Genomic DNA, 129193 nt, shown 5'->3' on the forward strand with positions numbered 1-129193 from the left:
AAGATCAAGCCCACGGCCCTTTGAAGAAACTTCCAACAGTTCATCCAATATCAAGCCCCGACGGCCCTTGGATCAACGAAACATCCACAAATCAACACCTTACGGAGATCGAATCAGAGGATCAAAATAGAGAGAGATTGTAACCCAAAATCATCAAATACAAATATTTGTTTGTGCACGTCGTTTCTTGTCTCTTTCGTTTCAGGAATTTTTCGTGTTCACAAGCGTGTCAGTGTTTGGGTTTACTAGGAGATGACAAAGAGTGGATTGAAGCTTTAGGAAATGCAATTAATATTGCAACATCTTGCGAGTTGAGGCAATTATTTGTTACGATAATTTTATTTTGTGAAATAGTAAACAACTTTTTAATAGTCATTGGCAAAATATGTGTAATGACATTTTGTATAACTTTCGAAAATCGTTTGCAATGCCAACTCTAAATTTGTCAGAATTGGAATTAAAAAAAATCTCTTCTGTTTGAATTAGAGCAACTATTTAATGCATCATCTAGCTCTTTAAAAGATCATAATTTGCCTATGCCTGATGAGAGAAAAATGTCAGAAATTAGAAACATATTGTTGAGGGAAGAATTAAATTACAATTGTGATGACTTAAGTCAAGAACATTCTGTTTTGGTAGCACAACTTAATGAAACCCAAAAATTTGTCTATGATTGTGTTATTAGTACTGTGAATGAAAAAAAGTCAGGTCTCTTTTTTGTTTATCGGCATGGAGGAACTGGAAAAACATTTTTATGGCATACAATAATAAGTAAAATCATGTTTGAAGGTAAAATTGTTTTAGCAGTTGCTTCATTTGGAATAGCTTCGTTACTTTTACCAGGTGGTAGAACTGCTCACTCTAGATTTGAAATTCCTTTCATACTTACAGATTGCTCAACAGATCAAATTAAGAAAGGGACTTATCTTGCTAAATTAATTGAAAAAGCAAATCTTATTATTTGAGATGAAGCTCCCATGAATCATAAACATTGTTTTGAAGCATTAGACAAATTATTTTATGATATTTTATCACATTCAAATTATTCCAATAAAAGTGCTCCATTTGGTGGCAAACCTTTTTTATTGGGCAGTGATCTTAGACAAATTTTACCAGTTATTCCTGGTGGAACAAAAGAAGAGATAATAGATGCCTCTTCAAATATCTTATTTATAGCATTTGTTCAAAGTATTTCAGTTGAAGGAAAATATGAGACTTTCACAGAAGGGATTAAACAATTACCAAAGGAAAAACTTGATGATTTTGCAACTTGGATTTTACAGATATGTGATGGCCAAATTGGAGATACACTTGATTCAAATGACAAAGATACATGTTGGATTGAAATTTTAGATGATTTACTCATTCATTCATACTCTGATCCTATTCATTCTATTTTTTCAGCAACTTATCTAGACTTTGAAAATAATTTTGCCAATTTTGAATATTTACGAGAGCGAGCTATTATTACACCAAAAAATAATATTGTAGTAGAGATAAATGATTATGCTATAGATTTGTTACCTAGTGAAAAACACATTTATTTAAGCTCTGATTCTTTATACTCATCTTCTGGAAATTTTGGCAGTCTTAGTATAATGTATCCTACAGAATTTCTCAACACACTTGATTTCAATGGCTTGCCTTCCCACAAGTTAATTTTAAAGATTGGAATGCCCATTATGTTGCTCCGAAACTTAAACTAATTTTTAGGTTTGTGTGCTAGGGTTATTCTAGGAATGTAAACTTTGATAGAATTATTTGATAGAATTATTGAAGCTAGAATACTTGCTCGCAGCAACATTAATTACAAAGTTTACATTCCTAGAATAACCCTAACAACAACTGAAAACAAATGGCCTTTTGTATTTAAAAGACGTCAATTTCTAATAAGGCCATGTTTTGCAATGACAATTAACAAAAGTCAAGGACAATCATTGAAATAAGTGGGACTTTATTTACCACAACCTGTTTTCACTCATGGTCAATTAATGTTGCATTATCTAGAGTCACATAAAGAGAGGGCCTCAAAGTTTTAATTGCTAACAACAATGAAATGCAAAATACATTTACAAAAAATATAGTTTACAAAGATGTTCTGCAAAATTTAACAACAGGTTGTAGCTTCTATACATCTACAATTAAAAACTTATATATTATACATTTTGATATGCAGTCATTTTTTTCCTAACAATATGTATGTTTTGCTTGCAGATTTACAAGACAATGAACATCGTACCAATTCGTGACTTAAAGCCTCTTTTGAACCAGTTCAAAGGCTTACAATGGATAGTTGAACTGGTGAGAAAAACACTTTATTACAATGTATTATAGTTCAAACAGCTTATTAATTAATAAATTTTTTGAGCATGATTATATTTCAATTAACATTTATAGGAACCAAGTTTGCAATCACTCTTGGACTTCCAGCTCTCAACGCAATTGAACAAGGAAATCTAAAACCCAAATTTAGAGGTAATTACAATAATTTTACCAATTTTCAGCATTTGAGGTTTTAATACCATTTTTTCCAATTCAATGAACACAATATGCAATTTGTAAAACTTACAAAAATATCTTTGTCCTGATCCTAGAAACCAGTGTTCTTCATTCCCCTTAAATTATATGTTACATGAACAAATAAATCAAGTCACAAAGAATCAATCATATTGCCCACTCATTTTTCAAATTAGTGGGATGAGCATTGGGGCACCTAAGGCCTGGTTTGGTAATGAGGTGATTCTGAAAAAAGCTGGTATCAAATACTATAATACTGGTTTGGTACTGATGTGATTCTTAAAAAAACAGTATTTTGTGTTTGGTAAACATTCAGCTTTAGTTTTTTTTCACAGTTTTGGGTGAAAAAAGCCAAAAACAAGAAGCTGCAAAACCCAGCTTTGAAAAACCGGCTTTTGTTCACATCTGTTTTACATAAAAGTTAACCAAACACTATAATGCTGTTTTTTTTTTTCAAAAACATTTTTATAAAAAAGTTTACCAAACACTCTACAGCTTTATTTCACAGCCGCTTATTCTCACAGCACAGCAGAAGTAGCTTTTTTTCAAAGCACAGCAATACCAAACCAGCCATAAGTCCAGCGAGTCGACTATTTCCAGGCAAAGCCCCAACCACAGTAGCGGCTTCCAATAGTGCCGTTTTCCAAAATACTCTTCACTTAGGTAAGCAATTAAGACTTTTGGTTCAGTTTTTATTATACTCAATTTTGTATATGAATGTAAAAGAATTTAAATTGAATTGCGAGGCAGGACGTTGCTACCCCTTTTGGAGCTGGAAATTCCTCTCTCACAAAATTTCAAGTTCCAGTTGTATATTGGAATGTAAATTGTTCTTGGCTTATTTGATTTAAGTTACAATGGTCTGCTTGAGTCAAATAGACAGGTGTATGGTTTGGATAGAATCTAAATTTATATGACTCATATGTCATAGGTAGTAGCCCAGTGTCATGTCATTAGGAATGACCTAATATGTACGGCCTAGATTGAAAACAGAGCAATGTGTAAGGGAATGTTTGGTGATGTGAGGGATATATATCTTGCAGCTGCAGCTTTTGTAAGAAGCTCAGAAATATATGAATATCCTCTCTTCTTTAATTATTACTTTCTTAAATCCTTTCCAAATCCAGTAAGGCAAAATTGTAATGAAATCCAGACACTTATTTGAAACATGGTATCTAGAGTGTAGGTTTGATTCTCGAATCTGAGCGTCGTGAAATCAAAGAAAGAGGAGGATTCAATGAAATCGATCTCCAATTTTTGTTTGAGGTCTCAAATGGTAGGATCCAGTGGAAGTGAAGGTCGAGCTCCAATCTTCAATGGAACAAACTATGATTTATGGATGATTAAGCTATGAACAATCCTTAAATCTCACTATTTATGGGATTTGGTTGAATCTGGGTTTAAAACCCTAAAACAAATTGATGAGAAAGGTAATGATAAAGAGAAAGATGAAGATAAATTGCAGCTTGCCCAAAAAGCCAAGAATGAGACTATGTTGAGGGATGCAAAAGTTTGGATGATTCAAAATGTTGTCTCAGATGAAGTCTTCCCTTGCATTGCAAATGAAGAAACATCAAAAGGGGCTTGGGATGTTCTGCAAAATGATTACAGATGTGATAAACATGTACGGTCTGTGAAATTGCAATCCCTGATAAGAGACTTTGAATATACTAGGATGATAGAAGATGAATCTGTGTCAACCTATTTAACTAGGTTGTTTGACATAACAAATCAAAGGAAATCTTATGATGAAGAACTCAGTATAGAGAGAATTATGCAGAAGATTTTAATAAGCCTGACTAGAACTTATGATCGAATTGTATCTGTGATTGAGCATAGTAAACTTACTGAGGAAATGAAGTTACAAAAGGTGGTTGGACCTCTTAAGGCATATGAACAAAGGCTAGAGAGGCATGCTAAAAGTGCACCTGGAAAGGCATTCTCGACCTTAGCATCAATACCAACAATGCACAAAATGGAGGTTTCAAGTTCACAAAGGGCTCGAAAGTAAAAGGCAAGAAATGGAAAAATAAGCCTAGAGGAAACTTCAAACAAACAAATAGTGGTGAGAACTCCAAGGATGCTTGCAAATACTGCGACAAGTTACATTATGGAGTGTGTTGGTTTAAGGGGAAACCCAAGTGCAATAAATGTGACAGGTTTGGGCATTTAGCAAGGGATTGCAACAACGACAAGATGATTTCTACAGCCAACTTTGCCAATCGAATAGGGAAGGAAATATGTTCTATGCTTGTCACTCAGCATCTGTAGTCAAAAATAATACCATCTGGTATGTTGATAGTGCTTGCAGCAATCACATGACCTCATATGAGTCATTGACACATTGTGGATTAATGTAAACAAGAATGTCTCTGCAAAGGTCAAGATGGGAATTGGGGATTTGGTACAAGCTGCTAGAAAGGGAACTCTTGTCATTGAAACAAGTTTGGATGAGAACCTTCCTAGTGTAGGCCAAATGGTTGAACATGGCCATTTTCTCTTGTTTGGAGATTATATGGTGGATATTTTTTAAGACATGAGCCTTAAGGAACTTATTGCAAGAGTACCAATGACAAATAACCGATGTTTTTCCCTTACATTAGAATATGAGAATCACACTGCAATGAAAGCAATTGTGGAAAAAGTCACCTGGAATTGGCACAAGAGGTTTGGACATCTCAATTTTCAAAGTCTAAATTTGCTACATGATAAAGAGCTTGTCTATGGATTACCTAAGATAAAAGAATCACACCATGTCTGTGAAAGTTGTGCAAAGGGAAAGCAGCACAAAGAATCATTCGATAAGAACTAAGCATGGAGAGCAAAGCTTCCATTGGAACTCATACATGTGGACCAATGCAGGTGTCATCAATTGGAGGCAACAAGTATTTTTTAACCTTTATTGATAATTGCACCAGAATGTGCTGGGTTTATTTTCTGAAGTTCAAATCTGAAGTCTTTGGGATTTTCAGGAAATTCAAAGCCATGGTTGAACTCCAAAGCGGATACAAAATCAAGTGGCTGAGAACTGACATTGGATGAGAGTATATGTCCATTGAATTTGGGAGGTTCTGTGATTACATTGGTTTAGAGAGACAGCTTACTGTTGCATACTATCCACAACAAAATGGTGTTGCAGAACGAAAGAACAGAACTATCATTGAAATGGAAAAATCAATGATACATGAGAAACACCTACCCTATTCCTTTTGAGGTGAAGCAGTGAATACTACTGTCTACCTTTTAAAGAGATGTCCAACAAAGTCACTCTCAAATTCAACTCCATTTGAAGCCTTTAGTGGCAGAAAGCCAGGTGTAAAGCACTTGAGTGTATTTAGATCACTATGCTACTGCCATATACCAGATCAACTGAGACACAAACTTAAGGAATCTTCATCTAAAGGTATATTGGTTGGATATGGGAAGTGTGAGAAAGGATACAAAGTATATAACCTGCAAACCAAAAAGATCATGTTATGCATAAGTGTGATATTTGATGAAAGCTCAATCTGGAAGTGGGATAGTGATATTGAGAAACAAATTTCAGTGTCTCTTTGAAATGAAACAAGTGACAGATGCCATTTGGAATAAGATGAAAAAACTGAAAATGGACAAGGAATTCACAGTACAGCTTCTAGTTCAGGCAGTAGAGGCTTGAAGACTAGCACTCCAAGCTCTACTCCAGTAAAGTTAAAAAGCTTGGAAGACATATATGCTAGATGCTATGTGTGTATTGTGGAACCAGAAAGTTACAAAGAAGCTGCAAGTGATGATGCTATGCTATGTGTGTATTGTGTATTGTGCTATATGCTAGATGCTATGTCCCATTCTTGGATTTCACTATTGTAATTTACGTATTTCGTATTCGTGGGATTTTATAGTATTTTCGTGAATTTAAATAAATTTTAAATTTTAATTACTTGATTACAAAGTTTGAATTTTTGAAAATAAGTATTTATAATCCGCAGACCTTCGAGGGTCACTCTTATTGTTTTTGAATTGAGCTCGACCCCACAAGCGCGTAGACGAAGGTTGTTCGTGAATTGGGACAAGGAAGTAGAAGTTATGGACGTTAGAAGTTTCTTAAATAAAATAGGGATTTAAAATGTTTAGGGGTTCCCATTACTTTGGGAATAGACCAATTAGAAAAGAAGAAAATGAGAGAAAAAAAAAAGATAATAAGCTGCCTGATGGCAGCAAGAGAGAGGGGAAACTGAGAGATGCGGGAGAGAAAATGAGGGAGAGTGACCAATCAGGAAGGGAAAAAATGAGGGAAAAGAGGGGAAGGAGAGACCCAGCAAACCCGGACCCCCCTTCGACCCGCTAACTTAACTCGTCAGTATCTCCTTATTCTGGCCACCGTTGACGGCAAGATCGGTGCCATATTGATCCTCACTTCGAACCCAGTTGATTGCTCTTCCATTTTCACCCAAACTCATCCTTTTCGCGAAGAATGGCGTCTGTGGTACCGAGGGGTGCACGGCGACGATCCACCATTTCTGAAGTCAATAATCGTTGATCACTACCACCAATCGACTTCCCTCAACCCCAGGAACAAAACTCATGCCCTAGTTGAGGCATCGGAGTTCATTTTGGCGATGAATCGAGAACACCCATTTTTTGGGTTCATGATAGATCGAGGTGGTTTTTAGGTGTTTTCTGGCCGAATTGGACTTCAGCCTAGGTATACAAATTATTCCCTTAGTTGTACTCTATATTCCTATAAAATTTGGTAATTTTTGGAGTTAGTTGGAAAATTGAGTTTCCGTTCGTTAGAAACCACCACATGCGGCGGTGCATGCAGTGGCGTGTGGCCAATGAGCCGAATTTTTCTTTTAAGGTTAAATTTGATACTCTAATTCCATATTTGACATCTGTTTGATGAAATCCTGTTGTTTAAACATATTTTCATTTGAGGCTGCCACTTGATCATTATAACGATCGACGATCCGACCATTAGATTGTTACTAAACTTTAATATGTTATTATATGTAATATTTGAGGTTCTTAGGAACCTACGAATTGGGAATCCGATGTACAGATCTTCCTGAATTGAATTTCTAAGTTTGTAAAATCAAATGTTGACTGCCACTTAGTTTTAGTGATTGGCGGAGATCCGACCATTGGATCGTTTCAAAATTCTAGGATATTGTTCTAGAAGATTAATGAGACTCTTGAAAAGTTACGGATCAAAAATCCATGACGGATGTTTGAGATCAAATTATATAGGGTTGTGGACCCTACCGTTGACAGAGAGTTGACTTTTGGTCAATATATTACTAATTGATCTTAAATATTAAAATTAGTATTACTAGATACTATGTAGGGCTTAGTGGGCCTATATTGGTTTGTGAGTTATCCCAGATAATATATACCTCGGTTTACGTGTATGGGACGCCTTATTGTGATATATATATATATATATATGTGTGTGTGTGTGTGTGTGTGTGTGTTTATCTTCTTGATAATATGAATGATATGTATGATAAATGTTATAACAATGTGAGCCTAGAATCCTATTAGAAGTATTATGTATAACTTATATGCTTATATGACATGTTACTCAGTGGCCATGAGAAGTTGACAGTGCATGTGCCTACATTGTAACTCATAGGGGTTAAGGTAGGGGTAGGTTGTACATTGAATTTACTGCACCATGTAGCAGTGGTACATGGATGGTCCTGCTTGGTATATCCGCGATAGAGACCATACGTATTACAGGGTGATCATGCTTGGTATATCTGCGATGGTGGACTATACATATGTTATGGGTGATCATGCTTGGTATATCCACGATGGATGATCATTGTCTACGTTATTAGACTATGCCTATGGTTTTGCTTGGTTTATTTGGAATGGGGGACCATATGCATTTTAGGAGTGATCATGCTTGGTATATCTGCGATACGTGATCATTATCTAGAGTTAGGATGTGGTCTCACTTGGTATATCCACGATAAGGGACTATACGTATTTCAGAGGTGACCGTGCTTAGTATATCCGCGATGGGTGATCACTACTTACACGGGTAAATTATGCCTATGGTTCTGCTTGGTATTTCCACAATGGGGGACCATACGCATTCTAGGGGTGATGAGGATTAGTTATACTTGGTACATTTCAGTAGGTGCCATATTTTAGTTGGATTTTGTTAAGTGGTCCAGAATCCTTGCTCTTGCTCATTTCCATATGATTAATCTGGAACCCTAGATTCGAGTGAATCTATTACCCACAATAGACCTTGTGAATATAAATTAGATTTACCATTTTATTTCTTAAAATCCAAGTAAGGAATTATGTAGAGTTTTTAATTAAATTCGTGAAATGATATGTTATCTCATTGATTGATTAACGTATTTAAATGTTAATATCGTGCATCTTTGATTCATGGAATTTATTAATTGATGTGATTGTGGAATGACATTGGATATGATTGTTATTACTATGATTAGATTAGTTGATCAATGTGGCTTAAGAATAATATTGTGCTTCGTTGATTCTTTGATATGTTACATGCTATGGATTGAGATATCATGTTGAAAACATAGTGATTTGTATGATTGATAAATAGAAATCTTAAATGTCATGTGAGTTGTTATGTAGTCTTGAATCTAGTAATTCATGCTTGTCAAGTTCCAATAGTTGATGGAGGAATGCTATGCCTTTTTGTTAGAACGTATTGTGATAAATGTCAGAGTGCAGTGAAAGGTGAACTACGAATGTCTTGGTCCCTTCTTACGATACGTAGGCAGTCTAACGCAAGGTTACATGCATCCATGAAATAAAAGAAAATGACTACATGGTTATATCATTGATTGTGTTTTGGTCTTATCTCGGATGCGAGACATGATAGATAAACAGGAATGTGGTGACATCACGTGTCGATCTTGAACGTATGTCGGGATAGGGCCGTGACAGATGAGGCTTGGTAGAAAGCAATAGAAAATGAAATTTCCATGATTGAAAATAATGATACGTGGGAGTTGGTTGATAGGCCAACTGAGAAACCTATTGTGGGAGTCAAATGGGTATATAAAACAAAATTGAATTTGGACGAATCTGTTCAGAAACACAAGGCAAGACTTGTGGTAAAGGGCTACTCACAGAAGCTTGGGATTAACTTCAATGATACATTTGCTCCAGTCACCATATTAGACACAATAAGGACAATAATTGACTTAACTGCACAAAAAGGATGGAAATTATTCCACTTAGATGTAAAGTCTGTCTTTCTCAATGGAGTAATTCAGGAAAAAGTCTATGTTAACCAACCTGAAGGATTTGTGATTCTATATGCAGAAAGTAAAGTGTACAAGTTAAGAAAGGCCTTATATGGATTGAAGCAGGCTCCTAGGGAATGGTAAAAGGAAATTGATTCCTATCTCATCATATGTGGATTTAACAGAAGTTTAAGTAAGGCAACCCTATACACTAAGCTCAAAGAAGATGGTGGAACACTGATAGTGTCACTCTATGTAGATGATATTGTCTACACAGAAAGCAATGAAGAAATGATGAATGAATTCAAGTCTGAGATGATGGACATGTATGAAATGACAAACCTTGGCTTATTACACCATTTTCTGGGCATGTGAATCATTCAAACAGAAAAATGCCATTTTCATTGGACAAAAAAAGTATGCATTGAGTTTACTAGAGAAGTTTGGTTTGATGAATTGAAAATTTGTGAGCACACCTCTGGTTGTCAGTGAGAAACTAAGTAAAACTGATGGGAGTGAACCTGCAGATGAAGGACTATATAGGCAAATTATGGCAGTTTATTGTACTTAACTGCTACAAGGCCGGAACTAATTTTTGTAGCCAGTCTACTAGCAAGATTCATGAATTATCCTACCAATAAGAACTATGGAATAACAAAGAAAGTGTTGAGGTACATTCAAGGTACCATTAATTATGGTATTGAATACAAAAATGGTGAAGTTGATGTGCTTATTGGCTACTATGACTCAGATTGGAGTGGTGGTGAAGATGACATGAAGACCACCTCGGGGTATGCCTTCTCTTTTAGAAGTGGTGCATTCTCTTGGGCATCTGTTAAGCAACATAGTGTTGCCCTCTTAACTGCAGAAGTTGAGTATGTAAGTGCAGCTAAAGCTACAACTCAAGCTATCTGGTTGAGATTTGTTCTTAAAGATTTTGGAGTAATACAGACAGAAGCAACACCACTTATGGTGGACAATACATCAACCATTGCAACGACTAGAAATCCTGTCTTTCACCAAAAGACCAAACACATCAATAGGAGATACCACTTTATTCAAGAGGCATTGTAGGAATGAGTTGTGGATTTGAAATACTGTAGATCAGAAGAGCAGGTTACTGATATCTTCACAAAGGCATTGCCTAAGGATAGATTCAACTACTTGAGAGGGCTGCTTGGAATAAAACCAGTTAACAATTTAGAAGGGAGTGTTGGAATGTAAATTGTTTCTGGCTTATTTGATTTAAGTTACAATGATCTGCTTGAGTCAAATAGACAGGTGTATGGCTTGGATAGAACCTAAATTTATGACTCATATGTCTTAGATGGTAGCCAAGTGTCATGTCACTAGGAATGACCTAGTATGGATGGCCTAGATTGGAAACAGAGCAATGTGTAAAGGAATGTTTGGTGATGTGAGGGATAAATACCTTCCAACCGCAGCTTTTGTACGAAGCATAGAAAGACATGAATATCCTCTCTTCTTCAATTATTACTTTCTTAAATCCTTTCCAAATCTAGTAAAGCAAAATTATAAACAAATTCAGACACTTATTTCAAACATTGTAATCTCAGTCGAAGAAGCTCAAGTAATCAACAATGGATGTTATTTTCTGAGAAGGAGAAATATTGAAGTTCTGATCCTTCCGAATTCGGTTGATTGCGAGTGAAGGGAGGAGAAAAGATTGTGCTTTAATGGCAGCAGGTTGAAGAGGTGCTTTATAAGAAACGAAGAGGAAGATTGAAGCGAAGACGATGAAGCAAGGCGATGGGCTTAGCAGTCTGATGCTTTACGAGGGGACTCATTAAGAAGGTCTAGTGAAGGACTTAGTTAAGGTGAGTCCTTCGTAATCCCTTTGAAGCTAATCCCAATAAATAACAAACACAGATTACACTACATTTTAATCCAGTCCAGTCCAATGTAGTTTTGTGAAGCCAAACAAACACATCCTTAGATTATAATTAGACAAGTTTCATAATTTTAAATTTGATCATTCTTTTAAAATACACTACTAATGTCATATTTACGGTGAAATTTGACTATATTACAAATAAAGGAAAAGCAATTAATGCCATATTTTTGCTTCAAGTGATTATAAGTTTTCTGTGTTTTTCATTCATATGGCAAAGTTTTGCATTGTGTATTAGCGTAAGTACCATAGTGTATGTGTAGGTACGACAGTCTAGGTATAATATTTGCTTATTATCAAGGTATGAAAGGCCGATATTATCGGCGATATTTCGCCGATAATATCGGTTTTTTGAGTTATCGATATTTTAATACTTATCCACTGAGTTTTAGTTAAAATATCGCGATATTTGATGCGAAAATTAACTTAACACACAAATTAAACCCTCTTGTTGTCAATTGTAGTAAAGAATGTAAGTAGGGATCGTTCTGGACCGGGGATTAGGAAGGATTGCTAAAACACTTGAAACTAACTTAAAAACGTAAAATTAAGTTTAAAACACCAAACTAGACTCAAAAGAAGCAATACAAACTAAAAAGACTCAAAACTAGTTTAAAAGACTCAAAACAGCTTAAAACAATGAATTAGACTCTAAACTGACTCTGGGGATGGTTTTGGACGAAATTAGGTTCTAACTTGACTCAAGACACTTAAAAACTCAAATCAAAACAGATTTTGACTAATAAAACACTTTAAAGTAAAGGGGGATTTGATTTTGACGAATTTGAAAACAAAACAAACATATTGTAAACTAAAACAGATTTTGGACGAATTTGGGTAAACTATGGATGATAGGCTAGCTAGAGGGTTCTTCTCCACACATTACACACTTGCATATAAATCAATTTTCAGTTGTTCTTTCGATAAATCATGAAACTCAACACCCCAGGTTAATTAAGTCCGTTTAAATTAACCTTCAAGTTCTCCTTAAGTTATTGAATTGGATGGGAAAGCGCATACAACAATTCAAGCATTCTTCAAAAGTCCTTTACGTGAACAGCACAATAAAGATACAATCAAAGATCATTAAGCATTATGAAAACTTTAAGTATTGACAAGGCATTCGTTACTATGATGAGCATGAAACTCCTACCAAGAATTCATTTAACGCGATTGTTTATAAGCGACCTCCACTACTTCTGAATATAAGTTTGTAACTATTAGGTGAAACTCCCTTATACTCTAGCATCATATTCATGCATGCAAACTAAGTGTGCACTCTTAATAAACGTACACGAATAAGTTATCAATCAAGCAGTTAAACAAATTGAATTCACAACTTATGAAATCACAACTGAAGGTAATCAATTCATATTGCAAGTATGTTCATGGCTTCGAATCCCCCCTAGCTAAGGGGGGTTTAGTTACTCATAATTGCAACAAAATCAGAAAATAACAAAGTAGACATTGAAAGCAAGAACGAAGTACACCTAAAACGCTCCAAAGTTTCAAGCTTGAAACCCCAAGGACCTTCGTTTTCACCACCTTGTTGCAGCACAAGTATCTAAGGATGTGTATGGATATATGGAAAGGTTATGAATGTATTTAGGTTGGAGGGATGCCACGGCAAGGGGAAGGGAATGTATGGAATTGTGTTTGATTTTTGGTTTGATGAGTGCCACGGCAAGGAATGGAATTGTATGTGTTTGTGGGATATGGGAAGATATGGATGAATGCAAGGTGCTCACCAATGGGATCCCATTTATGGTGAAGGGTGGATGTATTTATAGGCTAGGGAAATGAGTGTATGGAGTTGTAATGAGTGGATGTAATGGGTGTAGTGGGTGGATGAATGTGTAGGTCACGGCAAGGGGAAGGAAATAATGGCTGATTTGTGTAAGTGAATGTGGGAATGAATGTGTGGATGTGGTTGTCCATGTTTCCCTTTACAAATGCACACACATGTTCTTCATCATTTCAGCCACAAATCCACCCATTTTTTGCCCTCCAAGCTGTCCATGCACTTTGCATGTGTGTAAATGCCCTCTTTTCTTCAATGTGCCGTGCTTTATGTTGTATCTCCACATGTACTAGCTATTACACTCACACACACACATGCTCTTCATCATTTCAGCCACAAAACAACCCATTTTCTGCCCATGCCAAGCTGTATGTGCATTCCTCCTCTTTGCATGTGTGTTTGCTATCATCTAATCATCATTTCCATATGTACAAGCTGTTACACTTGCACACACACATGCACTTCATCATTTCAGCCACAAATCAACCCATTTTCTGCCCATGCCGTGCCTTTCTTTCCCTTGTGTGTGCTGCCATGCTTTCTTCCATGTGCCGTGCCTTTCTTGCTGTTTTCTCTCTTTATTTCCACATGTACCAGCTGTTATACTTGCACACACATGCTGATTTCTAGTCTTCTAATCTTCAAAAACGTCTATCCTCATGTCTCCATGCTTGCACTATCCAATCTTGGCCCAAAAATGCTCCAAAATGCTCCAAAATGCTCCAAAATGCACATATTTGCCACATTAACCCTTTGGACCTACAAACATACGAAAATAGCTTAAAATACTAAAATAACTACGAACTAACAACATAAATGCCAAGAAACAAGCTAACTAAGTCGTATAAATATGCTCCTATCAATATTATCGATAATATCGACAATATCGCGATATTTTGGAGATGTGCGAATCGGAGAAGAACGCCGGAGCTTCTACAGCTCCGGCCGACTGTAAAAGAGCACCCTAGACTCCGATCTAGGTATCAAAATGAAATACAAGACGAGAGGAATGTTTTTATAACTTCCGTTTGCTGTGAAACGGTCGGAGGTGTTTAGAAAGTTCGTCGACACCCACGGCCTCACCGGAGATGGGTGTGCCTATTCCCGAGCCGATTTTGTCCTAAAAACCTTGCAAAAACACGAGATAGAACTTAAATTTCATATCTAAGCTTCAATCTAGAACAGAATGAGGTAAACCCGAAGCTTACCTAACCGGAGAAATTCAAGAAACTCGCCGGAGGGTTCCTGCGTCGCCGAGTTGCAGAGACGAGAAGGAGAGGGAGAAAGACAAGGTTGCTGATGATGATGGGTGTCTTCCTCAAGCAGGTACAATGGTGTGCGTGTGTGTATGTGGGTCTCGGTGCAGAGAGAAATGAGAGAGATGAGAGTTTCGAGAGAGAGACGGCGTCGACAAGAGCTATTTGTTTTTTTTATCTTAAAGAGAGAGAGGTCTGAGAGAAATGGGAAGAGAGGGCCGAGTGAAATGAAAGGAGGTCCTTGAATTATTGAGAGATATCTCTGAGAGAGGCCTAGGATTTCTAAAAGGTAATCAGAAATGGGAAAAATGGGGCACATCTTAGCCTTTATTTTGGAATCCTAAGAAGTTCACCACATGGATGCATGACATGTGTGCATGCCATGTCTGTTGAATGGGAAAAGTTTGACATGGAAAGACAAAGAGCCATTTGGGGCTCTAGGCTCGAGGCAAGACAGAAAGTGCTAGGGTTTTTTTTTCTGAAATGAACATAAGCTGCTAAATTCGCATATATTATAGTTGTTGCTAAAGATTGACACCAGTGTGGACTTGGACGTGTTGGTCAACATGTCCTCACAATCCCCAAGTTCTCCAGTTCGAACCCTTGCGCCCATCAAAATTTTCTTTCTTGTTGATGCACTTTTCCCATGGCTCTAGGTCTTGATTTCGAATCCAGGTGAGCCCTTTCCTTATTCTTTTTTTTTCTTTTTGTTTTATTATTTGTTTATTTTAATTTATTTGTTTATTTTATGTTTTTCCTTTCTTTTAGTTTCTTTGTCTTAGGCGTTCGTTTTTATTAAAGTAGGATGTAAAATCAATTATCTCAAAATTATGTGTTTTTAAATTTTGGACTTGTTTGTTGGATACTTTTTTTGCATTTTATCATTCTTTTATTATGAAAATATGCTAAAATATGCTAAAATATCACTTATGTTTTTGTGAAAATATGCTAAAATATTTATATATATGGTTTTGTTTTGAATTCTTTTTGTACTAATTCATTACATATAAATGATTATGGTGTGTTTAAACTTCTTTCATTAATTACTACATATTTTCTATACTCACAATGTTTGCCAACTCGTTATATAATCAACTTAAATCAATTAAATCCATCATGCAATGCATTTCCTTCCAATTTTTTGTGATAAACTAATAGATAATTGACTAAATAAACATCCTGCAAAGTTTCAATAAAAATTTCCAAGTTTTTCTTACAATTTCCGTGGTTTCCATATTTTTTTTATCGATATCGATAATATCCCGATATTTCCATCGATATTTCCGTGTTGTTGGACTACCGATATTTCCGATATCATCGATATTTTATACCTTGCTTATTATGTACATTAATTTAGGTATATTACATGTTTAGTTGCAAAGCGATTAATTTAGGTGCTATAATGTAGGTACATTCATTAATGTAGGGGCCATAATGTAGATTGTTTGTACCATACTGAGGGCCTCTGTATTTAGACCTCGTATAAATACTCGGGGGACTCAAATGTAATTATGTAATAAATAAAGGGGCAAATATGTAATAAATGAGGAACCCTTATTCTATAAAAGGACTCCTCACTGTCCTCATTAGAGAGGTTAAGATTTAGGCCATGGGAAGAGAGAAAATAGGCTAGAGAGCACACTGCCTCTAGCCTTCTTGTATATTCACCATTTAGAGTGAAACAATATCAACATCAGTGTGGACGTAGCCCAAACATTGGGGTGAACCACGATACATCTTGTGTTCTTTACTTTCTTGCAGATTTACATTGTTCCAAGACCCCTTCGGTTTTGTGCATCAACATTTGGCGCCGTCTGTGGGAATCGACACGAAAAGCTATGTCGGTTCTCTTTCATTTTTTTCATCTCACCACCGTGAATCTACACAACCCAAGAACCCAAAACCTCTTTCTTTGGGCTTTTTCAGAAAACCTTTCATTTCATTTCCTTCCAAGAGATGGCTATGTCCAACCTTCTCTCTAAACCACCACCACTTCATCCTCACTAAACATACCGACAAAATCAAACCCATAAGTTGCTTTCTCCAAAGCTTCCATCTTTCTTCTCACTCACTCACTTTTCCTTGCAAAACCCACAAACTAAAACTCTCATCTTTCTACATCTTCTGCAGAGTTTTGGGTGAGGGGCAGGCTTTGAAGGAGGAGGTGACGAAGGGTTTGTCGCCGTGGAGGTCGAGGGCGAAGAGTCCGGCACGGAGCCGGTCCCTAATGTCGGGTTTATTGAGGCGAAGGAGGAACCACCACTTGACGCAGCCAGAGCCGCTGATGGTTCCGAGATCCAGAGCTTGAGGCTACCCGAGGCGCTGTCGCCGCTAAAGGAGGACCCGGATGGGACGGACGTTGAAGATTCGAGGATGAAGGGGAAGCAAGGCCACTGGATGAAGGGGCAGCTATGCAGGGTTCCTCCCGTTTCGTGCTCCGCCTACAAAAGGTCGGATCTGCGGCTGCTGTTTGGGGTTCTGGCTGCGCTGCTCGCCCCGGTGCACGTTAGCACCTACCAGACTCTGCCTCACCTTAGCATCAAAGACACACCCATCATCCGCCACTACATATTCGATGCTCTTCATAAATCGAGCTCTATCGTACAAGTCAGATGTGAAACCTCCTGATCTTGGTGCCGACATTTCTTCGATCGAGTACTCTTTCCCCAAACACATTATGATATTCACACCCAAATATTTTCTCAATCCACCCACTTTGGGGGAAAAATGGTTGATACACAAGGCCACCAGCAATACCAGCAATCCCTTCATTTCCAAGGCGGCCAACAAGGCATGCAGCTACAGCAGCAGCAGCAACACCAGAGGCTGCATCCCTTCGTTTTGTCCATACTATGGTTCCCACTATGATATTTCGGGAAGGATCCGCAAGGGACCAGCACCATACAATTTAGAGGTACCCATTTATTCCTTCTTGGAGGAGAACAAGTTACTGATTAGTTGAAAACTGTCGTTTCTGGATGAGGAGATGCAGCACCATACAAGAACAGCTTAATTTCCTAGTCTCCTCTATGACTCGGATGAGGAGATGCAGCATCTGCCGCCTCCCGTCTAGCTCGGTAAGATCACCAAAGAAGAATTAAAGCAGTAAGAAGCCTCTGCTCATGGCTATCAAGGGTGAGATCTATAACGTGTCCCAGAGCAGTGGAGTTGGTATACCAGCATACAGAAGTGGCAAGCACAGAACAAGATAAGATTCCACTTCTAAAAAAGGATGTCTGAAGATGAGAAAAACCGAGAAGGAAGTGGATTTACAGTAGAGAAGAGAATAAAATCTGAAAGATTGGGATTTGACTGAGTAAGATCGCAAGTGGTAGGGGACAAACAGTAAAGAAGAGATTAATGATTAATTGGGTGCACATGCATGACAACAGCGCAAAGACAGAGACAGAGACAGAGGTGTGGTGGAAAGAGAAAAGGAAAGGTAGAAAAAACTCTCCAGTACACAGTAGGCACAGTACGCACCAACAACATGCAACTGTCAACCACTCTCACAAAGGAAATCTCGCTGTTGCCAACTCCCATCAGTTTTTTTTTTTTTTTTTGAATGATGTGATTCACTTCTCTTATCTTTTGAAGACACCTGTATAACCCCACCAGAGGGTAATAAAAAAATAAAAATAAAAATAAAAAAAATGTCGGCAAGCCCATAATAGTAGGCTGGAGTGTTATGTGGAGGTCGAAGGCCCATATGCCGAAAAAAGCCAGGCCCTATGGCTTCAAACTCCAACATCCATCCCTCAACTTAAGGTTCACCCTCTATTATCACCAACCAGGTGATCAAAAGTACGTCCAATACTCCAAAATTATTCGGCAGCCTGCCGCTATTATCACCAACCAGGTGATCAAAAGTACGTCTAGTACTCCAAAATTATTCGGTAGCCTACCATTATTATCACCAACCAGGTGATCAAAAGTACGTCCAGTACTCCAAAATTATTCGGCAGCCTGCCGCTATTATCACCAACTAGGTGATCAAAAGTACGTCCAGTACTCCAAAATTATACATGAGCATCACTCAATCATACATAAAACATTCATGAGTATCATTCATGTCAATCATACATAAACATTCATAAGCATCACTCATGTCAACATCCATGAGCATCACTCATGTCAATCAACATAAACATTCATAAGCATCACTCATGACAATCAGCTTCGAAAGCTTCATTTACAAAGCTCCGACTTCAAAAGCTTCATTTACAAAAGTTCCAGCTTCAAAGCTTCACTTTCAAAGCTTCACCTACAAAGCTTTAGTGCATGGTATACAAAGACCGCCTTCGAACAACCGCCACTTCGGCCCATACATGAATTGAATTTGAAGTCTCCAGCCAACAGACTCTATTGACTAAAGACTTGGGGGACTACATTATGTACCATATATCGGGCTTCTGTAACTGGGCCTCATGAAAAATACTTGGGGGACTTAGCCCATTATTTATGTACTGGGAAGCGAACCCTTATTCTATAAAAGGGACTCCCTCACTTTCATTAGAGAGCACCCATTATTCATGTATTGAGCAGCGAATGCTTATGTTATAAAAGGAACTCCATCACCTTCATTAGAGAGAAACTCTTAGCCCATGAAGCGAGCCCTTATTCTATAAAAAGAACTCCCTCACCATCATTAGAGAGCATCGCCGCCTGCTGAGCAACCGCCTCGCCGCGAGCATCACTCATAACCCATCACTTATGTATTGAGGAGCGAGCCCTTATTCTATAAAAGGGACTCCCTCACCATCATTAGAGAGCATCGCCGCCTGCTGAGCAACCGTCTCGCCGTGAGCATCACTCCTAACCCATCACTTATGTATTGAGGAGAGAGCCCTTATTCTATAAAAGAGACTTCCTCACCATCATTAAAGAGCATCACCGCCAACTGAGCAACCGCCTTGCCACGAGCATCACTCCTAACCCATCACTTATGTATTGAGGAGTGAGCCTTTATTTTATAAAAGGGACTCCCTCACCTTCAACGCCACAAGCCGAGCCAACCAAGGCAACATAAGCCATAAGCCGAGCAGCCTTGCAACATGTGTTATTTCTAGTTGAGCATCATTGAGCACCGCCTCATATCGAGTATCAGTTCTAGACGACATCTAGTTACTTCGGCCCACACATGGACTGAATTTCAAGTCTCCAGCCAAAAGACTATCTTGACTGAAGACTTGGGGGACTACTGTTTGTACCATATTTAGGGCCTCCGTATTTATACATCGTATAAATACTCGGAGGACTCAAATGTAATTATGTAATAAATGAAGGGGCAAATATGTAATAAGTGAGGAACCATTATTTTATAAAAGGACTCCTCACTCTCCTCACTAGAGAGGTCAAGATTTAGGCCATGGGAAGAGAGAAAATAGGCTAGAGAGCACACTGCCTCTAGCCTTCTTGTATATTCACCATTCAGAGTGAAACAATATCAACATTAGTGTGGACGTAGCCCAAACATTGGGGTGAACCACGATACATCTTGTGTTCTTTACTTTCTTGCAGATTCACGGTCGGATTTACGTTGTTCCAAGACCCCTCCAGTTTTGTGCATCAACATAGATATATAATATTCATTAGTCTTGGGGCCGTAGTGTGGGTACATTTATTAGTCTAAGTGCCATAGTGTAGGTACATTCATTAATCTTGGTGCCATAGTGTTGGTACAATATTTGCTTATTAGGTACATTAGTTTAGGTATATTATATGTTTGAAATATAGAGCAGTTACAATAATACTTAGGTAGAATCATAAAGTATGTTTCATAGTGTAGGTATAACCATACTTGTGTAGAATTTCGATTGAAATATAATAGGTTTTTACATGGATTAACATAGTGATCCGAATAAAGAATGGTTAAGTTTGGAAGGAGTATCAAAATTAGTTTAATTGATCCTCAAATATGTTGTGGGAGCATGATTTCTATGTCCCTGGCACGTGGCATCTCAGGTGGCAAGAAGAACTGGAATACTCGTTTCTCATGACTGTCAAACGATCAGGCTTAGCCTTAGTCTGAAGATCCAATTTAGCTTTAGGTCTGGTACCTGTATTACTTGTCTCCTAAGTGAGAAACATCTAGTTCAAGTCAATTAGGATATCTTTGGGATTAGGCAAGTAATCATAATCTTAGGAGGATTGAATATCTTATCCTAGATTCCCACCAAGATACAAGGTAGTATAATCTACTTTTTGCTGTTCGTTTAAGTTCAAGGCCAAGTTTATGTGGGTTTTTAATGAATTGAGGTATTTAAAGAGTGTTATTGTGTTCTCTTTCTTTGCTGCTTTAGAGACTTGCCTGTTGTTATTTTATTCTCCCTGGTTCGGTTCTGCTACCCTGTGCGTTTTCCATGTCTTTGACCGAATCGAGGAAAGAGAATTTGCTTGGCCTATTCATTCAATTTAAGGTTCTGTCACGGTTATTTTTTAATTTTCATTTCCAACAAATAAGTTGTTTTTGTTTTTCGTTTTCGTCTTTGTATATTTTGAGTGGCATGCAGTGGTTTACTTCTAGTGATCTTTGATTTGAGCTAAAAGGCTTTTTATTCGTGGGGTTTTGGTTTCTGGGTCGGCTTCTTTGGTGGAAAATGAACGAGCTTTTTTCTGTTTGGTGGTTTTACAGAACTGGGTTTTTGTTTTGGCTGGGTTGGTAGTCTGTGAACTCAAAATTGGCATCTTTGTTGAGATGAAATGCTGATTATTCAGTGGTTTATCTGTTCGTGCTTTTGAGAATTGGTTTATTGATTGCATCCTTTACATTTTTTGTGTGTGCATTATGCTTCGCATCAGTGTTAGGTTATAGACTCGTATGGTCCTTGTTTGATTAGATTGAAGGGCATGTTTTTACCTGTGGGCATGTTTTTGTTCGTCAAATGTGTTCTTTTCTCTTCAATCCTATGCATGTGGTCTAAAGATTGAACTTCCAAAGTATTTTTTTTGTTGGATATGGGTGGCATTGTGACTTGGTTACAGTGCAAGTTCGATTTGGGATTTGAATTTATTTACGGAATTGCGATCTTTTCTAAAATTTAAAAATGGTTAGGGCTTGGGTTTGTGCGTTTGGGTCGGCCATGCCTTTGTTTTGGGCTTTTCTGGGTGGTTGATGAGGGTGGCCCGCTTCAGTGTGCAGATGACTGATGCCCGTCAACGTTTTAGATCACGTGGTTGTGGGCAAAAGTTTGATGGCTAGTGCTGCTAATTTGGGTTTGAGAGAAGTTGGGTGGTGCATTGAGGCGCATTTTTGTTTTTCTTTTTTGTCAACATTGTGTCGTTCCTTTCAATCATATATCTCTACTTAGACCGTCAACAATTTTAAAGATGATGGAAGCTTTTCAACAAGATCACAAAGAACACACCAGAATTTGTTTATCTTTTTTATTATAGTTTTGCAGTTGTTGGACACAATTGAACATGTTCCTTATGATATCTTCCTTTTCATTTTAAATTGTATTTCCTTATGCCAATTGTGGCACTGCACAATTTACATCAGTCTTAGGTTGATTTAGTGGAATTAGAATAGTTGTTACTCAAATTTTCAGTTCGAATATTGATCACACCTATTTTGCAAAACTCATCTTAACTTACATGCATTTTGACTTATGTCTTACATATAGACATGCTTGCTTAGATTTTGGTGATGCTTTTTACACTGACTACATTCAAGATGGGAAGCTACTTAAAGATCGCCATTTGGCCAGAAATTGGTCTAATAGGCCTCAAGATACACCATCATCTGTGGAAAGCTTTACCAAAGTTCCTACTCCAGACCTCATACCATTGCGCATTACTCCGGAGATGGATTTGCAAATTCTCAATGACACTCCGGTGTATGCAGTAACCACACCATAAGAAGATCGCTCGCACAGAAGGCACTGACAGGCAGGTACTATTGGCCCACCATGCGACAATACACCATAGAGTATGCCCAGACTTGCGACAAATGTCAAAGGTACACTCCCATGAACCATTGACACGTAGAAGAACGTAGCACTTTAATTGGGGCATGAACTTTTATGCAATAGGGCATCAATCTTGCAGGACAACTATAGAAAAAATAGGGGAATAGGATTGTGGGTTATAACATTCAAACCTAGATTCTATGTAATTCGAGGGAATGATTGAAAGGGCAATCCAGAAATAATCTGAAGGGTGACTATAAGTTCCGACTTTGAGTACGATCACTTCCATCTCGAACTAGCGTACTAAGTCGAGTACGTTCTACAAAATCATGTGTTTAAGCAAGTCCGAATAAGGCATCTAGACTAGGAAATCCTCAAGAGGAATTTTATTCCAAAGAAGCTCTTATATACGGAAATGCCCTACCCAAGTCAGCTGAGTGTACTATGATAAAAAATACTCAAGTATGACGCATGGGTCTGACAAAAAAGATTCCAAAGGTGTTTTCGATCACATGGAAGCGACCAAGTCCCTAACGAACTTTCGACTAAGATTCCCTAAGGACAAACTTGCAATTTGAACTGGGAAGAAAGCCCCTTCTCGGTGCAATCTTTAAAATCCTCAAACCCGGAATGCGCAAGGTGAACAAATGAACTACACACCACTTGAAGAAAGAAAGACATCAAAGTCAATGTGCCAGAGGACATTTCGGATGAAGTTATTTCGCTTTCTCATCTTTAATCTGACCATTGCAATGTTGGAAGTACAGAGTAAAAAGTTTTTCATGGACATAAACTCGATTAAAAGTAAGGTGGTACTCCGATTACTATAGTGAAAATCTTTACAAGGTCCAAGTTTGGGAGGTAATATTTTTCGAATCAATGTTACCTAGGGGGACTTCGAGCTCTATCCCGGGTCTACAAGTTTGTTCGTGTTTTACTCTATTACTCAATTACTCTAAAGCTAGAATACTTTGGAAAGGTTTGTTAGATTAAAATATTATTCTATGATTAGGATGCAAAGGATGAAAAGCTCTAGCACTTTATTCTAACATGATCAACAACTTGAATAAAGTTACAATTCTCATAAATTCGTAAGCCTATGTTTATCACCAAACTCCCTTGAATAGTGCAAAAAAGTACAATTCTCTGGGTGAGACATGCATTTACCCCTAGCACAGAATTATTCCTAAAGATGATAAGAAGGTCGACTTGGCCAGGATCATCCACTCTGATGAGGTTCAATCTGAGGGCTCCAATGAAGAAAAACCCATTAAAGAATCTCAACAGTCTCCTCTTGTTGAACCTGTATATAAAGACTGAAGAAAATGTTGCCAACAGTTATGGAGCAAAGCAAACCCATTAAAGGAGGCAAGGTTAGTTGTTGAAAGATTATGGCTATCCAAATTTTGAATTTTCTTGATAAGAGTGAATATGGATGCGACAAATTTCTTGGTTACAAATCCTAATCATGGAAGGTTTCAAGCGGAAATTGGGTTTAGAAGTTAAAGCATGAAAGAAATAAAGAGTATCTATGGCGAAGTTGAGAACTTAGGAGAAAGGGTTTGGAAAAATAGAGCCAAGGCTATTTAAAGAGGTGCTGCCAAGAAATCTCACCATCAAAATTGAAGAGTCTTGCTCAGAGATTCGTGTGTCTGAAAGCGGAATTCACTCGGTGATGCAAAGGGCCACCCATTTGCATCACTGAATGACTTTAGAATACGCATACCTCAGAAATCTAATCCTAGACTCAATAGCCTCTTTTGCGGAGCTAAAATAGGAGCAGCAATGCCACCATCATCTTGTTCCTAAATCAAATGGCGGAGATTGACCATGCTTTTTCTGGAAGATACAAAAACCTAATTCGGTAAGGAATCAACAGATTTCTTATAATCTTAGAGTCCTCACAATCTAAGGATTGGTGTGCGCTGCAAGTAACACTATTAAGAGATGCAATATCTACTTCCTAGATATCATTTGGGATTTCCTAGTTTAATAAGGATTCTACCATCCGAAAATGTCTCATACTTGACTGGTATAAATATATCATCTCTAGTAACGCAATTATCACATGCTTATTCTCTTACCTACTACTTGAGTCTTATGTTGCTTATAACTTGACATTCAGAGAGTCTTAGACCGACACAACCCCCCTCCCGGTCTTTGGCTAGCTCGCGGGTATTTGTTCTTATACAAGTTACTTAGATTTGTGCACCTCCACCTCCTACGTTGGTGCGCGAATTTAGTTCCAACAATTTTTTTCAATTAGGAGAGTATTAAAGATAAGATCTAATAATTAATCCTATCTTTACTGTCTTTGACATTTTTTATTTTTTTATTTTTTTGCGATGGGCTAGAGAGTTTGATTAGGTTGTAGCCAGATGCTCAGGTCTTCAAGAATGCTAAACTGCGTATGGATTAAATGTGAGACATGTCAATTTAATGAAGGCATTCTTGTGTTCTTTGGAAAAAAGTTTACGTGTCAGCTCCAGAATTTTGCTACATGTTTTTTACTCCCCGTATATTATGACTTATGAGATGGAGTTTAAGCTACTAATAACATGTTGTTGGCCTTGACGATCCACCGATAACGACTGCAGCAGTCAATTTGTGATTGAGGATCGAAGACGAGCAAAACCATGTTCATGAGGAAGGCACAAGCGAAAGTTGCTACTCTGAGGAGAATTCCCTTTTAGGGTTCGAAGGGAATCGAAAATTTGTTATTCATTTTACTCGGAGACTGATCAATAGTCCACATAATTATTCAAATATTCTGAATAATTATAAATGTTGTCTTCATGATAAAAATGCATCATTTTAATTTTTTTTTTTTTTTTTTTTTTTTTTTTTTTGTATTTAGATAACTTGCTCCAATGTCATAAGGTTTTATTCTATGTAACTAATTATTGATAATGCAAGAGTAACTCAACTCATCACACTGATAATAAGTCTTTCAACTGTCCTACGTGGGACATGTGTTCAGTCTATCAATAAATTAGGAAATTATCAAAAATGATCAATTTTCTTAATCTTATGACTGAAATAGGACAAATCAAATATGCACAAACCATGCACACCATGCACAAAATTGAAATGATGAAAATACTCACATATAAATTGTACAAACTCACAGGTGATGACGTCATTTTTTTTATTTGGAAGAGAGAGCTTTGAGCTCTGGGCTTTTGGTTTTGAGCTCAAATCTTTGAGCATATCATGTGCATGTTGTGTACAGAGCACATCCTAAAAATTCATTAAACAAAACACCAATTTTTGCAAATATTTAGTAAACACACTGAGAAGTATAGTATTTTACAAATCTATAAATATGAAATCTATAATTATGTATTATTAAACTTCCAAGTTATGGAATCTGTTGGCATCTTATGCCCAAAAGTATAAAAGCCTGGCTCTTTGCGGTGGATGTGTCTGTCAAGACTTGGAATCCAGAGATTTAATAGGTTTATTGATGCAAATAGAAAAGCTTCAGAACAATGTATATGAAAAGATTGTCCAAAATGATGGAAGAGAAGAAAGAGGTAGCGCAAGAAAGAGATATTGCTCAAGAGTCTTTACGCGCAGAGCACTATGGCGTCTCCCATGGCGGCTGTTGCTGCGTAGAGCACTATGGCGTCTCCCATGGCAGCTGTTGCTGCTGATTTGTTTGCGTTTTGGGCTGCGAATCCATGGTCGGGGTCAGAGACCATAAATACGAAAATGCAACACGAGTTTGATGAATCATGCAACGGGTACAAAAATAGCTGTGAGCCACCAACCGAAGGCAGCAGGCCACGAAAATTACTAATCAATGTGAGGGCCCTTTGCTCATGGGAACGTGAGAAAAAAGGTATAAAACGGCCATGCTAGAAATATTACTGAGCTTCTTGTCTTTGTAGGTGAACTCGAATAGATATGGACCCTTCACTCTTCCTTTTCTGACCTCAATTATATGAAATCCTGCGGACAATTGCATGCAATGGCAATGCAGCATCCTTTCGACCGTCGATTGAGACCAACAAAATGAGTGAACGGCATGATACGAAATGTGATTATACTGACCATGCATGCATGTGGTCCAAATTCCAATATCTTAGTAGAAAGAATGTTGAATTTCTAGTTTTGATTTAAAACTATTTCATTTATTAAATAATTGTAATAGTTTTAAACTCTCTCCATTCTTAAAGAAAAATAGCAAAAAATATACATACCGACCATGCGTGGCGCCCATTTTCCATGTGAAAAGTAAGCAAAATTATTTTTGCAACCTTTTACTGCAGAGGAAATGATCTAATAAGCTTTTAAGACTTGATTTGGTATATATACCTACTTTTCCCAGCTAATAAATCCAACCCCTCAAAATCAAGGAGATGGATTGTTCGCCCTTCCCATCTCATACCCTTCTCATCCCCTCATATTTTTGTGGTATCAATATAAAATGTTGACGTGGCTTAACCGTGACCACAGAAATAGTAGGGGATGGGAAGGGCAGACAATCCATCTCCCAAAATCAAACCCCTCCACCACACATAATTAGCTATATATTTATGTCTTTGCGTGTACACAGACATATCTAGCACTCTTTAAACCTATGTCTTTTAACTAAAAAAAGAAAGCAGATAAGAGAGAAAATGGGGGAATCTCCAGAACAACACCCCAAGAAAGCATTTGGATGGGCTGCCAGAGATTCATCTGGTGTTCTCTCTCCCTTCAAATTCTCCAGAAGGTTATTATCTCCATTTTATCATCTACATTCTCCATTAATTGGTGTTTCATTTATCATTTTTCTTTCATCCATCCATCTACAATTTACATGCTTTAGTTCCTAGGAAATACAACGAAAATACAAGAAAAAAATGTATTTAACAATTTTTACTAACCAAACATTAAGGTTGCGGTGCTCTACTAACCCGAGTGGCATAAGGCGTGCTCAATCAACTTCACACTGCATATGAAACAGATTGCATCACCTTTACCCACCTGATTTACATTCCATCAAAACATCAACCGCTTTAATGCCCCGTTCGGTTACAAGCCCATACTACTTGGACTTTAGCGTATTTGACAATTTGAAACATTCCAAAATTGTATGTGCTTCTAAACATGAATTAATGCACCTAAAATCTTGTACTTATGCATATTTTGAAAATTATTATACCTATTTGAAAGGCTAAAATGAAACTAAATCTTACCAAACTATATATTTTTGTAACAGAAAGTCAATTAATTAATGAATTTAAATCAATATCCATCTGAGTTAAGTTGTTCATGTCCTAGTAGAGGAGCCAACTGAATTTAACTCAAAGTACCATGATTTTGGTCGCAGGGATACAGGAAAGAACGACCTCACGTTCAAAGTATTATACTGTGGGATATGCCATACAGATCTTCACATGATTAAGAATGAATGGGGAAATTCCATCTACACTAAATTTTGTTATGAGTAATTAATGACTTTATTTAAATTTACTCTCCATTAATTAATTAGTAACATAGACATATCTAGTACCGTACAGTCGATCTATTACATTTGTCAAAAGTGAACTTAATTAATTTAATCGGGAAATGCATGCAGGCACGAGATTGTTGGTGTAGTGACTGAGATAGGCACCAAAGTAGAGAAATTCAAAGTTGGAGACCATGTCGGTCTTGGATATATGGCAGGATCTTGCCAATCTTGTGATAATTGTTCCAATGATGCTGAGAATTACTGCCCCAAAATGATAGTCACTTGTGGTGACAAGTACCATGACGGAACCCCGACATATGTGTTGACAGTAGTAACAGCTGGCAATGCCACATCAGCTTAGCTAATAGACTATTGGTGGTTATGTTGGTTAGAGGTGTTATAACTAACTGATATAGTTACTGATGTAAATCGTGCAAACTATATAAGATGATATGGCATTACTGTAATCTTTAATTCAGATCAATACAAAAGTTTCTTTCTCTAAACATTCATTCTCTCTCTAGAACTCTTCTTTCTTCTCCTTTTCTTGTTTGAGTATTCATTGCAGATCAAGATTTCTGTATACATTAACATGGTATCATCGCCGTGTACGTTCCTTCGTGGCTATCGTCTTCCGCTCATGGTGGTGTTGCCGGAGATCTTTCTTGGTGACTTCGTGTAGTTTAATCAGTGTTGTGCGTTCAGTCGGAGGCTTGGTATTTCTTGCAAGTACAGTATGTTTTCTGCACTCTATCTGTTTGTGAAAATGTCTCAAGGTTTTTTCTTCTGGGTTTGTTGATTTTTTGTGCGAAAGTAAAAAAAGGCCGATGCCATCTTTCTGCAATCTTGATTTGAGATATAAGGCCGAAGCCATTATCTCGGTGTAAACTCCATAAGGCCGATTGCCGGAGTGTAGTTCTTGTGCAATTTTGTTCTCTTTCTTCATTAAAGGCCGATTGCCGAAGAGAGGTGTATTTCTTGATATATGTGGTTCTATATCTTGTTGTTTGAAATCTTGGGTTGTATTTGTGATAATCTTTAGTGTGTGAAGATGGCTGAATCTAATGTTAGAATTGAGAATCTGTTAGGGATGTTGACAGTAAAGTTGCAAGATGATAATTTTGTGAAATGGAGTTATCAATTTTCATCTGTGTTGAGGGGTATGATTTGTTTGACTTCTTTACTGGAAAAGCACCATGTCCACCTAAGTATGTGATTGCTACAGCATCTGGGGTCACAAATGAAATTAATGCTGCTTACAAAGATTGGGTGAAAAAGGATCTAGCTTTGTTAAGTTTGCTAATTGCAACTCTTTCGGATGATGCTATGGAACATGTGATTGGGTGTAAAACATCTTATGAAGCTTGAAAATGTTTGCAAGAAAGATTTGCCTCTGTCTCAATGGTTCGTGTGAATCAACTTAAAACTGAATTGCATACTGCTCAGAAAGGTGGTGATTCGGTTGATAAATTCTTAATGAGACTAAAGAGGATAAGGGATCAATTAGTATCTGCAGGAGAAAAGGTTACTGATAATGATTTCATCATTGTTGTTCTTTCTGGTTTGCCTGCTGACTTTGAGATGATTAAGACAGTCATATTGGCAAGAGATTCTCCTATGTCTATCAAAGATTTTCGAGCACAATTGCTTGTAGCCGAAGGCAGTATTGAATCTAGAATGCATTCTTTATCTAGTTCTATGTCTGCTATGGTTGTTCAAGGTGAAGGATTACAAGGCTTTCAAGGGTATGAACATGGTGAGAGTTCCAATTCTCAGAGGTCTCAGGGTAGTTTCAGCAATGCTACATTCGGTAACAACTTTCAGAGAGGAAATGGTTTTAATGATCAGTTTGGTAGTAATTTTCAGGGAGGAAATGGTTTTTCAGGAATTGGAAATGGTAATGGTGGTAGAGGTTTTCAGTCTTCACAGAGAGGAAATTTTAATAATAGAAAGTTTGGAGGTGGGAATCACAATTCCAGGTTTGCATCAGGGTTTCATAACAGAAATGGGAATAATGGTTACTCTGGGAATAATGGTTACTCTGGAAGTGGTAAGAGTGTTGCAGGATATGAATCTGTAAGTAATGGTTTCACCTCAACTAATTCATCTGCTGGCCATGGCAATTCTAAGTCCAATTGGAATGGGAATACCAACTCTAAGTACTCGGTATCACCTGAATGTCAGATATGTTCGAGAAGGGGACACACTGCACCAAACTGCTACTATAGAACTGAGAGTGGAGGTTCACAGCCTTCTGGTTCTGTAATATGTCAGATATGTGGCAAGGGGGGGCACATAGCTCTTGAATGCTTTCACAGGAACAACTTTGCATATCAGGGAAATCCTCCACCACCATCATCGATTGCAGCTATGACAGCTCAAGCAAATGTCACTCAAACTGAAGGATCTGGTGTTGGTTTTACTGCTGAAGAAAACTGGATATTGGATTCAGGTGCAACTCATCACATGACTGCAAATTTACATCATCTTAATCATGTTATTCCTTATACTGGTGATGGAACTATTACAATTGGGAATGGTACAGGATTGAAAGTAACACATATTGGTTCCACAAGCATTCCTCTTTCTAAACAATCTTTGATGTTAAGAAATGTGCTCTGTGTACCTAAAATCACTGTGAATTTACTTTCTGTTAAGAAGTTATGCAGAGATAATGGATGTTGGTTTATATGTGATGATGTTGTCTTCTTCATACAGGACAAGGCAACAAGGAAGATACTGTACACAGGGACAAGTGATGATGGGGAGCTGTTTTCAATTCCAGTTAATGTCTTTGCACAGTCTTTTTCTGCAAAGTTGGAGCACTGTGCTAGCTTTATTGGAAAGAAGATTCAAGTGTCGAGGTGGCATAAGCTGTTAGGACATCCGTCAGAGGAGGTGCTTGCTGTAATGCAAAAGAAGTTTAATAATAGTGTCAAAGTAGATAGTTGTGAGTCCATATGTTCTTCTTGTATGAGTGGTAAAATGAGAAGACAGTCGTTTCCAGTAAGACAAAATACTGCTACATGTTTGTTTGAGAAAGTTCACACTGATGTATGGGGGTCATCTCCAAAGGTGTCTGTACAAGGTTATAGATACTATGTGAGCTTTGTAGATGAATATTCACGATTTTTGTGGATTTTTCCAATGAATAACAAGTCTGAAGTGTTTTCCATATTTGTTAAGTTCTGTGCTTTTATACAAACTCAATTTAGTGATTCACTTAAGTGTTTACAATCTGATGGAGGGGGAGAGTATACAAGTAGAATGTTTGTTGATTTTTTGGATACAAAGGGTATAAAACACATGATTTCATGTCCTTATACCCCTCAGCAAAATGGACTTGCTGAGAGGAAACACAGACATGTGGTTGAGACTGCAGTAACACTCATGACAGAAGCAAAGTTACCAGCTCAATTTTGGTTTCATGCCTGTTCACATGCTGCATTTCTAATAAACAGAATGCCATGTAGAATATTGCATATGAAATCACCATATCAGGTGTTAATTGGACAAGAACCTGATGTTCAAACTTTGAAGATTTTTGGGTCTGCAGTGTATCCATTCATGAGGCCTTATAATGCAAATAAACTTGAACCAAGAACAACTCAATGTGTATTTCTAGGATATATGATGGGATATAAGGGAGTAGTATGTTATAACATTGGTTCAGGGAAATTAATTCTTTCTAGACATGTTGTACATGATGAAGAGATATTTCCTTATCGGAATATACAAGTGTCAAAGATATCACAGTCTAGTTCTTCATCTTTCCAGAATTCAAGGCCTATTGCGATTCAATTACCAAGGGATACGATTACTCCATCTCCAGTGCATCAAGATAGAGGATCTGCACAAGCTATAGAAGTCATTTCACATTTTCAAGGCTCAGATCCAGTAGCTTCAGGAAATTCTGATATGGTAGTGTCTCAATCTTCAGAGTCTGCAGTCAGTCCGCATTCTGATAATCCGGTTTCATCTTCTCACCATCACGTCTCAAGTCCACCAGATTCAAGGTTACCAATTTCTCAAGCAATTGTATCACATGATATTCAAGCACAGAATAGAAATGAACATTCAATGGTGACAAGGTTGAAGTCTGGTGCCATCCTAAGGAAAAATTATGCAGCCTTAACTGCAACGTTTCCAGAGTTAAACACTTTGCAGATAACAAATGATGATCCTTTTGTGGGAGGTTTCTCCTTTATTTCAGAGATTGCAGATTCATTAGAACCTACATGCTTTAGACAAGCAGCATCTATTTCACATTGGCAACATGCAATGCAAGAGGAGTATGATTCACTTCGAATTCAAGGTACTTGGAATTTAGTACCTGCACCAGATCACAGATCAATAATAGGAAGCGAATGGGTGTATAAGGTGAAAAGAAATCCTGATGGTACTGTGTCAAGGTATAAAGCAAGACTAGTTGCTCAAGGGTTGTCTCAAGAGCATGGTGTAGATTATTCAGATACTTTTAGTCCAGTTGTGAGACATACAACTGTAAAACTCATTCTTGCTTTGGCTGCAATGAATAAATGGGAATTGAAACAACTTGATGTCAAGAATGCATTTCTGCATGGTGAGTTACAAGAAGAAGTTTATATGAAACAGCCACAAGGGTTTGTTGATTCAAGTCATCCCGATTATGTATGCAAACTCCTCAAGTCACTATATGGACTCAAACAAGCCCCAAGGGCTTGGAATTCAAAATTTACAAGCTACTTGGTGACAATGGGGTTTACTGCATCAGTATCTGATACCAGTTTGTTCATCAAAACTGATAACAATGATATCATCATACTATTGCTATATGTTGATGATATAATATTGACTGGATCATGTGTGACTAAAGTACAACTCGTAGTTCAAGAACTCTCCTCTGTGTTTGACTTGAAGGATTTGGGGAAGCTGACATATTTCCTTGGTTTACAGATTCAATATAAACCAAATGGAGATATTTTTGTAAATCAGTCGAAATACATAAAGGATTTACTTCATAAGACAGGTATGGATTCTTGCAAGCCTGCTAATACACCATGTAAACCACATAATCAAATGATGATGACAGAAGAAGGGTTACTTTCAGATCCTAGTTCATACAAAAGCATTGTTGGTTCCTTGCAGTATCTTACGTTTACTAGACCGGATATTACGTTTGCTGTGAATACAGTTTGTCAACACATGCATTCACCAACTGAAGTTCATTTTGGTGCTGTAAAACGGATTCTTCGATACCTTCATGGTACGATGCAACATGGCATAATCTATTCTTCACAATCACAGATGCATATCACGGCTTTCTCTGATTCTGATTGGGCTGCGGATCTTAATACCAGAAGATCAGTAACTGGATATATTGTTTTTCTTGGAGACAATCCTATTTCGTGGCAATCAAAGAAACAAACTTCAGTATCCAGAAGTTCTACAGAAGCTGAATACAAAGCCCTTGCTCATACCGCTGCTGATCTAGCTTGGGTTAGGCACATTTTGAGGGATTTGAAGTGTGTTTTACTTCAACCACCTGTTATTAATTGTGATAACATGTCAGCTATTGCATTAAGTTTGAATCCAGTGTTTCACTCCAGAATCAAACACTTGGATACCGATTATCATTTTGTAAGGGAGAGGGTACAAAAAGGCGATCTTGCCGTGGCCTATGTTCCTACTGATGAGCAAACTGTCGATGTTCTAACAAAGGGTCTTCACAGTCCTGCATTTATCAGACATTGCTACAATCTGAAGCTTGGCACCCCAAGCTTAGATTGAGGGGGGATGTTGACAGTAGTAACAGCTGGCAATGCCACATCAGCTTAGCTAATAGACTATTGGTGGTTATGTTGGTTAGAGGTGTTATAACTAACTGATATAGTTACTGATGTAAATCGTGCAAACTATATAAGATGATATGGCATTACTGTAATCTTTAATTCAGATCAATACAAAAGTTTCTTTCTCTAAACATTCATTCTCTCTCTAGAACTCTTCTTTCTTCTCCTTTTCTTGTTTGAGTATTCATTGCAGATCAGGATTTCTGTATACATTAACAATATGGAGGTTACTCTGACATCATGGTGGCCAAGCATTTCGTAGTCCGTATTCCAGACAACCTACCTCTTGATGGCGCTGCTCCTCTCCTATGTGCTGGGGTTACAACTTACAGCCCCTTGAGGTATTTCGGACTTGATAAACCCGGTATGCATGTGGGTGTGGTTGGTGTAGGTGGTATCGGTCACGTTGCCGTGAAGTTTGCAAAGGCTATGGGGGTTAAGGTCACAGTGATCAATACCTCCCCGACTAAGAAAGATGATGCTATTGAAAACCTTGGTGCAGATTCCTTTTTGGTCAGCCGCGAGGAAGGCCAAATGCAGGTGATTATTTGAAAAATAAGGTTTATTAAGTTTACATCTTAATCGTACTTGTGAGCACTGTGACATACAGATGTGTTTATTTTGATTGTGTAGGGTGCCATGGGCACAATGGATGGCATCCTTGACACTGTTTCTGCAGTCCACCCTCTTTTGCCTTTGGTTGGATTATTGAAGTCTCATGGAAAGCTTGTTTTGCTTGGAGCACCAGATAAGCCTCTTCAGCTACCAGTTTTTCCTTTGCTGATGGGTAAGCAGATGAATTCACTAACTTGTAACCTTAATTGGGTTTAGATAAAAGAAGTTAAGATTGTTTAAAACTAAATGTCTTGTCTAACTAAGTGCGTGTGGAGAAAGTGGGTGTGTTGAAGTAAGTTCCCTTTACATTTAATCAGCTGTACATTTGCATCAATGGAATATTAGTATTAACATTTTTTTTTTGTACTTTTAGGGAGAAAGATGATAGCTGGTAGTGTTGAGTAAACCAAAGTCTGTCATCAGTCCCTTGATTTAAGGAGTCCATTTCCTGGATTACTATACAGTCATCTCAGATTGCTTTTCATCTACTTATGAGTCTAACTCACGTAATAGCTTGTATAGGCCTTAATTTCAGGATCTTGATTGATCCATGTATTTGTATAAGTCTCTCTTTGTACCAATTACTTTCAACTTGATTAATGAAAACAAGTTACATAGTAGTGTCGTTGGAGGAATGAAGGAGACCCAAAGATGATTGATTTTGCAACTAAGCACAATATAACAGCAAACGTCGAAGTTATACCAGTTGATTATGCAAACACCGCTATGGAGGGTCTTATCAAAGCTAACGTTAGGTGCAAGTTTTGTCATTGACATCGGGAACACATTGCACGTCTAGGTGTAAGTTTTGCATCCGAATTTGTTCAACCACTCGAAAAATCTATAAGATTAGAAACTGATCAATCATTTCGCACAATTTTTATTGTCTACTATATCTAGATTTTATGAAAATTGTGCCTTACGATCAGCAAGTTGAATAGAATTTTACGCGGTAATTTTCATTGTATTACTTCTTTAAAATATATACATATACAATCCTTATTCCATAAGGAAACAAATAATTAAGGACAAAAACAATATCCTACCTAAGAAAGGACTCCTAGTATTTACATTATTTACATTCCTTTTTTTCCCTAACATTGACTCATGTTTTACACTCCTCCTCAAGTTGGTGCATAGATTTCACACATGCCCAAATTGACAAGTGAGTCATCAAACTTTCGACTACACACTGCATGAGTGAGAATATCTGCAAGTTGCTCCTCCGAATTCACAAAAGGTATTGACACAATCTTCTTCTCAAGCTTCTCTTTAATAAAATATCGATCAACCTCCACATGTTTTGTCCTATCATGCTGCACCGGATTATCAGCTATATCTCTCACTGACTTATTATCACAATATAGTCTCATGGTCTCCTTTGGTTTGAACTCAAGACCCCAAAGACGTTTTCGAAGCCAAAGAATTTCACAAATGTCGTGGGCCATGCCTCTATACTCGGCCTCAACTGAGGATCTCGATACCACCTTATGTTGCTTACTTCGCCATGTAACCAAATTTCCTCCTAAAAAAATAAAATACCCAAAAGTAGATCATCTATCACTTACATTTCTTGCCCAATCAACATATGTGAACCCCTTAACCCTCAAATGTCCGTGCTTCCCATATAGAACTCATTTTCCTGGCGCAGACTTCAAATATGCTAGGATACGCATAACAGCAGCCATACGATCTACACTCGATGAATGCATAAACTGACTCACTACACTCACAACATAGGCGATATCCGGACGTGTGTGAGCCAAATAAATTAGTCTTCCTACAAGTCTCTGATATCTCCCTTTATCAACTGATTTCTTATTCGAATCCAAACATAGATGATGTTTTCAACAATATGAGTGTCTACCAACTTACACCCTAACATACCAATTTCTTTTAACAAATCCAGAACATACTTACGTTGGGACAAAAAGATACCTTTCGGAGAGCTAGCAACTTCAACCCTAAGAAAAAACTTCAAATCTCCTAGGTTCTTTATTTCAAACTCGGCTGCAAGATTACCCTGTAACTTTGAAATCTCATCGAAATCATCTCCAGTGATAATCATGTCATCTACATAGATGATTAAGGCTGTCACTTTTCCCTGTCTTCGTTTAACAAACAATGTGCGATCAGAATGACTCTGATGATACCCAATCTTTTTCATAACTTGAGTAAACCTATCGAACCATGCACAAGGCGATTGCTTAAGTCCACATAGAGACTTACGCAACCGACATACTATGATATTTCTACCAGCACTATACCCAGGAGGAAAATTCATATATACTTCTTCCTCCAAGTTCCCATGAAGAAAAACATTTTTCACATCAAACTGTTTTAATGGCCAGTCCATATTTGCAGCTAAAGAAATCATAACATGTACCGTATTCATCTTGGCAATCGAAGAGAAAGTTTCCTGGTAATCTACACCATATGTTTGGGTGTATCCTTTAGCTACCAACCTTGCTTTGTACCTGTCTATTGATTCATCGACTTTGTATTTGATCGTAAACACTCATCGGCATCCAACTATTTTTTTTCCTTTTGGTAAAGGCATGACCTCACAGGTATTATTCTTCTGTAACGCCAACATTTCCTCATCCATTGTTTTTGCCCACTTTGGATCCTTTAGAGCTTCCTCCACACGGGTTGGTACTTGAACATACTCCATATTGTCCACCAAAGTTCAGCGCTCTGGTGCAAGACCATTGCATAAGACATAATTGGTTATTGGATACTTCACTTTCCCTTCCGGAGAGAACCTGTTAGGTGGCACACCTCGATTTTGTCTCGATTGCAACTTATATGTACTTACATCATTACATGCATTAGTTACATAATCATCCACAATACTAACCTCAAGCATATCCAGAGAATACGTATTGGGCTGCACTGTGGAGCTAGAGAGAGGGGGGCACATCAGCAGATTCAGCAAGTGGCTGCAATGGCTGCTTTGATGATACTTCGACAGGTGTAGGCTCCTGAGCCCTATTATGCACAATAGAAACCAACTGAGCCACCTCATAAGGCTCGGTAGAAACTTTCTGAATAGCATCTCCTGCTTCGGCAGAAGCTACCTATAATTCTACATCCTTCTCGGCACTTACTTCTCCACTGGCAGGTGCGGTCTCTACAATAATGTCTCCCCCTAGGTCCAACCATTCCAGATCACCACTAGAGCTCTGCTTTTGGTGATCTAAAGATGAAGATACCGGAGCATAAAAATACTCTGATTCAGAAAAGGTTACATCCATGGTAACATACATATGCCGAGTTTCAGGGTGATAACATTTATATCCTTTTTGGTGAGATGAGAAACCTACAAATACACAACGTAGGGCACACAAATCCACCTTAGTGCGATGAATTTTCTGAATATGCACATAAGCCACACACCCAAATACCCGAGGAGTGAGAGTATTAGTAGACACTACTTGAGCATGTTAAGTGAAGACTTGGAGAAGTGTTTCAAAATTCAACAACCCAAGATGGCATACAATTAATCACATAGATTGCATAAGTGACAACTTCAGGCCAAAACACCTTAGGAACAGATGCTCCAAGAAGTAGAGCATGTGCCGTTTCTAAGATATGGCAATTTTTCCTCTCTGCAACCCCATTTTGCTGCAAGGTATGAGGACAGGTCGTTTCATGGAGAATGCCTCGATCATGAAGAAACTCCGACAACTCAAAATTAATATACTCACCCCCCATTATCGGAACGTAGAACTTTAATCACAAATGAGTATTGTGTCTGAATCATCCGAGAAAAAAGATCTAAATACCATACCAACATCACTTTTATTTTTCAACACATATAGCCAAGTCATACGAGTGCAATCATCAACAAACGTAACAAACCACTTAATCCCAGAAGAAGTAATAACGGGAGAATGCCCCTAAACATCAGAGCGCACAAGTTCAAACGGTAAAGCTCTTTTATTCATACTAGGAGGAAACGAAGCACAATGGCTTTTAGCAAGAATACATACTTCACAATGTAAGTTTGATTCATTTATTTCACTAAATAGACTAGGTAACAAATGCCGTAAATACCCAAAAGATGCATGCCCTAACCGACGATGCAATAACCACACTTCTTGTAAATTACTAGAACGAGACGCTCGAATTGCATTAGGTCTGCCAGGAACGACGTCATCCACATAGTACAACCCCTCTCTCTTAGTGCCACACCCAATTATCTCCTTGGTCTAAATATCCTGAAGTAGACAAAAGGACAGATACATTAGAACAACCAATTGTTTAGTAATCTGTGGTATGGATAATAAATGATGGGATAAAGAAGGAACAAGTAAGCAACAATGTAAAGGGAAAGATGTGGTGAGATGCACGGTGCCCGCGCCACACACAGGTGCCAGGGTACCATTGGCAGTTGCTATGTTTTTCTTGTGAGATGTAGTCATGTATTGAAACATATTTTTATCATAGGTCATATGATCTGTTACACTAGAGTCCAGAATCCACCTGTATGTTGCTTAGTTTCATATGCTAAAAGACCACGCCCCATAATACCTGTGTTGGAATACTAGTCACCCTGAGTGCGAGTCAACAAAGTTTGACTAAAATCACTAGAGCTAGGCTCGGCCTCCTGGGCTGTTAGTGTGGCCGCTGAAGGGAGGCACGACCTCCACCAGATCCTACTGCTCCACGTTCATTGGCACGCAATTTTTTCTTAAATTCTGGGAACCAATCAGGCACCCCATGCTTGGCGAAACGTGTATCTTCAGTATGACGGGTTTGACCACATAAAGTACACTTCAAATCATCTTTATTTTCTCGGGTAAATGGACGAGAATTGAAAGATTGATTAGAAGAATTGTTAGGACGAAAAGTTGCAGGTGGCCGAGAGATTATGGCCATGGATGGCAGCCCCCCTTAGTTGTTACTCTCACCCATCATAGTGGTATGTCGTTGTGCTTCACGCCTAACAACAGAAAACACCTCCTCAACAGATGGTAAGGGTTAAGTACGTAGAATATCACTACGTACTTTATCAAAGATGGCATCCAAAACCGCCAAAAAAGCATACGCACGATTATTTTGAATTTCTTCTCGAATTGTCTTGAGATCGATATCACATTCCATTTTGATTGGTCTTCATTGATCTAGCTCCTGCCAAATGGACTTGAGGTCAGCGTAATACACACCAACCAGTCGGCCCTCTTGACGAAGCCTGAACGACTTAACCTTCAATTCATAAATTTGAGAAATATCTGAACCATCATAATATGTTTGAGCCACCTCTTCCCAAACTTCTTTAGCAGTACACAGGTGAATAAAAAAATCTCATGATAGCAGGTTCCATGGAATTGATCAACCACCCTTTTACTATTGTATTCCCTGTCTCCCACATCTCATACTCAGCACTATCCTCAGCAGATTCTTTGGTACTCCTTGTCACAAAGCCCTTTCTACCACGTCCAGCAATGTGCATCTCCAATACCTTGGACCAAATAGAATAATTTGATCCATTCAACTTCATGGTGTTCAGTACGACAGACGCATTGTTCTGAATAACAACGGGACTCAGTACCGGATTGTTGGTTGGTGTGCAGGAACCACCTTCCAACTTCAAGGTTGAGTCATCCCTTATATTTTCCATCTCAACCTACAGTGAAGAAGGGGAAAAACACAGCATGCACAGTTATGCAATAAAGACTCACGGCAGCATCAAAATACTGCGCTGCAATCAAGAACCACAAGGCAGCAGCAAGACAGCGTGCTGAAATCACAGGGTACATGGCCTGACCAATTTCTACAACAAACAACGCAAGAACCAGTCAACCGAAAGAAGCAGCGGAATATACAGTTTTCTAGGGTTACGACATCCTTGTTCTGATGCCCAATAGAATTTTACGGGGTAATTCTCATGGTATTACTTTTTTGAAATATATACACATACAATCCGTATTCCATAAGGAAAATAATAAAGGACATAAACAATATCCTACCTAATAAAGGACTCCTAGTATTTACAATATTTGCATTCCTTTTTTTCCCCTAACATTGACTCACGTTTTACAGGTTGTAATACGCTTAATTTTGAGTAAATAAAATTGATATAATTAAGGGTGCTTTTATTGACGTCGAGCAATTAATAATAATCGGGTTAATACAAATAACATGTTTTACAGGTTCCAAATCCAAATCCAAGATCGAAGAGAGATTTGATGTGTCATACAAAGTTAAATTTCTCAAAACTAATGAATGGGATGAGAAGATCATACATGTGACGCGAGATCACTCCTATCTAAGTCCTCAACCCATTGCATGTGGTCTAATATTTTAATGAATAAAGTGTTGAATGTGTATTCGGTTCAAAACTCTCCATCTTCTATGTTATTGTAATAGTTTTGACACTTTCTCATCCCGTTAATAATGATAAATAAAAAAATAAAAAAAGGGGTTGTTCAACCCGGTTGCACTGCATTTGCAATCACGTGAAAAGGGATATGGTAGTCCATACCATATCATTATGGTGGATATTATAGATATATAAGTATATGTTATATTACATGAAATTAATCTGAAATTATTTTTGTAATTATTGCATGATTATATCAATGTAATTTAAACTTTCTGTATTGATGTGAGTAAAATATTACAATATACGTAGAGTGATATAAATCCTTATTTAGGTAGAAATTTGAAACTAATTACAATTAAAAAATTATATTTTTATTGTGACGACCCATCTCTAATTTCTTATGTAATTTCTCCCCGAATATGTAAATTACCTTTTATGCCCTTGTTGGCAAGTGACGTGGATGTATTTATTCGCTCTTAAATTATTATTCTCGCTATCGTAATTAATTTGTACTTGTTGTTACGAGCGTACGTTAATTTTATCAGTATTAAAAACACTATTTTGGATAGATTTCTGATTTGCTTTTACTATGGGAAATCTGTAAAAGCCTATCATTTTACTTCTTTAAAACCCAGATTCGTGCCTTACACCTTGTCACCAATCAACTTTATCCCACACATCTCTCACCCAATCAGCTTTCCTCCCTCTCTCTCTACCAATCGGAAAAGTCACTCTTTTTCTCCCCCTTCTCTCTCTTCCTCACCAAGCTGTCTTCTCTCTACAAGAACAAGGACCTTTACCAATCTTCACAGATTGACCTTGAAAATACCACCATCGTGATCCTCTCGACCTCACGATCACAACCATGCCAACCGTTTTTCAATTTGATAAGTTTTTTGACCCATTGACTCGGAAGCTCCGACTCGGTGGTTTTTGTGTCAACGTGATTGCGGTCGAGTTACCAAGTTTTGAAGGTCGTGGAAGCATCCACGCAACTCCCTAAACTGACATAATGTTCCGTTAGTTAAAGTTAACGGAATATTCCTGACGGACATCAGGGTTCTGGCCACGCATGGTGGCGCGTCTGGCCGTGCCTTAGCAAACATGTGAGGGCACGTTCGATGTCCAAAAATATTTCTGAAAATTTGTGTAGGTCCATGGCGTCGAGTAGATTATTTTCGTATATTTAAACCCTAGGTTTGAACAAACTATGGGGGTTTTATTTAAGTTTCTGTATATGTGTTATTAACCTAATTTATTTAGTAATTCCACATATAGGGGAGACTTACCCCAAGGACATACGTGGGCACGCAAGGTTAGGAGGTTACAATCCTACGACTTACCAGTGAGTAGGCATTTTGTTTTCGTACATTTACATATATACACTATAGTTTCCATAATCATTTTAAATGAATTATGCATGTTATGCCATGATACTTATATTTTTACAAATGATTTACTAAAGTAGAAATTTAATTATCATCCTGGCATACTTATATGCATTTTACCTGCATATTATTGTGATATATGTATTGAAATGCTAAGGTGATCATGAGACGCGCAGGTAAGTTCAGGTAAGGCTGTGTGATTGATTGACTAATTGAGACTTATTGGCATGCATATCTATAGTCTGCTCATCATTGCTACACCCCAAGTGAGTGCTCAACCCAAGGCCAGGCTAGCTTTCACGTGTATGTTCACCCCCCAGCACCGCACTCTCACTTTGGATTCAAGTAGGTGTTAGCTTGTTGTACATACCACAATAGGTGGTTCCGGCTAGATGGTGACTGCGCTTAGTGCAAGCTTCACGTGATCGTAACATTAGAGCGTTATTATTACACCTAGCTTGTTGTACAGACTGCATTAGGCAGTTTTGACTCGATGTGTTAGCATAGACGGATGAGCGATTGGTGCAATCGTACAGGTCATATTAGGTAACTCCGACTGACATGTTAGTATAGATTACAACACATTATCATATCTATATTGTTGTTGAGAATATCTGTTGTGGCATACTTCTAGAATTTCATTTGGCATGCATTTGATTTTCATACTTTTACGTAGTATGATTTTCTAGAAACTATGCTTGTTTTACAGCGAGGGGTTAGTATGATTGAAAAGTAAATGGATTTTATAAACCTTTATTTTTGTGCTCATTCACCCTTCTGTTTTTCGCCCCTTCAGGTCATAATTAGCTGATTTATCTATGTGGCGTACGAGGAATAGCTGGTGATTTTGACATATCCTCATCTTAACGTAGGAACTTATCTCTAGTTGTGTAATGAGTACTTCTCTCGTTCGACTTCTTTATCTATGCTCTGAATATTTGTAGTTATGGGTTGTAACCATTACTGCGCACTCACTGAATTAGTTTAATTAAGTTCTAATTTCGGTTTTAATTTATTCACAATTTCCTTGTATCACGTGCACTTACGGTTACGTCACCTTCACATGATGGTCAGCACACCTTGATTCTGGTCGAGGTGTGTCATTTATGATACATGTAATAACTACGGAGAAAGTTCTGCATTAATTTCATATAATGTAACAGTATGCCTTGGTAGTATCCACCAATGACTGCTCACTATGATTACCTTATTGCACTTGCACCAGAGAAATTTAAACTTGTTTAATAGATTTTGGCCCTTAAAATATAATGTTGTATGAGAAATGCTAAGGAGACTATCTCAAAATTAGGGATGGCAACGGTTCGTTTTGGGGACGAAAATTAACCATATCCATAACTGCCAATTAACCATCGGGTATTATATATAACCATACTCACCGGTGACGGATTCTCCATCAGTTAACAGTTATACCTATCTTTGTCAATTCAAAAAATATATTCGTTCAATTGACGCTTGATAATTTAGTAAATATTAATTTCATCATTAAATATTTGACGTATAAAATAATTTAATGAATGGATCTTGTGGAGCATAAAAATTAAGGCTAAACTTTGATAATGTGGGCTGATCTTTGATATCTCCCATAAGTATTATTGGTCTGGATTCTCATAGATTTTGATTCATATCAAAACTTTCTAAATTGTCCACAAAATGCAACTCACACAATGCAACTTTTTTATTCTTAGGGTAATAGATTTAGTGAATAATATATATATATATATATATATATATATATATATATATATCTATAACACAATTATATTATATATAATTCGGTTCGGATTCAAGGACGGATACGGATTGGGGATCTCTATAACCATATCCAAAATCATAACCGAATATGATTCACAGTTTTTCCTCATATCCAAAATATACCTGAATTTTCATACCCAATACCAATCCATTCGGACGCTTATCCATAGTTATCGGGTTTAACAGTTAGAATTGTCATCCCTACTCAAAATTAGGACTCTTCATAAACTCTTTGTCAAATTATGTTTTCGGCATAATATTTTATAATGTTAGCATGTAAATTAATCCATAAAGAGTCTCACTTTAAAAGAATGTCTATATACACTAGGACTAATGTCCATATACACTAGGACGTGCACAGTGATGTGACTCATTATATGATTAGACAATTTTACACTGTAATAATTTTAATCACAATGATAAATTAAATTTTAACTTGAATTAAAATATAAATTTGATTGATAACACATCATTGTTAAAAAACTTAGGATTTTGATTCATCCCAATTTTTTAACTCAAAAATAATTTTTGGATCTTAAGTCAATATTCTTGTTTAGTAAGACTATTTTAAAAAGTGAAATCAAAACCAACTTAAAAAATTAACTTATTTTTTAAAAACACAAAAGTCAGTTTTAAACTAATCTCCCTCCTCGTCTATTTCTATCTAATCTCTTCCTATTTTTAACTCGTCCCTCTCGCGTCCTATCTCTTCTTATTTTTCTCTCTCCCTCTTCTCTTCTTTTTTGTCCTCTTTGTTCCGATCCTTTCCTAGGCTCTCCTCTCTAGTTCTATATGTTCTGAATTTTCTCCCTCCTCACTCTTTTCTGATCCTTTCCTCAGGCCTCAGCTTTCTCTCTCATATCTCTCTGTTCTCTTCTCTCTCCCTTTCTTTCGGTCCTTTCTCTCCGTCTCTTATTTCTTTAGTTGTTAAGATTTTTTTTGAACAAATGATAAATCTACACCAAAAGAGTAGGAAAGTTAGCTAAGATTTAAATAATTTTAAATTTCATACAAAACAAGTTTTTGGGTCTTATAAGAAACTGTTCTTAAAGAAGTTGGTTTAGAAAATATTTTTAAAAATGAAAAGAAAATACTAGTGGGATGCCAAACGGCTCTTAAATATCTGTCATATAATATAGTATGGAATAAGATATATATATATAAGAAATGACTACTTTATTATATTTTTTATATTACATTTGTATTGTCTCATGAATAAAGATAGAATTCACATGTGCTTGTAGTTCTGATCCTATCAAAAATATGATAAATGTACTCTATATATAATTAAGTCTATATATAATTAAAGACGTACGTTATTCACGTTTCATACGGAAATAATACAGTGTTTTAGATAGGCCTTGGATAAAATCTTATTAAAATTTTCAAATCCGTCAAAAGAAAAAAAAAAGTGTGCATACTAAAGTCAATATTCAATTCTATTCTCTTTCTAAGATATGAAAATATTCGAAATCAAAATCTACTAAATTACATGGATGCCCTTTTCAGCGGAAAGAAGAGGAGGATAAAAAACAGAAACTCGGCCTCGTTTGGTACGTCGTATATAGCATCGGATAGGATTATTAATACGGAGTCGGGTGTTTGACGCGCTCTCGTATTAAATTGGACCGGACTAATTTAATCCGATGCTCTTATTTTATACGGTGTATGCCCTCTTAATAAACCCGTCCAAAAGGAGTGTATAATTTAGTCGGGTCCTTTCTCTCTCGCGCGAACTGGGCTTTCTCTCTCGCTTCCATCGCCGTCTCATTCTCTCACCGACTACATTCTCCCCGTCTCCTTTGGCTGGCTATGTTCTTGCCGTCTCCCCTGGCCAGCTTTGTTCTCCCGGTCTCCTCTCATTGGCTCCGTCCTCCTCAGCCGACGCTGATCTCCCCAACTCTGTTCTCCCCGTTGCCATTTTTTTTGTTTAATTCAGACGCCCACAGAGAGACCAATCGCACCACCACCTCACAAATTCAGAAAGATTTCATTTGGGTTTTAGAACCTTGACTTGGAATCGATGATAGGATTCGAAAATTCGAAAAGATTTCATCTGGGTTTTACGATTTTGCATGTTTCCCCTTTTTTTGTTTTCTGATTGTGATTTAATTTCCTTAGTTTCGGGGTATTTTTTGGATTAGTTTCAAATGTACAGAGGGGGAAGATCTGCTTGACGATGCATTTCAATGCCTCTTTAGGCCAACAATTGTAAGGAGATAGAGACTGAGGCTGCTAGGGGACAGTGCGGCGGAGAGATCTGGGGAAGACTGAAGAGTAATAATACTTTGAATTCTTCTTATTCGGTATAGTACCAAACACAGTATAAATAATACGATCGTTAGTCCGATACTGCACCAAACGCCCGACTAATTTAGTCAGTACTATCCGGTGGCTATTTATCCTATCCGACTGAAATAGTCAGTACAGTCCGAGCTGCCAAACGAGGTTCTAGTCTCTAGCGAAAGAGAAGTCCTCATTTGGCGAGCTATTTTCCATAACTGGGCCCCGCAGGCACCACATTTCCTCGTTGTTCCGTGCGTAATAATTCGTACGTGCATAAATCAAAAGTCTGTGACTTCGTTTTCTTTGACATTCACTCCTTTGACCCAGTAAACAAGAAGAACGGAACCAACACACAAAGAAAAAGATAAAAACAAACAAAAGCATTCACCGTCTACGCGTATTCAGAATTTAGAATCTGGTCAATCCGAGTTGGGTATTAATTCCGGCTCAGAATCTGTAGCAAGATTCAGTCAATATTACAGACCCGAAAAACCCTTTGTATTTTGGTACTCTGCTTTTGCTTTTGCCACAGAAACGAAGAGAAAAGTCAGTTTTTGGACTTTTTTTCTAAAAAAATATTATTTTCTCTGATCCCACAATCCCACCCTCATATATAATAGGCTTAAAAGGATTCTGGGTTTTGTTCTTTTATTGATTTGATTCCCCTCTTTTGGGCCAAGGGAGACTCTGTTCATTATTTCAAGTATTTTATGTATTTACGTTTTGACTTTTTAGTGATTGTTTACACATTGATATAAAAAGGATCTGCAGTTTGGCATATCAAATTAACCTGCATCTTTCTTGAACTCTTCTTCCTTAGGTGACTTCTTCTGTTTCTCAATCTCTTAATGCTTTTTTGTTTATCTTTCATTTGGGTTCTGTATATTTCATATGTTTTTTGTTCTTTTAATCATTTTGGGTTGTGTTATCTTCCAAGTGCTGAAGTTAATAGGGCATTTCAGTTAGATATTTCTATCAAAGATTTGAGCTTTTTTTCTCCTTGAATTTTACTGTTCGTTTCATGTGGGTATGTTTCTTTGTTTCTTGCTGAGCAGTTTTTTAATTCCATCAGCTGTGATGACTAATCTTCTGAAATCGTCGAGATCTCGATATGATTAGATTATAGCAATTAAGCTGTTGTTTGAACCCAATTAAGCACCTTGATTAGATTTCAGGAACAAAATAGGATTAGGGTGCCAGAATTCGATTAGAGAGAAGCTAATGGAACACTTTGATATGCAGGTGAACCTCTGTTTGAATTGATAATTGATAAAAAATGGCCATCAAGACACTCGGTCTAGTTAAAGGTTGTCTTCCAGAGGAATTAAAGAAGGTACTTTTATCTGTAGCTTCTGAATGGGGGGATGTAGTGGATGATTTGAATGCCTTGCAGGTCACCCCATTGAAAGGGGCAATGACTAATGAGGTCTATCAAATAAGTTGGCCTACGAGGAACAATGGTGACCTTTTCCGGAAAGTTCTGGTTCGGGTTTACGGTGAGGGAGTTGAAGTGTTTTTTAATCGGGAGAATGAAATTCAGACGTTCGAGTGCATGTCCAAGCACGGCCAGGGGCCGCGTCTTCTTGGGCGATTTGCAGAGGGACGGGTTGAGGAGTTCATTCATGCTAGAGTATGTTTGCTATGTTTACCAGTTCATATTATCTTCTCTTTTTTTTTAAGTACGAGTTACTTTAACCAAGTCTTTAACTAATGATGTCTTTGGAATACTTTCACTAAATCCTCTATAATTGTCACTACTTTTCCTTAGTTTAATGTTTCAAAGTTAGTGGCATGATGACTTTATATTGTGGTTGTAAACAATAAAAAGAAGAATAAGGTCCAATCTGCACTTTAGGACTGAATTGACTAGTGCAAAGAGCATACAGGGTCTGGCCGTATGTCACTGTAATCTTGATCAATCTTTTAAAGTGGTACTTTAGCTTACTTTAGCTTTTTGTGTATGATAAGGGTATCTGATGTCTTATATTGTTGTGAAGGGAAGAAGCCGTTAATCACTTCATGTCATTTTCGATTAGTCAGTTTTTGATAAGATTGTGATACGACTGGAAAAGCCTAAACTCGTTACACCAGAAATCATAGACTATTGAAACCCTGACACGTAGGCATAAGTTTTGAGTGTTATATTTACCGAACTATTTGGATAAAATTGAACAGCCTATTTGCAGAATCTTATAGTTAAGCGAAAAAAATTAAAAGAACATGTGAGGCAATCAATCTTTAGGATCAAGATAGGTGATAAAGATGTAATAGATTTTCTCCGGTTCTACCTTGCAATTACGATTGTTTCAGCTGGACAACTTATGTATCATCTAATTTAAATTGGACTTAAATGATCTAACATCAAAAAGGACGGACTGATTTGCTTCGGGATTTGATCCTCTATCATACCAAAATTGTACAAAGGCATGTTTGAGGTTCAGTGTAATCTCTTCATATAACCTGTTGCAGAAGATTTTTTATCATATCCATAAGCTATTGTGTTTTTCAATTCTCAGACGCTATCAGCTGCTGACCTCCGTGATCCCGAAATATCTGCTATTATAGCAGCTAAGCTGAGAGAGTTCCACAATTTGGATATGACTGGTCCGAGAAATGTAGTCCTTTGGGATAGAATGAGGTAATTTTATATTTTGAAAAGCTAAAGCTTCCCTTTTGAGTATTCGTGAATTTTTATGCAGTTTACGTATTTTCCCCAGGAACTGGCTCAATGAGGCAAAAAACTTGTGTTCGATCAAAGACATACAGGAATTCGGCTTGGATACTTTGGAAGAGGAAATTAGTATGTTAGAGAAAGAACTGTCACAGGACTATCAAGAAATTGGGTTCTGTCACAATGACCTGCAGTACGGTAACATAATGATGGATGAAGAGACCAGATTAATCACTTTAATTGTGAGTTCTTTACTTGGTTTCAACGAAACCGTTTCATTGTCATTAACTGTCTCGCTGGTTTTAAAAATATTGCACTTTCTTTACTACTTTTCTTTCCTTCCACGCGATTCCACTTGTGACCTAGGATTGTTACTGAAGTCGAACACTTCAGTTTCTACAACCTGAATTTAATCGTTTTGACATGGACAGTAGATTAGTTTTTCTTACTAACTTAACGGTGTCAACTTCTTGAGTAGTAGAAAACATTTTCTTAGTTAATGGTGTCAACTTGTTGAGTAGTAGAAAACATAGTCCGAGTCTATTTTAACAATAAATCCATCATTTTTCGATTTGAATCATGTTGTCGATGTAATCAAGAAAATGCGTTCTTACTAGCTTTAGCCTGTTTGAGGAATCAGGGGTACATGGATTTGGGATGCTGACTAAGTAAATGACAGAGAGTTCTAAGTAGTAGTTATTCTGAATGTAACTCATGAAGCAATCTCTGAGAATAAACTTTCTTGGCATTCCTTGCTTGCATGTAAAACTTAATGCGAATTGTCTAGCATCACATTCATATTATATTCACCGAGCATGATCAAGTTATCAGTAGTTGGATTCCCTGTTATGTTCTTGCTAAAAAATGTATGTAAAGCAATGTTATAAACCTGTGTTGCGATGATATATTATGATTAATGATATGATTTTGTTATGTTTCCAGGATTATGAATATGCCAGTTACAATCCTGTCGCTTATGACCTTGCAAATCATTTCTGTGAAATGGTAGCAAACTACCACTCTGAGACACCTCACGTTTTGGACTACAGGAATTATCCAGGTAACTGTTAATCTGTTTGTGATTTGTCCTTCATTGCATTTTCTCCTGCTTTAACCTTGAGAATTCAATCAAGTTGAAAACATGGAAATAATTATTTGGTATTTTTAATTCATTACAAAATTAAATATTTTGGTTTTCTCGATTCTGTTGAATCAGGTCTGGAGGAGCGCCAGAGATTTGTCCGTGCATATCTGAGCTCTGCAGGTTAGCATATTCATTTTCTGATCCCTCTGTTGATTTTGTGATATGCATGTATCTGGGTAAACGGATATTGGTTGTTCCTACATTTAACTGTTTAAACGAACAATGCTCGTTGGTTTTCAAGGTTTGTGTAAGGAAGATTTCTGCAAGATCTGGGCATGGTTATTGGTTTGTATGCATGTTAGTGCTCAGATTATTCATGTTTGACGTTTAGCATTATTGACCGAAAAATAATTGAGCAAAGTTTGCTCATGTTTAATTTGAAAGCGTTGGTGATCCTCAACACGCTTCGTCTCCAATATTCCTTACAGGTTGCGAACCCAGTGATGCTGAGGTGGAGCAGCTAGTTGAAATAGCAGAGAAGTACACTTTGGCCAACCATCTCTTTTGGGGCTTATGGGGAATAATTTCGGTAAATCATTTGTACTTTTCCTTACACTGTTATTCGCAATAGCTTGTGCGTGTTTGTGTGAGTTGACTGCCTCTTTGTGTTTATAACATATTTACATGTTCTGCTGGTTTCCAGGGTCATGTGAACAAAATTGATTTTGACTACACGGAGTATGCGAGGCAGAGGTTTCAGCAGTACTGGTTGAGAAAGCCGGCATTGTTGGGTTCTTCAGGTGACTCCCTGTAATTACACAACCAACAAGGATTTTATAGTATGCTGAAGACCATCTCCTTTGTGCTTGTGATGTTACTTCATAAATATTGTCGTAAATGTGAAATAGTTATACAAATAAAGACGTGTGAGAGTTTTGTACCAAAAACAGAAAAGAAAAGGTGTGTGAGAAATAAATACGAAATGTAGTTGTAAATGGCATTGACGACTGACAGTTTCTTCTTCGTTTGTTAAGTTCTTGTACAAGTACTTGTTGACTAAGAGTTGTTTGAGTGCCCTTATGAGCTGTATTGTGTATGGTAACGGGGTGTTCTATGCCAACTCATTCTGTCGTCGATTCTCAACCCTTTTCGAACTGAGTGGAAACTAACTAAACATATGTTCTTATGAAGATGGCATTCACTAAAACTTAGCCATCTTCGGAAAGTAGTGGTTTCGTACTTGCTTGTTTTTCTGCAGTGTTGTTGTCATGCACTGTTCAGTCTGATTGTTTTCCTTTCTTTGATGTACATGTTAATAATTGAAACATTGCAAAACGTCGGGTTCGAAATTTGGTGCGTGGCTACACTACTCCGGCCCTCAAAGCTCAACATAATACGCTACGAGTTCAAATTCTCTCTTTTTAGTGTAGTTTAAAGTAGAACTAGTCTTTCATAGTAGGCCAAAAAAAAGAAAGAATGTGATACTAATATATTGAACTCATATAGGAATCACTCATGAGCTATAAATTTGACTGTGATACTAATATATAGAACTCATATGTACTCATGAACGTGGTATCAACATATTGAACTAACATTAGTGTAGCAGTAGTGTTATGCATATTAAACTCAAGTTACCGATTCCTATATACAGTTATTATGCTCACTCAAACTACTCTGAAAGGCCTTTTAGATCTAATCTATTATTGCTTTGAAGATTACATAATTACATTTGGTTGCTTTAACTTTTTTGGATGTCTTTTCAAGCGTTGATACTTATTACTTGTCGCCTTTTGATGGGAACTCAACTCAGGGTGGGGAAGGTTTGGTGTGATAGCACTAAAAAGTCTTTATTAGCATGGGGTGACTAATGCTCTGTACAATTATTGAGATACAAAACCCCACAAGAAATTAAACAAATTACGTATCCATAATTAAAATAAGAAAAATTTAATTCAGGAGAAGTTGAAATAAGGAGTCAGAATTATATTCTTATTAAAATTGTTTACTTAAGAATAAAATTGAGTCCATATAAGTTGTTTAATAATTCACCTGAATCAGAATAGAAATAAATATGATTACTAAAATACTCTTATTCTAAATAACATATTTATATGCCAAATAATTGGATAACTTCAAATTAATGTCGTTAGTAATATTATTTGGAACATAATAAAACCTTAATAGTAATTACCCTATAAGCATTAATTATTTGTTGTTTTCTTAATCCCTATGATTATTATTATTATTATTATTTTGAAGCAAAGTTACGATATTCATTAAACAACTTAGAATACGTACAAACTAAGAATAGTGTGCATAATGAGCCTCAATAAAAATCTTGCCGGGAATTTCAACCCGATTGAAGGAAAAGAGCATCCCGCACATCAATAGACCTATCCTCAAATGAACAATAGAAATGGAAATTACAATCCCTCCCCAATGGGAATATCTTGGATCAAATCTGGAAGCTCCTCGAATCACAATACTTCATGAGCACTACTAATCCCTATACAAGCAAGTCGATGCGCTGCCAAGTTACCTTCCCGCTGGATATATGACTGATCGACAAAGTCGCCCAACCCACAAGGAAACACCTCAAATAATTTATTAGACCATCTCCAATCCTGGGCTAAAAGCCAAATTACCCCCCAAACACTCTTCAACCCATGCTAAAATTTTAGGCTAAATGCCAAATGCTATTTCTGGGCCAAATACCTCCAGCTTTCCCCCTGGGCTAAATGCGAAATGTTTATCGGAATTTAAATTTTTTTAGATTAAAATGTTCATAAAATTAATTTACAATAATCTACATATATTTTTTTTTTAAATTGATTTAAGAAAAAAATTTAGGCTAATTTCATTCTTTAATAATTCCGAGCTAAAATTTTAGGGTAGAAGGGTTGGAGCAGAAAAGATGTTTCTGGGCTAAAAGCTAAATTTTTCGGGCTAAAAAATTTGGCTTTTAGCCCAAGGGTTGGAGATGGTCTTATGGGACCAAAAGCTAAGCAGTCATCCCCTTGCCCCTTCATGGCGGCCAACACAAAACTAGCATCTCCTTCAAAGTTAACCTTCACCTCCGCCGGACATTGACTCTTAGCCAACAACAGCGGTAATAAACTCCCCCAAGTGGTTACGAATCACAACCCCAAAACCTCCCCGGAGCCCGCTTTGACTCCAGGCCCCGTCAAAGTTACACTTGATCCAACCCTCCTCAGGTTTCCGCCACTTCTGAACCTTTCGAATAGACCGCTTTGCTGCTGGCTTGTGCCATTTGTGATATTCCTGCATCCAACCCTCGGTTCTAAGCACAATCTCGTGCGGTGGTAACAAAGAGCCGTTCCATAGTACATCATTTCTATGCTTCCGTAGAGCCCAGATCAACATCAAACAAAGTTCAAACCCCGGAGTACGAACCTGTAGATTTATATTGGCTAACCCTATGATTATTAAAGAAACATGAAATTCAAGAAACACAACACAGGTCCTTTTGCTAGCAGTGGATGGTGGTGGCCGGCAAAAGTGAAATTATAGTAAATATCTAAGGGCATAACGGATAAGAACAATTAATTCTGATTCTTCTATATCTTCGAAATTGAATTACCACCTCCAATTAAGGAGTCAAATTCATTCAAAATGAAAATTTGAAATCCATATTTTGTGTGGGTCCCACCTTTCTTTTTATTCACTCAAGTTTAGTAAACGAAGGTCAGAATCCAATTCAGTATTTTAATTCCGATTACAAGTTCATAAACACGCCACCAATATATTTAGTCAGAAAAAAAAAAATTATGTTGAATTTTATTGAGAGAAAATTGAATTTCAAGGACTACAATCATATATTCAGTATATTTAATCAGAATTCAGAAAATAAATTCTGCAGTTCTACATAAACAAAAATCAGAAATATACATAAATACAACCTTTTACAAATCTTCAATAAAAATACAGTTTTTCACTAAACAAACAATAACGGGGCACTAAAGGGACACTAAAACGTATTTTATTGCCTGTATAAAGCCCCATATGAAAGGCAAAGTCTGATCCTTTCCATCCCCTGGTTAATAAATTTACCCAATGAAAGTTTGCAGCAAGACTTCACAGTATGTGTTTTTCGAATTAACCTTATGCGGAGGTCCTAGATAAGCTACTTAGAGTGTCATAAATGGAGTCGATTTCAGTATGAGACCGGCTTGTTGCTGCAAACAAAAGGTGTTTAGGTGCTTCTGCTCTATCGAAATAAAATGCTCCCGATACAAGTTTTTCTTTAGGCTGTAAAGCCAACCAAATTACGGTGTCTGCACCTTGCTCGTTCGTTCTAAGCTTTCCCGATAGCCTAAAACAAATTTAGAAGAAAAATGGAAGATTAGATATAAAGCAGAAGAAAATAGATCGCAGATACAAATAAGAGATGGAAAATGTTAAAGATTTCGTACGCTTTAGAGAAACTTGGCAAACTCTTGGCAACCCCCGGTGTCTCAGCCCAACCTGGGTGCATTGAGTAGAATCCAATCCCCTTGTTTTTGTTTATATCAGCCCATTTCTCTGTTAACGCCACCTGAATAAGAACAATGTTAGCTCCAGAAATAGCTGAAAAAGTTCTTACTCGAACTGACCAACAGCTCACATCCACACATAAACTTCTGTTAATTAAGCACTTATACTTATCTGGGAACCTAGTAGTGTACCCCTAAGCCCAAATATCATATCCCGGGGATAAAAAAAAGAAAGGCAGTTGTTTCCTTTCCCTTACTTTTATCATTTTCTGAGTAAAAGTACTTCGTAATTGTAGATTATATACAAACATAATCAATACTATCATCTGGTATTTCTTAGTGTTAACAACATTCCATGATAGTGTCAACTGTGAATCTACCAAATTACTAGCACTGAAACTTCTTAGGAGAAACCAGAAGGAATGTCAGTAAATTTCCTCAATTTAAGACGTAACTACCAAATTCAAACGAAATCATTGCTACCAAAACCAAGAACTACCATTTGTTATAATAACTCCGTCTAATATGTTGGAAGAGAACTCAAGGCTAAGGTTCAGAGTACACTGCATTCTGATTCATGTTATGTGGCATATGTATCAGAAATTTTTGTGCAAATAGAAGTTTTAAGAACTTGCTCAGTTGAATGCATTAGTTTTCCTCCGCTTAAATTCAGTAGAAATAATCGAATCACAGTATTCAGATCATCCTTTTTGGCATCTTCTGAAACATATCATAAAGAGGATAAAAAATCACTAAAATAATGCAAATATATTATCTCTTAAAGGGATCAAACCTGAACTCTCTTGTTTCGACCATATTGTTCCACGCCATTAAAGTTCCCATCACTAAACTGCATTAGACATATATTTTGGAACTTGATGAGCATTGGACAAATCGAGTGTAACGTTACGAACAGAATTTCATAGAAGCAATTACCTGTAAATCCTTGGTCAATGGTGTAGTGTACATTCCACCAGAGGAAACAGTAATAACCCGGGCATCAGGTGTAGCTTTCTCCAGCAATGGCAACATCAATTCCGTCATGGCATAGGTGCCTAATACATTCACAGCAAAGTTCAACTCAAACCTGGCATTTGAAAGAAAAAGACTTAAAATTTTATATAGAGAAAAAGGATAGAATATCTAAACAAAACTGTGTATAGAGGTAATCGAGAACACACCCCTCTGATGTGGTAACTCTATTATGCTCAAGCAAACCAGCATTGTTCACCTAAGGGCAGCAGGAGATTTCTCAAAATCAAACAGACAGCGACATGACAAGAAAGCCACCAAATTGCATACAAATTTGATTCGTTTTAAATTAATTCACAATGCCAGAAATCAGACAAGAACTTCAACAGAGGATAACAAAATAATATATTTATATATATATATATATATATATGTTGATGCACAAAACCGGAGGGTCTTGGAACAACTTAAATCCGACCGTGAATCTGCAAGAAAGTAAAGAACACAAGATGAATCGTGGTTCACCCCAATGTTTGGGCTACGTCCACACTGATGTTGATTGTATTTCTCTGTAACTGTATGTATGGATTACAAGTGTGAGGGGGAGTCCCCCAGAGAAAGAGAGAGTTTGAGAGACCTTTGCTCTGAATGTGAAAGCCTCTGTTTGGGGATGTGAAGCCCCCGGATTGTGAGGGTGAGGAGTCCCTTTTATAGACTAAGGGCTCTTCCCCTTTTACATAGATCATGGGCTCAATGTCTGGAAGCCCAAGTAACGAGGCCCAATATAATATGGTACTAACAATAGTCCCCCAAGTCTTCAGTCAAGAGAGTCTTTTGGCTGGAGACTTGAAATTCAGTCCATGTGTGGGCCGAAGTAACTAGATGTCGTCTAGAACTGATACTCGATATGAGGCGGTGTTCACTGTGAAATGATGCTCAACTAGAAGTAGCATATGTTGCGAGGCTGCTCGGTTTGTGGCTTATGTTGCCTTGGTTGGCTCGGCTTGTGGCGTTGAAGGTGAGGGAGTCCCTTTTATAGAGTAAGGGCTCGCTCGTCAATACATAAACGATGGGCTAGAGTTGATGCTCGCAGCGAGGCGGTTGCTCAGCAGGCGGCGATGCTCTTTAATGATGGTGAGGGAGCCCCTTTTATAGAATAAGGGTTCGCTCCTCAATACATAAGTGATGGGTTAGGAGTGATGCTCGCGGCGAAGCGGTTGCTCAGCAGGCGGCAATGCTCTCTAATGATGGTGAGGGAGTCCCTTTTATAGAATAAGGGCTCGCTCCTCAATACATAAGTGATGGGCTAAGAGTGATGCTCGCGGCGAGGCGGTTGCTCAGCTGACGACGATGCTCTCTAATGATGGTGAGGGAGTCCCTTTTATAGAATAAGGGCTCGCTCCTCAATACATAAGTGATGGGCTAAGAGTGATGCTCGTGGCGAGGCGGTTGCTCAGCAGGCGGCGATGCTCTCTAATGATGGTGAGGGAGTCCCTTTTATAAAATAAGGGCTCGTTCTTCAATGCATAAGTGATGGGTGCTCTCTAATGAAAGTGAGGGAGTCCCTTTTATAGAATAAGGGCTCGCTCCTCAATACATAAGTGATGGGCTAAGAGTGATGCTCGTGGCGAGACGGTTGCTCAGCAGGTGATGATGCTCTCTAATGATGGTGAGGGAGTCCCTTTTATAAAATAAGGGCTCGCTCTTCAATACATAAGTGATGGATGCTCTCTAATGAAAGTGAGGAACCCTTTTTATAGAATAAGAGTTCGCTCCTCAATACATAAATAATGGGCTAAGTCCCCCAAATATTTTTCATGAGGCCCAGTTGCGGAAGCCCTAATATATGGTACATAATGTAGTCCCCCAAGTCTTCAGTCAATAGAGGCTGTTGGCTGAAGACTTCAAATTCAATCCATGTATGGGCCGAAGTGGCGGTTGTTCGGAGGCGGTCTTTGTATACCATGCACTGAAGCTTTGTAGGTGAAGCTTTGAAAGTGAAGTTTTGAAGCTGGAGCTTTTGTAAATGAAGCTTTGAAGCTGGAGCTCTGTTAATGAAGCTTTCGAAGCTGATTGACATGAGTGATGCTCATGAATGTTTATGTTGATTGACATGAGTGATGCTCATGAATGTTGACATGAGTGATGTTCATGAATGTATATGTATGATTGACATGAGTGATGCTCATAAATGTTTATACATGATTGACATGAGTGATGCTCATGTATAATTTTGGAGTACTGAACGTACTTTTGATCACCTGATTGATGATAATAGCGGCAGGCTGCCGAATAATTTGGAGTACTGGACGTACTTTTGATCACCTGGTTGGTGATAATAGCGGCAGCCTGCCGAATAATTTTTGAGTACTAGATGTACTTTTGATCACCTGGTTGGTGATAATAGAGGGTGAACTTTAAGTGGAGGGATGGAGGTTAGAGTTTGAATTGCTTTCGGTGCACCTGGCACCATCATTACTTCCTCTTTTCTTTTTGATTCCACTCTTCCTCTTTTCCTTTTTTTTTTTTTTTTTTATTTATTTATTTTCTTTCTTGCTCTTTTTTTTTTTTTTTTTTTTTTTTTTGTAATTGCTTTCGTCGCACCTGGCACCATCATTACTTCCTCTTTTCTTTTTGATTCCACTCTATTTCCTGCAACTTTCAAAGCGTCAAGGTTGGCAGAGCCCATCTGCACAATTGAAGGGAATTTGAGCTTTTGCTTTTGCTTTTACTTTCTCTTTTCCACCGCACCTCTCTCTGTCTCTCCACCTCCAGACATATCACCTGCAGACTTGCTTTTGCTTTTTCTTTTTTCTTAACAGCGACAACTTAGTGAGAATATCTCTTTCAGCTTTCATGTAATCAACACCGAAGCAAGAGGCGGAGAGGCGAAAGGTTAATGCACAGAAGCAATAGAGAAGACAGCCACGATGATAGTTCGGAGGAGAGTGTGAACGACAAAGATGAGGACAAAGACGAAGACGGAGGTGAAAGTGGAGTCGGCGGCGGTGGGTCTTCGATTCGGATGCTTCCGCCGAACCACCAGTCGTCAACGGCATCTCTGTCATCTTCTATGATAAATCACCGGAAGAGTTTCTTGCCGATTCATAATCTTAATAGCAACAAGCATTTCAGACCGCTCACGGCGTTGAAGGTCATCGACGAGATGATTGGCGTTTCGGTGCCCCGAAAAGCACGGTCAGGTAGAGCACAAATGAAGTGATTTAAGGCAGAAAAAACTGCCATACGTTTGATTTTAATGGATTCCGGGATACTGATGTTCTTCCTGTCGTTTTTCAGCGTCGACGAAGAGGTCTGACGAATGGCCTTCTAGTTGCGGTGTTGTCGGAGACCAAATTCACCGCCAGGCTTCAACGTCCCCTGTTCGGCCGAGCGAGTGGAGCGTTTTCTTCTAAGATGACGTCACCATCGTTCTTCAACGAGCGCTTTCTCTCTGTTTTTCTCTGCTCACTCAAAACCGTTGGATCTTCTGTTGATGTAAACTCCCTGCGTTGTTGTCGTGATCGATAGAGAGAGCTCGATCAAAAGTGAAACCCAAAGAACTAATAAAGGCCTTGTTGCAAATGACAATGGAAACCGACGAGACCACAGAGAAGGTCAACGCTCCCATTGTCCCTAGCTGAAACCTCGCTCCTTCCCTCATCTTTTTTGCCTCCGACCCAACTTTAAGCTATCCAGTGTCCATAAACAACCCAAAAATGAGAGTAACAGAAACCGATAAATGGGCAATCTGGAGAACTAGATGTTGAGTTGTTTGGAAGGGATCAGAGTCTCAGATCTGATGGATGGCTGAGATCAGTTGGAGGTCAATGCCCAATTGGTTGTGTTGTCTCTCTGTGATTTGCTTGTGGAATTGGAGACTATTGGTCAGCTGATTCAACAGAGATGCACCTGAGTTTCTCTTTCTCTCTATAGATTGAATGGGTGTCTCTGTGTGTGGGTGTTGGGTTTCTGCAGATTCACGGTGGAGGTATGAAAAATTGAGAGAGAACCAACATAGTTTTTCGTGTCGATTCACAGACAGCGCCAAATGTTGATGCACAAAACCGAAGGGTCTTGGAACAACGTAAATCCGACCGTGAATCTGCAAGAAAGTAAAGAACACAAGATGTATCGTGGTCCACGGTGGAGGTATGAAAAATTGAGAGAGAACCGACATAGCTTTTCGTGTCGATTCTCACAGATAGCGCCAAATGTTGACATGAGTGATGCTTATGCATGTTCAGAAAAAAGAAAAAGCAAAAGCAAGTCTGCAGGTGATATGTCTGGAGGTGGAGAGACAGAGAGAGGTGCGGTGGAAAAGAGAAAGTAAAAGCAAAAGCAAAAGCTCAAATTCCCTTCAATTGTACAGATGGGCTCTGCCAACCTTGACGCTCTGAAAGTTGCAGGAAATATAGTGGAATAAAAAAGAAAAGAGGAAGTAATGATGGTGCCAGGTGCACCGAAAGCAATTACAAAAAATAAATAAAAATAAAAAAAAAGCAAGAAAGAAAATAAATAAATAAAAAAAAAAGGAAAAGAGGAAGAGTGGAATAAAAAAGAAAAGAGGAAGTAATGATGGTGCCAGGTGCACCGAAAGCAATTCAAACTCCAACCTCTATCCCTCCACTTAAAGTTCACCCTCTATTATCACCAACCAGGTGATCAAAAGTACGTCCAGTACTCAAAAATTATTCGGCAGTCTGCCGCTATTATCACCAACTAGGTGATCAAAAGTACGTCCAGTACTCCAAAATTATTCGGCAATCTGCCGCTATTATGACCAACCAGGTGATCAAAAGTACGTCCAGTACTCCAAAATTATACATGAGCATCACTCATGTCAATCATGCATAAACATTCATGAGCATCACTCATGCCAATCATACATAAACATTCATGAACATCACTCATGTCAACATTTATGAGCATCACTCATGTCAACATTCATAAGCATCACTCATGTCAATCATGCATAAACATTCATGAGCATCACTCATGTCAACATTCATAATCATCACTCATGTCAACATCCATGAGCATCACTCATGTCAATCAACATAAACATTCATGAGCATAACTCATGTCAATCAGCTTCGAAAGCTTCATTTACAAAGCTTCAGCTTCAAAGCTTCATTTACAAAAGCTCCAGCTTCAAAGCTTCATTTACAAAAGCTCCAGTTTCAAAACTTCACTTTCAAAGCTTCACCTACAAAGCTTCAGTGCATGGTATACAAAGACCGCCTCCGAACAACCGCCACTTCGGCCCATACATGGATTGAATTTGAAGTCTCCAGCCAACAACCTCTATTGACTGAAGACTTGGGGGACTACACTATGTACCATATATTTGGCTTCCGCAACTGGGCTTCATGAAAAATACTTGGGGGACTTAGCCCATCACTTATGTATTGAGGAGCGATCCCTTATTCTATAAAAGGGACTCCCTCACTTTCATTAGAGAGCACCCATCACTTAGGTATTGAGGAGCGAGCCCTTATTCTATAAAAGGGACCCCCTCACCATCATTAGAGAGCATCGCCGCCTACTGAGCAACCGACTCGCCGCGAGTATCACTCTTAACCCATCATTCATGTATTGAGGAGCGAGCCCTTATTCTATAAAAGGGACTCCCTCACCTTCATTAGAGAGCATCGCCGGCAGCTGAGCAACCGTCTCGCCGCAAGCATCAACTCTAGGCCATCATTTATGTATTGAGGAGCGAGCCCTTATTCTATAAAAGGGACTCCCTCACCTTCAACATCACAAGCCGAGCCAACCAAGGCAACATAAGCCACAAGCCGAGCAGCCTCGCAACATGTGATAGTTCTAGTTGAGCATCATTTCACATTGATCACCACCTCATATCAAGTATTCAGTTCTAGTCGACATCTAGTTACTTCGGCCCACACATGGACTGAATTTCAAGTCTCCAGCCAAAAGACTTTCTTAACTGAAGACTTGGTGGACTACTGTTTATACCATACTTAGGGCCTCCGTATTTAGATCTCGTATAAATACTCGGGGGACTCAAATGTAATTATGTAATAAATGAATTGGCAAATATGTAATAAGTGAGGAGCCCTTATTCTATAAAAGGACTCCTCACTCTCCTCATTAGAGAGGTCAAGGTTTAGGCTATCGGAAGAGAGAAAACATCTCAGAGGGCAAACACAGAAAATAGGTTAGAGAGCACACTGCCTCTAGCCTTCTTGTATATTCACCATTCAGAGTGAAACAATATCAACATCTGTGGACGTAGCCCAAACCTTGGGGTGAACCACGATACATCTTGTGTTCTTTACTTTCTTGCAGATTCACGGTCGGATTTACGTTGTTCCAAGACCCCTCCGGTTTTGTGCATCAACAATATATATTATATATACTATATATACTGGTTTAAAATTAACAAGATCCCAGCACATTTAACTGCAATATTAGGTTCCTAGAATTTCAGAATGGATATTTACCAATACGTGAACTGGCACGTTCTTTGTGGAAAACTTGGACGCAAATGACTTGATATCACTAACAGATGATAGATCACAGACCTGCAAATTAAAACCATATTAAAACATTTACAATCAAAACAAGACATTCATAAAGATCACAAAGATCATTACTTAGTGAACTAGTATATAATTTGATAACGTATAACAATAACCGCCTGGGATATAACATTGGGTCATTGACCACTAAAATACGTGAAAAGAACCCATGTAAATAAGTAAAACAATAAAATTAAATTAAAAAAAGGATGCCATATACCTCCAAATGAACATTTTGGTTTCCTGTGTCAGTTTGGATTTTAGACTGTGCAGTTTCACCCCTCTCCTTATTCCGACAAACCATATAGACAGTTGCGCCACTGGAAAATCATAAGACAATAAACAAAAATACATTAAAAAAATAAATAAACAATAGCAACTATGTTTCTAGCAACCGAAGTTAAGTCTCAAATAACAACTAGCCCACAAATAAAGCAAGAAAAGCACCGTGATGCAAGTCCCTCGGCAGTTGCATAACCAATGCCTGAATTAGCTCCTGTTACAATGCAATTTTTCCCTTCTATCCGAGCTTGCGTATCCTCGGACTTGAATGTCTTTGAATGTTCTCTGCAATGATTTTACATCAATTAAAACAAGTAAAAAAGCGCAACAAGACTTCTTCCATAAACTTTATTCTTGTGAACTCAACGGCAACATTTTGGAAGGAAGAATAAGACAGATAACGGATTTAACAAACGCATCGTTCTAGCATACAGATACACAGAGTATTTGAACCTCACATTGTCGATCCGGTTCCTTAAGATTTCTAGAAAATAAAAGAAATACAAATTTATGGACTTAAAAAAGCCATTGTTGGGATGATTAAGTTCATCAACAAATTTCCAAAACCCCAATTTATATCATGAAAAGAAGAGATGAAAGAAATTAAGCATCCACCATGGGAAAAGTCATATGCTTTGCTTCCTATCAGTTCAAGAGTATATCTTTCTGAATACATAAACACAGCATTTACTTGCAACATTATGATTTATGATCCCAGTTGAAAATTACAGGGATTGGAAGATTACATGAAACCAGACTTGGTGAAATTCAGGTACCCATAAACTCCAAAAGCTGTTTGTCTCCATGCCTGTAAAATACAGATAAATACAATTATAGGCTTATGAAGTCCAGAGAAAGAACAAGAGATCAAGGGAGGGACGGAGGGACGGAGGGAGTACCTTGAGAAGAAACATTGCAAGAGCTCCAATGGATAACTGAAGTTCAAGTCTAAGACTTACAGTCGTTGGAGTCTCCCTCTCCAACCCATCCATGCCTTTTTATCCTTTTTTTTTTTCATTCGGTCAAGAGATGCTGCCAATGCGGGTATAGCCGCCTACTAATTAAAGTCACAGTTAATGGTTTGTCCTTGTGCCACGTAGCGGCAAAAAAGATTATCATTTAATTGACGAACACGGTTCCAATAAGACATTCATTTGCATTGAAAATATTCATTTGCAGTGAAGAAAATTAATAAACACGTTCCACAATGGAACACTAAAATGACTTTCACTTAATTCAACGGTCATATGGTTTCGAATTTAGGTATTGTTTGGTAGATATGATATTTGAGCGAATACTTAAAAGATAAATGAAATACATTACAAAGTAGACTTAACAAAATGTGAATTAGTAATAACATGTGTCAATGCGACGATGTACTAGAAAAACTAATTAGGTGGTGTTAAGGTATCAAACGGGTCAATTTTGAAGGAAGTTAAAGTTTAACCCCAAAGCTACAATGAGTGAATGACCTAACATAAAAGTCCTTGCAAAGGTTTCTTAACACTTGGAGGTGAAATGATTTTTCACATCTTTACATGCTCCGTCATGTATGATAAATTTTTTTATGGACAATCTAATTGAATCTCATGAAGTACGTATAATAATCATACAGTTGGGTTTCATATGTAGGTCAACCAGCGAATATGAAAGTTGAGGTTCTTGCCCAAAATCAATTCACAATGAGAGGAGTGGCTCACACATCCCACTGCGTCACACATGCATATCATATCCACACACCCAATATAAATTCAGCCAACACATTCAATTGAATAAGGGAGGCAGATTGTCTGCCCTCTTGTTTGGGTGTCTTTCCCATCTCCTCCTATTTGTACAGCCATGGTTAAGTCACGTCAACATTTTATATTCTTATTGTTTTTTTGTCTTATCATCTCTATAAAAAAAATATATATATATATATATATATATAATATTGACGTGGCTTAACCGTGACCGCACAAAATAGAAGAGGATAAGAAGGGCACCCAAACAGGAGGGTAGACAATCTGCCTCCCTGAATAAGTGCTCTTTGTTGCTCAAGTGACCCTTTAGATGAGTCAGTAGTACCATTAAACGTTTAATCCGAATACGAATCGGTTATTAAATTAGTAAGGAATTTCAAATTTGAATACAAACTCGTTTATTAAACGAATAATAACTCAACACATGTAACACGTCTAGAAATGAAATAGGATGAATTTTTATTTAGTGTAAACTATTAACCCACTTAACCCATTTAAGATTTATTTTTATTTTAGTAATCCACTAACTAAGAAATGCATGATCACTCATTTTTGAACTAAATATCATTAGTGGAAAATAAATACATGCGCCTTTAAATATTTTAATCTCAACACTTGTTATTAAACCCAGAAAAGCGATAACCATGAATTCTTTGTCACCGAGTGACAAAGCCCCCAAAATAGTCCCTACATAATTGTTAGTTTAGTTCATATCTTGAATATATTTTGAGGATTTCTATATTTCCATGAGTGGTATGAGTGGCGATTCACCATTTTCATTTTGTGAGCCACTTGAAGAATGGAAAGAATATAAAAGGAGTAAACGATGCATTCAAACTTTTTATATTTTACTTTCGGACATTGAAACTTTGTACTAAGATATATATATATAATCTCTATACACACACATTGATGATACACATGTAAAAAAAAATCCAACTTTACTGTACAAACTATCTTCTCTATGACTCGTCTCGACTCCGACTCCAACTCCGTTCCATCTCAACTCGACTTGACTCGACTAATATGCTCTCAAGACTAATGCGCAAAATCCCCTAACTAAGAAATGCATAATCACTCATTTTTGAACTAAATATCATGAGTGGAAAATAAATACATGCGCTTTTAAATATTTTAATCTCAACACTTGTTATTAAACCTGGAAAAGCGATAACCGTGAATTCTTAGTTACCGAGCCCTCAAATGGTCCCTACATGATTGTTAGTTCAGTTCACATCTTGAATATATTTTAAGGATTTCTATATTTCCATGAGTGGTATGAGTGTTGATTCACCATTTTCATTTTGTGAGCCACTTGAGGGATGGAAAGAATATAAAAGGAGTAAACGATGCATTCAAACTTTTTATTTTTTTATTATCGGACATTGAAACTTCGTACTAAGATATATATAATCTCTATACACACACATTGACGATACACATGTATAAATATCGAACTTCACTGTACAAACTATATTCGCTATGACTCGTCTCGACTCCAACTCCAACTCCGTTCCGTCTCTACTCATACTCGAATCAACTCGACTCAACTAATATGCTCTCAGACCAATGCGCAAAATCCCCTATAACATATACACTCCAACTGCAAGAGACTGTTCGTTGTAAATGTAAATGTAAAACATTTCACGAGTGTTACTAACTCCCAACTATCGCATTTCTGCATCCGTTAGCGCTCCCAATCGGAAATATCCTGCATCAGGAAGCATGTTTAGCAAGTAGGAATGGAACCACAAATGATTTAAGGTAAACATTAAACAAAACCGTATTACAAGACTTGTGGGGAAGCCGCAAGGACAATTGACCATTTGGGTAATCAATTGAATTTTGGGGCCGAAAAAAGGAGGTATTTTTAGAATGTAATATGTACACATTACGTATTTTAACTTGGGAGTCAGCGACATAAACAAAATGATCGTTGTCCCTCGATCTCATACACAAAGTGACAATGAGGATTTTCTTACAAGTAGAGATACCAAAGTAGACACTAGCATGAAACCGAAAACTTTCAAGAATGTAACTTGGATCAATTCCAATTGAGAAAACACATCTATCAACAGAAAACAAGGAAAAAGGCTGTTTTCGGAACTAGGTAGGGTGACAGATTAAACCTATTCCATTAACTTTCCCTAGTAACATTAGATTTCAAAAATCAAGCAAGACATTAATCAAATCAAATACCTAGGATAGTACTCACCTGTCCCAATTTTAAGCAGTTCTCTCCAAAATCAATACCCACATCCATTACAGCGTCCTCATTTTCAATCTCGGCATCAGTGAACGTGAGGGCCCGTTGTAGCTTCCTAGGAGAAAACACCTCAACCTCAACTGCATATGTGGCAGTCACTGGCCGATGATCAGAAAGTTTAATTTCAGCCCTTCTATAACTCAGTAACCTCATTCCTCGTCCATACGAAAGAATACGGTCACACCTGAGAAATACAGTCACAGTAAGGTCAATTCTGTTCAAGTAACCGATAAAAAAAAAGATAAAAATAGAAGAAACACCATATATTGCAACGAACATGAAAAAATAATTCAAACACTTGTTAAGATTTGAAACAAAAAGGAATTCATGAAGAGGATATGAAACTTCACCCCAACGTTCATGGGTAATGAAATAAGTAATAATTTCACATATTTAAATAAGCTCTACAGAACTATCAGAATCCACTTGAGACCTCGCATTTACTCATTATATATGTTTAGATTTTAAGAAACAAGTTATTCAACACGAAACCTACGACCCATAGGTCAAAATCTTAGAACAAACCAAAACTTTGAAGATCTTTACCTATTACCCTAGCAATAAAACAAATTAGTATAATACCAAAGCACCATTTACAGGGCAAATCCACATAAGGTGTTACATGCTGGTTATGGGGTAAGTACAAATATAAAATATACATAATCCATTTCTCAATCTCCATACATAATTAAGGGTGTTCAACGTTGAAATTTTTCTTCTGTATTTGTAATAGATTACCCTTTTTTGGCACTGTCATCAAAGCTTATGAATGTCGAACGTCATTAAACTTCTTTATAGATATTACTAAAGATACTATGAAACTTCTTTAATATAAATAGCCATAGGACACAAATGTCGAATGTCATTTCACTCTCTTTGGTTGACAAAGAAGGTTCCTTAAATATAGTATAAATTATAACACCTATACTACGATTAGTGGAGAATCATACCAAAATCAAAAATCAAAATCAGCCTTAACAAAAGTGGTTGACACGTATTGTGCAAAGCAGTCGTCGAAACAAAACAAGTAAAAAAGTAAGCCACCAAATAAAAATGCAGAAACAGAGAAGAACAGAGGCCTACCATGCTGGAGTGCGCCTCCCAGTCTTTACATCCTCCCCGCAGTACTTCTCTGAATTGGTCTCATACTTATACGTTGGTGGAAAATTTAGAACACCCTCTGACCATCCATCAAATGCACGGCCTTTTTTAAGTTGTTTTGCAAGCTGTCAAGATAAACATAATGTGCTTAATAGCTAAGTTCAGAATCCTGCTTAACTTCACTGAAAGTCTAAAGTTCAATCAACTACTCAAAAATTTCAGTGGATCAATCTCAAAAATGTCCCATCCACAATTTGCAGTCAAGTGATCAGAATTTATTTAAAGCAGATCTTCTGTACATTAAAGCACACAATTCTGTTAATGGAACAAATGAACCATCATTCATACACATTAGGGTTATATGATTTGAGACACTCAACTTATTGGCTTCAGATTTTCAATTTGCATTTATGAATGAATTTGTTCCGTGTTTCCATAATTCTAAAAATTTACAGGTGCCTGGTGCAGACTAACTTAAGATAGTCTCTCTTGTTACATCTTGCATCTTACAAAATATATAATCTAAATACATTATATAAAAGAACCAACATTTATATATTTATGTGTCATCTAAGAGGCCCAACTTCCTCTGTTGGCTCAACCTATCATTGTCATAAAGATTGACCTAGAATCAGTAAGCATGAATTAGCAAGCTACAAAAGCGGGATACATAACATCGGTTCAAATCCTTAGTAAATCAAATGGAAGTTCAAGATAGTCATGGACAATAACACAGATGCATAGAGTGGAACTAGACAGACATAAATAAAAAATAATAATTTCAGTGAAGCAAACTGCCTTAAGAAAATTAAAAAGACATACCTGGTCTTTCTCAGCCAACTTCGACCACTCCTTTTTGGAGATAAGGTCTCGTGTTTTCCCATATGACAAGTTAAGACGATAATTTAGATCACCCAACCAGATTATTCTTCTGTAGGAAAAGGAAATACTTTCACTGTTATTAAAACACTAGTAAATTGAAGTCATAATATAGTTGAAGGTGAAACTAATTTTTCACATCCGTTAAAAGCAGAATGTGGATAAGCCAAGATTTGCAACTTCCTATATCAGATTAATACATAACTTACATAGTTAATAATTTTCCTGACATGAGATGGTAGGATATAGGAAAACCTCTAGTTGAAGACTATTACATTAAATAATGTCACTGTTACAACTGAATAAAAAGTGACCAGAGAATAGTCAATATCATGCAACCATCTTTCTTTACGATTTCCAAAATTTCCTACACCATAATTATTCAAAGTCAATGTCGTGCAAAGTGCAAACATTTCTCTCTTTACAAGTTTAATAATTTTTGCAACATAATTTAATGATTCATGAGATAATTTCATCCAGAAAAGATTTCAATTAAGAAGATGAAAAAAGAAAAACAAATACGAAAAGATATTTTCTCCGAAGATTCGAAGAAAGCATATTGTAATTTAGCTGCAGAGTACTTACTCATGGTCATAGATAGTTTTGGGAAACCCCACACCAGGAAACGAATGAAACTGAGTTCTCCGATGTATTTCATTCACATCAGCATTTCTTTTTATTTCATCTGCCTCTTTCTCCCCTGCTGTCAGGTGTGTGCACACAAAACAAAAAAGCGTCTGATACACAGACATGCTGACAGATATAGATCCCTGAAAAAATGAAAAACTGCCTAAGAATCAAATAAACGATAAGAAAACAAATCCAACAATTATTAAATTTACTTCATAAGGTCACTTTCTAATGTAGAATATGAAGGCATTGGATTATTTTCAAAAATTTCTACTACTTTCTTCTTATTTGAGCAAATCAACGAGCAGGCATATGATGAAAAGGAGTTTATGATATAGCCATAGAACAAGGGTGGTGGAGATACTGGAGCATTCGAAGAGCAGGAATATGAGGAGAGATACAATAAATAATGAAGGTATACTATAAATTCTAAGACAAAGGTTGCAACAGTACAAATTAATGGGAGAGAGTTGTTCGAATTAGTCTTGATCACATGTAATATGAAGTCATCTATTAGAAAAGTGTATTGCTTCAACAAGCGAAGAAAATTTTAAAAGAAGGAAAATATAATAGAGATGGATCATATGGAGTAAAGAGATCTTGAAGGACCTACAAAAATGGACCCTTCAATAGAGCCTCAAAATTAGATGAGTTGGAAATGTCAACGTGTATGAACACTGAAAGGATCGTCCAGTGAAGTAGCAAAAAGGTGATGCAGCAACACCATAATACGGGCAAGCCTTATCATGGAAGCAACAAACATCTTAAACGTTAAACCTTAGTAGACCTAGTCATGATTAATCAACAGAAAATGCGCATTTGATTTCCAAGTTAGATAAACGGATCCACTCTATTGCTCATCCATAACTGAACAATATAGACAGACATCAATAGTATATTACAGGCGGAAGCAAAGTGAGGAAACTATAAAATTGCTCTAATGTTTACCAATGGCTTCTACAAGTTATCGGCTATGTGTAAAAATGCGTCATAAGATCCGTTCACAGAATTATGTTAGCAGAAAGAAAGAAATTGTTAGACTATCGTATAGTTACTGACAAAGACAAGAAGCATATATGTTAGCATACCACCAGCAACAACACTAAATGTGATGACAGAGAATTTACAAAAACGGAGATGGGAATTTATAGAAAAGAAACAAACCTTGTTACCAATGTATCCCATAACACCAACACCAACAGTAGACACTTTAACATTCTGAATATGTTTACGCAAGCTCCTACGAACCCATACAGTTAGGAAAATCCCAACCATCTGCTTGCTTACAATCCTTACATACGATGATCTTCTTTTTCGTTTCATGAGAGATTCAAGATCAACCTCTGCAAGCAATGCTATTTCTGATGGCATGTCATTCACAGCTGACTTGAAAGAATTGTATGTTCTGAAAGATTTTGAGGATTTGAAAGACTTCATTGTTCGAAAGGAATTCCGTCTTTCTAGTGACTTCTGAGATAGCAAGTTTAATGGAGGCTCCGGCCAGCTCAAACCAATCCTTTCAGATCCACTAAGCATTCTGGTTAACTTGCCATTAAATTGGACTCCAGAAGTTGCTTCATCATCTAATGAACAATCATCTGTCCGAAGGCAATATAACCTATCCAATCTCTTTGCAGAATAACTTTGCCTCTGTAAATCCTGTCCGGTTGCCATGCCTGGTTTGCTATTATCAGTGAATTCTGGAACTTGAGCACCAATATTCACTACTTCATTTGTGACTGATATACCCTTGCTATCACCAGAATTTATGGTTTCATCATCCAACGGATGGACTTCTTCCCCAATATCATCATCAGTTTCAAGTAGGCTCTCCTCTTCTATATCAGGGATATCATCAGCTGGCTTAAACTTTGATGGAGATGGAGGATCACTAAAGGATTTAACCTTGCTCGTCGCAGGCCGAACTCTATCCAGTGTTTCACGAATAATGTTTTCCCATTTAGTAATTGGGCGGCTATCTTCGGCGCCAAAGATATTCCCGGCATTTAATGGAACAATCTCCTGAAGACTGAAAACAGAAACAAAAATGTTCACACTTTTAAGATTAACTCTTGACCACAAACAATAGATTCAGATAAAACAGATAAAAGTGGTGGGGAGTATTAAAGAGGACAGAAAGTTTCGATCGTAGACAAAAAATAATAGCGGACATGAAGGACAAATATGACACATACAAAATCAGTATTTTCGGTAGCATTTGTTTATCTATTTAATTATTGTATTTGCAGTAGCAGTATCATTCACTTGATTAACAGATCATGACAGAAACAGCATAAGATCCCTAAATGAAAAATCAGTGAATCAAGAAAATGGGAGGAGAAACGCTTACCCAATCACATAGAAATCAGCTGGCTCATTGACATCTAACCAACCATCAACGTCCAGGTCATCAGGTGGAATTTGTCCTCCAACATTCCATGTCGTAGCACATACTCTGGAAACACCAAAAGTAAGAAAGATCGGAAGTTAAATGCCTGGTCTAACAAACCACCACCTATTCAGTAATTGAAGTGAATTATATGGTTTACTTTAAAGTCACAAAAAAAAATGATGGGCATCAACCTGAATTCCTTTGCGTTTATATACTGTGCCCTAAAAGTCTCTGACTTTCGTCTTCGTGCCCTTGGAAGATCGTCTACAGAACCAAAAAGACAAGAAGCAAAGTACAGTCATGAAAATAATTAGCGAAAAACAGTAGACTGGAACCGGGATATCCCATGGCACAAAATAAAAAATACAAGGCACAGGAAACTCAAATCAGAAGTTCGAACACTGGAAATGCATATGAGCTTTGAGACTAAACAATGTTGCAAAATGTCCAAAAGTCATTGATCAAACATCAGAATCATATTATTCACTTCCATCTTCGGTACAAACCTTTAGGCTCAGAACAAAATAGTGAAATCTTTGTTTATCTCAGACAGATGCTAAGAACCGTGTTTTCGGTCTTCAATAATCACAAAAGGCCAAAAAAAATAAGCGAAAACCCGAGGACTGTGGAAAATTGATATCAAGTAGAACGGAGAATAAAAGCATATATTACCAGCAGCATCATCACTCTCAGATTCATCTTCTTTGATACCTTTAAACCTCAAATCTCTTTCCTGTTGATAAAACTCTGCAAAACCCATTTTACAGTCAGCCTAAAACCCCAAAAGGTGAAAACTAAAAACACAAAATTGAGCTCAAATTCCACAAGAAATACAGTAAAATTCCCATAATATTCAAAAGGAAAATAATAATCATACAAAAAAATCCATTTTCCAGATTCCAATTGAAACACAAACCCATCATCAGAAAATATAAAAATGGTCTGTACCGGGTTGAAGGAGAAGAAGAAGAAGAAAGGATACGAACCTTGGGTGTCGGAGTCGGCGTCACAGTCGTCTTCGTCGGTGTCGGCGCTGTAATCGGACTCTTGGGCGGAGATGTTGAGCCACTTGCGCATGACGACTCTGGGCCAAAAGACCTGAACGCACGACCAATAATCCAAACAACACATAAGTTCAGCCCAACTCCTCTGCACATTCCTCTCATTTTTTCCCATAATTAACATCCAACTTTTTTTTTTCTGAAGTCAAATTAGCACCCACAACTTAAAACAAAACAAAACACAATGTTCCCTCTTATTCTATCTAAATAAATATATATATATATATATATATGTATATGTATATTTGGTGAGCGAGAGTACCTGTTGTGGGTTCTTGGAGTGGGGCTTCATCTCTGGATGTGAATGCATGGTCAGAGACCATAAAAATTAACAAGAAGAAGAAGAAAAACAATGAAGTTTTTAGACTTGAAGGAATTTAAACTTAAAACTCTGTTTTTTTTTTTTAGTAAGCAGAATTGTGAAAACAGAACAGATAATCGAAAATGAAGAACAAGACTAATCTAGTAATATATAAATTTGTGTTTGGTAATAATGGTGGGATGGTGGCTAACAGGTTATGATGAGAGCAGTCTTGGTAGCAATGGTGGTTGGAGTAGTGGCAGTAGTGGCAATAGTGGTGACAATAGAGGTGTTAGCAGTGGTGGGATATAGGATGTGGCAATAGAAGGGAAGCGAGTAATGATGGAGAGAGTGGTTGCGGTGGTGGCGGCAGTGGTTACGATTGTTGCAGAGGATGGTTGTGTGGGATGGTTGTGAAAATGGTGGTTGAGAGATAGGGATCATGGTGGCGGAGATGGTGGATGCGGTGGTGGCCATGATGAGAATAATGGGGTGGAGAATTTGGTGATGGTAGTGGTGATCATGGTGGCGGAGGTGCAGGTGGTGGTCATGATAAGACGGTGGAGGTGGTGGTGGCCATAGTGGCGCGGTTAGTCAATGGCTGTGGAGAATATGGTAGTGGTGAAGATGGAGGCGGGAGGTGGTGATGTCAAAAATGGTGGCGGTGGTGGAAAAAATGGTGATTATGGAGGTGGTTGTGCTGGGGTAATGATGATGGTAGTGGTGGCATGGATGATTTTATTCTTTTCTTAAAACTATAACTTGTGTTTTATAATGTATCTTTTATTTTTTATTATTTTAAAAATTGTTCTTGAAATAGAGAGAAAACATCATGCATTTTTCGTTTTATGAGTTTGTGTTCTTAAAATAGTGTGCCGAACCCATTTTTCATTTATTTTTAATCTGCAAAACGAAAAAGTGTTTTGCAATCGTTAACGAACTGACCTAAATTTCCAGGATTGGACTTCCAGGTTTTTGTATTTGAAAGAATTACCAAGCACTGCGGCCTGCATTTGTCAACCATCTTTACTTTAGAGTATGCATTCTATTCCTGAATGCCTGATTACTGAGGAATACAAATAATGATTACCATGCACTGCGGCCTGTATGTGTTAACATGTTTTATCTTGAAAGTGTAGCCAAACCTATATAATTACATGCATAACTACTAACTAGATTCTAACTTATATTGCGGTTTAGCAGTATTTTTCTTCAATTGTAAAAGAGATGTATCATATTCGACTTTCTAATTAACGTGTCTAACGTGTCTTAGTTACTAATTGTGTTTTTCACCACCTCATAATTGCGTCACTAATGTCAATAACTAGTAATGTTATTTTGTGCAGTGAAACCAAAACAGCACTAGACTCTAACAAGAACAAGAACAAAGTGGGATTGTGAGAGCAGAGAGATAGCAAATGGTAGAAATGACCCATCACATTTCATTCCACCCCAATTGGATGGCCATCCAAATCCAATATCCATTGGTTTCGTTGTGGCCTCTCCATTTGTTTGTGTCCACTAACTTATTGGTGGACACAAACAAATGTTCAAGTACTTGGTTAGTTCTGGTTAGAAGCCTCAAAGCCTACACCTAAGGCCCCACAAAAGCACATGTCAGAATTAACTTGGTCTCTCGAGCATATAAAATCAAACAACTGAACATATGTTTTACATCTGTCATGCTAAAGATGGTAGTGGCACGCCTGAACACTTAAAGTTAATTTTGATTGCGAGCCTCAAGGCCTACACCTAAGGCCCTACAAAGGCACCTTTCAGAATTAACTATGTCATTCTCTTACAGCCCGCCAATAAGTAGAAGCCCGACAGACGATATCAATCGGCGCCAACCTCTCGGGGAGTTGTGTGCTCGTTGGCCAGGAAACGTCCCCACTGGATATTACTCCAGACGAACATAGTTTTGGCATGCCCGGTGGGATCCCTTGATCAAATCCTAATTGCTAAAGAAATATGTCTAAAACTACCTGAAGATTTGCAAACTACCTTGTTGCAGATGTTGCAAAGATTGGAAAACGCCTCCGCAGGCTTCAAAAGGAAAACAGACCTGGTTATGGAACCAACTATTCCCATATCTTTACCTCTAATCAGAGAAAAAGATGATGGGGAAGAAGAAAGAGAAAACTGGAGGCCAGCCAGCCAGATGAAGAGATGACCTTGGCAAATAATCCACCTAGCCCATATCAAGGGCAAGTCGAAACAATGCTAGACAAGCATGCAGATCCCTTTTCAGAGGCCCCAGTTAATATGATTAATTTAGCATGGGCCGAGAAAGGGAAAGGAAAGGTTGCAAAGGAGACAGAAGAAGGAAAGTCAGCTGATAAATCCACAAAAAGGGTGATCAAATTGCCCGAACATCCAAAAGCAGCCATAATCAAATGGATGGTTCTGTGCAGTAGATGCCAATGCGAGTGTGAACTCGAAATACCGCCAGCAGTAGTCCTCATTGATCATAAGCTAATCAGGAGAAAAGAGGAAGAAGAAATAAAAGAGGCCCGCGAAAAAGCTAGGCAGACAGCAGAAAGAGAGACTTCCCGAAGTGTTTTTCAGCGGTTAGAAGGGATTCCCAACCTAGAGCTTTATTAAAAGTGTTTCGAAATCACGAAGCTTCTGAGGCGGCAGAAGACAAGGAGGCTAAAGGTCTAAAAGTGAAGGAGATAAGGCATCCTCAATATGGCCATGCAGGGAGAAAAGACAAAAGAAATGATAGGATAACAAATCTTGTCAAAAAGGATAACCCTGCCCGGCTCAGTCGAAAATGGTACGTGGTCGGAAAAAATGGACAACCCACCAAACAAATGGGAGCCTCTATGATCAGAAGGGTCCAGAGGTAGCACAAAGCCTACATGAATTCTTTAAAGACTCCCGCGACATCTGAAGCCTCCAAGAATCAGAAGTTTGAAAAATCATCATCTGGGGGAAGTAGTCAGTTTAACTGGAGGAGTAAAAAAGAGATGGAGAGGGCTAATAGCAAAACAGAGGGTGAAGGAAACCATGTACTACAAAGCCTACACCCTGGGAAGTACCAGATATTGAGGAGAGCTCAATAAGATATGATAATGATGCCAACTCCTGGATGGAGGACAAAGCCTATTTGTTTTGGAACTATTTTACCCGAGAGGAAACTCCCTTCCATATCATTGGTCGATCCTTTTGGCGAAGTTCCAAAGCAGATACCAAATTCGGGCATGAATCAACAGCAGGGGGCACCAGAACCACTACTTCCAGAAGATGTGATGGCTTGGTTAGATGAGTTTATAGGCCAAATCGGGAGCAAGAAAGAAGACTTTCTAGAGCCTAGTAATTTTCATATCAACATGACGTATGTGTTATCCGCCCTGTTTGGTGCTGAACCTGATCAGCCCGCCACTATGGAAGGTGACTATTTGACAGCAGAGCTAATGATGGCCCATGTCAGCGTTGAAGTAGCTGGAGAAGAAGAGTTGGGAAAAGCTGAATCATCCAAGACATTCAAGGATGGTCCATTAAGAATCTATACCGATAAAATGGTGTTCAGCTGCCCAAACATGTTGCTAGCCAACCATCTTAAGCCAATATATGTTGCAGCTCATTTAGAAGGGGTGCCTTTCAAAAGAGTTTTGATTGATGGTGGAGCAGCTGTTAACGTATTGCCAGCCAAGCAAATGAAGAAAATAGGGAGAGGTTTATAAGATCTAATTCTCACGGACCTCACGGTTTCGAGTTTCTCAGGCGCTATCACCAGAACTCATGGGATATTGCCCTTAGAAGTAGATTTAAGGTCTAAACAAATCATGCTGGCGTTCTTTGTAGTGGATTGCACTTCCACTTATGGAGCATTACTCGGAAGGGACTGGATCCACCAAAGTCTCGCCATACCCTCCACTCTACATCAACAAGTTGTTGTTTACCATGAGGCAGGAATGTGGGGACCAGGCTTTTGGGAGATGGTGGAAGCTGAATCACGGCCATTTCTCCCTATAGTCAATATAGCGGAGGCAAGTTTCTACGATCCCAATGTAAGAATTCTGCAATGTTCAGGAGCAGATAAGAACGACCGCCCTACCAAGGTGACGGCCCAAAAGCTCTTAGAACAAGGAATGTTCCTCACTAGAGAAGAATGGGATAAACCCTGTATCATCCCAACACCTCAATACCATCAATGACAGAACAAAAGAGAAAGGATCAGGTAATGGCAATCAGGTCCCTGATCAAAAGAATGTTGGTGTATGGGAGAGAGAGAGAGCAAGAAAGGGAGCTCTTAGGAAAAGAAGAGCGGGAATGGCAGCTAGGAACTTCGACCAGCCAGGATAAAAGCAGAGAAAAACTTTGCGGAGAAGAATTGGAAGTGGCCATATGAATGGCCAAGTGCTATATGACTTAAATGGGCCAGACGACTTGCCCGAAAGCCCGGAGTTAGTCGAATTTTTGTGTGCAGAACCTGACAAGCCATCACCAGAAGTTTAGGATCTTTTGGAAGTTATTGATCTGGGAACAGAAGGAGATCCAAAACCTATACAAATCAGTGGCTTATTAGAGACTAATGATCGGGCAAAGATTGTCTGTCTTTTGCAAGAATTTAAAGATTGTTTTGCTTGGCATTATACTGAGATGCCAAGTTTAGATTCAACCTTGGTGGAACACAGAATGCCCATCAAAGAGGGATATAAACCTGTTAAGCAAGCATCATGAATGATGTCAAAAGAAATAGAAGAAAATGTCAAAGAAGAAATCGAAAGACTATTAAAAGCTGGATTTATTAGACCTGCCAAATATGTAGAGTGGTTGGCCAACATTGTACCCGTTTTAAAAGCCATAACAAAAGCAGTACGATGTTGCGTTGATTACAGAAATATTAATAGCGCCATACCAAAAGATGAATATACCATGCCCATGGCTGATCTGTCCATAGATGCAGTAGCAAAATACAAAGTCTTATCTTTTATGGATGGAAATGCCAGGTATAATCAGATAAAGATGGCCCAGGAAGATATACATAAAACAATAGGTGTCCCGGTCATATGGGGGCATATGAATATTTAGTCATGTCGTTCGAGCTCAAGAATGCTGGTGCAACCTACCAAAGGGCGATGAATGCCATCTTTCATGATTTAATTGGCCATAACATAGAGGTGTACATCGATAACATCATGGTGAAATCCAAAACAGAATAGCAGTATCTGATAGACCTCAGGCAAGTATTGACGAGGATGAGGATCCATAAACTGAAGATGAATCCAAAGAAGTGCGCGTTTGGAGTAAGAGTGGGCAACTTCTTAGGATTCCTGATTCATCAAAGAGGTGTAGAAGTGGACAAGAACAAGTCTCGGGTAATAATGGAGTCGTTTTAGCCCACCAACAAGGTGCAACTTCAGAGACTGCTAGGAAAAATTAATTTCTTAAGGAGATTCATTGTCAATTTAGCGGGCAAGATTCAGCCGTTAACTCCTCTACTGAGATTGAAGGATAAAGAAAATTTCGAATGGGGACCACCATACCAAAAGGCTTTCGACAGCATCAAAGCTTAGTTGACTTCTCCACCAGTATTGGTACCACCTCAAAGGGGAAAGCCATTAAAGCTATATATCTCTGCTTCAGAGAAATCAATCGGGAGTTTACTAGCCCAAAACAATGAAGGCGGAAAGGAGCAGGCGGTATACTACCTTAGTAGAATTCTGACTGAGGTAGAAACAAGATACTCCCCAATAGAAAAGTTGTGCCTAGCCCTGTATTTCACTGCTAGTAAGTTGAGGCATTACATGTTACCTTGTCACGTGCATATCATCGCCAAAACAGATGTGATAAAGTATATGTTGTCAAAACCAATGCTAACAGGAAAGATTGGGAAGTGGATTCTAGCATTATCAGAGTTCAGCTTTCAATATGTATCCCAAAGGGCGGTCAAGGGCCAAGCAATTGCCGACTTCTTGACAGAGCATCAAGAGTTTGAAGATGAAACTATCAATATACCGGGGACCTTGGAAGTGACTAGTGTTTGGATCCCACCAGGTAAGGGCATCTCGGGCAAAGAAGAATGGGTCCAACAAGAAATAAAAAGAGTAACTGGCCTCTAGATTACTCCTTGAAAGCTGTATTTTGATGGTTCTTACACTTAGAAAGCTTCTGGAGCTGGGATTATCATCATAAATCCCCAAGGGTTTCACCATTATTACTCGTTCCTCCTAGATTACCAAGAGAGCACCAACAATCAAGCAGAATATGAAGCCTTAATAATTGGCTTGGAAATCCTGATAGAGCTATGGGCAATGGAGGTAGAGGTGTTTGGTGATTCAAAGCTAGTAATAAACCAGCTAAATGGAGAATACAAGTGTAGACATATCATCATGGCTGGGTATTACTTGGCGACCACTCAATTGTTGAGCTATTGGGATTCTGAAGTATCAGTTAATCATATTCCCAGGGGATCCAATTTGGTGGCCAACGAGATGGCGCAAATAGCCTCAAGAGTACCAATCCAGGAAAGGAAGTATGGAGTAGATGTTGAGATTCAAAGAAGAAATCTTCCTTTTATCCTAGAAAGGGGATTCAGTCTAGATGTAATGGTTCTAGAAACTGAGATGGAAGACTGGAGATCGCTTATCATTCATCATTTAAAAGATCATTCTTCACCCACAAGCAAGAAGAATAGACAGCAAACAACTAAGTATGTCTTATGGGAGGAGAACCTGTTAAGGAAAACTCCGGATGGGCTACTATTGAAATGCCTAGGCCAAAAGGAATCTATGAGAGTAATGGCCGAGGTACATGAAGGAATATACGGGGCACATCAAGCTGGAACGAAGATGAGGTGGTTGATTAGGAGGTATGGATATTTCTGGCCCAACGTAGAAAAAGATTGCAAGTCTTATACCCGAGGCTGTGAGAAATGTCAAAGGCATGGACCCCTTCAACAGTGCCTTCAGTACCTTTAAATCCAGTGGTTAAACCTTGGCCCTTCAGAGGATGGACAATGGACTTCATCGGGCAGATTTATCCATCCTCTAGCAAAGGGCATACTTTCATAATTGTGGCGATGGATTACTTCACCAAATGGGTAGAAGCTTCGGCCGTAAAGACCATAACCTCAGCTGCAGTCAAGAAATTTATTGAGACCAAGATTCTGCACAGGTTTGGGGTGCCCGAAACCATAGTCACGGATCGTGGGCCATCTTTTATATCAAAAGAAGTTGAAGAATTTGCAAACAAATACAAAATAAAGATGATCCAGTTCAGTCATTACTACCCTCAGTCAAATGGACAGGTAGAGGCCAATAACAAGATTTTGATAAACATTATCAAAAGAATGGTGATAGATAGTCCAAAAAAGTGGCATGAAAAGCTAAGGAATACTTTGTGGGCATACCGAACCTCTAAGAGGGCAGGAACAGGGACAACTTCTTATGCTTTGACTTTCGGGTAAGATTCAGTTCTTACCATGGAAATCAATGTAAATTCTGTCAGAATTCAAAATCAATTTGGATTACACAGTGAAGAGTACATAGAAGCCATGTGTCAAGGGATTGAAGACTTAAATGTAGCCCGAATTGAGGCCTTGAACCAGATTCAGGAAAGGAAAAGGGCTGTTGCTCGAGCCTATAACAAGAAAGTAAAGCTGAAGTCTTTCAAGGAATGAGATTTAGTATGGAAGGCAGTCCTCCTTCTAGGAGCTTAGCTTAGGGGCTTTGGGAAATGGAGCCCGACATGGGAAGGTCCTTTCATTGTTAGTCAAGTATTAGACAAGGGAGGATACTACTTGGCGGACATCGAAGGAAATGGGCAGAAACATCCCATCAATGTTAAATTCTTAAAAAAGTATTGTCCTACATTATGGGATGTTAGGGATTGTTATATTGAAGAAGATGTAAGATAAAGCAGGCTTCAGGGTGCCAAAATGTAGTGTTTATTCATCAACCATTCAAGAAGACAGAAAGATAAAAGTTCCTAAAATGATGTTTTATTCATTTCGACAAATTGGTGAAATTTACATCAGATTCAGCTCTAATGTGCTATGCTCGATTCCTTCTAGTTGCAGTGGTGTCTCGACCAGTTTTCTGGTATCTTCATGAACAAAACCCGATCAGGTGACCAGGTTGTGCGGCCAAGATGAGCCTGGTAGGGGACCCTCAATGCGAACTACCAGGTATGATGATGAAGTCTGACTTATCGGGGCAACTACCAGGATGGTGTTCCCTCGACCAAACTTGTAAAAATTCAAACAAGCTTAGAACAAAAAAACCGCCTGACCAAAGGTGTTGGGAATAGTGGGGTGTATGTCCAAAGGTGTTGGGAATAGTGGTTATTTGATGGAAATCCTTTTTCTCACGTTTTAGGAAACTCCATATGAGTCCTGAGGAATCCATTTCCCTAGTTTTAGAAGAAAACTTAGAAGGCAGAAACGCCCGAGGGAGATAAAGGGAGAGGCTGGGGATGATCTGTTGGCTGGGTATGAGAAGTTATTTGTTCGAAGAATGAAGATTTGAGCTGAAATTTATAGGAACATCAGAGGATAGCTCAAAGGTCATGAGAAGAGCAAGAGACGCAAGATTGCGTTCATCCAGTCTAGAAAACACAAGTTCCGAGAACAGGTATACAAGCATGCGGATATTCAATCAATATTGGCACCTGGAATTCCAGCCTGAATATTAATTGAATGGGGTACTGCTTGGGTTAAAACTTGAACTTTAGGCTTAAAAGGAAGTTAGCCCAAAATGAGGTCTAGAAGAAAGGAAGCCCAAGGCTCAACCAAAGCCCAGAAGGCGGAATAGACCTTTTTCCCGACTAAGTGCAGATTAATCAAGCTACCTGCTCACCTACCTAAAGGTCAAGTGGTGTAGACTAGCCAGCTAATCAGCCCAAAAGTACTTTACAATGGCAGGACAAGTAAAAACCTGATGAGTCATTACCCTTCAGAGGCATTCAGGCAAGATCAATACTGCAGGTAGCCAAGCCAAATCATCTATTAAAGGAGAAAGAAAAATCAGAGATAAGGACACTCAATCAAACAAACAAATACACAAACTCTGCTCAAGCCAGATTTGTATACAAAGTTGTAGTCAGCACCAAGCCTTCATCCTTTTTGGGATCAACCTTCACCAGAAAAGCATTTGTAAAAGATCTGCTACCCTGTTTAAATCTTGTTGTAATATCGATTCTCTTCTATAAACTCATCTCCCAATCTCCCCTTCTAGCCCTCAAACCCTTTGTAAATCACAAAAAGAGGAAGTTGCAAGACAATCAGCCTTGCCCAACCTCCTTTGTTTTAATCTTTTCATTCATAAATCTAGTAATATGATGTATATTTCCATCTGCATCCAAGTTATTTCTAGCCAGTTTATGATTAAAAGACTTCTAAGTTCTAACCATTCGGGCAAACAAGATTAATCAATTAAAAGTCCTTGGTCTCAAGGCATAAAAAGAACTTTATGTGGACTTAACCCATCCACGACAGTCCTTGATAACAAGAAGTCCGAAGTTACTTGGGGCGCAAGTAATTAGCCTATTTCTTAGTTTTACTTATGTTATATCATAATTACCACAGAACGCTTGAGTATAGAATTAATTCTTATGGGAAACCTCAAGACCTATACCTAAGGCCCGACAAAGGCACCTATCTGAGTTCGTTCTGCTTTGCGGGCTCGGGCGATTAAAGTATAACAGTTGTGATACTTCCGCAACAATGAAACAACCAATATATGTTCGAGTACTTGGTTAGTTCTGGTTAGAAGCCTCAAAGCCTACACCTAAGGCCCCACAAAGGCACCTGTCAAAATTAACTTGGTCTTTCGGGCATATATAATCAAACAATTGAACATCTGTTTTACATCTGTCATGTTAAAGATGGCAGTGGCATGCCTGAACACTTAAAGTTAATTTTGATTGCGAGCCTCAAGGCCTACACCTAAGGCCCTACAAAGGCACCATTCAGAATTAACTCTGTCATTCTCTTACAGCCCGCCAATAAGTAGAAGCCCAATAGACGATATCAACCGACGCCAACCTCTGGGGAGCTGTGTGCTCGTTGGCCAGGAAACGTCCCCACTGGATATTCCTCCAGACGAATAGAAGTCCTCTTGAAAATTCAATTATAAATGAATGCGTGTTCGAACAATTAAAAAAATAGATATTTTGGATGCAGTCTCTAATTCCTAATAATCTTTGACTAAAAACTTAATGGTATTCAAAGTTTGATCTTGACTTTGTACACCTCATTATATTACTATTAATATTTATATTTTTATAGTTTAGACATTAATTGTTTAATATTTTATGAGATTTATAATCCTATAAATTTAAAATCTCTCATTATAATACTATTAGAAATAGCTACAATAAAAAAAAATTCAAACATTTTGATTGAATAAATGGATAAAAACTATATAACAATAAAAATAATAAATGGCAAAAGAATGTATCCATAGTGTTAAAAAAAATTGGTACATTTTACAAAAAAATTGGTACATTTGTCATATAACAAAGTAGTACATTAATAAGAAGAATGGGTACATTATAAATAAATTAGGGTACAAATAAAAGATTAAAAAATTATGAGAACAAATGAAATTTTAAAAAATATGGGCGCAAAAAATTAATACATGGGTATAAATTAAAACTAAAAAGAAAATACTACAAATTTTTTTTTTAAAAAAAAAGGTTGCAAATTAAAAGTGGGTACAAACTAAAAATATAAATACATGATACAAAGTTTAGCCATAAAACATAAATACACTATATGTAATTTTTCTATCATTGATTAATTATACAATATCACGTGACGGTAAACACATAAGCACAAATACAAAAAAAAATAATTTAAAAATATGAGGACAAAAAGAAATTAATATATGGATACAAATTAAAACTGAAAAAGAAAATTGGTACAAATTAAAAAAGGTTTGCAAATTAAAAATGAGTACAAACTAAAAATAAAAATATATGATAAAAAATTTAGCTATAAATATAAATATACTAATTGTAATATTTTTAACACTAAGGAAATATATTTAAAATATTGTATTATTGAAATAATTAATGATGTTATTAATACCCAATGACCTTAAACATAAATTGAAAATAAATAAAATTTTAATCAATTGAAGTAACAAAAAAAGGGATGAGAACCTAATTTTTTAAAAAAAAATATTAGAAATATGAGCAACGAAACGGCTATCCGCATCGACCAGTCCAAGAACCAAGGCTCTACAATTTCGGCGTTGGCACCTCTGTCGAGAGAGGTGGGAGGTTGACAAAGAGCAGTGATGTGGGGGAGGTCGGAGAAGGGTGTTTGCGTGGGAGGTCGAATGTTTGTGGGTGGGCGTTCTTTTGCCGATCGACAGTTTTTGGTTCAAGTTTTCTAGTTTTCAATTGTTTAGACATGTATCCATTTGCTATAGGTTCACTCATTCATTTCAGCCAGACTTTTTCCCCAAAGAGTCAACCATTATTCTAATTTTTTTTACTGCTAATGAGGCCACATATTTATGTTACAATTATGTATCATCTTATGTGACAAGTGACGCATACAAACTACATACAATCAAATAAATTATTAATAGACGGTGACAACATGTGCACATCACTGACACATGAAATTGTATACCAATGTGGTACAAAAATGTGATTTCTCTAATTTTTTTATTTTTTATTTTTGATACCAATGATATATACACAAAATTATTTTAAAAAAGCATAGGAAATAATACTCCACAAGAGTTCTAAATAGGGGTGTGATATCCACACACCTTTTTTTACTTCTCCCACACTTTTTTGGTTTTCGACCGTCAGATCGGATGAATTGAAGAAGATCAGAGGACATAAATTAACAAGGGTGTGTGAGAAGTAAAAAAGGGTGTGTGGATAGCACACCCCTTCTAAATAAGGTAGTTTAACTAGAGTTATAGGCAGACAAACAGATGTACAAGCAAGGCAGCACAACCAAGTTATAAAATATCAATGATATCAGAAATATCGGTAGTTCAAAAACACGGAAATTTTGATGGAAATATCAGGATATTATCGATATCGATAAAAATTGAATAAAAACCACGGAAATTGTAAGAAAAATTTGGAAATTTTTATTGAAACTTTGTAAGATGTTTATTTAACCAATTATCTATTAGCTTATAACAAAAAAATTGGAAGGAAATGCATTGCATGATAGATATAACTTATTTAAGTTGATTATATAGCGAGCTAGAAAACATGGTGAGTGTAGAAAATATGTAGTAATTAATGAAAGAAGTTTAAACATACCATAATCATTTATATATAATGAATTAGTACAATATTTTATACTTTATACATTGCATGGTAAGATACATGGGTGACTTAGCAATGTCTAAAATATCGATGATATCGGAAACATCGGTAGTCCAAAAAAATATCGGTAGTCTAAAAACACAAAAATTTCGATAGAGATATCGGGATATTAGGAATATTTTAAGGGGTGGTTTGGGAGTGAGGTGCTTAAAAAAAAACACCCATGAAAAAAAGCTGTGAGGGTTTTAAGTGTTTGGTAAACTAAAAAAAAATGGCTTATTTTGGAAGCTGCTATGAGAATAAGCTGAAATCAAAGGAAAAAGCTGAAGCAGCTATTTGCAGCTTTGGAAAACTGGGTTTTTTTTCAAAGCATACGGAGCTACAGTGCTCCTTTAATGAAAATACCCACTATCAGACTGCTTTTTTTCTTCCAAAAGTACTTTTACAAAAAGTTTACCAAACACTGTGCTGATTTATTTCACAACCGCTTATTCTTACAGTACAACCGCTTATTCTCACAGCAGTTTTTTTTCAAAATACAGCAATACCAAACCAACCCTAAATCATGAGCGCAACTACATTTTTGGACCTACATGCAGTTTCTTCATCAGTTATTCATGTGGACAGGGACACCTACGGTCATGCACAATGTACAAGAAGGGAAAAATCATCTGGCACTTTGCCAAAAGTAAAAGGGACCACATCATCTTATCATCACAGAAAAAGTAATAGGTGTGATTTTTCATGAGGTCCATAATCATGTGGTTAGAACTTAGACACCTCATACCAACTCACCAAAATTATGTCACGTAACACATGCATGCTCAGTTATTCTAGACGAGCCACTTATAATAATTTTAGTATTGTATTCGTCATTAATATAGTTGAAATTTTGTATCTAATCGATTGCACAATCATATAGTAATACTATTTAAAAGTATTTATTTATTTTATTTTAACTTATAAGTGCGAGGTTCTAAGACTTTCTTGTGTATGGTTAGTTTAATACTAAATTATTAGGACTAATCTAAGATCTATTTCAGGTCTAAACTCTTCATCTCTTAGTGTAGATATATATATATTTTTCTTGTTCAAATATAAATATTAGAATTAATATTTTTATAAAGAAAATCATTAATAATACCTAGTATAAGAATAGGCTCAAATGACAAAATAATTTGTGTTTTATTTTATCAGTCAATTTGGTCGACATGTTTTTAATTTGGCCAAATTGATCACAGTGTTTAACTTCATTTGTCTAAGATTCGTTAAAGCCCAGTTAAAATTGACATGTGTCATGCTTCATGCACGTGAGAAGATAGAAATATAACCTTTTTTTTTGACAAAAACAAAAATATAACTTCACTATAAACCCATTAGAATCGACGCAAGATCAAATGATCGACGATGCCCATCTCATGTGCAAGGTACGTGTCAAATTTTTTTTTTTGTCAAAAACAGAAATATAACTTCACTATAAACCCATTAGAATCGACGCAAGATCAAATGATCGACGATGCCCATCTCATGTGCAAGGTACGTGTCAATTTTGACAATCATTTAGCAGATTATCTAGAATTGACTAACAGAGGTAAAGACGGAGATCAATTTGGTCAAATTGAAAACACAAACACCAAATTAACTGTTAGAGTAAAATACATAAATTATTTAGTCATTTAATAAGGACTAAGTTGTGGTCCCAAATCAACGATCCGAAGATTCAATGAATCCTCCCTTGGAAAGGGCAACACAGCGTCATGCTAAGGGTTGGTTTGGTATTGTTGTATTTTGAAAAAAAACTATTTTTACTGTGCTGTGAGAATAAGCAGATGTGAAATAAAGCAGCAGAGTGTTTAGTAAACTTTTTTGTAAAAACGCTTTTGAAAAAAAAAACAGTATTATAGTGTTTAGTAAACTTTTATGTAAAACATATGTGAAAAAAAACTGGTTTTTCAAAGCCCGGTTTTGTAATTTCTTGTTTTTGTCTTTTTTTTCACCCAAAACTGTGAAAAAGAAACTGAAGCTGAATGTTTACCAAACACAAAAAAGCTCCCAGCTTTTTTTTTTATATCAGTTTTTTTTCAAAATCACCTCAGTACCAAATCAGGACTAAACTAGAATATAAGGCAACCAACTTGGAGTTGGAACTGCTCTGGTATTTTGGGGTTTTTATTTTTTTTCTTCTCAGATTCGGACAGCTCGAATTATGAAATGCAAAATCGTTAACCAAGTTTTTAAAATAAAAATAATAAAAAAAAATAAAAAATAAAAATACTTCTAAGTGTATAATTGTCCATTCTTATTCAAGCTCATTGAAAATACTAATATAATTTTTTTCACCCTATGGACATGACCCTTTTTGTCTCCCACCAACGGGGTGGATACTAATTATAAGCTTTTTTAACAAAAATTGTTGTCTACTGATACTGTTAATTACCAGTTGACCATAAGCTTTTAGGTATGTTAGTCAATCACCCTGCAAATTTTGGTGATTAACACTGACTAAATATACTGTATTATGAGAGTGGCCATGATCATGATGAGTCACGAGCGAGCAGAGCACACGCAGTGAGTGAAAAAAGAACAGGAAAAACATGAAAAAAAATAGGAAAAAGGTTAGAAAAAAGAGGAGAGAAAGTCCTAGTTCTCAATTAATCACACTTCCTGTCACACAGAAGGTACTGAGGCTATTGATGCTACTGCAGCCGGTTTTTCTGCTGATCAAGGTGGGTTTTTTTTTGTTGGGTGGGGTGGGGGTGTGTGTGGGCCTTCCTTTAATCATTTTTAATATGTTGGGTTTACAGTTCTTGCACGTTAATTTAGATAAAATCATGAGGGGTCGGAGTTTACTTTAATTGGAATAATAATATACTGGGTAAGAGATTTCAGGTTACCGTGAAACGAACAGTTTATCATAAACTTAGAAATACACTAAAATTTTGATCAAAAGGGAGATATCTATATATAATTTAGGGTTTAGTCTTTTGTTAAAAAAAAATAAAAATCACTATAATAAGTCGTCACACATTTACCAGTTATCACAAAATTGAGGTGACCAGGCCTAGTAAAACATATTAAAAACAGAAAAAGTAAACTTGATTATTTGAATTAAACAAATTAAAAAGAAACTAAACTTTAAGGTAAATATATTGTTGTATTAAAAAAAAAATGGAAGCTAGAATTTTCCTTGCCCCCATTGATAATAAAGCAGACTTTTATGTGATTCACTTCAATTATTTCTTTTTTTTTTCCCTTCACTAAATAGAAGATTTTCAAAGTGCAGGAATTTTACTCAGTTATCAAAAGATAAAAAGTAAAATTAAGAGGAATGAAGTGTAAATGTATAAAAAGGAATATAAAAATCGCCTTCTTCTTCTATAAGGCCTGGAATTATATATAAGTCATTGGTTGATCTGGATTCGTGATCAACCAATTGCGGTGAGCGAGCTAGAAAAACCTAAACCCTTCGTTAAGAAAAAAGTATATGCATAATATAGTTCACTAGCTATATATCTATATATGTATGGAAGTGGAAGTAAGTAACATGCATCTGAAACAGAAAGAAATGGGAGAGACAGAGACACAGAGAAGGAGATAAAAATACAGACGACATACCTTTGGTTTTATAATATAGGTACTCTTTTTCTACTACTTCAGCTCTTCAGATGATGAGAGACTCTTCTCCCCGGCATCCACAAAAATGAAGACAACTCAGCTGTTGTTCGTTTGGTGGTATATAGGTGTGTAGGTGTTTAGGAAAGCTAGCTAAAGCTTCTCCTGTGTATTTAAACTCAAAAGGAGTTCTTTCTCTGCAGGTGCATAGATTGGCTTTTTCTCAGCTTGGTTGTGCTTCTTTAACAGAGAGAGAGAGATCGAGAGAGAGAGAGAGAGAGCTTTTTTTAACTATTGGCTAGTATAAAGTTGGAAAAAACAGCACACGTCTCTTTCAAGTTTTCAACACACTAAAAAAAACTGAAGTTACGGATCCTAAAACCATACCGATCAATAATTAGGCAATGTAAATTTGAAAAATTATTAAACCAAACACCGAAGTAATTGTTTCCAAAAAAAATAAGAAAAAAACACCGAAGTAATCGTAATTATGAACTATAGAAGCAAAACAATCTGTTGTCATATTAGCTTTCGATAAATATGAGTGGTTCTCTTCTCTATAATGCCTATATGTATTCTTTAACTAATGGTTTTCTTTAGATAAGTAATATTGGTATTCCAAAAATCTCATTCTACACTCCTTACAAGTGTATTTTTATATCCAAATATAAAAAGTTTGAATTATATAATGAATTTTTGAAATGTCAATAACAATTCTCTTTTTTTATCTTCTCTTTATTATATTAAGTATTAACAGCGGACAGGACACTTCTCCAATCCCTATAGTTTCGGTGCTTTTTTTTTTATTATTAATGCAAGAAGTTCTTTTCTTATAAAATAAGCATTGGTGGAGAAACGTAAATGACAACCAATGTCAAACATTTTTTTTGTTCGAATTGTATAAACCAGCCCAAAATTATGAGTATTCTAATCAAATTATAGAACATGTAGTTGGTTTTATTAATATAGTCGAAAAATGAGTCATACTAATTATGTTATAGATTTGATGCAACACGATATAACAAAAAATCAAACGAGAATCATTCGCTAGAAAACAACTAGTAAACCCTAGCCATCCGTTTAGATGAGGGAAATATACTTGGAGTTTAGACAAAATTTAGAATTTATAAATTAATTTGCACAAATTCCTTGTTTGGATTCATAAACATAAAAATTTAGAATTTCCGAGTGAAAAAAAATAAAATAAAATTTGAGACCTTCAATTCTCAAATTTAAATTTTATATAAATAGTTGTCATTTTTGAATTTCCATGAGTGAGTATAAAAAAAAAAAATCAACAATGAGTGGCCATTATTGTCACTCCCACCACCACCCGTCATAGCCGCTACCAACAACATCAACACCTACCATTGTCATCGCCGCCACCACCACTCACCATCCACTTGTATTATGACATGTGAGTATCCCTTAAATTAAGGACGGAGCCAGTTATTGACTGCTCTGGGCTCTAACACATTCCAAATTTTGAAAGAAGAATTTCTTTTTATGTTAAAATAAGCATGTTATGGTCAAATTTTCACAAAACAATATTTTTAGCGTACCTCAATGCTTAAATTTCACTACATATTACAAGAAAAATAAATTAGCCTACCCCTATTAAAATTGCCTAGCTTTGCATTGCCTTGAATACTCTATATTTGAGAAAGTCTCTCCCATTTGTGATGTGTTTGGGTTAATTATATTAAATATAAATTATATGCATTATTTGTCGCATAATGTACTATAAAATTTTAATTTTTTTAACATTACTCTTCAGAAAAGGAAAAAAAAAAACGAATTGAAAATGGTCTAATTATATATATGTGTGTTTATGATATACAATTATAAATACGTGTACAGAAACAGTTTGGCCATTAATCCCAACGAGTAATTACTTTTGTCCCATCATATGATGTATCACGTGCTTCAGCCCATCAATGGACAAATCTTACCTCACATGATATTGTGTCACCCTAGAGGTTAAAATAAAGATATTACTATTCACGCATTTCTTCTTATCTGTTAAAACATTGTACTTAATTTTCGACAATTGATTTTAATAAAATAAAAATTATCAAATGATAAAAAGTAACAAATAATGTGTATGTAGTTAAAACAAATGCGTGGATAGTGCTATTTTAAAATAATTTAACTTTATCTAGTAAGAATTACGCTGGTAACTATTAACTAATGCTAATTGCTTTATAAGTGCTTTTTGTTGGTCAACAATTAGTTTATTATAAGTCTAAGATTGTCAAATTTTAAACCTAAAATTTAAATTTGAAGGTTTATGTGTCAATTTGACATCTTTTAAAATTTTAGTCTCCACCTGATATATCAAATTGAATTATTATTTTATTACATTATTTTTTATATAATTTTTATTTTATATTTATATTTTACAAATCCCACCCCGCCTATTCGAAGGTAAGAATTTTCCCAAAAAAACCCAGATAAGAATTTTCCCAGAAAAACAAAGGTAACATCCCAGATAAGAATTTTCGGTTTTCCTCTTCAAAGGTTCAAATTTTCATTTACTGTAGAAGCACTAACCAATATGGTATTCAGAAACCTAGTATTTAAAAATAAAAACCCAAAAAGCTAAGCAAAGGATTAATATAAAATTAAAATACAAAATCAAATCCCCAATCTGATGAATAGATATTATGTCACAGCCTGTCCCGGAGAAGTATATTACTTAATTACCGACGGCGTGAAATTACCTAAATATCTTTGGACGTTGAGAATTATATTGGAATGTTGTGGTTTTGACTTAAGGTTGTGGACCTATTAGTTCTATTCCTCTATTATTGGACCCAATTAGAACTAAGTGTTCTCCTAGTTTTGATTGGTGGCTTTTGGACCACACACACACCCACCTACCATCTCTCTCTCCTTCCCATGCTCTCTCTCTCTCAGACTCACACTCTTTCTCTCTCAGATTCACTCTCTCTCTTCTCTCTTATACGGACACAACTAGAAACCCTTGCAAACGTGACAGATCGAAGAAGAAAATGGTACCATTGCGTTCCTAAGGTCCTCACGAGTTCAAAGGTACCAAATATAGGTAAGATTACCTTCGATTTCACGTCGAACCACAAAACCTGATTTGAGGTACTATTCATGCTCATGTAAAACCTTGTGTTTTAGGGAAATTTAAACTCATAGGGAGCTTAAGGAGGTCCTTACGAAGCTCGGAGTACTTCGTTTGAAGAAATTGAACGTCAGAATCATGAGAATGAAGAGTTTTAAATTTGGCCGGAATTATCGACGCTTTTTCCGGTGAATTTCCGACGAGTTGGAGGTCGGGGCAGGTATGGTTTTGTTTGTCTTGTTGAGATCTTTAAAATGGTACAAATTTCATAGAAAATGGTGCAAAAATGAAGAAGTTATGAAGGTTTTTCGATTTCCCAGTTTTCCTGCGGCGGCGAGGAGTCCGGCGAGCAATCGAAGAAGACGAGCGAATATTCCGTCAGAGTTGACGGAATATTCTGACGTCGTCAAGTAAACTTAACTGAATCCGTTAGATTTTAACGGAATATTCCTAACGGGGTTAGAGAATCCGTCAGGATTCCCTACGCGTGGCCGCACGTATTGCCGTGCACTCGCCGACGCGTGGCGGTGCGTGTGGGGTCAGAAAATTATTGTAAAAATTTATGGGTGATCGTGACGTTGTGTAGGTCACTGTGGTACATTCATATACCCAAATTGAGGTATGTATGAGAAGTTATTACATCGTTTGGTATATGTGCATTAAAGTGACGTTTATATAGTTGTTTCTCCTATAGGCGAGACCTATCTGGAGGACGAGCGTAGCCAGGCTAGGCATGGGGGTTACGACCCGGCTTCATATCTGTGAGTGGGCAGTTATTTTCAGTACATATATATATACTTGATGTTTTTCCCAGAAAACGTATTTAAGGAAATGTGAATTAAATGTTATGCTATGCCTATATTTTATTTTAGTATATGCATTATCATAATTATGCATATTGTTGCATGGTGCTGTGGAAGCTCAAATAAGCTCAGGTAAGTTATGTTTGGTTATGTGAATTGTTGATGATGTGATATATGATTGAATATTGTTGAGCTCATAAAACTGCACTTAGGGTGATTTTGATTTAGCCAGAGATATGACACATGCCTGTTTATTACGTCACATCCCGCACCATATGCTCACATTGGATCCAATTTAGGTGCACTGTCCTGTCGTACAGACCTTATTTATGGTTCCGACTCGTAGGTAACTAGCGATTTATTGCCCGGCTATTATGAGAGAATAGAATTAAGCATAATTATATTACACCTAATCTTGTCGTATAGACCCCTTTTTAGTGGTTCCGACTTATGTGCAGTATATTGCCGTATAGGTCATTGTAGTGACTCTGGCTAGAGTGATTTTTGAGCTATGAATTTAGCCGTACAGACTACCACAGGGGTTCTGGCTAACATATCATATTTCGATGAAATTATTCTTACCTTATTAGCTTACTCTATTATACCGTGGCATGGCATACATATGTTTATGATTATGTGAAGCATGATTGAAATGATATAGTTACACATATATATTTATGTATATTCTTATATATTAATTATGGGAAAAGTTATACTTGTTTTACGGCAAGGGGTTAGCATATTCAAAGGAAAATAAGGTTTTCATGCAAATGTGTTTTACTGACCCACTCAACTTTGTTTTTCGACCCTCCAGGTTTTAGTTAGCAGAGTTTGGTGGCCACGAGGAATTCAATGGTGTTCTGACAGATCCAGAAAAAGTAGGATTCACCCTCTGGTGTTGTATCTTAGTAATTGTCCTACTTGACTGCTGTTTGTACCATACTTAACCAATCCTAAAACTACTGAGCACCGGTCAACGTTATACCGTCAAGGACTAGAAGAGTTTCCTTCCAACCAGGAGGCCAAGCACAGCACGACACATGTCGACATCAGAAGCCAATCATAGCGTGACACGTGTCAACATCAGAAGCCAATCACAACACGACACGTGTCAATGTCAGAATGAAACTAGAAACTCTCTTCTATAAATAGAGATCATTCTCTCACAATATTTCCGGATGTCATTTGTACTAAATCATTCACTAGTACTCACTAAAGGAGAGCTTGAACCTATGTACTTGTGTAAACCCTTCACAATTAATGAGAACTCCTCTACTCTGTGGACGTAGCCAATCTGGGTGAACCACGTACATCTTGTGTTTGTTTCCCTGTCCCTATCCATTTACATACTTAGCGAAGGTCACAAACTTAACATTTTATGTTGTACCAAAGTCCCTACTGATTTTTTGCATCAACAACTGCAACTAGACTTTCTTATTGCTCTGAAAGTGTATTTATACACTTAAACTCTTACTAGTATCCTTTCTTAATTGGGATTGTTAATCGCTTGGTTTTAAATTGTTAGTATTTCTCTTACTCTTTATCACTTCCGTTTTGCGCTCATGGCTACGTCACTCTCACGTGACGACCAACACGTCTCAACTCCGGTCGGGGTGTGTCATATTAAACCCTAGAAAAACCAGCGGAGGATTGGGGGATTGGTAAAATAAAAGATGGGATTTTGGTAAGCCTAGAGGAACTGAGGAAACCAACTATTGGGTAGTAGAATATTTGACATTGCTGTCAAATTTGACAGCAAGGGTGTGGGCTGTTATTCCATGTCATGCCACATCAGATTTGACTTCTCAGTTAGAAAATTTTGTTGCTGCCTTTTATGAATGTTGAAACTGATTTGGGCATTTTGATAGCTTATTTGGAAATGCTCTAAGCTACCCAAATGGCTGGACACTTCGCAAGAGTTTCATTATTATGCGCCTTTGCTAATTTTTGTTAGAGGTACGTATGTTAAAATAAGAGTTTGACTCATAGTACTACAGTTTAGTGGTATTCTTTTTCACTTGTACTTGTAAGTGAGAGGTCTTAAGTTCGATTACGAATTTGAACCATAGCTAACCCGTTATGAGGCTTAGCATTCCTATCCGTTAGTAGAGTTAATATCCTTTGATCACAAAAAAGATATATAAGAGTTTCATCATTACATGTTGATCATCATTTGAGTAAAAATATCCACATACTTCTTTTTAATTGTTACACATTCTTCGTTAATTTCTGTCATTTGATCATATTCAATTTATTCGATTCGATGGCGAAAACTTGAAAGAGGTGTGTGGATAACATCATCCAATAATAATCCACTTGATAATATTTGAGTCATCTGCCAATTAGGAAAATTAGCAAAGTTTTTTTTAATTTTTTTAATTTTTTATGAAAGCAATATTACGTTAAATTAATCAAACTTACAAAGAGAAATATACAAATACAAATTGCATAAAGATTAATAAAAAAACAAAATTGTTCTAGTTAATGTGATTACCCCAATGTCTACAAGCTAAAAGAATTAAAAGAAACGCAATAAAAAAATTAAATAAAAAGGTGACTTTTTTGTTTGCTAATTGCTTAGAATAATAAAAAGTTAGGATAGTGGTTACAGTATGTGTTTTTTCTTACCATTTGGCAGGATCTTTAATGGTATTTAGTATACATAATTGATTCTACTTAGTGCGATTTCTTTTCCATTTTTGTATAAAACATTATGGTAATCGTGTAATATACCAATAAGAAAGGTTCAACACTTTCACAAAAGGTAATCACTTGCAAATATTTTATGGTACAACGTGGAACGCGAAACATGTGGATTAGAATAGGGCAAACACATGCTAAATGTAATCAAGATGTTGCACACATAAAAATCTATTTATCAGATTCTTGAATGTCCGGTAGATATCTATATTTCATCGCGAGCATTAGAAAATACAACAGTTATGACACTACAAAAAAAACCTCGCTAGATAGAAAAGTTTTATCGAGTCAAAACTTGATTTCATCACCTAGCGTTTAGCTGATGAAGCTTCGTCGGGAAGATTAGTCGGACAAAACTTGTCGCTCGAAGTCTTAACTGATGAAATTTCGTTTAACCCGATGGATAAGTCGTAGAACAAACGTGCGTTGACCATATTAACCCAACAAAATGACCTTGCTTGACAAGCATATTTCGTCACTGGCACATAATTAAAAAAATGTCATAAACTTAAACCGTCACCGATCAACTCTAAGAAACCAAAATTTAAAAAGTAATATAATTTTTGCTCGATGAAACAGTTCATCGGGGACCAGGCTAACAGTTTTTACCTTAAAAAAATTAAATAAATAATTTATTTAATTCTAATTATATTAATATAGAAAACTATAAATAATGGCAACTTTAAAAAAAAAATTATTTAATTACATTGAAAATAAAATTGTTTGTACGATTATAAGAACAGTTGTTAGTACCACTTCCTTTCTCTTGGCCAAAAGCATTCGGATTATATGGATCTGCGCATGTGCAGTTGGATCAACATTCATATGCTTTCTAAACTCTAAACCAACAGCTAAAGTGAAAGAACTAATTGTTAAAGTTGGCACCAGAAGTTAGGGGATTTGGTATGTCTTAAAATTTTAGGTGACAATTAGCCAAAGTTGTTTAGGCTTTTTCTGTGGCTTAGCTAAATAATTAGGACTTTAGGAGGTTATTAAATGGAGTACATATTAACAGAAATGCAGAAAGAGCATGTATCGAAGAAATGCAGAGAGAGAGAGAGAGAGAGAGAGAGAGAGAGAGAGAGAGAGAGAGAGAGAGAGAGAGAGAGAGAGAGAGAGAGAGAGAGAGAGAGAGAGAGAGAGAGAGAGAGAGAGAGAGAGAGAGAGAGAGAGAGAGAGAGAGAGAGATTGATTACATTGATACTGAATTCATTTTTACAACTATGAGAATACAATTTATATAACCATCATGACTAGCTTGCAGCCTAAGCTATTTAACTAACTAATTCGATAACAACTATAACAACACAGCCACATTCTCAATTGTCTAACTAACTATTGTTGAGCTGGAATGATATATTCAACAATACGTACTAAATTTAGAAATTGATGTAGCTACTAGGATGTGAAAGATCAACACACAATAGAGAAATTTCTCAGTGTGCCGGAAATACGGCCCGATACATCAAGTGTCATAATATAAGTGGTTGAATTTTCTTTTTTCATCCAAAATATCCAATCATTTGTATTATATCACTTGGTGTACCGAACTATGTTCTTGAGACACTAAAAAATCTCTTCACATAATAAATGCCAAGCTTACCAACTGTATTAATTATATCTAGCCGGATCCACTTCCATTCTATATACTCTTTCTTTTTTTTTCTTTTTTCTTTTTCTTTTTTTTTGAAGAAAAGACGATATATATTATTGACTTGAAACCAAATGTTACATCGTATTTTGGACGAGGAGATCCTAGAAGATTAGGGGATCTTTAAACTAAACTATCACATTACCAATAGAAGTAGCAAACTAAACCAATGTTGGGCTATATCATTACAAGTTCTAGGAACGTGCAGAAACTTAGTAGGTTGTAGAGTTTCTGCAAATTGGAAAACATCCTCTGCTAAAAATCCCAACGCAGGCAAATCACGTGAGTGGTCTCTGATAGCGGCAAGAGCTTGGGTTGAATCTAATGTAACTTTCCATTAATATGGTAACTTATTGCATGCGAAGAATGAACTAAAAAAAATTAATAATTGAGCTGCAACAAATTACTGTGACTAGGGTTTGGGTAATGTGGCATGACCACATAGTGCTAAGTATTTATCTATATATAAATTGTCTGTACATAACGATGTGGAAGTAGAATATAAACATTTGTGTTAGCTAGGCATTTCCTCTTGAGTAGTTTTAAAGTAATGCCCAATCCTGGAAATTTTACGCCAATTTTTGAAAAAAAAAAAATATTTGTATTTGTTTTAATAAAGTTATCGGTGGACGTTTTGCAGTTACCCATAACTAGTATTTTTTGGTTTTCTTACTTTCAAGTTTTCTGGTGTTACAAAATGACATTAAAATTCAACATTTGAATTACTAGAAAGGTTAAGTTACCCTATGGGCTTTATCATCAAACTTTAACCCTAGTTGCTTAATAGTTGATAGTACATATAACATTGTTAGTTGTCACCGTAATATGGGTATTAAAATGGGGGTAGGTGTAGAGTCTCAATACAAAAGAGGGTGGGGTGTGTGTATTTTGGCGTAGGGCAGAGCCGAGAACACATGATTCTATTATCGGATTTGACTTTATGATAGTTTTCAATGTACATATGAAAAATATAAATATAAATAATAATAGATTTTCTGAAAATGAAACTCTTTATATATTTTCTTCCATCTTATAATTTAAGGAAAACTAATGAAAATGGTTTGAAAACTTTGAGTTTTAACGATAAGGACAAAATAAAGAGTAAAGTGAATAGTATTAGGATTGACTTTTTAGTATAAAAATGTGATTTTCGTTAAAGTAAATAGTACCGGAAACTTTTCATTAAAATTCTTTATAATTTAACGTTAATTTTTATTTTAATATTATTAAATTTATGTCAAAAAAATAAAGTAGCAAATAATCTAGAAAGTGACATTTCTCTAATATAAAACCTGACCCTGAGGCGACAGCGTTTTAATTCTGGAAAATGCAATGGTCGGCTGGACTGTCTCCGTTATCACTACCTATCAAAACCCTGAGCACAAACAACAAAGCTGTATGTGTCAAACTGGAACGAGAAGAAAGAAAATTATCATTGGGGTACCACTTCAGAAAATTTGATAATAGGACACTTTTCATGTGCCAGAATATGCCGACTTCTGCACTAGATAATGAGTCTCCTTCCAATTTTGGGTTAATTGAGCCCGGCCGGCACTTGGGGTCCAAGTTCATGATAATCATTTGTTACATGTTTGTATTTTCATGCAATTGAAGATATTATAAGTACAATTCCATATATACTAATTAATCAGTGGTTTAAATTAATTCAGAGATTAATTAGAAAGAACATATAACTAGAATTGGTTGGTGGAAGTGTACTGATGTTTCTTGTTAATTGATTGGTGCTACTGCATTTAGATAGTACGTCCTTGTACGTAGTAATGTTTCTCTCGTGAGAAATAGAAATTCCATTACAGTGGTGAAGCCATAGTTTTAGGTTAGGAGGGTCCTCTCACAATGTAAAAGAAAAAAATACGATGCAACACTGCCAATGACGCTATCTCTGCAACAACGCAACAACATGCTCGCTCATCCATCTCTCAGCCATCGTCTGGTCATTGTGTCATCCATCATCTAAAATCCAGTATTGATCATTCTCTTCTCTCTGTTTGTCTTTCTCAGAGTCGTGCACTCTCTCTCTCTAGATTTTTCGCCCGATTTTGATGTTAGTTTGCTTGGTGACGAAGGCATTGATTTTTCAATTCCCCATTTCATCAATATGTTTTGACCCTTGCATCTCGAGTTTGAAACTCCCTCTCCCATAAATTATCGTAATAATTTCAAACCCTCCCCCTCCCCTTAATAATAATAATATTTTTATTAAAAAATCAATAAGTTCCGATTAGTTGGGAGCCGTGTTAATTGGCGAAGAAAAGAACCTAATAGAAAGGGCTAACGAGAACATGAAAATCGCACATTGATAGAACTTAGAAGCAGAATTCAAGTTTGTCAGCAACCACCAACACCATGTGAAAAGATTAAACTCTAGGAGGACCAGCTCTATCACCTACTTCTTCTCTCTCCATTTGGTTGGGGTCCTAATCCCCTTAAAAATCTTTAGAAATTAGAGGGATAACTCTAGTTTTTTCTATGTGAAAAAAAAAATATCAAGGTAGGCCCAGACCATTTTGGTCCCTTCATGGCTCCGTCCATATTCAATTTATATCTAAATAAACAATACTACAACATATATAGGGATAACTCATGATTATTTGGTTTAGTGACACCTAGTGATCTTCTATTTTTATATCAATTATTCTTTTTTGTGTTTGGGTAAGGAGCTTTCACATTACAAATGAAATTTAAGTTTGATTGTTAAATAGGAGCAACAAGAACGTGGTAATGAACTACTAACATACCCCAAATGCACTACAATGACACAAAACTACGGATTTCCAAAATAATATTTTTCAAGATCTCATTTAAAAGTTCTCTCAAATATATATATATATATATATATATATATATATATATATATATGACACAAAACTACGGATTTTCAAAATAATATTTTTCAAGATCTCATTTAAAAGTTCTCTCAAATATATATATATATATATATATATATATATATGTGGCATCTAGTTTCAAGTTCTTTTATCTAATTTTTAGTGTATTCCTAAAAAATTTAGCTTAATTTCCAAGAAACTTTAAAATCCCTAGTTCAAATTTAGGGTTATAGAAGTTAAGTGTTTACCTCCACACATCTCCGTAGGCCTAGAATGTGGTGAATGAGTGATTTTTCAGTGTAACCGGTACACAGGATGGTACATCACGTGTCACTATACAAATGGTGGGATATGTGTGCTAAAAAGTTAATAACTTAAAAAATAAAATTTCCCACCACCACTTCTATTAAAACACGTGATGTACCACTTGTATTCCCGTCATAATTCAAAATTTCTCGTGGTAAATGTAGAAACATACATGGGGAATAATATGAAGGACAACTTTGAGGTACGACTTGAGTCATTGCTTAAAGCGTTATTTGCCTTCAATAAAATGATTTTGCTAAAGGGTTCTTGCCAAACCACTTCCATGATACAACAATTAAAGTTTAGAATCCGCAAGCAGCAAAATTCGAGTATTCCCTTAGAAATAACTTGAATAAAATGGACATGTTTATTCAACTGAAGTATGCAACCATTTATATTACCGGATCATGGTGAACACATGATTCAATTACCGGATCCTAAAATTTCTCCAATATTAGGATTTTATCATAAAATATAAATAGAAAAGATAATATGACTCTCTTAATATGAGACTTTCGATAAACTCTCTGCTACTTCACAATTTAACGTTAATTTCTGTGCCAATATTATAAAATATTGTACCAAGAACATGAGATGATAAAGAATTCATAAAATGTTTTACACTTTTAACATTTGTCAAATATAAAACCTCAGGAAGCGAAAGCGTTTTAATTCTGGAAAATGCAATGGTCGGATGGACTGTCTCCGTTATCACTACACGCTGGTCAAAACCCTGAGCGCACACAAACAACAAACTGGAACGAAAATAAAGCTGTACGTGTCAAACTGGAATACATGAAGAAATTTGACCCAATATAATTATGTAGGACAAAACACCTTTCATGTGCCAGAATATGTCGACTTCTGTACTCGATGATGAGTCTCTTTCGAATTTAGGGTTCTTTGAGCCCGGCCGGCACTTGGGGTCCAAGTTCATGAATTCATTTGTTTCATGATTGCATTTTCATGCAATTGAAGATCTTATGCGTACAATTCCATATATACTAATTAATCAGTGGTTTAAACTAATTCAGAGATTAATTAGAAAGAACATATAACTATAATTGGTTGGTGGAAGTGTACTAATGTTTCTTGTTAATTGATTGGTGCTACTGCATTTAGATAGTACATCCTTGTACGTAGTAATGTTTTTCGTGTGACAAAAGACAATTATCCAAATTAACAATACTACAAAATATATAAGGATAACTCATGATTATTTGGCTTAGTGACACCTAGTAATCTTTTTTTTTTTTAATTTGGCTTAGTGACGCCTAGTGAATAACTTAAAATCAAATTAATAAAAAAGTTACCAAGCAAATCCTCAATTAATTGAGTTGATAATCTACAATTTTCAATTAATAGGTTATTTACGAATTCACTAAAAACCATTATATATCAATTATTTTTTTTATGTTTGGGTAAGGAACTTTCAAATTACAAATGAACTTTAAGCTTGATTGTTAAATATGGACAACAAGAACATCATAATGAACTACTAAAAACTCCAAATGCACTACAATGACACAAAACTACGGACTTTCAAAATAATACCTTTCAAGATGTCATTTAAAAGTTCTCTCAAGTATATGTACTTATGGCATCTGGTTTCAAGTTCTTCTATCTAATTCTTATAGTGTATTCCTAACAAATTTAGCTTAATTTCCAAGAAACTTTAAAATCCCTAGTTCAAATTTAGGGTTATAGAAGTTTAAGCGTTTACCTCCACACATCTCCGTAGGCCTAGAATGCCCCCATAGCAAATGTTGTGGTAAATGTAGAAACATACATGGAGAATAATATGTAAGACGACTTTGAGGTACGACTTGAGTCGTTTGTTTATAGTGTTATTTGCTTCTACTAAAATGAGTTTACTAAAGGGTTCTTGATAAATCACTTTCAAAATACAAGAAGGTTTAGAATCCGCAAGCAGAAAAATTCAAAGTATTCCCTTAGAAATAACTTGAATAAAAAGGACATGTTTATTCAATTGAAGTATGGAACCATTTATATTATTTCCATCCCTTCAATATAATTGAGGAGCTGCAACGTTTTATGCCTATTAGACATAAAACTATTATGCATTATACAATTCCAAGAGCCATGTCCTTTAGATAATGTCCAACCGTTTGTTACCATGCCTTTTCATAATGAAAGGCTATAATATACAGTGTCTCAATATGCCTCTTCAGTCCTACTATTTTAGTGGATTAAAATGTAAATTTCATTAGTGAGTAAATTATTTTCTGCCTTCATGTTTGACATTATTTTTTTTTTTTCAACATGTCAAACATAGTGAATTATTAATTCTATTTAATTATAGAAACCAAATGATGTCCTTAATTAATTATAGAACATTATGAGCTGTTTTATCTTATGATTTTATGTATAATTATTTTAACTGAATTATGTTGTCCTAATTAACAAATATTATTCTGAATTTACGACGAGCGAAGATAAACCACAATCTCAAGACACGTTTGGCAATGAGTTAGATCACGAGATGCTCTGCAATTTTATATGCATTGAGAGTCAAACTCCAACTTAGGTAACCGTTGGTGGAACTTTTGAGGAATTGACACGTATCTTCTTATAATATGGTCACAAAAATTGGTAGTTCCAAAATGATTATTGATGGTAATGCTTCAACTTCTTTAATCAAATCCTGCCAAAAAAATTCAAGTGAAGGGAGATTTTTAAGTGTAATTGTATAAAATCATATTTTGGACAAAGAAAGCTATTAATCATTGATATTTTTCTCACACATAACAATCTACTCAATATACATAAGTTACATTTAGTTCTGTCATATTTTATTATGAAGCTTTTTACATTCGTCAACACATGTGAATGTAAAAGGTTTCAAAAAAAAAAACATAGCCACTAGAGAGAAAAAAGAAAAGAAAAAACCTACCACCTCCGATCACATGCTTTTGCTTTGGTGTTGTCGGCAATCCTTCTTGATCCGTTTTTCTCTTTCTCTTACTGTTTCTATTAGTGCTCACTCTCTCGCTTTGTTGAGGAGAGCCTTCGTGGTTGTGGTTGCTCTCTCATTTTGTTGAGATGAGCCTTTTATAATGGTTATGACTTGCTGCTCAACATCAAATCTTAAGAGACGATCATTGTTCAAATTTGAAGTGGTGATTTTGTGGTTTATGTGCCTGAAAAATGATTATGAGGATGATGCTCCAGGTTTGTTGAAGGCGACTCGTCATAGGTTTTTTGTCAACGATTGTATGATCATCAAATGGTGGTGCGGTCTTTCTATTCACTAGAAGAAAAAAGCTCATCTATCACGGTGGATGCCTGTGATAAATTGCAATCTACCACGGGCATTGTGCCCATTAGTATTCTGGATGTGATAGAAAGTCTTTGTTTCTACCACGGACTATGCACGTTGTTAAATGTAATGTAACCACGAATTGTGCCCGTAGTAGATTGGGATCTAACATCACGTGCTATGGACATTGTAGATTACAAATTGATCACGGCTAATGCTCATTATAAAAAAATTTCCAAAAGTAAAAAAAAATTAAAAATGATTTAATAAATTAAAAAAAATTATATACAAAATTGCAAATTTAACTTTATTAAAATTCATATATTCAAATATTACACTAAAATTACCAACAAAATGAGTACCTATATTAAGAAATATACCAAATCACCAAAATATGTAGAGACTTTGCTTCACACTCTAAAACAAAACTCAAGTCCTAGTTCCAACATTAGTCCTCCAATGATATTTGTCTTCTCTGCAATCATTTCTTCAAGAAGACACACATCTTCTGCAAGCCAATCACACTTTAAATTTGTAGGTGGCTGGAAATGTAGTTGATATTTGAGTTATAAACCCTCATGAATTAGACCCACCAACCACCTATGAGACAAACAAGGAAAAATATAAAACTTAGAAATCAAGACCACCTACACCAAATGAGGACATTTTAATTCCTTCAAATTGCTCATGTAAAAAAAACACAAAATTAAATGAGGGGATCCATACCATAAGACAACGGAAAAACAAAGGGAAAGACTCTTTGTCAATTACTGCGGATCTCCCCATTCTCCCTCGTCCTCGTTCTTCTTTATCTGTGCACGACTACATAGAAACCGTAAATTATTGGATCAATTTGCAATTTAAATTAGTGGATAAAATAAAAATAGAATGAGCACCTATTTATCCAAACTTGAAAGTAAATGAACCAAAAACCTAACGCAACTTTTAGGAAGGCTGGATGGAGGGATAGTCTATAGTTTGCATGCTTTTGTACCTGCAGGGATAAGTAGCATATGAGAAAAGATCGAACTTGTAGTGCCGCAACTTATCATGATCAATAACTGAACTAAAAAGAATAAATATGAAATTATTCTTATAAGATTACAGACTGAATAAGCAACATATGAAATTATTATGAGCGAGAGTGACAGAAAAGTAACACGCAGGGAGAGAGAAGGGGAGAAAGAATATACCTTTTTGAGAGATATTTGTCATGTTCACGCAACACAATTTTGATTCTAAAAAACCTGTCATGATTCATAAACAAAAAATAAAATCCGAGAATAATTTCAAAAGCACATAAAAGTTGTGTAAACAAATTTACTCTCTTGACTCTGCTTGCTTTACATTTCTACAACGAAAAAAAAATTATAAATAACTTGAGAGAAAAACCCAAATGAAAATTAAACAATACCAGCAATACACCATGCGTGCGTTTTCAATCCCTCTACCCTGTTCTTGGATTGTTGTGTGGACCATAATTGGGAGAGGTAGTAATGGGTACCATTCACTCCTGATAAATTGAGTAAGAACAGAACCTGAATTGATGGAAAACTTTGTAGAACGTGGCGGTAGTTTTGGATTTGAATCCCACGATCGGCGGTTATCTCTTTTCTGCAAAACTTCTTCCCTTTACACGCTTAACCCACATGGCTTTAATCCATTTTATTTAGTCCTTTTAAAAAAAATTGTTTTATTTTTATTTTTATGACAAAATTACCCATGAGAATTTGGTTCTATTATTTTCAAAATACTAGTTGATTAAAAAATAAAAAATTTAAATTACAAAAATAACAATTACAATCCCTTGTAAAATTAAAAAGGCACTGTTGTTAAAACTTTTTGCAACCACGGGCTTTCCTTGTGGTAATATTTAGCTAAATTACAACGGGCTTTAAACGCACGTTGTTATTTTAACCATTTCAACCACGGGTTTGTTTATGCCTGTTGTTATAATAATTATTTACCACGAACTTCAAATGTCCGTGGTTAAATTTGACTTTTTATAACGGACTTTATACGTCCGTGGTCAATTAGCCGTGGTACATGTAGTGTTGTGGCGTAGTGATTGTGATGTCGTTGCAGTGGTTTAAGGTGATTTGTAGCCATGTGTTTTGTTTTCTATTTTGTTTTCTATTTTGGTATTTGTTTGCCTGGCAAGGGACTATAAGGAACTCTTCTTATTGTCAAGATTTCTTTGCCCTAGAAGCGTTTTTGTTTGCCAGTTCGACAATGTGATGCGAGGCCTATCCTCATGGGCGTTATCTTTTCTTTTGATAGGATGTGATTATGTGTCTGGAAATTTTATATTATTTAAGTAAGTGTACTAAACATGACACAACAGTTCAATAACTTTTGGTGATCACAATCTAGACATCAGGATTGCCTTATGTAAGCTCGTAATTTCTTGGAGAGATCAATCAATCAATTGTAAGTTCATATTCATTATTCGTATATAAAGAGAAGAGTTTAAGAGTTTAGATTCGATCCGCGTAATGCCCTAGTTTATATTAGCCGTTGGCTTTAAAAAAAAAACATCTCATTCTTGTCTTATATACCATTAGATTTCCTAATGTGTCCCTGAACTGAAAGCAACATCGGGATTAAGCCAACAAGAAGGAAAAATGATAACATTGTTTACAATCAGAGTCATTAATATATTGCGGTTATTCTTTGATTTGGGGGAATTTGATTAGTTGTTGCATTGGATGCAGGTAGTTCTGAGAAAGTTGGAACTTGTCTTTGTTTGCATAATACTTGAATAATAAGTTTAATGTAATTTGTTTTGTTTTATATCCTTCATAGTTTCCTTGCGGTTTATATCCAACCAGATGGCTCGATCGCTTGAGGCACCGTCCGTTTACTTGTTTATTTAATCAGTTAGTAGCTACCATCAGACAAAGGAAAGCAAAAGCTTATATATCCAATCATGATTAATAATGAGAAAATTAGTATTTTTTTAATTATTATAGGTATTTCAAAATTTTTGTTATTATATAATACTCACTGTATACTACATTATATTTTTGTTGTTAAGCAGAATTACGTGAAGACTATTTCGAGTACCAATAAGAAATATTTTGTAATAACATGGTTTGTTGTGATGATTCTGGAAGGTTAATTACATACCAAGAAAGAGACTTGTGATGTTGTTTAGTTAAGCATGGCATGTGATGAAGACTTTAGAGTCAACATCTGCATGATTATTTCTGGAATACTAGTGCTTGTTGTCTGTGTTCGACTCAATCATTCTTCATACTGTTTTGTTAGATGATTTATTTTTTAAGTAAAGATCAAATGATGGTTATTTTTTCTTGTTCGTAAAAGCTAATTTATGTTGTCGTTCATGAGGGCAACAGCCCCAAATCAACTTACAGTAGACCCTTTGGGGCTTTGCAAAGCCAACCAGGTACAAAAATATTAGCTCAAAGTCGAACTGAAGCAAGTCTATCTGCTCGTTGCCTAGATTTACAAGTTGCATGGGCCGGAGTGAGTCCATTTTTTTGTGAAATCTTAACATGTAAATTCACCCGAAAATCTGAACTCAATGTAGTTAAGTTGGACTTGAGTTTGAATTCTCATCTGTTAATTTATATTAGAATAATTAGAATATTTCTTAGGCAATAAAAAATCTAACAAATCCAAACCAATTACTTTTGTTGTAGTTAATATTGTTTAGGAATGTGATTCTGTAAGAATCTAATAGGATTTTGGAGATCAAATCCCTTTATGACTTGTAGTACTTGTAGGACAAGTAAAACTCATGTGATTAGTATAAAAGTATGTCAACAAAGAACAGTTAAGCCCTTTTCTTCTCTCTTTCTCTTGACATCCCTATCCTATCCTCACTCTCTAATAAAATTTCCTTCAACGCATTTTTTAATATTTTTTTTTACAAACGATAAATCTAGTGGTTTAAATTGTTAAATGTTAGGGGGGAGAGGTGGGGATCGAACCCGTACCAGGGTGTGTAAGCATATTATTTTTCACCATTGCGGTAAAGCGCCATCTGCTTCCCTTCAACACGTTATCAGCACAAAATGTGTCTCTAAAAAGAGGATTGTTCAAGAACGGTGTTTAAGCAGTTATTATCCAAGTATCTTTTATACTTAATCTTTCTCAAATTTCTGCGAGCCTTTATGACACACCCCGACCGAGATCGAGCCATGCTGGGCGTCACGTGAGGATGACGTAGCCATGTGCACAGTGCGGAAGCAATAAAGATAAGAAATATACAAATAAATAAAAACCGAAAGCTACTAATGTGCACTAATAAACAGGAAGTGCTAGGAGTGAGATACAAGTGTAAATACTCCTAATCAGAGTATAGAAAGTCTAGGTGCAGTCCAATAGGACAAGTACTAGTTATACAGTACCGGAAAATATCCTACAAATATTATATTCTGTCAGAACTGCTGAGATCCCCGTACGCCACCAACATCAAGTCTACCTAAAACCTGGAAGGGCGCAAAACAGAAAATGTGGGGGGGCAAAAACCAAGCTTTTCAAAATCATTTCATTTATCAAACGCTCTAACCCCTCGTCGTAAAACATGTATAATTTTCCCAAAAATAGAATATAAACATATGCATAAATATATATATGTATATATCAATTCAAATCATGCTTCACATATTTATAATCGTAAGTATGTCATGCCAAAATATAAACAGGATAAGTAACCCAGGTGAAAATAAAATTCATGGAAAATAACACATTAGCCGGAACCTCTGCAGAAATTTGTATGGCTGAATTCACAGCTCATTAGTCTATCTAGCCAGAGTCACTGCAAATGACCTATACGGCACTACACTGCATACAAGTCGGAACCACTGAAAGGTCTGTACGACAAGACTGGGTGTAATATAGTCATGCTCATCACTACACTCTCATAATAGATGTGCGATAAATCGCCAGTCACTTATAAGTAGGAACCACCTATAATGGTTTGTACGACAAGACTGTGCACCTAAATTGGATCCAATGTGAACATATGGTGCGGGAGGTAACATTATATACGGGCTTGTGCCATATCTCTGGCTAATCACTAACACTGAGGTGCAGGTTTATGAGCTCTATGCTTCTTAATTAATCACAACCATTCAATACACATTCACAATTCATAAACTCACCTGGAACTTACCTGAGCGCCCACAGCACCAAATCACATTTATGCATACAATTTTAACTCATGGTTTAACATAAATCAATAGGCGTGGCATTTTCAAAGCATAAATCATTTAAATGCATTTTTTGGGAAAATATCAAGTATATACGTATATACTTAAAACCAAAAACCCACTTACTGGTATGTCGAAGGGTCGTAGCCCCCGAGCCGCCCCTGACTACGCTCGTCCTCAAGATAAGTCTCTCCTATATGCAAAACAACTATAAAAACGTTAATTTAAAGCACATAACCAATACTAGTTAATAACTTCTCATACATTGCTCATATGGGATATTTGAATATAACAACGTGATCTACACAACCTCATGAACATCCCCATATTTTTAGAAAAAAATTCAGACGTCCTACGCGCCGGCAAGGGCACAGCAACACGCGCAGGGACCCTAATGGAATCCCTTAACCCCGTTAGGAATATTCCGTTAAAAAGTAACATAAACTATTAATTCTACCTGATGGCGTCAGAATATTCTGTCAACTCTGACGGAATATTCTATCTTCTTCTCCGCTTAGCCTCGCTAGTCGTCGTTGCCGTCGCTGTTCACCAAAAACTGGAAAATCACGAAAACCTTCATATCTCGTCCAATTCTTAACCAAATTCCACGAAACTTGAACCAAATTGAAGTTTAGGACAAGTAGAACAAAACCTTACCTTTCAAAAGTCCTAAAACCAACGGAACTTACCAGAAAATCCTTCGATATTCCTGCTAAACCTGCAACTCCCTATTCCCGAGCTTCCCAACGTCCAAATCACTTCATTTTTCTTCTCCGAGCTTCTCGGATAGGTCCTTAAGCTCCATATAACTTCAAAACTCTCAGAAAACTACACATTTACGTGTGCATGAATAGTACCTCAAATCGGAAGTTATGGTTTCTCGGGTTTTACAAGCTTTCAAGTCCTAAAAATTGTACGAATTGACTCATGAGCTTGTAGGGAACAAGAACATCACATTTTTAATGTCGATCCGCGACTGGTTGAAGGAGTTTGAGGTTGACTGTATGGTTTGTACGGAAATGGAAGGAAATTCGGGAGGGAAGGGAGAGAGAGAGAATCAACGGGAGAGAGAGAGAAAAGTATGGGTGCTTGTGTGTGGTCCTAGTTAATCATAACCAACAAAACTAAGTCCTAAGTGTTCCAAAAACTTAGGAAAATCTTTGAATTGGTCCAAATATAACTTCACCCACCTAACCACACAAAACGTCCAAGGGTAAATAAGTAATCTCACGCCATCGAGAATAAATATTTCGAGACGGGCTGTGACACTTTATGCATGTTAACCATCTCATGAAGCATAAACTCTATTTTCGTTTTCAAATTATATATCTTGCTATGTTTGCAATTTGATTATTATTATTATTTGAAATTGAATTTGATTAATTAAACTATGTGTGGAAAGAAAAAAATAGAGGGAATCAAACCATAACACGTAAGAGTCGTAGCCACGCCTGTGCCGTACTAAGTTGCGAGTGGAGCTGTGTGAGCCTCAAGTCCAAGCCCTGCACAAACGATGATGATTTTGATCTTCACCTTCATCTAGGTTGAGGCCATGCAGCCTCCTTGGTTCCTCGATGTCCCTGACGACTTTATGTAGTTGGCGATGGCATATAACCCATCTCTATGTCTATGAACATCGTTTATGAGATAGTGGGTCCCTGAGATCGTGAGATTTTGTTGAATCGATCTCAGATTTGGATCCCGCGACTTTGTAACTTGCATGATGCTGACTACATGTTCATGATTTACATGTAAGGCTCTGGATATCCTTCATGGTTGATGGTGACCTAATGTCGAGGATGACTTTGATATGATTTAGATGTCCCACTATGCCTTATTAGGTGACTAATAGCCAACAAATTTGCCTGAAGAGATCCTGAATGTGCATTTAGTTGGATTCAACTTCACTTTGTAGATTAGCAGGGGTAAGAAGATCTTTGCAAGGTTTTTGATGTTATGCGTATGTTTTGGGCCTTTCACTATGATGTTGGTTACATGATCTCATGGTTTTTCTGATCAAGTCTTTGAAGATTCTGGTCACAAGTCGTTGGTACGTTGCGCCTATGCTCTTCAAGCCAAAACGCATGACTTTATAGCAATAAGCTCCCCTTTCAATGATGAACGATGTTTTGTCTTTGTCACGTTTGTACATTTTGATATGGTTGTAGCCTGAATATGCATTGAGAAAACTGAGCAGTTGGTTGCCTGAAGTGCATTCGAGGAACATAGAAGTTGTACTTTGGGTAGACGCGGTTGAGGTCGTTATAATCGACACAAACTTGTCATTTTACCCCACTTTGTCTACATGACTTATCTCAAATTGGAAATGAACCCTGTTGTTAGTGTCGAGGAATGAACAATGACATAAGTGGGATATTGTGGGCCAGAAAAATGCCTTGATATGTATATAAGCTCGATGGCCTAGGACTCGTAAGTAACCATGTGCTTAGCCTTTTAGGCCATCTCCAACCGAAGGGTTTCGAGGGCTAAAAATACTTTGAAAACGATCTCCAACTGAGAGCTAGGCCAGAGGGCTCGTGGGCCCCACTAGACAAAAAGGGCCAACTGGCTAGCCTAAAGATACTTTGAACGGCTGCCAGAAACATCCAAATGTGTCACGTTGTAGGGATTAAAGGGGATTCATGCAAATTCTATGGCAGTTGACCTTGAAGAATCATCCGCAATGGATGTAGACAATGAGAATGGAATACCTAAGAAAAGGTATTTCTTTCCCTCACTAAAAATACAAAATCCTATATTCATGTAAATGAAAAACATGTTGACTACAAGGTTAGAGCGAAGGATGTTAATGGAGGGGAGAGATTGGGATACGGATTACTTTATTGTTGTCCTTCGTAATTGACTAGCTTTATTTTCGTGTAGTCTCCTTTGTTTTCCTAAATATCTTGTTTTTGTTATCATAAATTAATAAATTGTTTCGACATTGTGTGACATGCCATTCAAGTGTATTTAACTTGTCTTCTTAACTTTTGCAGTGAACTGAGTGGTGGGAGGACAAGTAATGTTTATAATGTAGGTGAAAAAGAGCAATGGTGTCTTTCCACTTTAGGCTATCTCAAGGCGTTCTCGAGGCAATATGCTTCCGAGGTAAAATACAGTGTCGCTTCTCTTGTTCTTTTTGCAACTTCCCTCTTTTGTTTGTTTTCCTTTTGACCCTCCCCCTCCCATTTCTGGTATGATTTTTGTTTTCTTTGGATTTTTGGGTGAAGTTTTACAAACATGCTTAATATTCTTTACTACTGAATCTCTGACCTTGTATATTATGTACCTGGCAAATTTGGCCTCACATGGAGAAGTTGGATGCTGAGGTTCTAACCGAAAACGTGCATCCTCTTATTCGGAAATCAGTTTATTGTGGTATTCGTCAAGAAACTGATGAGTTGTGAAACTTCAAACTTATCATCCCCCGTTCCCCCTTTTCTTTTTTCCAAGCAAACAGCAACACATGTACGGTGATGAGGTAACCTTTAGCTTCTAAAAATCAAATGGGTGTAAAAATAAATCCACATATTGAATTGGGTTTATGAGGGTATATTAGGTATCAAATTTGGGTTTAAAGAGATTGTTTGGGCCCAAAATATCAGTTTGGGCCGAGTATAGAATCATTCTCGGCCTGGAAGGCCTTACGACAAGGTTACCATGGATCGTTTAGTTCGTGGGCTTCCGAACCTAGGTTGGTAAAGTCATGCTGCAAGACGGGTCGAATCCTGGCGCAATAAGGAGTCTCGGCGAGATTAATAATCCGGAAGTGAATCCGGCTTGATGAAAGATTAGGTTCAAAATCTTGATGGGAGTAGGAGTACTCGAGATGGTGTTTGATTAGAAGAAGAAGTCCTAATCCGAGTAGGGTTTTAACTCGACCTAGAAGGTATCCAGTGCTATAAATAGAGGAGGTTGTGCATCATTCAGACCCCATCCAATTCAACACACAACTGCCCTGCGCAAACTCTCTCAACAACTTGAGATTTTTTTATTTTCTCTTTTCGCTGACACATCTTCCGTTGGCATCAATAACACTGTGAAAGCAACCGGTGATATCTTCAGTCGGCATAGATAGTTTTGTCGCTGTAGAATCAGCCGATCTCGCAGCATCTTCCGTTGGCATCAACAGCACTGCGGCGAGGACGGTTGGTTACCTATCCAAGTCTCGGCCGAGAAAGGTTTCCAAATCCTTATTGATTAAGGTCATCTCATTAGCCTTCTCGGCGAAGTGAGGTGTTATAGCTTATTGAGCTCGGCGCATTGCACGCCGAGTTATTTTATGATTGGATACTCTCAAGTGGGATTTAGAGTTCGACATTCAGACGGCCGAACCACGTTCACTATTAAGACTCATATCCGCTTTGAGTATTTGTGCCCTTATACTTTGGTGTCGATTCGGCGTGAGTTTACTATGACGAATACCATCACTGTGACCGAATCCGATGACGACGATTTGTGAACTTCGTAAGAATAGTAGCCTTGTCTTCAGGTTTGAGAACCCAAGAGGCCGAGACGTGTTCCTTCCTCGGCCGCAATCGCAAGACGTAGAAGTCAGCCCGCACCCAACGCAACATCAACAAATTTACTCCTCCGCTGAGCTCGGTCGACGAGTTAGCACGCCCCGCATTCACCGAAGGACGTGGTTAGCTTATAGATTACTCGGCCTGTGCGCCACGTAGGCTTGGTAGTTTTTAGGGTCAACAGAGATATTAATAGTTTAGTTAAAAATCAAATGGGTATAAAGAGTAAGTTGGGTGTAGAAATAGGTTAGATGGGTTTAAATAAAATTTCCCTTGTTTTTACTTAAGAATATCCTTCCTCTTAAAAAAACATTGTTCCAATCAAGAATTCACAGTCGTCATTAGATTGTTATATTTGATGTGCGAGTCTATAATCCTATCTAAGTTATTCTAGAGATTTCTTACTTGATCAATGTTTGATCAGGTTGATAGGAGTCTATTAGGTTTCCCTATTTTCTATGAACATTATGGGACCACAAATTCTTGCTAACCGGAGCAATATGCAATGGAGTAAGTACGCCTCCTTAATTTAGTCATGGGCTGGCTGTATAAACGGATCAACGATGCTACAACATTCTGTTGGATCCTAAAAGGATCAAATTGGTTTTCTATATATTTGGTGATTTCTAGTTTTCTACAACCTAGGAATTGGTTTAAGCTACAAATAATCATAATTCTAAAAGGAAATAAAACCTATTGCTATATATAATTTAGGATTCTCCCGGTTTATACAGATTTACTATCCTAAAAAGTTTATCTCTTGATTAGTATAAATATACCATCCTAGAATTCATCAAAGGTAATTCAATAGTCAACCAAAAGAGGTAATGTATTTTCATAAAATTCTCTATGTGTCACTGAAGATTTTATGCAGTATCTTAAGATAATGCTATAAATTTTCTTCATGTGTCGCTGAAGATTTTATGCAGTATCTAAACTACCTATTTACAAAATTCTTTTAGTCAATCAACAGAGGTAATGTATTTTCATAAAATCAAATTTTTGTTGTGGTCTATTTTATCTGACAGATGGACTAGGGTCGGCGGCAGAGAGAGAGAGGAGAGAGATGTGTGTTTGTAGAATTGTAGGGGAATGTGTGTGTTGTTATCCCTCCTACATTGTGCCTTTATTTATAGTAGTAAAAGGAGAGAAGATATTCATTCTCCTCCAAGTAATACAAGTTGTAATAGGAAAGGATAACTAGAATCAAATCTTATCTACGATTTACACAATCATACTTAAACTAGGAATGTTTACAACACTCCCCCTTGAGTGTGTAAATACTCAAGGTAGATTCAGCATCATGTAGAAGTTGAGGAAGTCGACTCGTTGGCACTGATTCCAAGGAACAACGCTTATTCTCAATAAGGTAGGAACTTGCATAAGTAGTAAGTCTCACTAAAAACCCTAAGGCTATGGCAAAAACCCAAGTAGGGACAAAATCCATAGTCTAAGGAAAAATGCGTGAGAAATGCAAAGTCAAAAGAAACGTCTACAGGACGTCATCAGGGATATGATCAGCCCAAGGTGGGTGCCTCGTTAAAACCTAGTTAGGTAGCAAAAACCCAGTGGGAAAAATGCTCCTAATCGTAGGGAAAAAGAGTACATTAAGATCAAGCAAGTATCTAGAAGATACTCCCCCTGAGTTTGACATAATTCCAAAGAGAAATAGCAAAGTTACAACTCGGAAAGTTTACGCATACCAATTCCATGAACAAGCTTCTGAAACGTCGCCTTCGGTAGTGATTTGGTGAAGAGGTCGGCCAGATTGTCTTGTGATCGGATTTGCGTGACTTCAATCTTCTGATGCTCTTGTTGTTGATGTGTAAAGAAGAACTTCGGCGCAATATGCTTGGTGTTGTCTCCTTTGATGTAACCCTTTCTTGAGCTGTTCGATGCAAGCTGCGTTGTCTTCAAAAATCGTCGTCGGGGCATTAACGGCGGGATGAAGATCACAGGAGCTTCGAATATGGCCCACTACTGCTCTCAACCAAAAGCATTCCCGAGTTGCTTCATGTAAGGCGAGAATTTCAGCATGGTTAGACGAAGTGGCAACTAAGGTCTGTTTAGTTGACCTCCAAGATATTGCGGTGCCTCCAACGGTAAAGACATAACCCGTTTGAGAATGCGCCTTGTGCGGATCAGATAAGTATCCAGCGTCGGCATAACCAACAAGGCGAGAATCAACCCGATGAGCATAGGGTGCGGCATCACTCGAGGATTCGTAGGGATAGAATAAGCCCAAATCCGTAGTACCCTTAAGGTAACGGAAGATGTCTTTCACGCCAGTCCAATGTCTGCGTGTTGGTGCATTGCTGTATCTTGCCAAAAGATTAACAGCGAAGGAGATGTCGGGTCTAGTGCATTGAGCTAAGTACAATAAAACGCCTATCGCACTTAGATAAGGAACTTCAGGCTCCAAAATCTCTTCATCATCCTCCTTCGGACGGAAGGGATCTCGCTTTGCATCTAGCGTACGAACGACCATAGGAGTACTCGAAGGCTTCGCTTTATCCTCATTAAAACGGCGCAACACCTTCTGGGTGTAGTTCGATTGATGTACTAGGATTCCATCCGAACAATGCTCTATCTCGAGACCGAGACATTATCGAGTCTTACCTAGATCTTTCATCTCAAATTCCGACTTCAGGTGCGAAGCAGTTCTCGCGAGCTCTTCAGGAGTTCCGATGAGATTCATGTCATCGACATATACTGCAACAATCGCAAATCCGGAATGTGACTTCTTAATGAACACACAAGGGCATAGTTCGTTATTCACATATCCCTGACTAGTCAAATACTCACTTAAACGGTTATACCACATTCTTCCGGATTGTTTCAAACCGTATAGTGAACGCCTCAGCCGAATTGAGAGCGTGTTCCGGGGTTTGGAAATATTTGAACCAGTCAATGTAAGTCCTTCGGGAACTTTCATATAAATTTCCGTATCTAGATCCCCATAGAGATACGCGGTTACTACGTCCATCAGCTGCATATCCAGTTTTTCGGAAACTACCAAACTGATAAGGTATCGAAAAGTAATCACATCCATAACGGGTGAGTAAGTTTCGTCATAGTCAATCCCGGGGCGTTGTGAGAAACCTTGTGCTACAAGACGAGCTTTGTAACGCACAATTTCGTTCTTCTCATTACGCTTCCGAAGGAAAACCCACTTGTAGCCAACGGGCTTCACATGTGGAGGAGTAGGAACTACAGGTCCAAACACCTTACGTTTCGCAAGTGAATCAAGTTCGACTTGGATTGCTTGTTTCCAGTTTGACCAATCAGCTCTACGTCGACATTCATCAACGGAACGCGGTTCAATGTCATCGCTCAACATGATCTCAGTAGCTACTGCAAATGCTAATGCATCGTCCACAATCATCTCATTTCTACGCCACACATCATCTAAGCTAGCATAATAGACCGAAATCTCACGATTCTCGGGAGGAGGATTCGTCTCTTCAAGGACGCTTCCATAATCTAGAATTTCCTCATGAGTTGGGTAAAATGAGTAAGCGATAGTCGGATTCACGGTAGGCTCTTCAGGACCTTGTGCCGTGGTTTTCCTCTTCCGGGGGTGTGAATCCTTTGAACCAAGGGGTCTGCCACGCTTTTGTGTAGGGGCAGATGATTGGCTAGCCGCTAATGTACGTGGATCACCAGAATTGGCGTCCCGGGCTTCCAGGAGGGTAGTCCGTCGTACATTTGGTACATCCATCTTTGCAGGCGTATTCGCAGCTGGAATATGTGATCTTGTCACGCGCGCTAGATCGGTGAAAGCATCTGGCATGCTCTGAGCTATGCTCTGGAGATCTAATATGCGCTGCACTTCAGCTTCAGACTGAGCGGTGCGGGGATCTAAATGAGACAAAGTGGGAGTCATCCACGATAATTCGCGTCGTTCATTAGGAACGTTGACGTTCTTATCTCCCCCTAACGACGGGAAGACTGTCTCATAGAAGTGATAATCCGCGAAACGAGCGGTAAACAGATCGCCTGTCAAGGGTTCTAAGTAACGAATAATCGAAGGAGAATCATATCCGACATAGATTCCCATCCTTCGCTGAGGCCCTATTTTTGTACGTAAGGGCGGCGAGATCGGCACATAGACCGCACAACAAAAAACACGCAGATGCGATATGTCGGGTTCGCATCCGGTGACCAACTGAAGGGCACTAAATGGTTGTGTCGCAACAGGCCTCAGGCGGACCAACTTTGCTGCGTGCAATATTGCATGGCCCCAAGCAGCGATCGGGAGCTTGGTACGTATGACCAACGATCGAGCAATCATTTGTAAACGCTTAATGAAAGCCTCTGCCAGGCTGTTCTGGGTGTGAACATGGGGTACAGGATGTTCAACTTCAACCCCAACCGACATGCAATAGTCATCAAAAGTTTTAGATGTGAATTCTCCAACATTATCCAATCGAATAGATTTGATCGGATAATCAGGGTGGTGAGCCCTGAGCTTGATAACCTGAGCCAACAGTTTGGAGAATGCAGCGTTCCTTGTGGACAACAAGCACACGTGTGACCAACGTGTAGAAGCGTCAACCAAAACCATAAAATATCTAAATGGTCCGCAGGGAGGTTGAATCGGTCCACAAATGTCCCCCTGAATCCGTTGTAGAAAAATGGGAGGATTCGAACGAATCTTGTCATAAGAAGGCTTAGTAATAAGCTTTCCCATAGAACATGTTTGACATGCAATTTCATGGATCGAACCTAAGCTTCGGGTTAGTGGATGCCCGTGTGAAGTTTTGAGGATACGGCGCATCGCTATTCGTCCAGGATGTCCCAAACGATCATGCCAAAGTGTAATTTCGTGCGCGGTCCCTGTGGTAGGGCCGGCCACATAGTGGCATTCTATGGGGCGTATGGTCGTAATATACAAACCACTCGGGTTATGCTCCATCTTCTCTAGAATACGCTTCTGGCCATATTCGTAGGAAGTTACGCACAGAAATTCAACTCCGTTTTCTACGTGGGTTTCAGCGTGGTAATTGTTATCTCTAATGTCCTTGAAACTTAGTAACGTTCTTCCGGAACGTGGAGAATAGAGTGCCTCAGCAATGGTCAAGATTGTACCATTGGACAACATTATACGTGCCTTACCGTATCCTTCGATCAGGTTGGATGGGCCTGAGAGGGTTGTCAGAGGTGCATTCTTAGGTACGAAGTTAGTGAAATAGATGCGTTCACGCAAAACAGTATGCGTGGTTGCACTATCTGCCAGACAACTAACTTTCCCACTAGTCATACCTAGAATGAAAAATTAATTTGAATTGGTCACATGCATAAAAGTTTATAAAAACAAGTATCAATTCAAACTAATTTCATTTTTTCAAGGATTAAAAACTTAATATCCAAAATAAATCGCCAACTAATAATCCAAAACATAAAGGAAAATTGTTCAAAATCAACCAAAAAACAAGGTGGGGTTCGGCCACAAGGTGGAATTCGGCCCCAATTGTCTTATTTTAACTGAAAAATAAGTCTATGCCTAAGATTCTAATCTTCCATAGGAGTGGTATCCTCCTGAAAATCAGAAACCTCCATCTTTGTAGTCTCCGGTTCGTCCACTTGCAGGAAGTTTGATTCAAACTTCGTACGACGAGAATGATATGCATCCACAACCTTTTTGGGAGCATGGCAAATACGGGACCAATGGTCATTGGAACCACAACGATAGCACATATCGTCATTCATTGTGGCAGGTGCTTTGCCCTTATTCTTGAAGTTCGGGGCCTTGGGAGCGAGGTTTGGGAGCTTCTGGGCTTTGTTTCCTCCCTTGGATGGGCCTTGGCTCTGTTGACCTTGGTGGGATGGCTTCTGGCCGCCCTTACCACGCCTCTTTTGGCGTTTTGGGTGCTGATTAGTGCTATAATGTACTTCAGGCACATCAGTAGCCCCAGTAGGTCGAGCTTGATGATTCTTCATCAACAGCTGGTTCTGCTTTTCAGCAAGAAGTAAAACAGAGATCAAATCCGAGAACTTAGTGAACTTCTGAGCTCTATATTGTTGCTGCAGGACAATATTAGAAGCAGAGAAGGTCGAGTAGGTCTTCTCCAGGAAATCCTCTTCAGTCAAAGTTTCATTGCAAAACTTGAGAAGTGATCGGATTCGACAAACTTCATAATTATATTCATTCACAGACTTAAAGTCTTGGAAGCGCAAGTGCTGCCAGTCGTGTCTTGCTTCAGGCAAGAATATGTCCTTTTGGTGATCGAAACGATCAGCCAAAGCGACCCATAATGCACGTGGATCCTCCTCAGCAAGGTACTCAGTTTGCAGAGCGTCATGAATATGTCTTCGGATGAAGATCATAGCAGTGGCTTTTTCAGCCTCGCCAACAGGTTTATCTGTTGCTTCTTCAATAGCAGGACGTAAGTTCTTTGCAGTGAGGTGGAGCTTCACATCTTGAACCCACTTGAGGTAGTTCCTTCCAGAAACCTCCAAAGCGGTGAAGTCGAGTTTGTTCAAATTCGACATGTTCCTATCACAAAATGGATGAACAAGATGTGGTTAGTGTAATGGAGAAAAATCAATCCATTCACATAGGAGTAGAACATACAGGTTCTAATAGACATGTATTGGTTTAATTTTGCATGAAAAACTTCGGGTTTTCATGGGTGATATATTTAAGTGAAAACTTCGGGTTTTCAAACAAGGCATGTGTATAAGAAACTTCGGGTTTCAAAGTAATTATGAACTTCAGGTTCATATATTCCTGCAGGCAAACACAAATATATATGCAAACAAATATGCAAAGAATATATGCAGAAATATTGTATAATGATAAGTGAATTAATTTATTTTTGGTCTTCGGGGCCAAATTAAAGTGTGGGTGAAAATATAAAAACCCATATTTAAAAAAAATTAAATAATAAAATCTCGGGGCCTAAAAGTATAAGCCAAGAACCCTCGGGTGGAATTACAGGCCCACGGGGTGAGAAGAGGGGAATGGGCTGCTGTGTGCAGCCCTAAATTTTTTTTTTTTTTTTTTTTTTTTTTTTTTTTTTGTATTCAATTATATTATATGCATGTATAATTTTAATGAATCACATATTTACGTTGATGCATATGCAAATAATAGTTTCAATGCATGTACATATGTAAGATTCAATTCATGACAAATATCAAATTCACATAATTGTAGCAATTTTGATTATGAAGCATACACAATTTACGTAGAATCTAAAATACGTAAAACGTAAAGTTGGGTCATGCATCATGGTGAATGTTCATGCTATCAGGGCTTGCAAAATATCGAGTTAAAAGCCGTTGTTTGGAAAGAACCTGATTGCGTGATGATATGGATGAACTGGTTTGATGCAGAAAAAAAAAATCTCCAACGTCAGATTCCTAAGCGCAGCGGTAGGAGCGTGCTGATAACGTGTTGTGGTCTATTTTATCTGACAGATGGACTAGGGCCGGCGGCAGAGAGAGAGAGGAGAGAGATGTGTGTTTGTAGAATTGTAGGGGAATGTGTGTGTTGTTATCCCTCCTACATTGTGCCTTTATTTATAGTAGTAAAGGGAGAGAAGATATTCCTTCTCCTCCAAGTAATACAAGTTGTAATAGGAAAGGATAACTAGAATCAAATCTTATCTAGGATTTACACAATCATACTTAAACTAGGAATGTTTACAACAATTTTGCTATTTTTTATTTAAACCTCACCCATATGTGATTTTAACATATATCTAATATTAAAAATTAAAAAGATTAAAAACAAAAATCTCTCTCCCTGCCCCCACTCCCATGTTCTCTTTCTCCATTACTTCTTCCCATTTTAAAAACAAAAAAAAAAAATGTTTACACCCAAATTGTCTAGGCATATGTTAGTATTTATTATTACTTTAGTCTAAAGAAAGCATTGCAATTGGCACTGTTCTTTACTGTTCATTGTACCTGAATTTCACTTTATTTGCAAAATTGCCACCGCCCCTTGACTGCTGTTCAGATTGGAATTTCTATTTATTTACGAAATTGCCACTGCACAGTGGAAGAGCGCCCACGCGTCAATCATCGTGCAGTACTTTTCCGTCCGTTCCATCCCCTCTTTCATTCCCTCTTTTTCTCTCCCGTCTCTCTCCGTAAACATCCATCAAATCCCCCCATCCTTCCCTTCTCTCACTCTGTAATTTCTCTCAGATCCTTCACCGATTCTCTCTCGCCATTCTCAGTCTCGCCAGCCGCGAACTCCTTGACAGCTCGCCATTCTCACTCTGTATGTTCGGCTGAGAGAACTCATTCAATCGCAGAAACGAGGTGTGAAGGTGCGGACTATGCCAATTCTGCGCTTTCTTTTCCAATTAATATCTGAAAATTAACAATTTTTAAAATTTTGTTTTATCAGAAACGATCGGAGGAAGTGGGAAATGGCAAGCGCAGTGGACCCAATTTCATGGCAGGTTGGTTTAAAGCAGTTCCAAAATTTGGGATCCTTTCGGATATTTTTAGGTTTTTCTGATTCTTGAATAGCTATTTTTCGTATACTGTATTTGCTTTGTTAAATTAGTTCTTTTTTTGTTGAAAAATGTTATTTGGTTTTGCAGATCAAAGTTTTTCAGCAAGAAAATTATCTGTCAAATTAAATTTATTGTTATAATTCTACATGTTCTTGGTTTGCATTTATTTTACTTGATTGTATTAGTGGTTGCTTTTGTTTTCACGCAGCTACCAAAACTTTGCCTACACTGTCCATCTCTGTTCTCCGCTGTCCGTCACTGTAAGTCCTTTTTCTTTTTCGAGAATTTTCAATCCTTTTATGTTTCATTTTCTGAAATCTTCATTTTCAATGCATATGCAAATCTGTGCTGAAATTCCTCTCTAGGGATTTTCATTTGTAGTAGGATTGAATCGTTTAAATTCATCTTCATCATTGTATGAGAGTGGCCATGTTTTATTTTGTTGTCATCTTTCTTGATATCCTAATTGATTTGACTGGATTAATATACACTTAGTAATGCATTTTGGCAGCAGTATGCATGTTAATTCAACCGAAGAGTTAAGGTTCTATCACACAACAGGAAACTGGATTGATACCTACTACCTGGCTATCAGTAAATGCTTAATAACAAATTTATACAGATTATAAAGGTTCATGCATTCACAATCTCATTTTTAACTTGAAGGTAGTTGAGCTGAATATACTGAAAGATAGAGATGCGCGCACCACTTTCATCATTTCAGTTATGAGAAAAATGTTTGAAAATAAAATATATTAATTTTTGGTTCGAATTATTTAATCCACATGAGAGCTACTGCCTTAAGGTCATGAGTTTTTTGTTGTAATTGGCGTTTCTTACGGGTCAACAGAACACAAGCTTTACTAGAGCACTAGCTAATACTTTACTAGACTAAAGTAGAATGATTGTGTTTTCCAATTTGTCTGATTGTAATCAATCAATAATTTATTAAGCCAGTAGACTAAAGTAGAATGATTGTGTCTTCCAATTTACTAGAGCACTAGCAAACAATCAACTTTCTGAATCCCGATTTGTTTGCAGCATGTCAGCAATGAATTAAAACATTTTATGGTGGATAATCAATTGGAAACAGCTTCGAATGGGAAGTTGGGCTGAGTTGGCACTTGATTGGGCTTTAGACTGAGAGAGTAATCTGGTACAATAGAGCCGATACTAACATCTGGTTCTGTCTAGACTCTAAATCACATCTTTAGTCATCACGTTTGAAACTTTGAATTCTTGAGTTTATACAAATTTTAATTCTCATTAGTTAATGCTTAACATTTGGCCTTTTGTTTAGAATAAAATCATTCCAATTTTTTGGTGTGTTTCTAGGTGGGATTTGGGATATGGTATACGTTTGGCCTATGTGAGTGATCCCTGCTACAGGAATGGACCTCTGTTAAATTTGATTTTCCTAAGCATTTTCTTTTGTTTAATGTCAAAACTATTTATAAGTCATATTTATAAGCAAGTGTTTATATTAGGAGGTGGTATGTTGACTAAGCTTTTAAGTTAGAAGGTGGAGGTGTCTTTAAGGTTTAATACAATAGATAAGTGGGTTAGATTTCTCAACTTTTAAATTGAATGTACCACTGATGTGGGTTTTCGACCTTCTATTGGATTTACCACTGGGTTAAAAATTCTAAAGAAATGCATGAACTTGGTGGTTATAACTATGTGTTCTGCTGTTAGGGTTGGGTATTGGCAATGTGGGTCAGATCCCATTTTCTGTGACACTGTAGGTTTCCGCCTTTGGGATTTGTGAAACAGGAAAAACGAATTTTTGGTGTTCGAGTCCAAGGCCATAAAAACCGAATCTTTCAACAGATTTATGGACCTTTGCAGAGTTATGATTAACAGAGACTTCGTGGAGCGCAGTATTTGAGTCTGGTTTTGGCTAAATGTGAACATTGTAATACATTGTTAAGGAGATACCTTGAATTTTCCCTTTTCTGGACAGTACTGAAATCAGTAATGTGAAACCTCCTTAGTTTACGTTCCATTGTTGCAGGAAACTCTATACAACTTTTGATTTGCCAAATAATCTGCACGCTGTGTATATGCTTTATAGTGCATGTAAGCATATCAATATTTCTTGGGGATGGATGGAGGGTTGTGTGGGTATGCTAGGCTGATAGCATACTTTATAAGAGTGTTAGCTTCAAAACCGAGTTGCTATGGTGTTTCTTGGATTTCAGAACATTGGCTATGTTCTATGGTACACCAGCCTATACAATGTTATACAGAATAGGACCAAAATAATTGCTTTTTGAAATCGCTAATGAGCAAAAAAACGGAAATCTGTTATTGAAATGCAAGCATGTTCAATTTAATGTTTGTTAAAGGACCTTTTTTATATTATGGTTTCTTCGGAGTTTCTTTTTCATTCAATGATGTAAATAATTTTCATCTTAATTTGTTTGTTTAATATAGGTAAGAGTGCTCTGCCAGAAGGCCAAGGAAATATTAATGGAAGAAAGCAATGTCCAGGTGGGCCTTTTTAGTTGCAAGTTTCTGTTTCATGTCTTTCTTTGTATTGTTTCATACAAGTTTTGGACCTATAAAGATTTGGGCATGTCATGAGGTAAATGAATAACCATTTTGGGTTTTATGTGTTGCAGCCTGTAAAAAGCCCGGTAACTCTCTGTGGTGATATTCATGGACAATTCCATGATCTGGCGAAGCTTTTCCGCATTGGAGGAAAGGCATTATTCTGATTTGGGCTATTTAATTTATCGTATGTGTTCTTCAAGGTTGTTAATTGGTTGCTACTTATTGGTGATGTTTTCTCTTTCTTATTTTGTAGTTTTCTGGTTTGTTCTGTTGGATGTTTCACTTTCCAAAAATAACAATAATTTCCTGTTGCAATTTTTTTTGCAGTGCCCTGATACAAACTATTTGTTTAAGGGAGATTATGTGGACCATGGCTATTATTCAGTTGAAACAATGACCAAGTATTGACTATTTTTATTTCTACTTCTTTCAATTAGTTAAGCTATAATTTTAGGGTTCTCCTTCTGGCACTAAGATAAAGGTATTTTGGAAACTCTGTGCAATGGTTTGGTTTGATTATTTAGGGTTTTGATCAATGGCAAGCCCAAAGGGCCTAACCATCTGCCTCTGGAGGTATGCCAGTTTCTTTTGATTATCATATCATTCTTTCTTAGACTCTTAGTCTTATCTTTTTGGAACTCCTCTATCTGATATCCAGATTTGTGCTTCCCCATGGGGTTTCTCTTGGTGTTTTAGCTTTGTTCATTAGTTTCGCTTCAAAGGTATACGAAAGCATTATCTTCAAAGCAGAGGGCATCCTTAGTTGAAAAATCAAGGCAGAAGCCTCAGGAAAGAATAAGAACTATGACTGATATAGTTTTGCAGGTCATCAAAGGTTTAGTTTCTTTACCACATGTTGCAATAATTCTTCTTGCTCATTTGATTTACTATTCCTGGCTGTGAAAAAATACCATTATGATAATGATCCTGTGCTTGCTACATGTGGTATTTCTATAAATAAGGACTTGACTCAGGTCAAGGGTCGTGTTCTTGAGACTCCGAAGATAAACTGTCACTTTATATATGCGCCTCTGTGGGGGTGGGGGGGGGGGGTTTGTGACTTGGATATTTCAAATGAGCTCAATGTGGCTCATAGGTTGTATCGAGTGCACAAATGAGCTCAATATGGCTCATCGGTTATAGAGAATTAGAATTTGTGACTTGGATATTTCAAATGACTAACAAACAGTAATCAATTTAACTTTTCTTCCTTGTCAATTTTAGTGCTTTTTCTTTTCTTATTACTTTTAGGAGTTAATTTTTGAGATATATTATGACTAGCAAACTTGAATTTTTTGCTATTTAGTAGTGAATTTGTAGCACAATGGAAATATGTGGAATGAGGGTGATGTCTTCTATTTGCTCACCCAAAGGTTCCAATTTTTTGCATTCTTTTGGGGTTTTTTTTTTAATTTTATTTATGAAATTTGATGACTAATTTTTAAATAATGAGAAATTAGTTCTTCGCTGTGAAATGTTCATTTTTCGGTGTTTCTATTAAAACAATGAAAATCTTAATCTAATATCAAATGGGCTGTAATTTCATATGTTTTAATGTCAACAATTCACTGATTATGGTTGTAGTGGGTTGGTCTGAATTGCAGGATTATTAAGGTCTGGAAAAACTGATTATGATTGTAGTGGGTTGGTCTGAATTGCAGGATTATTAAGGTTTGGAAAAGTTGCAGCCTGAGATGGACCAACTATCTGAGGCCAAACTTGAAGAGAGGTCTTTTATCATAATATGAGGAGAAGATATGCGGGATGAAGAGGTGAGCGACAGCAACGGTGAGGTTTGATTTTCTGATTTGGATTTTGAAATTGAGTAATTTTCTGCTTTATGTCTTTTGAGTAGGTGTGGGATTTAGTTTCATGCCAGGGGTTGTAATGGGTGGATTGGATGTAATTTTTTATTTATCATTTTGAAGGTTTTCTGGACCCTTGATTTTTAAACGTGCAAGTCATCAAGAGAAAGAGAGAGAGAGAGAGAGAGAGAGAGAGGACGATGTCGGGATTTTGGTAAAGATTTGAGCTTTAGTGGTAACCATGCTGATTTGAGCTCACAGTAAAACCCAATAGTATGTAGATTGATTTGAGTTGGAAACTGAGTGAAAAAATGTTAGAGAGAGGATTGTGTATGGATTTTTTGGCATGGCGGTTGAGGCTGTTAAGTAGCGTAGAATTCAGTACATCTGATGGTCTCAATGAAAGAAGGTCATCATAAATAGTGGAAATTGGTTTGAATTTCTGATGTCAGGTGTGAGTGGGTTTAAAATTTTTCAAACCACTATATTATCTTTTTAGTAAGCAATGAACATTCACAGAAGATGCAGTTTGGTTTCCTGTTGAAAATTTTAGTACTGATACATAAAATTTGCTAAATATCGTAACTCATTTTGGTTGCGAGTTTGTTCTGTAATTTGTTTTTTACCTCTGCTATTAATAGCTTACCGCTTGTGGTAGCAGAGTGATTGCGTTGGTAGCTTATGTATACAAGCAAATTCAGAAGACACAATGAGTATGATATTCAAAAAAATATCTGTTGGTTCAGTTTTTGAATCTTTAAAAACTGTCGAATCAATTTGAATATGTAATTTTATGTTTATTGTTAGGTAAATTGTTGTTTTTTTTCGCTGATAAAAAGTATAGAGTTTGGCTGTGTAAATGTGTATAGTTTTATACATTTCCTTCGGTTGACAATTTGATAATGGTTGAAGTGCATTCTTTAATGAAATGTGTTTTCTTTCCTCGATCGTGAATATCTTTTTGGTATTTTGCAGATCGAAAGAAAGTGAAAGCTTTTGACCGTGAATTTTACAACCGCTGCCTTCCTGCTTTGGTAAAGTCTCAACTTCTTGATAATATCATTTAATTTCGCCTGTAATGTTAGGGTATTGAGTTGAATGCATATGCTACATGGCATAGGTTAACATGATTAGAACTTTAATATCGAGTTGAATGCATATGCTACATAGGTTAACATGATTAGAACTTTAATATTATGATGTGTGATGCTAATTAAGCACAATATGAGTATATGTACCAAGAAAGACATGAGCATCTATCTGTTTCTATTGAGTCAAGTAAAGCATTGTATGCATAAGCACAAGTCATGACTAATTAATGTCCTATTGTTGGTGCGAGATACCATTTTTTAGACCTATCATTTGGACCTTTAGTTATATAACAAGTTGGTGCACTGAGTTGAATAAATGGTTGATAGGTTTGGTTTCATATTTATTGGAAAATGAAAAATGGAGACATGGGAACACAATTATATATATATCATTGCTTATTTTTCTTGCAAGTCAAAGATGTGCCGATGGTATTGAGGAGAATACCTAATTTAGTTTGACTGTTCTCATTTCTTTGAATTTTGTAATTGCATTTTTAAAGCCAACATAGTTTTCTAAGTTCGTTAGAATTTATGGTGTTTTTTTAACAGGTTTTAAAAGATCCTGATCATTCCGGTTAATTAAAGTTTTAAGATATCCTCATTCATTTAACACATGAAAATTAAGCATTTTCATAATTAAAGTTTTAAATTATCATCATTCTGTTCAAATGCACCATTTCCTTTTTGTTTCCCTTCTCTCATCTTGCAAGCACTCATGGTGTCCATTTCCTTTTAATTTTAGTTAATGCAGGTTTTGAAATTTGTGATGATCATTTTCATATTTCTATAAATTTTGAGAGAAAAAAACATGTGAAAAAGCACATTAGTCTATAGGTATAAATCACATTAGTCTAATTATGGCTAGGATAAAAAACCATGTGATAAACTGTGGCTTGGTTACACTGCAATTTCAATTTGGGATTTGAATTTATTTACAAAATTACTATTCTTTTTAAAATTTAGAAAAGAGCATGTTAAAAGACCAATTTTCTTTACATGAACTTGAATAAAAAGTAGGCCATGAGTGAACATCTATGGTTGACGACTTACCTGCTCAAACACCACTTTTTTTGTGTTTTGCCAACTACTAAGTGAGGTATGTAGGTTGCAAAGCATATATTTTGCCGTCTTAATTGCAGGCGCAAAATATGTGTAAACTCCAGCTTGCTTCTGTTTCTTCAGTTTCATATGGAAACGGACAATTCTGTTTTTGTGCCTTTGAACAGTTGTGGTTCCGAAATTAGCTACTTAAACAAGTCCTCAACACTTTCTGTTTTAAATTACCTGTTCAACTAGCTGCTTACAATGCAGAACACATATTATGTGTGAACTTAATGTTATTTTTTGAAAACCATCTCTTTCTAATCAAACACGTACAGGTTTTTCCCACTCATTGTACAATGTGTTTATATGCCAACTCACTTAAATGTGTATAAAAGCAAAACCGCTTCTTACTGGCCTCATTCGCTTATGTATCCATTTGTTTGTTCGTAATTGTGTTGAATTTATTCAGGTTATGTGTATAAAAGCGAAACCGTTTCTTATTGGCCTCATTCACTCATGTCTCTCTGTTCATTTATGATTGTGTTGAATTTATTAAGGTTAAATGTGTCTTATTCATGCAGTTACGCTTGAAACAGTGGTTCCCGCTGCAACGCGCGGGCTTATTTTCTAGTTATTTCTAAATCAAATATTAATAGAATCGTTTTTATTAGTCAAAAGAGGTGGAAACATTATTTAGTCTTTTATCATAGGCTACGTCTCACAATAAGCTAGCAATAATGTGGTTCAAATTCGCATTTAACGATAATTGAGTTAAGACCTCTCACTTACAAGTGAAGATGTATATCACTAGACCATAGTACTAAGTGACCACCTACATGGGATTTTAGCATATATCTAATATTTAAAAATAAAAAATAAAAAACCTCTCTTCCTACTCCTACTCCCACGTTCTCTCTCTCCCACTCTCCTTCCCATTTTAAAAATATTCACACACACAAAATGTGTAGGCATATGCTAGTGTATATATACTTTAACTTTAACTTGATGATCTTTTGTTTCATTTTTTCAAGTCATTATGTCCTTTTGTACTCCTTTGTTTTCAAAGAAACTATAGGCGTGATGATCTAGTCTCTCACAAAAAGAGATCCTCTCTGAATCTCTTCCATCAAGGTCACCGAATCAAGTGATTTGAACTTTTGAAATTTGATCCAACAGCTAGAAACAAATATCTCCTTTAAAAGTTATAATAATTTTAGTCGTTGGATCAAAATTTAAAAACCCGGATCACTTGATCCGGTAAC

The 129193-nt window shown here is 37.0% G+C and overlaps 5 protein-coding genes, 2 long non-coding RNA genes and 1 pseudogene across 13 annotated transcripts; 5 read left to right on the top strand and 3 right to left on the bottom strand.

Moving 5' to 3' along the window:
• Nucleotides 1–27211: 27211 nt before the first annotated feature.
• Nucleotides 27212–35304, top strand: LOC103411951 (probable mannitol dehydrogenase; annotated as a pseudogene).
• An 11307-nt stretch (nt 35305–46611) lies between these two features.
• LOC103444728 (probable choline kinase 1) lies at nt 46612–51038 on the top strand. 4 transcript variants are annotated; one of them, XM_029109384.2, is made up of 9 exons: nt 46612–47103; nt 47526–47590; nt 47677–47913; nt 48800–48921; nt 49001–49196; nt 49897–50014; nt 50171–50218; nt 50527–50627; nt 50742–51038. In XM_029109384.2, exons 3-9 carry the CDS (start codon nt 47698–47700, stop codon nt 50850–50852), a joined length of 912 nt encoding a protein of 303 aa, XP_028965217.1. In that variant the 5' UTR covers nt 46612–47103; nt 47526–47590; nt 47677–47697; the 3' UTR covers nt 50853–51038. The 4 variants fall into 4 exon arrangements, with proteins under 4 accessions (XP_028965217.1, XP_008381903.2, XP_008381902.2 ...); XM_008383681.4 differs by having other exon boundaries at nt 46679–47103; nt 47526–47616; XM_008383680.4 differs by having other exon boundaries at nt 46685–47103; nt 47526–47913.
• Nucleotides 51039–53853: 2815 nt separating this feature from the next.
• On the bottom strand, nt 53854–63384 carry LOC103444727 (uncharacterized). 2 transcript variants are annotated; one of them, XM_008383679.4, is made up of 10 exons: nt 63236–63384; nt 63083–63144; nt 62502–62621; nt 62275–62374; nt 61977–62057; nt 55716–55765; nt 55471–55621; nt 55328–55384; nt 54475–54596; nt 53854–54374 (listed from the first exon to the last, which is right to left on the bottom strand). In XM_008383679.4, exons 1-10 carry the CDS (start codon nt 63326–63328, stop codon nt 54164–54166), a joined length of 1047 nt encoding a protein of 348 aa, XP_008381901.2. In that variant the 5' UTR covers nt 63329–63384; the 3' UTR covers nt 53854–54163. The 2 variants fall into 2 exon arrangements, with proteins under 2 accessions (XP_008381901.2, XP_028965215.1); XM_029109382.2 differs by having other exon boundaries at nt 63066–63144; nt 63236–63374.
• On the top strand, nt 58507–58903 carry LOC103444726 (uncharacterized). The gene is made up of 2 exons (XR_011572407.1): nt 58507–58709; nt 58807–58903. It is a non-coding gene; the product is annotated as an uncharacterized lncRNA (long non-coding RNA).
• A 2044-nt stretch (nt 63385–65428) lies between the features above and the next one.
• Nucleotides 65429–88916, bottom strand: LOC103422053 (type IV inositol polyphosphate 5-phosphatase 3-like). Of its 3 annotated transcripts, none has more exons than XM_029109380.2 (13): nt 88576–88916; nt 73654–73715; nt 72670–72701; nt 72333–72444; nt 72019–72093; nt 71538–71610; nt 71305–71409; nt 70119–70983; nt 68910–69094; nt 68268–68376; nt 67428–67570; nt 66294–66528; nt 65429–65789 (listed from the first exon to the last, which is right to left on the bottom strand). In XM_029109380.2, the coding sequence occupies exons 3-13, from the start codon at nt 72697–72699 to the stop codon at nt 65766–65768; spliced, it is 1956 nt and encodes a 651-aa protein (XP_028965213.1). In that variant the 5' UTR covers nt 72700–72701; nt 73654–73715; nt 88576–88916; the 3' UTR covers nt 65429–65765. The 3 variants fall into 3 exon arrangements, with proteins under 3 accessions (XP_028965213.1, XP_070663226.1, XP_028965214.1); XM_070807125.1 differs by having other exon boundaries at nt 73654–73774; nt 88576–88853; XM_029109381.2 differs by lacking the exon at nt 73654–73715 and having other exon boundaries at nt 88576–88877.
• On the top strand, nt 78531–80338 carry LOC139188503 (uncharacterized). Its single transcript, XM_070806084.1, has 4 exons — nt 78531–78764; nt 78822–79528; nt 79666–80121; nt 80194–80338. The coding sequence occupies exons 1-4, from the start codon at nt 78531–78533 to the stop codon at nt 80336–80338; spliced, it is 1542 nt and encodes a 513-aa protein (XP_070662185.1).
• Nucleotides 88917–103536: 14620 nt separating the features above from the next.
• On the bottom strand, nt 103537–104097 carry LOC108169588 (uncharacterized). Its single transcript, XR_001785858.3, has 2 exons — nt 103982–104097; nt 103537–103855 (listed from the first exon to the last, which is right to left on the bottom strand). It is a non-coding gene; the product is annotated as an uncharacterized lncRNA (long non-coding RNA).
• A 7646-nt stretch (nt 104098–111743) lies between these two features.
• LOC114823843 (uncharacterized) lies at nt 111744–124408 on the top strand. The gene is made up of 7 exons (XM_070806085.1): nt 111744–111813; nt 120968–121235; nt 121324–121378; nt 121621–121695; nt 123872–123928; nt 124060–124191; nt 124319–124408. The coding sequence occupies exons 1-6, from the start codon at nt 111744–111746 to the stop codon at nt 124153–124155; spliced, it is 621 nt and encodes a 206-aa protein (XP_070662186.1). The 3' UTR covers nt 124156–124191; nt 124319–124408.
• The last annotated feature ends 4785 nt before the right edge of the window (nt 124409–129193 follow it).

This window comes from Malus domestica, chromosome 10 (assembly GCF_042453785.1).
Source record: "Malus domestica chromosome 10, GDT2T_hap1".
Classification (NCBI taxonomy): Eukaryota; Viridiplantae; Streptophyta; class Magnoliopsida; order Rosales; family Rosaceae; genus Malus; species Malus domestica.

What these genes read in the sequence shown, in the direction of transcription:
- LOC103444728 (XM_008383680.4), top strand. Translation starts at nt 47,560, where the DNA reads ATGGCCATCAAGACACTCGGTCTAGTTAAAGGTTGTCTTCCAGAGGAA. An exon ending in CCAGATTAATCACTTTAATT is followed by an intron (nt 49,197 to 49,896) that starts GTGAGTTCTTTA and finishes TTATGTTTCCAG; the next exon opens with GATTATGAATATGCCAGTTA. An exon ending in GCTTATGGGGAATAATTTCG is followed by an intron (nt 50,628 to 50,741) that starts GTAAATCATTTG and finishes GCTGGTTTCCAG; the next exon opens with GGTCATGTGAACAAAATTGA.
- LOC103444727 (XM_008383679.4), bottom strand. Translation starts at nt 63,328, where the DNA reads ATGGATGGGTTGGAGAGGGAGACTCCAACGACTGTAAGTCTTAGACTT. An exon ending in ACCAAAATGTTCATTTGGAG is followed by an intron (nt 62,058 to 62,274) that starts GTATATGGCATC and finishes TTTAATTTGCAG; the next exon opens with GTCTGTGATCTATCATCTGT. An exon ending in AGAGTTACCACATCAGAGGG is followed by an intron (nt 55,622 to 55,715) that starts GTGTGTTCTCGA and finishes TTCAAATGCCAG; the next exon opens with GTTTGAGTTGAACTTTGCTG.
- LOC103422053 (XM_070807125.1), bottom strand. Translation starts at nt 73,732, where the DNA reads ATGGTTGACAAATGCAGGCCGCAGTGCTTGGTAATTCTTTCAAATACA. An exon ending in ACTCCAAGAACCCACAACAG is followed by an intron (nt 72,445 to 72,669) that starts GTACTCTCGCTC and finishes TCGTGCGTTCAG; the next exon opens with GTCTTTTGGCCCAGAGTCGT. An exon ending in GGGAGGCGCACTCCAGCATG is followed by an intron (nt 66,529 to 67,427) that starts GTAGGCCTCTGT and finishes TGTATTTCTCAG; the next exon opens with GTGTGACCGTATTCTTTCGT.
- LOC139188503 (XM_070806084.1), top strand. Translation starts at nt 78,531, where the DNA reads ATGCTAACAGGAAAGATTGGGAAGTGGATTCTAGCATTATCAGAGTTC. An exon ending in TCCAACAAGAAATAAAAAGA is followed by an intron (nt 78,765 to 78,821) that starts GTAACTGGCCTC and finishes TCTTACACTTAG; the next exon opens with AAAGCTTCTGGAGCTGGGAT. An exon ending in TCTTATGCTTTGACTTTCGG is followed by an intron (nt 80,122 to 80,193) that starts GTAAGATTCAGT and finishes TGGATTACACAG; the next exon opens with TGAAGAGTACATAGAAGCCA.
- LOC114823843 (XM_070806085.1), top strand. Translation starts at nt 111,744, where the DNA reads ATGGAGAAGTTGGATGCTGAGGTTCTAACCGAAAACGTGCATCCTCTT. An exon ending in CATTCAATCGCAGAAACGAG is followed by an intron (nt 121,236 to 121,323) that starts GTGTGAAGGTGC and finishes TTGTTTTATCAG; the next exon opens with AAACGATCGGAGGAAGTGGG. An exon ending in TGGACCCAATTTCATGGCAG is followed by an intron (nt 121,379 to 121,620) that starts GTTGGTTTAAAG and finishes TGATTGTATTAG; the next exon opens with TGGTTGCTTTTGTTTTCACG.